Source organism: Coenobita brevimanus, chromosome 50 (genome assembly GCF_032717465.1).
Source record: "Coenobita brevimanus isolate Jiangsu-jjx chromosome 50, ASM3271746v2, whole genome shotgun sequence".
Taxonomy (NCBI): domain Eukaryota; kingdom Metazoa; phylum Arthropoda; class Malacostraca; order Decapoda; family Coenobitidae; genus Coenobita; species Coenobita brevimanus.
The window spans coordinates 19,404,497-19,548,675 of NC_137003.1; the positions used below are offsets into that span (position 1 = coordinate 19,404,497).

Below are 144,179 nucleotides of genomic sequence, written 5' to 3' on the forward strand. Positions count from 1 at the left end.
TGTCGATCTTCACGTTCACGTTGTCGATCTTCACGTTCACGTTGTCGATCTTCACGTTCACGTTGTCGATCTTCACGTTCACGTTGTCGATCTTCACGTTCACGTTGTCGATCTTCACGTTCACGTTGTCGATCTTCACGTTCACGTTGTCGATCTTCACGTTCACGTTGTCGATCTTCACGTTCACGTTGTCGATCTTCACGTTCACGTTGTCGATCTTCACGTTCACGTTGTCGATCTTCACGTTCACGTTGTCGATCTTCACGTTCACGTTGTCGATCTTCACGTTCACGTTGTCGATCTTCACGTTCACGTTGTCGATCTTCACGTTCACGTTGTCGATCTTCACGTTCACGTTGTCGATCTTCACGTTCACGTTGTCGATCTTCACGTTCACGTTGTCGATCTTCACGTTCACGTTGTCGATCTTCACGTTCACGTTGTCGATCTTCACGTTCACGTTGTCGATCTTCACGTTCACGTTGTCGATCTTCACGTTTCACGTTGTCGATCTTCACGTTCACGTTGTAAATCTTCACGTTCACGTTGTCGATCTTCACGTTCACGTGCTCGTTCTTCACGTATAAACGTTGTCGATCTGTCACGGTCAAATTGTCGATCTTCACGTTCATTGTCGATCTTCACGGTCAAATTGTCAATTATCAATAGAGTTTTATAAGGTTCTTGCATCATTGCACACTAAATCCTTACTGACCAGGCAAACACAGGTATCATCAAACAAAGTAAAGTTTTCATATCTATATATTCAAAACAAATATTCACAATATTTACAAACAAATAAATTACTTGTCTTTAATGTCGGGTAACTTCAAACAAGCACTTCACCTCTGCCATTGTTAAAGGTACCTCAGACAATTAATAACCTCAAAGTTCGTTATTCTTATTACAAGTCAGTATACTTAAGCAGAAACAGCGTCTTAAATGCAGATTACAAGAATATCAAATAAATTTGTATATTAACGTTAAGTTAAAGTTAATAATGAAGGAATGATTGAGTCGGGAGTCACTGGATCACGACCCAGGCTCGGACCACCACACACCTTCCCGCCACCGACCGTAACCTTTCTGTTCCTCACTGACCGCAGCCATTAACTTACTAAATAAATTGAAATCATCACTGATTCACAGCACTGCAACAATTTCTCAAATAAATTCAATTGCACTAGATTCCAAAGTAGAATCACACGGAACGGTATACAGCTGCACTAGACACTCGTGGCGGTGGTGGTTAGTCCGAGCAAGGGCAGAGCTGCCAGGTGACTGCCGACTCTAAGCTGGTGAAATCCCTCCTCACCTCCTATTGGGAAAATGAACTTAACTTTAATACCGACTCGAGAACTAATGAAACATTGATGCATGAAAATGAATCTACATATCCAACAGTCATACGCTGGCTGTGACAGACACCAGTGACTCATGCAACACATCCAGAGTTTTACTTAAAGTTATCAAGAACACTTTAATGAATGCTACGTAAACGTGAGTTGTAGAATCATATCGTAACTGATAACAGATATGTAAGTCAGTGGCGTGAAATATTTAAAAAAAAAAAAAAAAAAAACATTATAAATAAGACAGGAAGAATCACGTTAGCAGGCCATTATCGTCTGCCAAACATTGTATAGTTACCGAAGAGGATGGGAGGATTTTATATTCACAGCTGCAACTGTCACACTTTCAACACTAATAATCTAGGTCACACAGAAAAATACCAAACCATTACTAAAATATTTAAAAGATGATGGACTCTACATGTAGTTAATCATGTAGTTAACGAAAGCCAGTAATTTGTCAGTGTGTACAACTAACCTTTCTCATGGCCGTGCTGACCATGCCTGTCCAGAAGCCATTTGATAATCTGCCATCACAGCTTCACGTGACTGGAGTAAAGAAATCGAATCCGAGAATATGCAAGAAAAATATTTAGATGATGATATGAAGTCTCGGTTCGCCATTTGTAGACAATGAAATACTGTATAAATTTTATGTATCCTTTATTTGTATTTATACTTATGCTGTGGTAAAATAATTGATTCACATTTTACCTCTGGTATATCTATACTTAATTTCTCATTTTAGTGATAATTCAGACTCTTTTTTTTTTTCTTAATTATGCGAGGAAGAAGGAACCAAAGGCCATCAGCCCGCAGTAACAGTTCCCTCCAAGAGAAAAACAAAATACAATAAAGAGCCAAATTCAAGATCCGATCATTTTCAGATGCCTGGACACACTGCGTTTGAAAGACTGGAGATCATAGGCAGAAGGGAATTCAGACAGAGGGAGACAGTTCCAGAGCTGACCTGTTGCATAAATGAAAGACTGGGAGTAACGGTTAACTCTTGTATTAGAGAGTTGGACAGAAAAGGGATGAGAGTTTGCTGCTAGACGGGTGATACGCGCCCGTCGTAGAGGTGGAGGAATGCAAGCAGACAGTTCAGAGGAGCAGTGACCATTAAAATAGCGATAGAAAAGAGATAAAGATGCAACAGTGCGGCAAAGAGACAGAGGTTGAAGGGAGTCAGTAAGAGGAGGAGAGTTAATGAGACGAAAAGCCTTTGACTCCACAATATTGAGAAGAGCTGTATGTGGGGAGTCTCCCCACACATGAGAGTTGTACTCCGCACAGGGGCGGATAAAACCCCTGTATAGAGTCAACAATTGTGCAGGGGTAAAGAAAGAACAGAGTCGGCTTAGCACACCCAATCTCTTGGAAGCAGATTTTACAAGAGATGTAATATGATCTTTCCAAGATAAGTCCCGAGTAAATGAAACCCCAAGCATGTTCAAGGATGATGCAGGATTAAGCTGAATATTATTAAACATTAGTGGGTATACCTGTGGAAGATTTGGTCGGGTTGATAGGTGTAAGAACTGAGTCTTAGATGCATTAAAAACAACCATATTATTTTTACCCCAGTCAGAGATACGAGCCAAGTCAGATATTAGGTGTGCCATAGCCTCATCCCTTGTTTCTTGAAGTAACTGTTGAGATGGGCGTTGCGGGAACCGAATGGAAAAGTGAAGGGTGGAGTCATCAGCGTATGAGTGGATAGGGTTAGATGTACACCTTAGAAGATCATTGATGAATAAAAGGAAGAGAGTTGGTGATAGAACAGAGCCCTGAGGAACACCACTGTTGATAGATCTAGGAGAAGAACGATGGCCGTCTACAACAGCGGCTATAGAACGACCAGAAAAGAAGCTAGCGATGAAGGCACAGACAGAAGGATAGAAACCGTAGGAAGGCAGTTTGGAAATTAAAGATTTATGCCAGACTCGATCGAAAGCCTTTGAGATGTCAAGTGCAATGGCGAAGCTATCGCCAAAATCCCGAAAGGAGGATGACCAGGAGTCTGAGAGGTAGGTGAGAAGATCGCCAGTGGGGCGTCCCTGACGGAACCCGTACTGACGATCGGAAAGAAGGTTGTTATAGGAAAGATGCCTTTAAATTTTTCTATTGAGAACTGACTCGAAAACTTTTGAAATACAGCACGTTAAAGCAATTGGACAATAGTTGGAGGGTTGGGAGTGGTCACCCTTCTTTGGGACTGGCTGAATGAGAGCAAACTTCCAGCAAGAAGGAAAGGTACAAATTGACAGACAAAGGTGTAAGCACAGAAGCACAGGTCTTGAGAACAACAGGAAGGACCCCATCAGGCCCATATGCCTTGTTAGTACTGAGGCCAGTGATAGCAGCAAATACATCAACTGAAGAAATTTTAATGTCAGCCATGAGGAAGTCAGAGGGAGGAAGCAATGGAGGAATAGCACCAGAATCGTCTAAGGTGGAATTGGAGGAGAAAGTCTGTGCAAAGAGATCTGCTTTATCAATAGAAGAAATAGCTACAGAACCATCAGAGTGGAAAAGAGGAGGGAAGGATGATGAGGTAAAGTTGTTAGAAAGATTTTTGGCAAGGTGCCAGAAGGAGCGGGAAGAATTCGAGTTGGAGAGTTGAGAGCATTTAGTATGGATGAAATTATTTTTAGTAGAGAGAAGAACAGACTCAGCACGATTCCGGGCAGAAACGTAAAGATGATGTGATTCAGGGGTGGGTTGGCTCCGGTACCTTTTGTAGGCCCTCTCCTTGTTGCGGACAGCATTAGAACAAGCGTGATTAAACCAAGGCTTTCTTGCATTAGTCAAAGGATATGAGAAAGGAATGTATACTTCCATGCCCGAGAGAATAACCTCTGTAATGCGCAAGGCACACCCAGATGGCTCCCGGCCATGGAAGCAATAATCATTCCAGGGAAAATCAAAGAAGTACTGCCTGAGGGCCTCCCAGTCCGCGGCTCCAAAATGCAACAGACGACGTTTCCCTGGAGGGTCCACAGGCCATACAAGAGTGATAGGACAGGTTAAGATAATAAGGTTGTGATTGGAGGAGCCCAACGGAGAGAAAAGCAGAAGGATTAGTTGTGAGGAAGAGGTCAAGTATGTTGGAGCTCTCTCCAAGGCGGTCAGGGATACGGGTAGGGTGCTGTACAAGCTGCTCTAGGTCATTAAGGATAGAAAAGATGTAGGCTTGTTCACCAGGTGGATCCGTGAAAGGAGAGGAGAGCCAAAGGTGGTGGTGAACATTGAAATCTCCTAGAATGGAGATTTCAGAGAAAGGAGAAATGGATAGAATGTGATCCATCATAGAAGTAAGATAGTCGGAGAATTTTTGATAGTCAGTAGAATTAGGGGATGAGTAAACAGCACAGACATATTTAGTCAGAGAATGACAGGAAAGCCGAAGCCAGAGTGTAGAGAATTCAGAAGAATTGAGTTCAGGAACACGAGAGCAAGATAAGTCGTTGCATATATATACACAACAGCCACCTTTGGCTTTGAAATGAGTGTAGAGAAAGTAGGAGGATACAGAAAAGAGTTTGCTGTCAGTTGCCTCAGACAGCTGAGTCTCCGTCAGAAATAGAAGGTGAGGTTTAGAGGAGGAGAGGTGGTGGTCAACAGAGCGAAAGTTAGAGGAAAGGCCACGAATGTTGCAGAAATGAAAAAGAAGAGTGTCAGACAGTGGTTCCAGGCACCTCGAGTCGTCACTGGGAGAGGGGCAGATGGTGGGGGCATTTATGGTCCCCCCCCCTGGGGACTTCGAGGCTTGGTGAAGAGACGCCAATTTTGTTGATTTTTGAATAGGAAGTGTAGTGTGTACTGTGCATGCAGTTTGGTGTAGATAGTTAGAGAAATTTGTACTGGAGAGCATGCTGGCCTACTCTCTGTGTAACTGAGACACTGATAAAGTTCAGCAAAGGGGGATGGTCAGGAACTAGTCCTGAGGGCTGATGAAACGGGAGCTCCAGCACTCCCTGTCATCAGCTTTCCATCCACCTCGGGATTACTGCCCTGCTCGACTGGTGCTACAGTCTACTCCTCTGTAGTTCATTCATTTTAACTAGTTGGAGATTTTCATCGTTTTGCAGCCTGGTTTCTGCAGCTCAAGTGCAGAATAAGACAAAAATATTACTCTACATCCTTTACACAGCACTTCTTGATGACTAGATTCATTTTCTGTTATTAATCTTTTGTTACAGAGAGCACTAAAGATAGAAAGATATAAATATTTTGCCTATACTCTCTTCATTTTAACCTGGCCTAAGACTACCATCTGTCCATCTTGAATACTCAGTACTAGCAATGGTTAATGTAAGAATATGATGCTAGTCACAAGGGACTGTTTTGGGAAGAATGTAGAGCTGAAGCATTGTTATTATACTACTGAACATGAAATAAGCCACAAGATGATAATCGGGGCCAAGTTAAAGTGAAAGAATTGTAACAAAAATAAAATGGAATATAATGACTAAACTTACGTATAATTCATAGCCTATGCAATATATTCAAGCAGTGTGACCTCTGGCTCCAAGATCGTAATGCATTTACCCCCAGGAGCTCTTGGATCATCAATGACTTATGTTTCTGTGTGCATCTTCAGGTAGGACACTTGCAGCCGGTGCCCCACAGACAGGCTGATCATGAGCAAGGGAGAACAGAAAAGTGTTGCAGGATATAGTGGTAACCTGTCAAACTAAAACCATATGCCTTTGTTCCCAAGTAACTATACCATAAGCCCATATTCCTATGTAACTCTGGAACGCTAACCCTGGGTGTATCACAACCGATGCACTTGATCTCATTGCCATTGTGTAGGGTTCCCGTGCTCCTGGGGTAGCCAGCTTCCCAGTAGATTCAGGTTTCCACCAGCCGTGGTAGAGAGTGGTAATACCGTTGTTCTGTGCTCGTGGGTTAAGGCTGCAGAACTTGGTTTGGGTGTGGGAACCCCTATTTTCAATGCTCTTCCATACAGATGATAAAACAGCTAGTGAATGGCAACACCTTCAGAGGTGACCCGATGAGCCTAGGATTATGTGGGAGGATTATTAGAAACATCTGCCAGATTTTTACATGCTTATATATTTTTGTGAGAATTTCAAGGAAATTTGTATTTTTAGTTCCTTTTTTTGTTTATCATTTACATATCCAAAGCATATGATTTTCATTCCTTTGTGATGGTAACTTATAGTACAAAGCCTAAAGTTCGTTCATGTACATTTATATTAATAAAGCGTAGCATCTGATTTATTTCCAAATTTCGGGTGTGAGACACCCGGGGTTAGTGTTAGTGTTACTAGAACTGAGGGTTAGTGTTCCATGGGTAAATAAAACTATATGCCTTTATTCCTATGTAACTATAACCATATACCGTAATTGCTTTAACTTTTTGCCCGAATTCCTATGTAACTATAAACATATGCATTAATCCTGCAAGGGTTGTCAGCAGACAAATTGTGCCTCTGTGTTGCCCTGTCATCTACCATCAGGCTGCCATTTCTCCAGCTCACATCACATTTATTCATACAACTCTCCATCACTCAGTCTTACCCTCGGTTTACCCCCTATTCTCTCCCTCTCCACCTCACCCACACACAGTCTCCTAGTCAGTCTCTCATTGCCCATTTTCTTTGCTGACATAAATTATTAGCCAAATGTAGCTTCCTGGTACCTTATTCAGTGAGAAGTTGTCATGATAAAAGGACCTCTAGATATTTCTCGCCTTACTTTGAAAAAATACCTCTTGTAGTGATTCACAATCCCCCATCATATATTCTCTCAGTTGTACTGGACACACTAGTCTCGATGCTCCTTTCCTTTCAACCAACTCAATCGATGTACTGTGTAGAAGTAAATATCCAGATACGAGGAAAGCAACCTCTTTTTCCATTCATAAATTTCTGTCAAATAGAAACTCCTAAGGCAAAAGCTCTACTTAACCAGCATTGACTATTCTCCTCCCTGCTACTCGCTGGTCTCAAAACCTCATCTGATCTATGCATGTATTATTATTTCGTGGTGCCTTGGTAACCGCCACTTAATTATATTTACCATTGGGAATATATCACAGGGACTGAATGACTGATCAGTATAAAAAGAAACATGCCTCTATAACAAGAGGTCACTGCCGCCAGACAAGAATAGTAAAAAGGGAATAAACATTAAAGAAAAGAACACGTTTTAAGTTACGTGTTAGGAAATTTGTAGCTTTCGTTATAAGGGCAATATATGAAATGTACATGTCAAAATTTTCAAGAAAGAAAGACAGACCTGACATTTTCTCCAGCCCTCTGAGCAACGTCCACACAGCGATTCGCAAGGGTTGAGTTTATTTGACGCTGTATGGAAGGCAGAAACAGACACTGTACCTTTAAATATATGTATCTCAGTATCTGTAAAATTAACAATATTATGATACGGAACGCGACGTGTAATAAAAGGGGTGCAAATGATGAGGTGAAAGAGAGAAAAATTGTTCAGGTGCTTGAGGGTGCGAAAGTGGATGTATGTGGATTCATTGAAACTACATGGTCATGTGAGAGTGTGAGAGAATCGGAGTATGGATGGAGTATATACGCGGGAGTAGGTGAGAATAAGAGGGCAAAAGAAGGAGTGTGTACTGTGAAAAAGAAATGGAATAAGAATGTGAGAGAGTATGGGTCAGTTGGCTCAAGGATTGTGTGGGTAAGACTAAAAGTTGAGCTACATATGTGGGGGATTGATAGCGTGTATGTGCCAACCCAAGAGTGTGCAAGCAGAATGAGAGAAGATTTCTGGGCAAATGTGGAAGCATGCATGGAAAAGTCTGAAAGGAATGAGTGTTTTTGACTGGCGATATGAATGGTAAAGTAGGGAATGTGAAGGTGGATGGAGTAGTTGGTGAGTGGCATATCCCTGCGGAGATAAATGAGAATGGCAGTGCTTTAGTGGACATTTGTGCCTAGAGGGGGTTGATGATAGCCAATACCTTCTTCAGGCACAAAATGAATCTTAAGTATACATGGCGAGTGATGAGAAGGGTGGGTGTTCAAGCTGAATGAATGGAAGGCAATGATTGATTATGTGTGTGTGGATGAACAGTGAGATGTGTAATGGATGCAAGAGCATATAGAGGTTGGGGGAGTGGACTTTCTGACCACCACTTGGTGGTGCTGAAAATTGAAGTCCAAATGAAATGGAAAAATAGAAGAATGGAAGGACAGGAGGAAGTAGTATATGCAAGGAGGGTGGAAAGTTTACAAGAGGATGAAAAAAGGGCAGAATATAAAAGAGAAGTGGAAGAGCAATTGGATAAATATGTATTGGAGCAGATGGGGGACGTGGAAGTTGTGAGCAAGATATTCACAGAAGAAATCTGTGCAGCATGTGAAGTGGTGTTTGAAGAGAAGAGAAGACGAAAGGGGGTACGAGGAACAGCTTGGTGGAATGAAGAGGTGAGATAGGCTGTGGCAACAAAGAAGAAAGCATATAGTGAGTGGATGAGAAACAGGGGCGTGGAAGAAGTTGATAGACGGAAGAGAGTTTTATGTAGAGAGGAAGAGAGAGGTAAAAAGATTAGTAAGAGAGAGTAAGAAGAGAGTGGAGGGGAATTTGGAAAGAATTTGTAAAGTGGAGAGAATGTAAGAAAATGTTCTGGAAAGAGGTAAAGAGAGTTAGACAGGTTGCCAAAGAAGTTAGTTGGGAGTGAAAGATAAAAATGGTAGATTACTAGTGAAGAAGGGAGAAAACGTGAGCAGATGGAGAAAACACTTTGAGGAATTATTGTTGAACACAAAGAATGAAAGTAATGCAAATATAAGTAGCTGGGGAATGACTGTGAGTAGGAGGGACGTGAGAAGAGAGGAAGAAATCAGTTGGATGGAAGTTGTGGAAGCAATGAAGAATCTCAAAACAGGGAAAGCCCAAGAAATTGACGGAGTGTATGGTGATATGCTGAAGCATGAGGGAGAGATATAGTAGAATGGATGTGGAAAATGTGCAGATTGACCTGGGAGGAAGATAGAGTCCCGGAGGATTGGAAGTCAGGTATAATTATTCCCCTGTACAAAGGAAAAGGGGAACAAGAAGTGTGTGGTAATCATAGGGGTATTTGTCTTCTTAGAGTTATAAGAAAATTATATGATAAGATACTTATTGACAGAGTTAGGGAAATAACAGAGGAATTGGTTGGAGAAGAACAGGGAGGCTTTAGGAAGGGAAGAGGTTGTGTAGATCAGATATTCATTCTTAGATCTTTATTGGAAAGTTTCTAGAGAAAAGAAAGAAGTTGTATGCGGCCTTCATGGATTTCGAGAAAGCATATGACAGGGTTGATAGAGAAGGATTGTGGAAAGTATTAAGCATATATGAAGTAGCCGGGAAGTTGTTGATTGGTGTGAAGAGTATGTATGAGGATGCTAAGGCTGCAGTGCGTGCGGATAGTGAACTGAATGAATTTTACTATTTGAAGGTTGGATTGAAACAGGGATGTGTCATGTCTCCATGATTGTTCAATTTGTATATGAATGGGATAATAAAAGAGATACAAGGCAGGGCAGTGGATGTTGGAACTGCCCTAATTAGAGATGGCAGTGTTTGGAAACTCCTTGTACTGTTGTTTGCAGATGATATAGTGTTGTTAAGTGAAGAAGAAGGGACGCTGCAAAGCTTGGTGAATGAGTTTGGGAGAGTGTGCAAGAAACGGAATCTAAAGGTGAATGTAGAGAAGAGTAAAGTTATGGTCTTTGAGAGAACTGAAGTCAGTGAATGTACAGTGACGCTGGATGAGGAGGAAATGGAAGATGTGAGTGCTTTTAAGTATTTGGGTGGTGTGATGATCAAGGATGGTAGTTTAGAGAGTGAAGTGCTCGAAAGGGTTCAAGAATGGTTCCTTGAAAGAAGTGATAAGAAATAGAGAAGAGAGCATAGAAGTGAAACGGCTAGTACATGACAGTATTGTGATGCCAACTCTAATGTATGGAAGTGAAGCTTGGACCTTGTTGGAAGGACAGAAGTCAAGACTGAGAGCAGTGGAAATTAGGTATTCGAGAGGAGCCTGTGAGTCACATGGAGAGACAAACTGACAAATGATGATGTGAAGAAGTGTTGTGGTATGGATGTGGATGTGATAGGAAGCATTAGGAGAAACACAATGAGGTGGTTTAGTCATGTGGAGAGGATGGAGACTGAGAGACTGACGAGAAGAGTGTATGTGAGTGAGGTGGAGGGGGAGGGGGAGAGGCGGGAAAGGTCAAAGAGAAGATGAAGGGATAGAGTGGAGAGGTATTTGAGAGAAGGGGGTGTAAGCTGGGAGTTGGGCAGTGAAATGGTGGGAGACAAGGCGACATGCAGGCCATTTGTTTGTGGCCACCCCTTACGGGATTAAGGCGTCTGGCGATAGATGGATAGATAGATGATCTATATGCCAATCGCACTACCAAATTCAACATAAAAAATATCCGGTACTGACTTTTGCACTGGTAAATCGGCATTCAAAAGAAGCAACATAGAGTTTGTCATGGCCATTGTGGTGCGGTTGTGGGACATGTGGTGTGACCGGACGCGGGTGAGGACGAGGAGCCTCATCGACCGCACCAGGAGGTGGCCCTTGAGGGACCACTCAACGAAGATGGCGAGGAAGACTGGGTCGTCACTCTTCTCCACCACCGTCACGAACCATGACACTTGACTCACCTGGTGATATTATTAGTATTTAGTATGCAAAATTAGTCAAATATGAACCTGAGCAGTAAATGACCAAAATCCAATATTTCTAATTATGAACAAACTAAGAACAGATACATTATACTCCCTTTTTCATCCTATTAGTCTGGAATATGTTTTCTGAACTCTCTGGTAAAGTTCCTAGGCAACTCGAATTTACTGGATTTTGAACTTTACTGTCTTTTTACTTTTTTTTATTTATTTTTTTTTTTTTTAGAAGGAACCAAGTCTTATGAACTATCAGCCTTGGGTTCTCTCCGCTTGGAGGAGGGGGAATCATTTCGCCGTCTGGTGTTCCGTACTGCATCTGCTGTGTTTCAGAAGGTAAACTCTTAAACAGAAACTGCTGGTAATTATCCAGTCAGAATATACTTCGTCAGATGAATAACTGTCAACTTTAATATCCATCATACCTACTATTCGTTGGGGTGCATATTCCCCGTGATTCTTTGGAGGGACGGCAACTGAGTAGGAATGTCCGCCTGTATTAATGTTTCATGTCGTGTGATTGGTACGATTTTTTTTTTTTTTTTAATACGTGAATAAAGAGCTATGCTATAATCTACAGGAATAGGAGTATTGTAGTGACCTACCCGCCTCAGCAGTAATGTGAGGTGACCTACCCAGCGTGCCAGGTCAACCACCCGGGAGAGCTGTGTCGGCGTCATGTTGATGTCCTGGTCATCCGCAGCCACCTCGAACACCCCCAAACCCCACGACTCTACGACACCACTCACACCTGCAATCTGGCAACATTAAAAATATCACAATAAAGCTTCACCGTGCTTATTGAATACTGTAACATTACGAGAATCATTTTTATTTAAATGCTGGTCTGTATTGTCTAGACAATGTTTTGCTCTGACTTTATTATTATTATTTTTTTAATGAATTATGAATGAAATTAATTATGTCTCAATATTACTAGAGTTCATGCACTCCCTTATTACTAATATGGACACTTTAACATGGAAATTGCACTAGACCAAACTACGTGATGTATGTGTGTGTATGACATCTCGAAACATATTCATCACTGTATACTGTATATGCTATGCTTACCCTCCTTTTAGGATTAACGTGCATAGTGGTTCTGTATCCTCGTGAGGGTTAGCTCATTTGACAGGCAGGAGTTATACAGAGCTTTAGCATTATTGTAACTCCGAATGATGAATATTGTCATCAGTGTCTAACGAGTATTTTCATCCACTGGTGTATGTTTTTCATAATATAACACATTTATCTAGAACATAAAAAAGCAGAATAAAAAATACATTCTCGAACTGAAGAAGTAAATGATCTACATATTCTTTACTATATATCTGTTTGCAATGCAGCAAGAGAACAAATCAGACCATTATGTCCACACTAAATGCATGCTGGCATTAGTGGGATAACTGCATCATTGTAGCCCATAGAAGTACGCGCACGTGGCCAGTAAGGCTACTCGTATAGGTTTCAGTGATAAAAAAATTCCCATCCCAACTGTCTGCACCGGCATGGATTTGGTGTGGATGCAACCTAAGCCTGGGGTGTGCTGGAAGTAAGCACTATTCACAGGCGTTCACTTCTCCGTAATGAGGATAACAAAGTGCCCATGTTGAAGCTTCTAGTACAGCGTTAAGTGCTGTAGTGATCCTTGAAGTTTCATCCATACCACCTGCAGTGTATATAAAACATTAAAAACTCATGCTGAAAAGCCTGTCGTCCCTAAAATTTCTTGAAAATGATACAGAGATAAATATATTCAAGTGCTTCTTATAGGATAAATGTGATAATCGTAAACCTTTGTTAACAAAAGATTTACTAGAGAGTATATCCATTTATCAATAATTACTAAGCTACTGAACTTTCCGGTCGGAACATACTTTGTGAAATAAATAACTATGAACTTTAATATTGATCATAACTACTAATCGCCCTGATGCATAGTCCCCGTGCTTCTTTGCAGAGACAGCAACTGAGTAGGAGTGTCTGCCATTGGGAAGTGCCAGTACTTGTGACATTACTGTGCTAAGCTCCACCCAATTAACCTACCCAACCAATGGGATGTGCAGGACTCATGAGGTCACATCTCTTGGCTTATCCTATTTATAGCCAGCCAATAATAGCTGTCAAATCTCGTGACGTCAGTTTATGCTCAGCCGAAGATTTCCTTCACATTGACAGAGATTGAAACAGCATCTGTAATAGATTTCTGGATCGTCTAACAAAAATAGAGTTAGTCTGGCCTCTTTATGTTGTTATCTGTACTAGGCAATATAGTGGTGATAAATTTTAATAACAGTTGAAATTCCATACATTACCCTTAAAAACAGGGTGGATGTCTACACTTTTACGCTCTCAGTTTCAAAACTTGTCAAGTATTTACCCAAAAAAAAAAAAAAAAAAAAAAAAAATTGTGCGAGTGATGAAGAGCCTGGTACCAGGATGGATACGTGATGATCAACTAAGTCCCGCAATAAGTCTATGGTGAGCCTTATGTATCTGAGAGCCAGGAGTGACAAGAGAGTGCCGGGGTAGCTCTGTACCAGCACCAGCGTCATCAGCATCCACACCCCCACCAACACTCGCTTCCACCACCACCACCCCTCAGATTCAGCAGTCCCTTGTTAACCATTATGGTATATTATATAATGCACTTATGCCCCCCTTCAATAATTTCTGCATGAAGGTTTCATTTAAAATACACTCTTAAGAAATTTAAATTCCCGGAGAAATTTTAATATTACCAATAATCTATATACACGGTCAGTATATATTTTCGCGAAGTCATCAAATACAATAATGTAGGTAAAAAGAGATAAAAAAGAATAATAATAATAATAACAACAACAATAAAAATGCATTTAAAGTTACCTCACCTTGCCACAGTAACACCCGCACACCGTTATCAGTGTTAATTGACAACCTTGTCCAGCTGAGAGCATCCGTATCTTAGAAGGCTGGTATGATGACGGTGGCAGCCACGAATACCATCAGTACCGCCACAACACCTACCCACACAGCGGACCTAAAGAGCAACAGAGAGCCCCACGGATCGATCTCGGCCGGACCCTGCCATACTAGGATTTTTGTGTACATGTGGATGGCGGAAAAGGTAAAGTCGATGGCCTCAACTTGAGCAGACGTTACGTGAAACAGGCCCAAGTATATGTCCACCTCCTTGTACAGAGACTTATCATTAACTTCTTGAACTAGATGATGTATTTTTGTCATATATTCTTTTTACTCTCAATATTATTCAGATTAGAAGATCCCTTTAGTATTGAACGGTTTAATAAACGCTTTATTTAACACCTCCAGTTTGAAAACTCTATTCTAAATTATATAACATGGTTCAGATTTCAGAAGAAAACAAAGCCATTGGACTGAATGAAGAACTTCTGCCTGTCAACATTCTTTAATTTCCCGAACTGCACATCTCTGGCACTCGCTTCCCCGGAGTTGTTTCCCCCCAAACTTCAACTACAGCTCTTCAAGTCCAACTATTACTGATATTTTATGAATGGAGGAGGCCAGTAATCTGGTGTATGGATTTTTTTTTATTAATTTGATTTTCCTTCCTCTCTTCAGTTATCACTGGTGTATGGATTTTTTTTTATTAATTTGGTTTTCCTTCCTCTGTTCAGTATATATATATATATATATATATATATATATATATATATATATATATATATATATATATATATATATATATATATATATATATATATGTGTGTGTGTGTGTGTGTGTGTGTGTGTGTGTGTGTGTTCCTAAATTTACTAATTTCAGTTATATATAACGTATATGGTTACAGGTTCATGAAGTTCTGTTAATTACTCAGTGAGCTCCAGGACAGCCTAACTCATTTACCTAATCATCGTGTCTTAGTATACAGTCTGTTGTTTAATGACACCAGTGACTCATGCACACATGCAAAATTTTTCTTAAAGTTATCAAGAACACTTTAAAGTGACTAAACTGACAGACGAACCAAGACGCATCGGAATCGAACCTGTGATGGTGCTGCCTTGTTTGTTTTAATTCCTGACTCGTTTCATCCTAGATCATGCCGGTCTCTCTAAGAAAAAAAAAAATCTTTAACTACAGCATTGTCAGATCATTTGTCCTAAATTAGTTTAACTGAACTGAAGAAATTATTATTTTAGAAGGATGGGCGTAGTAAACGAAAGAAAAGGTTTGGAATGCATACAGTAAGTGCGGACCGGTAGTACAAGAAAAAAATCAGAATTCACGAAACAAATTATTTATCGTATTGTTCTGTAGATGCGACAACAGTTATGATGAAGTTCTTTGTTTAGTTTATTTATTTCATACTAAATCCTAACCATTTTATATCAATAGCTGAAACTTTTGCATGAAACCAGGGAACTCCTCAACATTATCGGCAGGAGAGATTTGGGGGCCACATGATGAACTTAGGGTTTTATGTCGTCGCCTATACTCTTGTTACTCCAACATGGCCTAAAAATTGCCAAGTCTTTAACTCGAATGCCGAGTTGTTACAATAGAGTGGCAGTAGAATATGATATTAATTATGGAAAAGTGCAGAAACAGAAAGGATGTAGCGCCATAAAGTTGTCTCTCTGCCACTCCGCTACGTGAAACAAGCTGTAAAAGGACGAAACTGTCGGCCAGGTTAAGGTAAAAAGGGTATAATACGCATCTGCCAAGGGCCATCTCTGACTCTGATCTGGCACTCTCCCGTCAGCCGGTAACACTCTTTTATTCTTTGCCAAACCACCTTCTATCCTGTCCCTTGTTGCTGTTGTCCAACGTTCTTTTCTACTTTCCTCTTACTATCACGTGCGAGTCTTTTGGCTTTCCTCAGTTATATGGTTATAATTCTATCAGTATCTCTCTCTCTCTCTCTCTCTCTCTCTCTCTCTCTCTCTCTCTCTCTCTCTCTCTCTCTCTCTCTCTCTCTCTCTCTCTCTCTCTCTCTCTCTCTCTCTCTCTCTCTCTCTCTCTCATCCTTTGTTACTAATGCTTGCACAGTTCGTCAGGTCATTTCTTTAATTCCCCAGCTTTTCGTCCAGACAACAAACAACCCTGCTTGTCTCATACGCAATCTCTTTTACCCTCGTTATTTCGATGAGACATTTCCATTTGCTGCCTCCAGATGATTTTCTACAGAATCTCTCTCTCTCCCTCTCTCTCTCTCTCTCTCTCTCTCTCTCTCTCTTACAATCACAACACAGCAACACAGTACACATGGCTTCTCTCACTGTTTCAAATTTTCCTGCTCCTTAGTATAAGCTTATCTTAAACCTCACTTCCTTTTCCCCCTCCGTTTCATTCTTCTCCTTCGATCAGCATACAATCACTTGTTTTCACAGTCTGGCAGTCACAACACTCACTTACGTTTCACAATCCTGTTTTTCTTTAGCCATAACCGTATGTTGTCTTTGATATTATCTTGAATGTTCCAAAACTGGGGATGCATTACGTTTGGTGTCATCCCTTTACTGGAAATAAATATTCCATAGTGTAACCGATCTAGTAAAATTATCCTGCTATATTTCGTCTTTCCATTTCATCGCATATAGTTTTAATTGCTTTACTCAGGGATATAGAATGTGCCCTCGACGATCCTATAAGCAAATTGCCATGGCGGACTGTAAGCGATTCGTCTGGCCAAAGTCTATTTAATAACATGTCAGGCACGCACACTGGAGGGATAAGGAGGAGCTGCAGTCGTGACGTCACTTGGCATTAGCGCTAACTCAGAAAATGGATCCAACGATATTTGGACATGAACTATAATAAGATACCATGGCAGCATAAAACTTATCTTTTTTATTTATTTTTATCACACTATTTCTGGTAGTTTTATGGGTAGACAATATCCTGGTGATAAAAGGTTGATGTTCATGAGATGATGAAGAGTTCACATGTTTGTGAAGGGTTAATGAAGAGATGGTTAAAGGTAGGTAAGGGGGTGATGAAGGGTTTCTTCCTATGACACGGGTCATATAATTCAGTAAGCATAAAGAAAAGGTTGGAATTAAAGAAAAAAAAATGTTCACAACCACTTGTTTATTACAGAACTGGATATTAACTGCATTATCAGATAATAATTGTGTGTTTGTGTGTATATATATATCTATATATATATATATATATATATATATATATATATATATATATATATATATATATATATATATATATATATATATATATATATATATATATATATATATATATATATATATATATATATATATATATATATATATATATATATATATGGTGGATGAGGGTGTCCATCATCCACTCATTCAATGTAGAGTGATGTCGTATGCGCACTACATTGAGTGACAAGCCAAATGGTTTCCTGTACCCAGGAAACCATTCATTACGCTGGATGGTAACCATATAACAGGGGTTTCTGGCAGGGTTAAGTGTCCCCCAGACTCCCTTATTCAAAATCACTTAATCATGGCAGTCGTTTCAGACAGCCTCGGAGGGCCCAATACCTAACCAGGGCCCCAACCAAATGAGCAGATTTGCATGGCCATGTGGAATGTGAGAGGTGTGAATAAGGAGAAGAAGGTGGAAGTGGTGAATGTGCTGAAGAATGCGAGATATGCTGTGATGGTATTGTGTGAAATGAAGATGAAAGGGTGCAAAGTGGAGGAGTAGAAGGGTGTGAAATGTGTAAGATCTGGAATGAATGGGAGAGAAAGATGCAAGGAAAAAGTTGCTTCGTTGATGAATCAAGTGTGACAGAGTGGAATGAGAGATTACTAATGTGTCAGATCGAGGTGTATGTATGTCAAATTCAATTTTTAAAAGGTGAAAGTGGCAGTGATTGTAGCATTTGCACCGTGTGAGGTGCATGAGTGTGTGAAAATGGAGGTTTGGAAGTTGGTGAGGCTAGGGAACTGTCCAGAGATCGAGCTGGCTGGATGAATGTTGTGAGAAGTGCATGGTCAGGGATTTGGTAATCCTTTTTAATGAGGTAGCATCCAGATTAACTCAGTCGGATTGGTTTATGTGAAGCTACAGAACGTGGTGAATGTTTTTAGCGTATCCGATAGAGACAAGATTATGAGTGCTTGAATGATGAGTGAATGGAAGCGTGGCCCATTGGATTGGGCAAATCTGGGCTGTCTGGACATTGCTACTCCTCAACCTGCCGTTGGATGGGAAAGGAGATCCGGATGATGATAATGACGAATATATATATATATATATATATATATATATATATATATATATATATATGGACTTTGGTCTGTAAAACAAGAGCATGAGAATTACCTTCATCTTGCCTAAAAGAGCTGGAAAGGGGAGTCGAGATCACGACCTCAGTTCACCCTCACCCGCCTGAGGCTCGTGAGCAACTGAGCTTAAAAACCACCACGTGATGTCGTAACACGTGATATGCAGCAAAGAAGTATTTTTGTTAGCAAGTGTTCCGACACATTATTATATGGACTTTGCCCCTGGCTTTGGATGTGGGGCTTGTCAGTGAGGGATATAGTGCAGCGGATGGGCACGAGCGCCATACGGTCCGCATATGGGTTAGGCGCTGGCAGAAGGAGGGCGACCTGCGATCCAACAAGTACAGAGAGAGGAAATCCTTTCCTTTTTTCAGCAAAGCCACAACTAGTCCAGTACCTGTGTACCCATACCAACCAACAAGCTTTATTTGCCTATCCATCCATTGAACTGAATTTAGAAGCCTACTGATGTGCCGTTTTCTTTTTTTGTCCAGAGAGGCATCCTCATGTGAGCCATGATCCTCTGAGTCCTGTGTCAGAAAATTATAAAAGAGTTGTTAATTCATCGAAAATGTATTAATAAATCTGTTTTAAAATTTCACAGTTTGTATCAAGAACCAAGTGACTGCCAAGAGAAAAATTTTCATTCAGTCTTCCATTTTTTCTTTATTACATGCCTAAAAATTCCTGTATAACTCATGCTAATATGCAAGGGAACATTTTAAATAAAAATAGTAATATACAGATTTTTTTGAATAACAGAACAGAGGAAGAAAAAACAAATGAATAAAAGAAAATAGTCCATACACCAGATTACTGGTGTCCTCTGTTCATAAAATATCTGTAACAGTTAGACTTGAACAGCTGTGGGTTGAAGTTTGGAGGGAAACAACTCTGGGGAAGCGAGTTCCAGAGAGATGCAGATCTGTGAATGAGAGAATTCTGATAGGAAGAAGTTCTGCAATATGGCTGAGTGACATTCCAGTCATGAGCGCTACCAGATGCCCGTGAAGGACGAGTGAAGGCATAGAGAGGAGGCACAATGGACGCAACTTCTTCTGAGCATTTGCCATAAAAATATCTGTAAAATAATGCAAGGGAGGCAACATTCCTTCTTACTTGTAGGGGAGGTAGTTTATTTATAATGGCAGGGTTGTTAATAATTCTAACAGCTTTGTTCTGAATTTTGTCTAGTTGTTATAATGCAACCTCTCCACATCCATTTCACAAGGGTGAGCAATATTCAAGCTGAGAGTGCACAGGACTTATAAATTATGGCTAACTGCTTGTCAGTGAAGAAGTTACGGACTCTGTTCAATAATCCAAGTTTCTTTGAGGCGGTTTTAGCAAGTGATCTAACATGAGAGGTCCAACTGAGGGCATTGTTAAGTGAGACGCCGAGAATATCAATACTTTTGGAGATGGGAATATTAGTAGCACTGAAGGTAAGTACGAATCTGGCAATATCTGTATGTCAGTAAATTGTACATAATTAGTTTTAGTAGCATTAAATGAGACAAGGTTGTTTTGTCCCCATTCACTGATTGTAGATAGGTCTTGATTTATGGAGATGGCTGTACTAAGTTGAGAGGTAGAGATATTAGACTTTGTAAATGAGTGTCTAAGTGTTAATGAACTATGTAATGTTGAGTCATCTGCTTATGAGTGGATGGGATTGTGGGTGACAAATAAGAGATCATTAATATGAACCAGAAATAGGGTTGGTGACAGAATTGATCCCTGAGGCACGCCGGCATTAATTGAGTGGAAATTGGAATATACATCATCTACTTTTACTTTTATTTACAGATGTACAAGAGTAAATTTCGTTTGTAGGAATTATTCAACCTGCATATTAAGGGACAGTAATCAGATGTGGCATTAACAAAGGTTATAATTAACAGTCATTTCTGGCGTCTATGTTTGCTAGATCCGATGTGGTGCGAGTACATTTCTTTATATACTTATTAACCCTGACGGTTTTTAGTCATGGAGAGATGATATCTAGTGACGGTGTTATGCTCAGTCCCCATCGACCTTTTCACAACCTGATGTCTCTCCGTAAACTAGATAAAATCGTTTGAAGATAGCAAGATAATATTCAACATCGGATTGAAAGGGTTAATTTTCAGCCCCTCTACCTTTTACCCTGGAAACATAAGTGGTGCAGTAAATATAATTAAAGAATCATTAAGTACCAGCGTTAGGAACATTAAAGCATATTTCATCAATTTTGCTGCATAATTATCCTTGATCTCAGCAAGACGAGAATAGGATAAGGCATATTTGTATAACCAACTGTGGCGGTAGGCTCTTCCACTTGTTTCATGATGGTCAGAAATCCTTCCACGCACCTTTACATGTTACCACTTTGGCTTTAATCCTGAAGTATGATGGGTTGTCTGGAAAAGTAGCCATCTCTCTGTCTCCGTCTGTCTCTCTACGAAATGCCAATCCTTAATCTATTTTTACCAAAGGCAGCAATGAACCAGCGACCTAAAGATCGACTGCTCACTCCTCTAAGTGTTTTTCTACCACCGTCCTCAGTAAATCTATGTTGGACGATATATATATTTTTTTTTGCATGTTTAGTAAAATTAAATGAAAAGGTTATGGAGAATTAGGCAAACTAGTAAAATGAAAGAAAACGGTGATGAAGAAGAACACAAGTTAGTAAAATGAAATGATATGGAGGCAAGATACTATAATGGAAGGAAATGCTCACAAAAATGGCAGAAAGCAGGCGAAGGAGATGATGTAAATTTTTCTGTAAATCTGTACTACAGTCATTGCTAAATAAGACATGGTGACAGGTAACTAAAAAATGAGTATGAAGTATGTCAACAATTTCTTGTAATTAAATTCTGAAATAAAGATATACTGACGTTTTATCTATGTGTGAATTTACGCCATGAATAAAAGGATGTTGCCATTATACTACTTTTACGACTACTACTAGAAGGCTGTTATTCATAGTGTGCAAGAGAAGCAGAAAGTTGCTCGTGATCTATATTTGGCCTGGTAAATAAATCTGTATAGCCCGTAGTGCGTCATTATGGCATGGTGCCTGATCGGGAAAAATTTATATGAGAAATTATGTCACATTAAAAAATCTAATCTTTACTTACTTAACTTTTCAACAGATTTAGTGTGCTTACATTGCCAACTTTTATATATGGCTACAAGCAGCTGGATGAGCTCACTTCCCTTTGTGGTGGCCCTCTCTTCTCTATAAATCTAAGTACTCCCTAATATCAAAGTCATCCCCTAAAGAATAAGAATAAATATAAGCCAGTGGGAGAAGACATCTGTATAATGATAAGAATGATTATGACTATGGATGGACTATGAACGAAAAGTGAAACAAGGAATACTTGAGACAAAGTGATAAAAACGATCTATCTGAAATGAGTTTAACTAGGAAGGTACAGTGTGTTTAATCTGACAGAGATCGCCAACGTCTTATAGTCTGGTTAATGGCCAAGTGTAGTCAGATTAGAGGATTGCTTCAACTAGTAACCAAGAAGATTTATTTGCACCTCATGAATAAGGCTGATCGAACTTCACTCAACTATCACTTAGTGTTCAAGGTGAAGGAGGGAGTGGCCCAGTTCCCTCACACACATACACACACACACACACACACACACACACACACACAAAAGGTGGTGAAGTTAGAACCACAGCCACAACCACAGCTGACACATGCAAGTATGGAAAAGGCCACGGGTGGTTGATGCCCGTGAATTTACCGATATTACCGCCTATTTTTCACCTCTCATGCAATTGGGTGTGTATCTACGGTATGGGGGAAGATAAGTGTAATTCGGCCTCTGTGATATCTGTAGTGCTGGAGAGGGACGCCTTGATATGGTGGCACTGGTATAACTGACCAGTGGAGCTGTCCGGTTCTATAAATGTCCCTCAACTCCCTCACTGTCCTCCACCCCCAGCCTCCCGCCTCTAAAAGAGGATATTGTGCTGCAGGAGAGGGGCAACCAGCCAGCAGTCAACTGGGTTCACATTCATATGAACCTGGGGCTACAAGAACAGGAGCAAGAACAATCACAGCAGCAACAACAACAAGTACAACAAATACTACTACAACTACTGCTCCTACTACTACTGCTACTACCACTGCTACTACCACTACCACTACCACTGCTACCACCACCACTACCACTACCACTGCTACCACCACCACTACCACCACCACCATCACCACCATCACTACTACTACTACTACTACTGCTATACCAGTAATTCACTTTGATATTCATCCACTATCCAGCAGAGATGGTGGTGGTCATCTTGTTGAAGTGTCTCACCTTTCCTCACCTCTTCCTCGCTGCAACAGGAAAAGTAAATTATGGAACAACGATTATGTGTACTAAATAGAGTCCTTGAATTGTAGCAGGCTAAGTAGTCGGAGGAAGATGGTAGTTCCTCCCAAAATATATCTTGTTATGTCTATGCATTATAAATCTCTTTATGTATATTACAAATCTACTTCTGTCCATTTTGAATCCCCTTATATACATTACAAATCTCCTTATGTATATTATAAATCCACTTATGTACATCATAAAACCCTTGTTTACACTAAAATCCCCTTATGTACATTATATATACTCCAGTGAACATTATATATTCTCTGATGTATAGTATAAATCCTCTATATACACACTGGCCTGTCTCTTTTTAGGAACTACAAAACAGAGGAGGGGGTCCCTAGTCCCTTCACCCTGCCCCTTTTAGTCGCCTTTTACGACACGCAGGGAGGAGAGTGGAATCTGAAGCAGCTGCTGTTTGCAGATGATACTGCACTGGTGGCTGATTCAGAGGAGAGATTGAGACAGTTGGTAGAGGAGTTTGGAAGGGTGTGTGAAAGGAGGAAATTGAAAGTAAATGAGAATAAGAGTAAAGTGATGAAGCGTACGAGGTTGATAGATGGTAGGGGGATGAATATAGTTTTGAATGGTGAGTTGCTTGAGGAGGTAGATTGTTTTAAATATCTTGGGTCACATGTTGCTGTGGGTGGAAGAATAGATGCAGAAGTGAAGTTTAGAATAAATGAAGTAGGAAAGGTGTTGGGAGGAATGAAAAAAGTGTTTAAATGTCGTTCGCTTAGAATGGATGTAAAGAGAAGGCTGTATGAGGGTGTTGTGGTACCGACTGCATTATATGGGGCTGAAACATGGAATATGGGTGCAGCAGAGAGGAAAAGTTTGAATGTAATGGAGATGAGATGTCTGAGGAGTATGTGTGGAGTGACGCGTATGGATTGGGTGCGAAATGATGAAATGCGAAGGAGAACTGGAGTTGTTCGGGAGATGGCTGGTAGAGTTGAGCAGAGGGTGTTGCAATGGTTTGGGCATATGGAGAGAATGGATAGTGAGCGATTGGTGAAAAAGATAACTAGATCTGATGTGAGAGGTGTAAGGCTGAGAGGAAGACCACGAATAGGATGGATGGACATTGTGAAGAGAGCGCTGGATGCGAGAGGGATGTCTGTTGAGCAAGGAAGAGTGGCTGTGCGTGACAGAAATAAATGGAGAGAAATTGTGAATGAATAAGTGAAGACGCAGCCCTGAGGGGATATTCTCCCGCATTTGGTCTGATCAGCTAGTCAGGTCAGGTGCAGGTAAGGGGATGGGTCTGTTATGATGTGGCAGGGGTAAACCAGTTCTGCTGTCGGGCCCTGCTCCGGATGTCACTGATTGCATTGCGCAGTTGACCCTTGTGCGGTGTGGTACGGTGAGGATCTGTCCGTTCTCCCCTTTGGGGCTAAGATGTGAATGAATGTGTTTGAATGGATGAGTAAATGGAGAGTGAGTCGTCCTGTCTCGGCTACCTCCCATTACTTGGGGGAAGCAGCCTAGGTATATAGATAGATAGATAGATATACACACTAAATCCCTTTATGTATACTACTGTGTTAATACTATTATGTACATTATAAATCCGCATATATATAGTACATTGTAAGTGCCCTTATGAACAAACTTAAACTAAACTCCCGGGTAATACTGAGTCACAGTCATGCCCAAGGAAATGGAATGATAAATAAGTCGCCTTCAAACACAGTAGCTTATCTTAGTTATGCCCTACCATGCTATATAGAGCCAAAATTCCATACACACCAAGAAAGAGAGGGGGACGCTTGAGAATGCTGTAAAATTTATCGATGTATTATGAAACTCAGTCGGTTGATATAATATTTATTCAGTGATACAACAGGCTGAAGTGTAAATCCTCCTTCTCTTTCACGTACTTCAGTGATACAGTAAGTTGAAGTGTAAATTATATCTCTTTGTTAACGTTGTTTGGAGATACAATATGTTGAAATGTATATCCTCCCTTTCAGTTTTAATGTAATTCATTGATACAGTAGGTTGAAGTGTTAAGTCTCTATTTTAGAAGATTGACTACTTCAGTGGGCACAGGAGAGTCGACCCACACAGTAAAAGCTCTCAACACAGTTTTACAAACGGCTTCTGAAGAAGACTCCTTCGCTATCCTTGTCACCACGAGAAACACCCTGGTAAGAATAATTACTTACACATTTCTGTACTAGCTCCCCAAACGTAGGAAAGATGCGAATGACATATGAAAGTTGAAATTTTGTCAACATTTCTTTTCCCGCCAGATTCCAGTCAAACTATCTGAACAGTTTGAAGGTGTGAGTGGTGTTGTAGCGCCGTGGGGTGGGTGTTCGAGGTGGCTGTGGACGGCCAGAACGTTAACGTGACGCAGGCACAGCTCTCACAGGTGGGCAGTCAGGATCGCAGGGTAGGTCACTTTCACATTACCGCTGAGGCAAGTAGGTCGCTGTCACATTACTGCTGAGGCAGGTAGGTCACTCCTATATTACTGCTGAGGCTGGTAGATCACTTCTTTATTACTGCTGAGGCAGGTAGGTCACTCCTATATTACTGCTGAGGCAGGTAGGTCACTCCTATATTTCTGCTGAGGCTGGTAGATCACTCTTATATTACTGCTGAGGCTGGTAGATCACTCTTATATTACTGCTGAGGCTGGTAGATCACTTCTTTATTACTGCTGATGATGGTAGATTACTCCTATATTACTACTGAGGCTGGTAGATCACTCTTATATTGCTGCTGAGGCTGGTAGATCACTTCTTTATTACTGCTGATGATGGTAGATTACTCCTATATTACTGCTGAGGCGGGTAGTTCACTCTTACATTGCTGCTGAGGCTGGTAGGTCACTCTTATATTACCGCTGAAGCGGGTAGATCACTCTTATATTACTGCTGCTGAGGCTGGTAGATCACTTCTGTATTACTGCTGAGGCGGGTAGATCACTCCTATATTACTGCTGAGGCAGGTAGGTCACTCCTATATTACTGCTGAGGCTGGTAGATCACTCCTATATTACTGCTGATGCGGGTAGATCATTCTTATATTACTGCTGAGGATGGTAGATTACTCCTATATTACTGTTGTGGCTGGTAGATCACTCTTATATTACTGCTGATGCGGGTAGATCTCTCTTATATTACTGCTGACTCTGGTAGATCATTCTTATACAACAGCTGAGGCGGGTAGGTCACTCTTATTTTGCTGCTGAGGTTGGCAGATCACTTTTATATTAATGCTGAGGCGGGTATGTCACTCTCACATTACTGCTGAGGCGAGAGGGTTACTCTCATCTAGCCTGCACCCTGGTGGCGCCAGCAGCTGCGGCAGGTGTCATGGTGCGTGACGGTGGTGGTGGTGAGTGGCGACTCAGCCTTCCTCGCCTCTTTCACAGAGTGGTCTCTCGAGAGCCTCCTCCTGGTGTGGTCGACGAGGCTCCTCGTCTTCACCCGCCTCCCACTCCACCGCCCCACCCACATCCGCACCACACTCGACTAACTCCATGATGATCATCTTGAATGACCTCGTTCTAGATTAAAGGTTAGCTGTTCTCTGTGTTTAAATGGTAATTGTTGTATATCATTTTCGCTCTTTATTTCTCACACTCTTTTTACATTCTTTACCTGTATGCTTTTTAACCAATTAATTTTATCTGTTTTTAAATACCTTAACCTTGTGAACCACTACTGTATACCTTTCCCTACAATCCATTCTTCTCATACCTTGTATCATCATGCACCGTTGACCAAAATTTCATCCACTTTCTTTCCGTCCCCTTTGTTTATTTTAATTTATTATATATTTTTTTTACATCAACCATGCTTCTCAGTTTACTTATACTCCATTTACTAGCAGCCTTCATTTGGAAATTCATTATGGCAAGCAACTTCTTCCCTTTTAAATTTACCTGGTTAAGCTACTTCTTCCCCTGTAAATTTAGCAGCTTAAACAACTTCTTCCCACTTACGTCCAGTATCCATGAATATTACAGACCTTCACCTCACCCCGGTTAGTAAATGGTCTGATACGTCTCTAGTTGCTTCGCCGTTACTTTTATATCGCACAGCTTCCTATCCACACGGGTGCCCATTCATATGAGTATAGCCTTGTATGATTAGTTCCAAGCAACAAGTAGGTAAAACGGGCGGGGGGGAAATTTCTTTTAGCAAGGAAGAAGGAACCAAAGGCTAGAAGCCAACTATATTTGTTCCCTCACAAAAAAAAAAGTACAAAAGAGTCAAATTTATGTTTCGTTCGTTTCGAGATGCAGGGACACTTTGCATATACAGTACTGGAAGTCATAACTTGAAGGAAATGCAGAGAGAGAGAGAGAGAGAGACAGACAGACAGACAGACAGAGATGACTTGCTGCATATATGAAGGACTGGGAGTTTCAGTCAACTTTTGCATTAGAGAGTTAGACAGAAATGGGGTGAGAGTTTGCTATCAGATGTGTTTTAACCCCTAACCACTGGCTGACGTATATAGCCATCACGATTCAGTGTGCGGAGTGCCACCGGCTGACTTGATATACTGCACTCACCTTCCTGCCACCCTTTGAACTTGCGACCATTTCCTATGATACCCACTGGGTAGGTAGGACTCCCAGGTATCCCGTGGTTGCACAGTTCAGTCTGTACACGGCAGTGGTAGCGTGAGGAACCATGTCTTCTTCCACGTCATCATCCAATTCCCTTGCACCGCATGAAGGGCCAATTGCTTCATTGACCCCCGTGAAAGTTTTGCCCTTAGTGCTGGGGAAGAGGCAAAGTGATAGTGCAATTGGACGTGCCTTGGACGACACCGTGTCCTCACGGACACTCGGTGAGAGCACATCCTCGGAGGAGAGGAAGAGCTACCACATGGAGCGCGACCTCTCTCGCCCTCCAGTCCCTACCCACTTTCCACCACCAGAGAAGGCTCTGAGACTTCTTCAGGAAGAGGGAACAGCCCATGAAAGTGATGAATTCGGCGAGGAGGCGATTAATAACCCAGAACATCGGGAAGGTGACAGTGGACCTGGTGGTCATATCCAGAATAAACACAGAAGAGCCGTCTCTCCAACACTCTCGCCACGTACTTGCCGATGTCTCATCCTTTAACGCTCTCCAACACCTCAGCCTACCACCTCAAGGGTTGATTCTCCACCACAGGAGTGATGTGTTTGGCAAGGAAAGTTTGAATCAGATGCGAGGAATGAGCGGCGCAAGGGACCTGACCTGTGGGCAGCGGGAGCTTGGCAGCTGCATCATGACAATGCACCAGCTCATTCCTCGCATCTGATTCAAACTTTATTGGCCAGACACAACACTCCTGTCGTTTGTCAGGCTTTTTACTTTCCCGACATGGCTCCTTGGATTTTTGGCTGTTCCCCAAGCTGAAAATGCCGGTGAAAGGGACTCGATTTGAGTCACGAGAAGACATTATGTGGAACGCAAAGACCCAGCTGTACTCCATTCCCAAAAATGCGTCACAGAAATGCTTACGACAATGGCGGGAATGCTGGGAGAAGTGTGTGCAATCTCAAGGAGAGCACTTTGAAGGGGATTAGAGTTTCAGACAGCCAGGTGAATAATTCTATTTTTCCCGGCCAAAGGTTGGATACTTTTTGAACAGCTCTCGTATAAATAAAACTTGTTTTTCGACACTGGGCTGAAAGGCAATCATACATTGGACTGATTCCTGAACATAATATTCTTTTTAAATGAGGCCAATTGATGTAAAACTTGTGTTGGGCCTATATATATATATATATATATATATATATATATATATATATATATATATATATATATATATATATATATATATATATATATATATATATATATATATATATATATATATATATATATATATTAATAAAGCTTTTTCCCGACACTTGGCTGAAATGGCAACTATACATTGGACCAGTTCCTGACAGTAATGGTTTTTATATATATATATATATATATATATATATATATATATATATATATATATATATATATATATATATATATATATATATATATATATATAACGGGCCTATTGATGTAAAACATGTACTGGACGAATATATAAATATAACTTTTTTGGAAAACTGGGTCAAGAATTGCAGGCTAATAAAATGTTGGCACAAGCTGATCAAGCTAATCAAGCAGCCAACAACTGGATATGATTATACATCATTCAGCACAGACCATTTTCATATATTGGATAACTGAAATATATTTATATAATACAGAAATTTCGATTAAGGCGGGTGTTTTTCATAGGCAACTGTCTTGTTATCAAACAAAAGTCTTATTTTTGGTAACGTTTTTGTGGAACTGAATTAATTTTCAGTTTCATAGATCATAACTGATAATAATAATGTAATAGAAGCATTGGTATTCACAAAATAATGTACAACTGGGTCTAGAAAATGGTCGGAGTTGCTCTATTGGGTATGGAGGTCGTCCCTGGTTCAGTGGTACCATGCACATATTTGATGTGTTGGAGGCACGGGTTCGAGCGCAACACTATGCAGGTAATCTATTTTTATTTCAGACATTCCATCACTTTGCAGCGATTCGGGACATAAGGAGACTCTGAGATGGTAACATAATGTGTATTCATAGATGTATATAACTTGGGTAAGAGAGACTCCACTCACTAGAACAGTTGTCAGATGTGTGGACCGTACGGTATGCGTTCAGAAGACAAAGGTTCGAATCCTGATTTTTTTTTTTTTTTTTTTAAGAAGAAGCATTTAAAGGCTAAAAGTTTACAATGTTATTTCCTCAAAGAAAGAAAAAGTCAGTTTCAAGATCTGTTAATTTCAAGATATCCAGACATACGTGTAAACTGGCCTGATTACTAACACCCGATTAAGGCACGATTAAAGGCTTCCATCACTGGCCCATTACGAATCCTGTATTCTACCGATACATCCCGGGGTTTAAACGAATAACTGATATAAGTCGGACCAACATCGAGAGCCAGAGTTTACATTTGGTCCAATACATAAAAAGTCGGTGGCAGCATTGGAAAAATACTGGCCCATGAATTTTATGTTTGCTGGGTCGGTCCTGTGGATCTGTTAGGGCCAACAGAAAGAATTTCCCTGTATTTCCAGTTGACTGTAACACTTATTTCACTTGATACTCAGGAGAATTGTGCTGAATATGAGCATCAGTGTATCATACCTGTTACTTGGAAGAAAACCACTTGTAAGCGGACCAGAATGAAAAATACCTGGTTGGCTATAAGAAAATTAATTCACTCGATACCCAGAGAAATTGTGCTGAATATGGGCATCAGTGTGTCCTACCTGTTACCTGAAAGAAAGCCACTTGTGAGCGGGCCAGAAAGAAAATTGCCTGGTTGGCTTTAACTATATATTATTTAACTCGACACTCAGGGGAATATTGCTGAATATGAGCATCAGTGTATTTGTGATGTGAGGTACAATTAAAGTAAATTCTGTATACCATTTATAAGATTTTCACGGTAACCCCGATTATTACAAATCAGTCTAGAATTCTAGATTATAGTACAAATAATTACCTCATACTCAACGATAATGCGTGAAGCAGCCACAGCATTCACTTGTCAAAGTGCAATTACCAGTAATAGCGATGTCAAGTGCAATTATAAGTATCGAGGTAAAGGGAAAATTTTATAATTGACGGAAGTAATGAGTACAAAAAGACGAAGAGATATTTCCTTTCCCATACACCTACGGGGCATAATGGCACCATGAAACGGGCAGAAAAACTTTTAGAGAGACACATGGACAGGGTGATGACTCCTCCTTACGACGGTGACTAAGGAGAAGCCTGGAAACGAGTGGAATTTACAACATTCTATCCAGGGCCGCACGGGCAATGTTACAATCACCACTCCGGTCAGTGCTGCCAGTGCTAGCCACCGAGGCCAAGGCCATGGCCAGTGGCGTGAGGTCAGATCCGCCCCACCAAAAGTGAAAAAACACATGTTTCCAACTCATCCTTACTCATCGACGTGACCATCTAGAGACCTTGAGATACCTTCACTGGAAAGATGAAGAGTTGGTGAGTCTTATAAGCTTTTATGTGCTTCTCTAGATATTATAATTTGGCAGATATTAGTGTCTGAATTAAGGGTATTTTTGCCAAAATCTCAGAAATCCCCCATAAGGAGTGGGTGACGGCCCGGAACCCCCGGCGGTTGGGGATTAATTATCGGACTTAATCCGCCAAATGAAATCTCCCATTGTTCTTGTATTTCCGATCATAATTCAAAATCTACCAAATATTCACAATTTTCATTTATGACATGGTCTCTGGAGGCTGGGTGCATCTCCCAGTTCTCTTAACTAGAGTTCAGTTCTGATCAGGGATAAACTTTTATGGGGAAGTGGTAGCATGTCCCTTAGAGTGACTGCCCATGTTCACACCTGATCGAGGCTCCCTTGATGACTCTCTCTCTCTCTCTCTCTCTCTCTCAAAAGCAGTCATAGCAACACAGCATCCACATGCAATTTCTCTCCAAGAGACTTTCACATCATTATTCATGCGTAACACTAGTACCTGCAGTGGTGAATTTTATCCTTAAAAGTGACATAAGTACACACAGGAGCAAAGTGCACCTACACCTGCAAAACAACAATCCAGAAGAAGAGCCTATCCAGGTTGCAACCTGGTCGCCTCACCACGGACTACAGTTCACATCGCAACTGCCTTTCTTTCCACAGATATTTAACACGTATGTATGAAAGCTTAATTTTGTTTCCTATGGTTAGAAACAGTCGTCATATAACTACTTTTGTTTACTGCAGCCATGAAGTCAATATCGTAAAGCCACCTAAAACAGAGAACTGCGGCCATGAGAAAAGTTACAGCCCCACGAGAAGAGGTCTGTCCATGCTATAATGAACAATTTTTCTGCGATTTAATCTAATTGGTGGAGGTGCTCACGGACCGTTCATGACGAGACTTACTAGGTTTCAGCATTAAAGGTCAAAGATCAGGGCTACTGGGCAAGGGCAAAGCTGACTAAACCTGGTTAACCCGTCACGTCCCGACCACTTTCGCACCTCCAACACCCCCCAGTCCCGACCATTTTAGGATTTTTTTTTTTTTTTGGCTTAAACCTCCGGTTTTGGTGAGTAACATCGAAAATTCATAGAGAAATCGCTCACCTGAGGTTTAAAATACTTGATACAGGTAGGAGTACCTTCCTACCTTACAGGGTTTTCTATCAGGCTGGATGCAAAGAAAACGAGATCTATGGGAGGATAACTATTGCACACCACTCCTAAATGGTATTTAATTATTTGGTACGAATTTATATGTAGTATGAGAGTATATTGGTTTTCAAACAGTAATATAGGCATTATAAGCATAGTTTCACTCACTAACTCATCACCATTCCTGACCTTCTTTTGCCACATTACCTGATCATCATTTCTGACTGTTTCTTCCTCTAATGCTATGTAAACTTTGTCCTCCACATTGTCATCGATTGGGGAATCACTCTGGCCCTGAATGTCTTTATTGGCTAGGTCACTGGTAACAGGTGAATTGCCGAGACAATGGCATGCAGGGGGGGGTAGGTTATGCTGTGCTAGGCATTGTCCCTGCTTGGCATCTTGTAGAGGAATAGAGGAAGGTGTCCTGTGTATACGTGCAAAAAATCACACGCGAAAATTGAAATTGTGCAAATTAGGGACCTTGCAATTGCAAAACGTACCAGTACATCGATGGGACTGGTAAATGCAAAATGTTGCAACGTACCCATACGTCGACAGGACGTCTCGGGTAAAATTCGGATAAAAACTGCTCCTTATGTCAGCCGTAACTATTCTCACGGCTGCAGTGAGAATAGCTTTGGCTCTGTGAGAATATTTCAGGCAATGCTGAAGCAAAGTGGTTTACTTCGATGAAAAACAAAAAAAATGGTGGATAGGTTGACAGACAGCTTATGACAAAACATACTACGGCTGAGCACAGTACACCAACATTTACTGATTCAACGCAACCTCAAATTAGATATTGTTTTCTGATCTTGATCTTTAAGCTCTTCATCAGAATGACAGTACGTATTGTCATGGGCTGGCCCGCAACACTTCAAAAAATATGGTGACAAAGAGTTAGAATTTCTACATTGTCTCAATGCCGGACCTATGTTCACTGCCAACGTGAAAATAGATTTGGCCCCATAAGAACAGCTCAGGAATGCCAAAAGCATTAATCTTAATCGGATTTTAACAAAATTCAGTGAAGTATCGATGGACAATAAGTCATGTAATTTAAGGACAAGAGGTCACACATCCGTGTTACAAGGCAAGATTAAATTTGACCATACCTGTGACGTTGACATATAAAATATTGGCCTAAGAAAAGGTATGTTTTTTCATGGGTACCCCTGCAACACCTCCACAAAAGTTGATGAAAATCAGATAAGACTTATCCGTATCTCAAAGCAGGAAGTAACTCTCGGCCACCATGAGCATAGTTCCGGCCCCTTGAGAATAGTTCTGGCTGTGCCAAAAGCAATACTTTTACTTTTACCAACTTTAGAAGGTTTCAGGATCACCTCATGACAATAATCTTGTGATTTACGGAAAAATAAATCGCTAAGAAGGAAGCATTACGAAACCTCCAAATCCACTTATAATACGGACGAAAATTAGGTGGCTTTTTTCCTTTTATTTTTAGTGTATTCTTCCTCCCTCCAGATATGTTACTTAATTATGCGACCATTTTAAAATCGGAAGGGGTTAAATAAACCATAATAAACTTCTTTGCTGCAGGAGGCGAATAAGGTCGTCATCATCTTCATCATCATAATTATCATCATCCAGACCTTTTCCACCCCAAGGTAGGGTGAGGTAGTGGCCAAAAACATGTGACAATGAGATAATAGCCAAAGTTTGCCCAGTTGAATGACCCTCATTCCCATTTGCTCATCATTGAATCCCCTGGAATCCAGACACCACCTGATAGGTAAAAAAAACAAATCAGCATATAGACTGACACTCACCTATATATCTGACAGTCAATCCATTGACTGTCAAGTCGAAATGGGATGCCAGACCTTGTCATACACCTCTCCTCACAAAATTCATTCAGCCAGCACGGTCCCTAGTCAGTTCCCTGGCCTCGTTAGCATCTGTTTTTCTTATCTATGTACCTTCTTCTAGTGTACTGTCACCTCTGCAATCCAGACTTTTGCGTGGTCAAAAGGGGCAAAAATCAAGTTACTGGTGATGACCACTGTGTGCTGGAGTGGTCGGGAACTCAGATTGACTGAGACTCTCTCCCAATAGCAGCCTCGTCGGTTGCGTTTGTTACTTTTCAAATGGCCAAGTTAAGAGTGGTAGTATGCCAAAATGACAGGGTCAGTCTCCAACTCGGCCAACCCAAGCCCGACCATCGCAGTTTCCCAAAATGCTCCTGGTTTACACACTAACAAGCTACTAGGTAAGCTCTATACCACCAGTGCTCAAGGGTTATACAAACAATAATGTTCGAGTGGGAGAAAATGTGTATTAAATAGACCAAACAAATGAGTAGAAATCTTCCCATCAACTAGCCTACAGATTATACTTGAATCATTTGGCACGTTGTTCAAGGAAAAAAATGTATATATGGTACTAATGTCAAATGTCACAAAACGTAGCTCCTTCGTCCCAGGTTCTGTCCACGGTGGCTTTCCATAACCGTCCCTCAGAGCTCATAGTTCACTGGTCCAATCTTCTCATATTCTTGACCTTGACTTCCACACTGGGACCTTGACCTTGACTCACTCACTGGGACTGATCTCCACACTTCGAGTTTGACTCACTCACTGGGACTTCTACCTCCACACTTGGACCCGCTAGAAATTAATATGTACAATGAATAACTTTTCTCCCTAATGCAAGTAAGTCCTTCACATGATCAAGAAAGTCTCATAATAAAGAAACATTAGTTACAACACTCAGCATCTCAAGTAATAACAGAATAACACATGACACTACAGACACATAGGTCTGCTCAAAATAATACTTACTGTAGGGGTAACATGGAAGAAAAAGTACTATAACAAATAAGCATGAAGAACTCTAAGACTATCCATGAAAATCATCATTGCATCGATATCATTGTGCCTAACAAAGTAACTACGTGAATATTAACTCACAACTAACACAGCCCTAAAAAGTACTGAATTGCAAAGTCATCCCAACTCATATTAATAAATATTTCACAGCTCCAATGTACCGGATATTTGGCCCACAAAAATCACACATTTATCTGAGGCTCAGACAGAATTCTGTAGCTAGCATCCTCGTATTGCAGTTACACATTAAATAATAGTATTATAAAGTACAGTACACAAATATATAGGAAACACCTCACGGTTCAGCTCACAGAATACCAGGGAGGTGAGTGGGAACTCTGGACTAGGACAATGGCGTCACCTCGCGTGATCAAACACTTCAAAATTCCTTGAACGGGGGGGCAGGATGACGACAGTACCGACCATCTGCCACATTCACGGCCGGTGAGTGACTGAAACACGCCAACTCTACGTGATGGAAAAGGGGAAGGGGGTGATGACAGCTTAAGCAATTTAAAATTTTCATTACTATAAGCTCGTGATAGACTCAGTGTGAATCCTTTCCCCTTACAATCGATTACCCGAAAAAATGGCATTCTCTAGTTACAATAATTACTCTACAACAATCTCTCTCTATGCACTTGCATCGAAAATACAGTCAAAATCATCGTGCTTCACACCACTTGGCGCATGCATATATGATGCTAGATTACATGACCATAGGCACATGTTCCTTCTCACTCGAGTTTTTGTATATTAAAGAGAATACTAATAAATTACAGTAGGAAAAAAAATGACTTAGCAACTAGGTAACTTAATCTATGTGCTGGTCACATTCGCATGGAAACAGCTATATCTCGGCCACACTCTCCCACTTAACCGAACTTTTGGTCATAAAATAAACAAAATACAATTCATTATCACTTCTGGGCACTACATCCGCCCACGGTTAGGGAAGACCAAAAGTTCGGGCAACTGGACATGAACTCCTCGGAAATACCTAGTACCCATACTTAACAAACTCTGTACGTAAATTCACCTACTTGACTAGTCACCCTCAATACTGCTACTGTGGGATGTTCCACACGCTTCTTGCTCGTGAGGGGAAACCAATCTACACGCCTCCATAGTCACCAGCCAACCTGTCCTATACTGCAACTGTGGGATATGACATAAGCTCCATGCTCGAGAACAGTCGGCAGCTATCCTGTCTGTAGAAAAAAAAAACCCTCTACCACGAGCAAATTTTCTCATGCTACTCATGATGTGCAACTGACGACGTATGTCACTCACCAGGTATATTACTCACAAGGAGAATGCCCTGCTACAAGGAGACACTTTGTACTTAGCTGAAAGTAACACAAGCCACTCCACTGTGTTCTGTTCGGAGAGACTGAGCGAAACCTACATACCTCTCCTAACATACCAGAGCCCCATAGTTCAACTTCTCCAAGCCCTGTAGAGAAACTGGAATCTTCCCCTCTTGCTCTGATCAATCCAGTACTGCAGTTTGGGTATTACATACACTCGGCACTCGAGGTTCTCAAAGCGAGTAGGAAACTTCCAGGTGGAGACCTTCAGGTAGAACTGCCCCTCACATGTACAGTTCCCTAAATCTGAAACAAAAAAGTCATAGCTGTGAGATCTCATTTTCCCTAACTAAGCCTTACAATCTAACCTAATGAAAAAGAAGAATCGAGGTAAGGCAAGAACGACAGTCTATACACCGTGGTGCACTCAATTTGACAGACACGCAGCTTCCAAAAGCTTGACAAACCCTAAACAACTACTCAACCCTATTGATTGACCCAAAATTACAACTCATAGGTACTGGCTGAGAAGATAAATATGCAGGTACAGTCCAGAGAGACCTGGAAAGGCATACCTGACTCCATGTTCCCAGCCAGTTAAGGTAAGGACAAGAAGTGCTCAGAGAAGAAGAAAAAAATTGAGAATATACAATATATACACCATACACCCATCATCTACGTGTACTGCAACCTCTCAGGCGATCTTCGGGATCTTACACTAGGCAGTATCTCCTCCTCTTCCTCACTGGTCAAAAACTTGTGATCCACCATACTCAATAAGGCATCTCTCTCAACATATCTTTTGACATTTTCAGCTGCCTTACTCAAGATGGTGCCATCAACACATTTTCTAACTCATAGGCTCTACCCTGATCAATAACTTTGACAATCTTTTAAGGACCCTGCCATTTTCTATTTAGCTTTGATGCCATACCAGGCAAGCACTCTTCAACAAAGATCCAAACTAATTCACCTGCTTCTAGAGAGTCACTCCTATGTGCCCCATTTGCCCTGATAAGGTATCCTGCCGTCATCCGACATTGAGTCTCCTCGAGTATCTGTTTAAAATCTATTTTCTCTAAACAGTCTTCATCAGTGGGCAACTGCAAATCTCCTACCTCACGATTTGGATGACATCCATAAAAAGCAAAGAATGGTGATGTACCTAGTTAAGTATGCACTGCTTTGTTCAATGCTTTCTCAGTGTCGCACAGGTGCATGGGCCACGTATTCGGGTGTTCTTGGCTCAAGATCGCCAGTACTGTCTTTAAGGTCCTATGTGCTCTCTCAAAAACTGAATTTCCTTGGGGATGGTAGGGTAGAGAGAATCCTTACCTAATCCCGGCTCTCCTACAAAAATCTCTAAACTCTGCACTGGTGAATTCTCCTTCGTTGTCCATGATAATTACCTGCAGCTTGCCATACCTACAGATGTTCTTCTTAAATTCTTCAGCTATGGCTTTGGTGGATTTTGTACAAAGGGAATAGATACGTAGATACCTAAAAAATGGTTTATCACTGTAAAACAAAACCTATGATCACTCCTCCTATTATGCAAATCTATGAGATCCATCGCAACTCTCTGACCATTATCATCTACTGGTGGCAATTCCATAAAATGGTGTATGATCTTCCCGTGACCCTCTAACTGCTGACATGACTTGCATGATTTAACAAAATGTCACACATTGGGCAGTGGAGATGGCGAATAGAAAAACTGTCTTGCCTTGGCTACCGTCTTACGTTCTCCTAGGTGTGAAGGGTTATGAGCAATTGAACAGGCAATAGCAACCAAAGACCTGCGTACTACCAGGCACAATCTCGTCTTTCCCATTTCTTCTCTTCGCTCATACAGAATCTCCTCGTTCATTTTTAAAGCGTAAGTGGAACGATTACCAGACAACTTCCTGGGTAACTGACTTCCTTCTAAATACTAAATTACCTGCCTCCACCTTGGGTCTGCTCTTTGGGCTTCCCGGACCTTGACCACTGTAAGGCCCAGCCACCGAAATTCTGCATGAGACTGGTTTATATCTGGCCTCGTCGATTGCTCCTACTGGCCTACTCAAAGCATCTGGGACATGATTCACTCCTTTATTATGCTTTATCACAAATTTGTAGTCTCTCATCTCCAGCAAATAATGCGACATATGTGGGCATTTAGTCTTTTTCTTAAAGATGATGGTTAATGGTCTATGGTCTGTAACGATGGAAAAGGGTTTGCACCATTAATAGTGGCTAAAAAATCTACATGCACTCACTACTGCCATGGATTCCTTGTCCGTTACTGAGTATCTTTTTTCTGTCAGGGTATGCTTCTTTGATAAGTATCCAATAGGTCACAGAGCTTTCTCGCCCTCAAACTGCATAAGAGCTCTACCAGTGTGCTAGTCGCTAGCATCTGTGTGTAACTCTAACGGTTTAGTTAAATCTACCATTACTAGTACTGTAGCTGACACTAACTTTCGTTTAAGAACTATGAATGCATTCTCACACTCCTTACTTAACTTTTCAACAGATTTAGTGTGCTTACATTGCCAACTTTTATATATGGCTACAAGCAGCTGGATGAGCTCACTTCCCTTTGTGGTGGCCCTCTCTTCTCTATAAATCTAAGTACTCCCTAATATCAAAGTCATCCCCTAAAGAATAAGAATAAATATAAGCCAGTGGGAGAAGACATCTGTATAATGATAAGAATGATTATGACTATGGATGGACTATGAACGAAAAGTGAAACAAGGAATACTTGAGACAAAGTGATAAAAACGATCTATCTGAAATGAGTTTAACTAGGAAGGTACAGTGTGTTTAATCTGACAGAGATCGCCAACTTCTTATAGTCTGGTTAATGGCCAAGTGTAGTCAGATTAGAGGATTGCTTCAACTAGTAACCAAGAAGATTTATTTGCACCTCATGAATAAGGCTGATCGAACTTCACTCAACTATCACTTAGTGTTCAAGGTGAAGGAGGGAGTGGCCCAGTTCCCTCACACACATACACACACACACACACACACACACACACACACACACACACACAAAAGGTGGTGAAGTTAGAACCACAGCCACAACCACAGCTGACACATGCAAGTATGGAAAAGGCCACGGGTGGTTGATGCCCGTGAATTTACCGATATTACCGCCTATTTTTCACCTCTCATGCAATTGGGTGTGTATCTACGGTATGGGGGAAGATAAGTGTAATTCGGCCTCTGTGATATCTGTAGTGCTGGAGAGGGACGCCTTGATATGGTGGCACTGGTATAACTGACCAGTGGAGCTGTCCGGTTCTATAAATGTCCCTCAACTCCCTCACTGTCCTCCACCCCCAGCCTCCCGCCTCTAAAAGAGGATATTGTGCTGCAGGAGAGGGGCAACCAGCCAGCAGTCAACTGGGTTCACATTCATATGAACCTGGGGCTACAAGAACAGGAGCAAGAACAATCACAGCAGCAACAACAACAAGTACAACAAATACTACTACAACTACTGCTCCTACTACTACTGCTACTACCACTGCTACTACCACTACCACTACCACTGCTACCACCACCACTACCACTGCCACTGCTACCACCACCACTACCACCACCACCATCACCACCATCACTACTACTACTACTACTAATACTACTACTGCTATACCAGTAATTCACTTTGATATTCATCCACTATCCAGCAGAGATGGTGGTGGTCATCTTGTTGAAGTGTCTCACCTTTCCTCACCTCTTCCTCGCTGCAACAGGAAAAGTAAATTATGGAACAACGATTATGTGTACTAAATAGAGTCCTTGAATTGTAGCAGGCTAAGTAGTCGGAGGAAGATGGTAGTTCCTCCCAAAATATATCTTGTTATGTCTATGCATTATAAATCTCTTTATGTATATTACAAATCTACTTCTGTCCATTTTGAATCCCCTTATATACATTACAAATCTCCTTATGTATATTATAAATCCACTTATGTACATCATAAAACCCTTGTTTACACTAAAATCCCCTTATGTACATTATATATACTCCAGTGAACATTATATATTCTCTGATGTATAGTATAAATCCTCTATATACACACTGGCCTGTCTCTTTTTAGGAACTACAAAACAGAGGAGGGGGTCCCTAGTCCCTTCACCCTGCCCCTTTTAGTCGCCTTTTACGACACGCAGGGAGGAGAGTGGAATCTGAAGCAGCTGCTGTTTGCAGATGATACTGCACTGGTGGCTGATTCAGAGGAGAGATTGAGACAGTTGGTAGAGGAGTTTGGAAGGGTGTGTGAAAGGAGGAAATTGAAAGTAAATGAGAATAAGAGTAAAGTGATGAAGCGTACGAGGTTGATAGATGGTAGGGGGATGAATATAGTTTTGAATGGTGAGTTGCTTGAGGAGGTAGATTGTTTTAAATATCTTGGGTCACATGTTGCTGTGGGTGGAAGAATAGATGCAGAAGTGAAGTTTAGAATAAATGAAGTAGGAAAGGTGTTGGGAGGAATGAAAAAAGTGTTTAAATGTCGTTCGCTTAGAATGGATGTAAAGAGAAGGCTGTATGAGGGTGTTGTGGTACCGACTGCATTATATGGGGCTGAAACATGGAATATGGGTGCAGCAGAGAGGAAAAGTTTGAATGTAATGGAGATGAGATGTCTGAGGAGTATGTGTGGAGTGACGCGTATGGATTGGGTGCGAAATGATGAAATGCGAAGGAGAACTGGAGTTGTTCGGGAGATGGCTGGTAGAGTTGAGCAGAGGGTGTTGCAATGGTTTGGGCATATGGAGAGAATGGATAATGAGCGATTGGTGAAAAAGATAACTAGATCTGATGTGAGAGGTGTAAGGCTGAGAGGAAGACCACGAATAGGATGGATGGACATTGTGAAGAGAGCGCTGGATGCGAGAGGGATGTCTGTTGAGCAAGGAAGAGTGGCTGTGCGTGACAGAAATAAATGGAGAGAAATTGTGAATGAATAAGTGAAGACGCAGCCCTGAGGGGATATTCTCCCGCATTTGGTCTGATCAGCTAGTCAGGTCAGGTGCAGGTAAGGGGATGGGTCTGTTATGATGTGGCAGGGGTAAACCAGTTCTGCTGTCGGGCCCTGCTCCGGATGTCACTGATTGCATTGCGCAGTTGACCCTTGTGCGGTGTGGTACGGTGAGGATCTGTCCGTTCTCCCCTTTGGGGCTAAGATGTGAATGAATGTGTTTGAATGGATGAGTAAATGGAGAGTGAGTCGTCCTGTCTCGGCTACCTCCCATTACTTGGGGGAAGCAGCCTAGGTATATAGATAGATAGATAGATATACACACTAAATCCCTTTATGTATACTACTGTGTTAATACTATTATGTACATTATAAATCCGCATATATATAGTACATTGTAAGTGCCCTTATGAACAAACTTAAACTAAACTCCCGGGTAATACTGAGTCACAGTCATGCCCAAGGAAATGGAATGATAAATAAGTCGCCTTCAAACACAGTAGCTTATCTTAGTTATGCCCTACCATGCTATATAGAGCCAAAATTCCATACACACCAAGAAAGAGAGGGGGACGCTTGAGAATGCTGTAAAATTTATCGATGTATTATGAAACTCAGTCGGTTGATATAATATTTATTCAGTGATACAACAGGCTGAAGTGTAAATCCTCCTTCTCTTTCACGTACTTCAGTGATACAGTAAGTTGAAGTGTAAATTATATCTCTTTGTTAACGTTGTTTGGAGATACAATATGTTGAAATGTATATCCTCCCTTTCAGTTTTAATGTAATTCATTGATACAGTAGGTTGAAGTGTTAAGTCTCTATTTTAGAAGATTGACTACTTCAGTGGGCACAGGAGAGTCGACCCACACAGTAAAAGCTCTCAACACAGTTTTACAAACGGCTTCTGAAGAAGACTCCTTCGCTATCCTTGTCACCACGAGAAACACCCTGGTAAGAATAATTACTTACACATTTCTGTACTAGCTCCCCAAACGTAGGAAAGATGCGAATGACATATGAAAGTTGAAATTTTGTCAACATTTCTTTTCCCGCCAGATTCCAGTCAAACTATCTGAACAGTTTGAAGGTGTGAGTGGTGTTGTAGCGCCGTGGGGTGGGTGTTCGAGGTGGCTGTGGACGGCCAGAACGTTAACGTGACGCAGGCACAGCTCTCACAGGTGGGCAGTCAGGATCGCAGGGTAGGTCACTTTCACATTACCGCTGAGGCAAGTAGGTCGCTGTCACATTACTGCTGAGGCAGGTAGGTCACTCCTATATTACTGCTGAGGCTGGTAGATCACTTCTTTATTACTGCTGAGGCAGGTAGGTCACTCCTATATTACTGCTGAGGCAGGTAGGTCACTCCTATATTTCTGCTGAGGCTGGTAGATCACTCTTATATTACTGCTGAGGCTGGTAGATCACTCTTATATTACTGCTGAGGCTGGTAGATCACTTCTTTATTACTGCTGATGATGGTAGATTACTCCTATATTACTACTGAGGCTGGTAGATCACTCTTATATTGCTGCTGAGTCTGGTAGATCACTTCTTTATTACTGCTGATGATGGTAGATTACTCCTATATTACTGCTGAGGCGGGTAGTTCACTCTTACATTGCTGCTGAGGCTGGTAGGTCACTCTTATATTACCACTGAAGCGGGTAGATCACTCTTATATTACTGCTGCTGAGGCTGGTAGATCACTTCTGTATTACTGCTGAGGCGGGTAGATCACTCCTATATTACTGCTGAGGCAGGTAGGTCACTCCTATATTACTGCTGAGGCTGGTAGATCACTCCTATATTACTGCTGATGCGGGTACATCATTCTTATATTACTGCTGAGGATGGTAGATTACTCCTATATTACTGTTGTGGCTGGTAGATCACTCTTATATTACTGCTGATGCGGGTAGATCTCTCTTATATTACTGCTGACTCTGGTAGATCATTCTTATACAACAGCTGAGGCGGGTAGGTCACTCTTATTTTGCTGCTGAGGTTGGCAGATCACTTTTATATTAATGCTGAGGCGGGTATGTCACTCTCACATTACTGCTGAGGCGAGAGGGTTACTCTCATCTAGCCTGCACCCTGGTGGCGCCAGCAGCTGCGGCAGGTGTCATGGTGCGTGTCGGTGGTGGTGGTGAGTGGCGACTCAGCCTTCCTCGCCTCTTTCACAGAGTGGTCTCTCGAGAGCCTCCTCCTGGTGTGGTCGACGAGGCTCCTCGTCTTCACCCGCCTCCCACTCCACCGCCCCACCCACATCCGCACCACACTCGACTAACTCCATGATGATCATCTTGAATGACCTCGTTCTAGATTAAAGGTTAGCTGTTCTCTGTGTTTAAATGGTAATTGTTGTATATCATTTTCGCTCTTTATTTCTCACACTCTTTTTACATTCTTTCCCTGTATGCTTTTTAACCAATTAATTTTATCTGTTTTTAAATACCTTAACCTTGTGAACCACTACTGTATACCTTTCCCTACAATCCATTCTTCTCATACCTTGTATCATCATGCACCGTTGACCAAAATTTCATCCACTTTCTTTCCGTCCCCTTTGTTTATTTTAATTTATTATATATTTTTTTTACATCAACCATGCTTCTCAGTTTACTTATACTCCATTTACTAGCAGCCTTCATTTGGAAATTCATTATGGCAAGCAACTTCTTCCCTTTTAAATTTACCTGGTTAAGCTACTTCTTCCCCTGTAAATTTAGCAGCTTAAACAACTTCTTCCCACTTACGTCCAGTATCCATGAATATTACAGACCTTCACCTCACCCCGGTTAGTAAATGGTCTGATACGTCTCTAGTTGCTTCGCCGTTACTTTTATATCGCACAGCTTCCTATCCACACGGGTGCCCATTCATATGAGTATAGCCTTGTATGATTAGTTCCAAGCAACAGGTAGGTAAAACGGGCGGGGGGGAAATTTCTTTTAGCAAGGAAGAAGGAACCAAAGGCTAGAAGCCAACTATATTTGTTCCCTCACAAAAAAAAAAGTACAAAAGAGTCAAATTTATGTTTCGTTCGTTTCGAGATGCAGGGACACTTTGCATATACAGTACTGGAAGTCATAACTTGAAGGAAATGCAGAGAGAGAGAGAGAGAGACAGACAGACAGACAGACAGAGATGACTTGCTGCATATATGAAGGACTGGGAGTTTCAGTCAACTTTTGCATTAGAGAGTTAGACAGAAATGGGGTGAGAGTTTGCTATCAGATGTGTTTTAACCCCTAACCACTGGCTGACGTATATAGCCATCACGATTCAGTGTGCGGAGTGCCACCGGCTGACTTGATATACTGCACTCACCTTCCTGCCACCCTTTGAACTTGCGACCATTTCCTATGATACCCACTGGGTAGGTAGGACTCCCAGGTATCCCGTGGTTGCACAGTTCAGTCTGTACACGGCAGTGGTAGCGTGAGGAACCATGTCTTCTTCCACGTCATCATACAATTCCCTTGCACCGCATGAAGGGCCAATTGCTTCATTGACCCCCGTGAAAGTTTTGCCCTTAGTGCTGGGGAAGAGGCAAAGTGATAGTGCAATTGGACGTGCCTTGGACGACACCGTGTCCTCACGGACACTCGGTGAGAGCACATCCTCGGAGGAGAGGAAGAGCTACCACATGGAGCGCGACCTCTCTCGCCCTCCAGTCCCTACCCACTTTCCACCACTAGAGAAGGCTCTGAGACTTCTTCAGGAAGAGGGAACAGCCCATGAAAGTGATGAATTCGGCGAGGAGGCGATTAATAACCCAGAACATCGGGAAGGTGACAGTGGACCTGGTGGTCATATCCAGAATAAACACAGAAGAGCCGTCTCTCCAACACTCTCGCCACGTACTTGCCGATGTCTCATCCTTTAACGCTCTCCAACACCTCAGCCTACCACCTCAAGGGTTGATTCTCCACCACAGGAGTGATGTGTTTGGCAAGGAAAGTTTGAATCAGATGCGAGGAATGAGCGGCGCAAGGGACCTGACCTGTGGGCAGCGGGAGCTTGGCAGCTGCATCATGATAATGCACCAGCTCATTCCTCGCATCTGATTCAAACTTTATTGGCCAGACACAACACTCCTGTCGTTTGTCAGGCTTTTTACTTTCCCGACATGGCTCCTTGGATTTTTGGCTGTTCCCCAAGCTGAAAATGCCGGTGAAAGGGACTCGATTTGAGTCACGAGAAGACATTATGTGGAACGCAAAGACCCAGCTGTACTCCATTCCCAAAAATGCGTCACAGAAATGCTTACGACAATGGCGGGAATGCTGGGAGAAGTGTGTGCAATCTCAAGGAGAGCACTTTGAAGGGGATTAGAGTTTCAGACAGCCAGGTGAATAATTCTATTTTTCCCGGCCAAAGGTTGGATACTTTTTGAACAGCTCTCGTATAAATAAAACTTGTTTTTCGACACTGGGCTGAAAGGCAATCATACATTGGACTGATTCCTGAACATAATATTCTTTTTAAATGAGGCCAATTGATGTAAAACTTGTGTTGGGCCTATATATATATATATATATATATATATATATATATATATATATATATATATATATATATATATATATATATATATATATATATATATATATTAATAAAGCTTTTTCCCGACACTGGGCTGAAATGGCAACCATACATTGGACCAGTTCCTGACAGTAATGGTTTTATATATATATATATATATATATATATATATATATATATATATATATATATATATATATATATATATATATATATATATATAACGGGCCTATTGATGTAAAACATGTACTGGACGAATATATAAATATAACTTTTTTGGAAAACTGGGTCAAGAATTGCATGCTAATAAAATGTTGGCACAAGCTGATCAAGCTAATCAAGCAGCCAACAACTGGATATGATTATACATCATTCAGCACAGACCATTTTCATATATTGGATAACTGAAATATATTTATATAATACAGAAATTTCGATTAAGGCGGGTGTTTTTCATAGGCAACTGTCTTGTTATCAAACAAAAGTCTTATTTTTGGTAACGTTTTTGTGGAACTAAACTAATTTTCAGTTTCATAGATCATAACTGATAATAATAATGTAATAGAAGCATTGGTATTCACAAAATAATGTACAACTGGGTCTAGAAAATGGTCGGAGTTGCTCTATTGGGTATGGAGGTCGTCCCTGGTTCAGTGGTACCATGCACATATTTGATGTGTTGGAGGCACGGGTTCGAGCGCAACACTATACAGGTAATCTATTTTTATTTCAGACATTCCATCACTTTGCAGCGATTCGGGACATAAGGAGACTCTGAGATGGTAACATAATGTGTATTCATAGATGTATATAACTTGGGTAAGAGAGACTCCACTCACTAGAACAGTTGTCAGATGTGTGGACCGTACGGTATGCGTTCAGAAGACAAAGGTTCGAATCCTGATTTTTTTTTTTTTTTTTTTAAGAAGAAGCATTTAAAGGCTAAAAGTTTACAATGTTATTTCCTCAAAGAAAGAAAAAGTCAGTTTCAAGATCTGATAATTTCAAGATATCTAGACATACGTGTAAACTGGCCTGATTACTAACACCCGATTAAGGCACGATTAAAGGCTTCCATCACTGGCCCATTACGAATCCTGTATTCTACCGATACATCCCGGGGTTTAAACGAATAACTGATATAAGTCGGACCAACATCGAGAGCCAGAGTTTACATTTGGTCCAATACATAAAAAGTCGGTGGCAGCATTGGAAAAATACTGGCCCATGAATTTTATGTTTGCTGGGTCGGTCCTGTGGATCTGTTAGGGCCAACAGAAAGAATTTCCCTGTATTTCCAGTTGACTGTAACACTTATTTCACTTGATACTCAGGAGAATTGTGCTGAATATGAGCATCAGTGTATCATACCTGTTACCTGGAAGAAAACCACTTGTAAGCGGACCAGAATGAAAAATACCTGGTTGGCTATAAGAAAATTAATTCACTCGATACCCAGAGAAATTGTGCTGAATATGGGCATCAGTGTGTCCTACCTGTTACCTGAAAGAAAGCCACTTGTGAGCGGGCCAGAAAGAAAATTGCCTGGTTGGCTTTAACTATATATTATTTAACTCGACACTCAGGGGAATATTGCTGAATATGAGCATCAGTGTATTTGTGATGTGAGGTACAATTAAAGTAAATTCTGTATACCATTTATAAGATTTTCACGGTAACCCCGATTATTACAAATCAGTCTAGAATTCTAGATTATAGTACAAATAATTACCTCATACTCAACGATAATGCGTGAAGCAGCCACAGCATTCACTTGTCAAAGTGCAATTACCAGTAATTGTGATGTCAAGTTCAATTATAAGTATCGAGGTAAAGGGAAAATTTTATAATTGACGGAAGTAATGAGTACAAAAAGACGAAGAGATATTTCCTTTCCCATACACCTACGGGGCATAATGGCACCATGAAACGGGCAGAAAAACTTTTAGAGAGACACATGGACAGGGTGATGACTCCTCCTTACGACGGTGACTAAGGAGAAGCCTGGAAACGAGTGGAATTTACAACATTCTATCCAGGGCCGCACGGGCAATGTTACAATCACCACTCCGGTCAGTGCTGCCAGTGCTAGCCACCGAGGCCAAGGCCATGGCCAGTGGCGTGAGGTCAGATCCGCCCCACCAAAAGTGAAAAACCACATGTTTCCAACTCATCCTTACTCATCGACGTGACCATCTAGAGACCTTGAGATACCTTCACTGGAAAGATGAAGAGTTGGTGAGTCTTATAAGCTTTTATGTGCTTCTCTAGATATTATAATTTGGCAGATATTAGTGTCTGAATTAAGGGTATTTTTGCCAAAATCTCAGAAATCCCCCATAAGGAGTGGGTGACGGCCCGGAACCCCCGGCGGTTGGGGATTAATTATCGGACTTAATCCGCCAAATGAAATCTCCCATTGTTCTTGTATTTCCGATCATAATTCAAAATCTACCAAATATTCACAATTTTCATTTATGACATGGTCTCTGGAGGCTGGGTGCATCTCCCAGTTCTCTTAACTAGAGTTCAGTTCTGATCAGGGATAAACTTTTATGGGGAAGTGGTAGCATGTCCCTTAGAGTGACTGCCCATGTTCACACCTGATCGAGGCTCCCTTGATGACTCTCTCTCTCTCTCTCTCTCTCTCTCTCTCTCAAAAGCAGTCATAGCAACACAGCATCCACATGCAATTTCTCTCCAAGAGACTTTCACATCATTATTCATGCGTAACACTAGTACCTGCAGTGGTGAATTTTATCCTTAAAAGTGACATAAGTACACACAGGAGCAAAGTGCACCTACACCTGCAAAACAACAATCCAGAAGAAGAGCCTATCCAGGTTGCAACCTGGTCGCCTCACCACGGACTACAGTTCACATTGCAACTGCCTTTCTTTCCACAGATAATTAACACGTATGTATGAAAGCTTAATTTTGTTTCCTATGGTTAGAAACAGTCGTCATATAACTACTTTTGTTTACTGCAACCATGAAGTCAATATCGTAAAGCCACCTAAAACAGAGAACTGCGGCCATGAGAAAAGTTACAGCCCCACGAGAAGAGGTCTGTCCATGCTATAATGAACAGTTTTTCTGTGATTTAATCTAATTGGTGGAGGTGCTCACGGACCGTTCATGACGAGACTTACTAGGTTTCAGCATTAAAGGTCAAAGATCAGGGCTACTGGGCAAGGGCAAAGCTGACTAAACCTGGTTAACCCGTCACGTCCCGACCACTTTCGCACCTCCAACACCCCCCAGTCCCGACCATTTTAGGATTTTTTTTTTTTTTTTTTTTTGCTTAAACCTCCGGTTTTGGTGAGTAACATCGAAAATTCATAGAGAAATCGCTCACCTGAGGTTTAAAATACTTGATACAGGTAGGAGTACCTTCCTACCTTACAGGGTTTTCTATCAGGCTGGATGCAAAGAAAACGAGATCTATGGGAGGATAACTATTGCACACCACTCCTAAATGGTATTTAATTATTTGGTACGAATTTATATGTAGTATGAAAGTATATTGGTTTTCAAACAGTAATATAGGCATTATAAGCATAGTTTCACTCACTAACTCATCACCATTCCTGACCTTCTTTTGCCACATTACCTGATCATCATTTCTGACTGTTTCTTCCTCTAATGCTATGTAAACTTTGTCCTCCACATTGTCATCGATTGGGGAATCACTCTGGCCCTGAATGTCTTTATTGGCTAGGTCACTGGTAACAGGTGAATTGCCGAGACAATGGCATGCAGGGGGGGGTAGGTTATGCTGTGCTAGGCATTGTCCCTGCTTGGCATCTTGTAGAGGAATAGAGGAAGGTGTCCTGTGTATACGTGCAAAAAATCACACGCGAAAATTGAAATTGTGCAAATTAGGGACCTTGCAATTGCAAAACGTACCAGTACATCGATGGGACTGGTAAATGCAAAATGTTGCAATGTACCCATACGTCGACAGGACGTCTCGGGTAAAATTCGGATAAAAACTGCTCCTTATGTCAGCCGTAACTATTCTCACGGCTGCAGTGAGAATAGCTTTGGCTCTGTGAGAATATTTCAGGCAATGCTGAAGCAAAGTGGTTTACTTCGATGAAAAACAAAAAAAATGGTGGATAGGTTGACAGACAGCTTATGACAAAACATACTACGGCTGAGCACAGTACACCAACATTTACTGATTCAACGCAACCTCAAATTAGATATTGTTTTCTGATCTTGATCTTTAAGCTCTTCATCAGAATGACAGTACGTATTGTCATGGGCTGGCCTGCAACACTTCAAAAAATATGGTGACAAAGAGTTAGAATTTCTACATTGTCTCAATGCCGGACCTATGTTCACTGCCAACGTGAAAATAGTTTTGGCCCCATAAGAACAGCTCAGGAATGCCAAAAGCATTAATCTTAATCGGATTTTAACAAAATTCAGTGAAGTATCGATGGACAATAAGTCATGTAATTTAAGGACAAGAGGTCACACATCCGTGTTACAAGGCAAGATTAAATTTGACCATACCTGTGACGTTGACATATAAAATATTGGCCTAAGAAAAGGTATGTTTTTTCATGGGTACCCCTGCAACACCTCCACAAAAGTTGATGAAAATCAGATAAGACTTATCCGTATCTCAAAGCAGGAAGTAACTCTCGGCCACCATGAGCATAGTTCCGGCCCCTTGAGAATAGTTCTGGCTGTGCCAAAAGCAATACTTTTACTTTTACCAACTTTAGAAGGTTTCAGGATCACCTCATGACAATAATCTTGTGATTTACGGAAAAATAAATCGCTAAGAAGGAAGCATTACGAAACCTCCAAATCCACTTATAATACGGACGAAAATTAGGTGGCTTTTTTCCTTTTATTTTTAGTGTATTCTTCCTCCCTCCAGATATGTTACTTAATTATGCGACCATTTTAAAATCGGAAGGGGTTAAATAAACCATAATAAACTTCTTTGCTGCAGGAGGCGAATAAGGTCGTCATCATCTTCATCATCATAATTATCATCATCCAGACCTTTTCCACCCCAAGGTAGGGTGAGGTAGTGGCCAAAAACATGTGACAATGAGATAATAGCCAAAGTTTGCCCAGTTGAATGACCCTCATTCCCATTTGCTCATCATTGAATCCCCTGGAATCCAGACACCACCTGATAGGTAAAAAAAACAAATCAGCATATAGACTGACACTCACCTATATATCTGACAGTCAATCCATTGACTGTCAAGTCGAAATGGGATGCCAGACCTTGTCATACACCTCTCCTCACAAAATTCATTCAGCCAGCACGGTCCCTAGTCAGTTCCCTGGCCTCGTTAGCATCTGTTTTTCTTATCTATGTACCTTCTTCTAGTGTACTGTCACCTCTGCAATCCAGACTTTTGCGTGGTGAAAAGGGGCAAAAATCAAGTTACTGGTGATGACCACTGTGTGCTGGAGTGGTCGGGAACTCAGATTGACGGAGACTCTCTCCCAATAGCAGCCTCGTCGGTTGCGTTTGTTACTTTTCAAATGGCCAAGTTAAGAGTGGTAGTATGCCAAAATGACAGGGTCAGTCTCCAACTCGGCCAACCCAAGCCCGACCATCGCAGTTTCCCAAAATGCTCCTGGTTTACACACTAACAAGCTACTAGGTAAGCTCTATACCACCAGTGCTCAAGGGTTATACAAACAATAATGTTCGAGTGGGAGAAAATGTGTATTAAATAGACCAAACAAATGAGTAGAAATCTTCCCATCAACTAGCCTACAGATTATACTTGAATCATTTGGCACGTTGTTCAAGGAAAAAAATGTATATATGGTACTAATGTCAAATGCCACAAAACGTAGCTCCTTCGTCCCAGGTTCTGTCCACGGTGGCTTTCCATAACCGTCCCTCAGAGCTCATAGTTCACTGGTCCAATCTTCTCATATTCTTGACCTTGACTTCCACACTGGGACCTTGACCTTGACTCACTCACTGGGACTGACCTCCACACTTCGAGTTTGACTCACTCACTGGGACTTCTACCTCCACACTTGGACCCGCTAGAAATTAATATGTACAATGAATAACTTTTCTCCCTAATGCAAGTAAGTCCTTCACATGATCAAGAAAGTCTCATAATAAAGAAACATTAGTTACAACACTCAGCATCTCAAGTAATAACAGAATAACACATGACACTACAGACACATAGGTCTGCTCAAAATAATACTTACTGTAGGGGTAACATGGAAGAAAAAGTACTATAACAAATAAGCATGAAGAACTCTAAGACTATCCATGAAAATCATCATTGCATCGATATCATTGTGCCTAACAAAGTAACTACGTGAATATTAACTCACAACTAACACAGCCCTAAAAAGTACTGAATTGCAAAGTCATCCCAACTCATATTAATAAATATTTCACAGCTCCAATGTACCGGATATTTGGCCCACAAAAATCACACATTTATCTGAGGCTCAGACAGAATTCTGTAGCTAGCATCCTCGTATTGCAGTTACACATTAAATAATAGTATTATAAAGTACAGTACACAAATATATAGGAAACACCTCACGGTTCAGCTCACAGAATACCAGGGAGGTGAGTGGGAACTCTGGACTAGGACAATGGCGTCACCTCGCGTGATCAAACACTTCAAAATTCCTTGAACGGGGGGGGGGGGGAGGATGACGACAGTACCGACCATCTGCCACATTCACGGCCGGTGAGTGACTGAAACACGCCAACTCTACGTGATGGAAAAGGGGAAGGGGGTGATGACAGCTTAAGCAATTTAAAATTTTCATTACTATAAGCTCGTGATAGACTCAGTGTGAATCCTTTCCCCTTACAATCGATTACCCGAAAAAAATGGCATTCTCTAGTTACAATAATTACTCTACAACAATCTCTCTCTATGCACTTGCATCGAAAATACAGTCAAAATCATCGTGCTTCACACCACTTGGCGCATGCATATATGATGCTAGATTACATGACCATAGGCACATGTTCCTTCTCACTCGAGTTTTTGTATATTAAAGAGAATACTAATAAATTACAGTAGGAAAAAAAATGACTTAGCAACTAGGTAACTTAATCTATGTGCTGGTCACATTCGCATGGAAACAGCTATACCTCGGCCACACTCTCCCACTTAACCGAACTTTTGGTCATAAAATAAACAAAATACAATTCATTATCACTTCTGGGCACTACATCCGCCCACGGTTAGGGAAGACCAAAAGTTCGGGCAACTGGACATGAACTCCTCGGAAATACCTAGTACCCATACTTAACAAACTCTGTACGTAAATTCACCTACTTGACTAGTCACCCTCAATACTGCTACTGTGGGATGTTCCACACGCTTCTTGCTCGTGAGGGGAAACCAATCTACACGCCTCCATAGTCACCAGCCAACCTGTCCTATACTGCAACTGTGGGATATTACATAAGCTCCATGCTCGAGAACAGTCGGCAGCTATCCTGTCTGTAGAAAAAAAAAACCCTTTACCACGAGCAAATTTTCTCATGCTACTCATGATGTGCAACTGACGACGTATGTCACTCACCAGGTATATTACTCACAAGGAGAATGCCCTGCTACAAGGAGACACTTTGTACTTAGCTGAAAGTAACACAAGCCACTCCACTGTGTTCTGTTCGGAGAGACTGAGCGAAACCTACATACCTCTCCTAACATACCAGAGCCCCATAGTTCAACTTCTCCAAGCCCTGTAGAGAAACTGGAATCTTCCCCTCTTTCTCTGATCAATCCAGTACTGCAGTTTGGGTATTACATACACTCGGCACTCGAGGTTCTCAAAGCGAGTAGGAAACTTCCAGGTGGAGACCTTCAGGTAGAACTGCCCCTCACATGTACAGTTCCCTAAATCTGAAACAAAAAAGTCATAGCTGTGAGATCTCATTTTCCCTAACTAAGCCTTACAATCTAACCTAATGAAAAAGAAGAATCGAGGTAAGGCAAGAACGACAGTCTATACACCGTGGTGCACTCAATTTGACAGACACGCAGCTTCCAAAAGCTTGACAAACCCTAAACAACTACTCAACCCTATTGATTGACCCAAAATTACAACTCATAGGTACTGGCTGAGAAGATAAATATGCAGGTACAGTCCAGAGAGACCTGGAAAGGCATACCTGACTCCATGTTCCCAGCCAGTTAAGGTAAGGACAAGAAGTGCTCAGAGAAGAAGAAAAAAATTGAGAATATACAATATATACACCATACACCCATCATCTACGTGTACTGCAACCTCTCAGGCGATCTTCGGGATCTTACACTAGGCAGTATCTCCTCCTCTTCCTCACTGGTCAAAAACTTGTGATCCACCATACTCAATAAGGCATCTCTCTCAACATATCTTTTGACATTTTCAGCTGCCTTACTCAAGATGGTGCCATCAACACATTTTCTAACTCATAGGCTCTACCCTGATCAATAACTTTGACAATCTTTTAAGGACCCTGCCATTTTCTATTTAGCTTTGATGCCATACCAGGCAAGCACTCTTCAACAAAGATCCAAACTAATTCACCTGCTTCTAGAGAGTCACTCCTATGTGCCCCATTTGCCCTGATAAGGTATCCTGCCGTCATCCGACATTGAGTCTCCTCGAGTATCTGTTTAAAATCTATTTTCTCTAAACAGTCTTCATCAGTGGGCAACTGCAAATCTCCTACCTCACGATTTGGATGACATCCATAAAAAGCAAAGAATGGTGATGTACCTAGTTAAGTATGCACTGCTTTGTTCAATGCTTTCTCAGTGTCGCACAGGTGCATGGGCCACGTATTCGGGTGTTCTTGGCTCAAGATCGCCAGTACTGTCTTTAAGGTCCTATGTGCTCTCTCAAAAACTGAATTTCCTTGGGGATGGTAGGGTAGAGAGAATCCTTACCTAATCCCGGCTCTCCTACAAAAATCTCTAAACTCTGCACTGGTGAATTCTCCTTCGTTGTCCATGATAATTACCTGCAGCTTGCCATACCTACAGATGTTCTTCTTAAATTCTTCAGCTATGGCTTTGGTGGATTTTGTACAAAGGGAATAGATACGTAGATACCTAAAAAATGGTTTATCACTGTAAAACAAAACCTATGATCACTCCTCCTATTATGCAAATCTATGAGATCCATCGCAACTCTCTGACCATTATCATCTACTGGTGGCAATTCCATAAAATGGTGTATGATCTTCTCGTGACCCTCTAACTGCTGACATGACTTGCATGATTTAACAAAATGTCACACATTGGGCAGTGGAGATGGCGAATAGAAAAACTGTCTTGCCTTGGCTACCGTCTTACGTTCTCCTAGGTGTGAAGGGTTATGAGCAATTGAACAGGCAATAGCAACCAAAGACCTGCGTACTACCAGGCACAATCTCGTCTTTCCCATTTCTTCTCTTCGCTCATACAGAATCTCCTCGTTCATTTTTAAAGCGTAAGTGGAACGATTACCAGACAACTTCCTGGGTAACTGACTTCCTTCTAAATACTAAATTACCTGCCTCCACCTTGGGTCTGCTCTTTGGGCTTCCCGGACCTTGACCACTGTAAGGCCCAGCCACCGAAATTCTGCATGAGACTGGTTTATATCTGGCCTCGTCGATTGCTCCTACTGGCCTACTCAAAGCATCTGGGACATGATTCACTCCTTTATTATGCTTTATCACAAATTTGTAGTCTCTCATCTCCAGCAAATAATGCGACATATGTGGGCATTTAGTCTTTTTCTTAAAGATGATGGTTAATGGTCTATGGTCTGTAACGATGGAAAAGGGTTTGCACCATTAATAGTGGCTAAAAAATCTACATGCACTCACTACTGCCATGGCTTCCTTGTCCGTTACTGAGTATCTTTTTTCTGTCAGGGTATGCTTCTTTGATAAGTATCCAATAGGTCACAGAGCTTTCTCGCCCTCAAACTGCATAAGAGCTCTACCAGTGTGCTAGTCGCTAGCATCTGTGTGTAACTCTAACGGTTTAGTTAAATCTACCATTACTAGTACTGTAGCTGACACTAACTTTCGTTTAAGAACTATGAATGCATTCTCACACTCCTCTGACCATTCAAATTTTGCATCCTTCCTAAGCAGATTAGTGAGAGGACTGGCAATGGCAGCAAAGTCAGGAATGTGTTTTCGATAAAAGTTACACATGCCCACAAAGCGTCTCACTTCCTTAGCCTTCGTTGGTCATGACATCTGTTCAATAGCTTCAACATTATTACCGTTAGGGCGTACTCCTTTCTCTAATACTACATGTCCTAAGAATTTAATTTCTCGTTTTATGAAAGAGCATTTACTAACATTCAGCTTCATTCCAATCTCTGTTAATCTTCCAAAGGTAATCTTCGGTCGGTCTAGCATCTGATCGAAAGAGTCTGCCCAAATCACAATATCGTCTAGGTAGTTGCGTCACCAACCTTCTCTAACTAAAGGGGCTAACACTCTTTGCATTTTCCTCGTGAAAATTGCTGGATTCACAAACAATCCAAAAGGTAAGCGCTTGTATCTGAACAAATTAACTCCATTAGAATAAGCTCTCAAGTCTTCAGAGCTCTCATCCAACCAAACTTGAAGGTAGGCGTCTTTCATATCAAGGGTGCAGTAAAACTTTTTCCTAGCACTTTCCTCTACCAATTCGTCTAATCAGGGTAGGGGTTGGATATCTATCTTGACCTTTTAATTAGGAGCTCGATAATCAATACACATCCTTTTACCGCCGTCTGGCTTGCTGACCAAGATTATGGGGGCTGAATATGCAGCGGTCGATTCCTCAATCACATCCTTAGCAATCATCTCATCGATCATCTCAGAAATTATCTTCCTTCCTTGAGGATGCCGATACAAGGGTATACACACGGGTTCAGAGTTCATGGCATCAATGTGGGCGTCAGTTGCTTTAAGGGTGCAAATTTCCTTCGGGCCAAGAATGAACAGTGCATGATTATCCAATATCAATTCTCTCAATTTGTCCCTCTGTGACCGAAACAAATGTGTCCAACTCATCCGTCTGAGAATAGAATTAAGCGGAACACGTTGGTCACTCTCATCCCGTGCTTGACCCTTGTGTGGTAACAAAGCATTATTGACCCAAACTACTGGTGCCACAAGGTCACCTTCTGCCTCACCCTCTGGTTGCACTAATTCAGGTGGACTTCTGTCCTGTTCCATGGGGCTAAGATAAGCCTTCTAGTAGTAGTCGTAAAAATAGTATAATGGCAACATCCTTTTATTCATGGCGTAAATTCACACATGGATAAAACGTCAGTATATCTTTATTTCAGAATTTAATTACAAGAAATTGTTAACATACTTCATACTCATTTTTTAGTTACCTGTCACCATGTCTTATTTAGCAATGACTGTAGTACAGATTTACAGAAAAATTTACATCATCTCCTTCGCCTGCTTTCTGCCATTTTTGTGAGCATTTCCTTCCATTATAGTATCTTGCCTCCATATCATTTCATTTTACTAACTTGTGTTCTTCTTCATCACCGTTTTCTTTCATTTTACTAGTTTGCCTAATTCTCCATAACCTTTTCATTTAATTTTACTAAAGATGCAAAAAAATATATATATATCGTCCAACATAGATTTACTGAGGACGGTGGTAGAAAAGCACGTAGAGGAGTGAGCAGTCGATCTTTAGGTCGCTGGTTCATTGCTGCCTTTGGTAAAAATAGATTAAGGATTGGCATTTCGTAGACAGACAGACGGAGACAGAGAGATGGCTACTTTTCCAGACAACCCATCATACTTCAGCATTAAAGCCAAAGTGGTAACATGTAAAGGTGGGTGGAAGGATTTCTGACCATCATGAAACAAGTGGAAGAGCCTACGGCCACAGTTGGTTATACAATATGCCTTATCCTATTCTCGTCTTGCTGAGATCAAGGATAATTATGCAGCAAAATTGATGAAATATGCTTTAATGTTCCTAACGCTGGTACTTAATGATTCTTTAATTATATTTACGGCACCACTTATGTTTCCAGGGTAAAAGGTAGAGGGGCTGAAAATTAACCCTTTCAATCCGATGTTGTATATTATCTTGCTATCTTCAAACGATTTTATCTAGTTTACGGAGAGACATCAGGTTGTGAGAAGGTCGATGGGGACTGTGCATAACACCGTCACTAGATATCATCTCTCCATGACTAAAAACCGTCAGGGTTAATAAGTATATAAAGAAATGTACTCGCACCACATCGGATCTAGCAAAAATAGACGCCAAAAATGACTGTTAATTATAATCTTTGTTAATGCCACATCTGATTACTGTCCCTTAATATGCAGGTTGAATAATTCCTACAAACGAAATTTACTCTTGTACATCTGTAAATAAGAGTAAAAGTAGATGATGTATATTCCAATTTCCACTCAATTAATGCCGGCGTGCCTCAGGGATCAATTCTGGCACCAACCCTATTTCTGGTTCATATTAATGATCTCTTATTTGTCACCCACAATCCCATCCACTCATATGCAGATGACTCAACATTACATAGTTCATTAACACTTAGACACTCATTTACAAAGTCTAATATCTCTACCTCTCAACTTAGTACAGCCATCTCCATAAATCAAGACCTATCTACAATCAGTGAATGGGGACAAAACAACCTTGTCTCATTTAATGCTACTAAAACTAATTATATACAATTTACTAACAGACAGATATTGCCAGATTCGTACATTACCTTCAGTGCTACTAATATTCCCATCTCCAAAAGTATTGATATTCTCGGCGTCTACAGAAGACATCTGAATAATGAAAAGAATGATTATGACTATGGATGGACTATGAACGAAAAGTGAAACAAGGAATACTTGAGACAAAGTGATAAAAACGATCTATGTGAAATGAGTTTAACTAGGAAGGTACAGTGTGTTTAATCTGACAGAGATCGCCAACTTCTTATAGTCTGGTTAATGGCCAAGTGTAGTCAGATTAGAGGATTGTTTCAACTTGTAACCAAGAAGATTCATTTGCACCTCATGAATAAGGCTGATCGAACTTCACTCAACTATCACTTAGTGTTCAAGGTGAAGGAGGGAGTGGCCCAGTTCCCTCACACACACACACACACACACACACACACACACACACACACACACACACACAAAAGGTGGTGAAGTTAGAACCACAGCCACAACCACAGCTGACACATGCAAGTATGGAAAAGGCCACGGGTGGTTGATGTCCGTGAATTTACCGATATTACCGCCTATTTTTCACCTCTCATGCGATTGGGTGTGTATCTACGGTATGGGGGAAGATAAGTGTAATTCGGCCTCTGTGATATCTGTAGTGCTGGAGAGGGACGCATGTGGTGGCACTGGTATAACTGACCAGTGGAGCTGTCCGGTTCTATAAATGTCCCTCAACTCCCTCACTGTCCTCCACCCCCAGCCTCCCGCCGCTAAAAGAGGATGTTGTGCTGCAGGAGAGGGGCAACCAGCCAGCAGTCAACTAGGTTCACATTCATATGAACCTGGGGCTACAAGAACAGGAGCAAGAACAATCACAGCAGCAACAACAACAAGTACAACAAATACTACTACAACTACTGCTCCTACTACTACTGCTACTACCACTGCTACTACCACTACCACTACCACTGCTACCACCACCACTACCACTACCACTGCTACCACCACCACTACCACCACCACCATCACTACTACTACTACTACTACTGCTATACCAGTAATTCACTTTGATATTCATCCACTATCCAGCAGAGATGGTGGTGGTCATCTTGTTGAAGTGTCTCACCTCTCCTCACCTCTTCCTCGCTGCAACAGAAAAAGTAAATCATGGAGCAACGATTATGTGTACTAAATAGTGTCCTTGAATTGTAGCAGGCTAAGTAGTCGGAGGAAGATGGTAGTTCCTCCCAAAATATATCTTGTTATGTCTATGCATTATAAATCTCCTTATGTATATTACAAATCAACTTCTGTACATTTTGAATCCCCTTATATACATTATAAATCTCCTTATGTATATTATAAATCCACTTATGTACATCATAAAACCCTTGTTTACATTAAAATCCCCTTATGTACATTATAAATACCCCAGTGAACATTATATATTCTCTGATGTATAGTATAAATCCTCTATATACACACTGGCCTGTCTCTTTTTAGGAACTACAAAACAGAGGAGGGGGTCCCTAGTCCCCTCACCCTGCCCCTTTTAGTCGCCTTTTACGACACGCAGGGAGGAGAGTGGAATCTGAAGCAGCTGCTGTTTGCAGATGATACTGCACTGGTGGCTGATTCAGAGGAGAGATTGAGACAGTTGGCAGAGGAGTTTGGAAGGGTGTGTGAAAGGAGGAAATTGAAAGTAAATGAGAATAAGAGTAAAGTGATGAAGTGTACGAGGTTGATAGATGGTAGGGGGATGAATATAGTTTTGAATGGTGAGTTGCTTGAGGAGGTAGATTGTTTTAAATATCTAGGGTCACATGTTGCTGTGGATGGAAGAATAGATGCAGAAGTGAAGTGTAGAATAAATGAAGTAGGAAAGGTGTTGGGAGGAATGAAAAAAGTGTTTAAATGTCGTTCGCTTAGAATGGATGTAAAGAGAAGGCTGTATGAGGGTGTTGTGGTACCGACTGCATTATATGGGGCTGAAACATGGAATATGGGTGTAGCAGAGCGGAAAAGTTTGAATGTAATGGAGATGAGATGTCTGAGGAGTATGTGTGGAGTGACGCGTATGGATCGGGTGCGAAATGATGAAATGCGAAGGAGAACTGGAGTTGTTCGGGAGATGGCTGGTAGAGTTGAGCAGACGGTGTTGCAATGGTTTGGGCATATGGAGAGAATGGATAATGAGCGATTGGTGAAAAAGATCACTAGATCTGATGTGAGAGGTGTAAGGCTGAGAGGAAGACCACGAATAGGATGGATGGACAGTGTGAAAAGAGCGCTGGATGCGAGAGGGATGTCTGTTGAGCAAGGAAGAGTGGCTGTGCGTGACAAAAATAAATGGAGAGAAATTGTGAATGAATAAGTGAAGACGCAGCCCTGAGGGGATATTCTCCCGCATTTGGTCTGATCAGCTAGTCAGGTCAGGTGCGGGTAAGGGGATGGGTCTGTTATGATGTGGCAGGGGTAAACCAGTTCTGCTGTCGGGCCCTGCTGCGGATGTCACTGATTGCATTGCGCAGTTGACCCTTGTGCGGTGTGGTGCGGTGAGGATCTGTCCGTTCTCCCCTTTGGGGCTAAGATGCGAATGAATGTGTTTGAATGGATGAGTAAATGGAGAGTGAGTCATCCTGTCTCGGCTACCTCCCTTTCCTTGGGGGAAGCAGCCTAGGTATATAGATAGATAGATAGATATACACACTGAATCTCTTTATGTATACTACTGTGTAATACTATTATGTACATTATAAATCCGCATAAATATAGTACATTGTAAGTGCCCTTATGAACAAACTTAAACTAAACTCCCGGGTAATACTGAGTCACAGTCATGCCCAAGGAAATGGAATGATAAATAAGTCGCCTTGAAACACAGTAGCTTATCTTAGTTATGCCCTGCCAAGCTATATAGACCTAAAATTCCATACACACCAAGAAAGAGAGGGGAACACTTGAGAATGCTGTAAAATTTATCGATGTATTATGAAACTCAGTCGGTTGATATAATATTAATTCAGTGATACAACAGGCTGAAGTGTAAATCCTCCTTCTCTTTCACGTACTTCAGTGATGCAATAAGTTGAAGTGTAAATTATATCTCTTTGTTAACGTTGTTTGGAAATACAATATGTTGAAATGTATATCCTCCCTTTCAGTTTTAATGTAATTCATTGATACAGTAGGTTGAAATGTTAAGTCTCTATTTTAGAATTTTGACTACTTCAGTGGGCACAGGAGAGTCGACCCACACAGTAAAAGCTCTCAACACAGTTTTACAAACGGCTTCTGAAGAAGAATCCTTCGCTATCCTTGTCACCACGAGAAACACCCCGGTAAGAATAATTACTTACACATTTCAGTACTAGCTCCCCAAACGTAGGAAAGATGCGAATGACATATGAAAGTTGAAATTTTGTCAACATTTCTTTTCCCGCCAGATTCCAGTCAAACTATCTGAACAGTTTGAAGGTGTGAGTGGTGTTGTAGCGCCGTGGGGTGGGTGTTTGAGGTGGCTGTGGACGGCCAGAACGTTAACGTGACGCAGGCACAGCTCTCACAGGTGGGCAGTCAGGATCGCAGGGTAGGTCACTTTCACATTACCGCTGAGGCAAGTAGGTCGCTGTCACATTACTGCTGAGGCAGGTAGGTCACTCCTATATTTCTGCTGAGGCTGGTAGATCACTTCTTTATTACTGCTGAGGCAGGTATCACTCCTATATTACTGCTGAGGCAGGTAGGTCACTCCTATATTTCTGCTGAGGCTGGTAGATCACTCTTATATTACTGCTGAGGCGGGTAGATCACTTCTTTATTACTGCTGATGATGGTAGATTACTCCTATATTACTGCTGAGGCTGGTAGATCACTCTTATATTGCTGCTGAGGCGGGTAGTTCACTCTTACATTGCTGCTGAGGCTGGTAGGTCACTCTTATATTACCGCTGAGGCGGGTAGATTACTCTCATATTACTGCTGCTGAGGCTGGTAGATCACTACTGTATTACTGCTGAGGCGGGTAGATCACTCCTATATTACTGCTGAGGCAGGTAGGTCACTCCTATATTACTGCTGAGGCTGGTAGATCACTCCTATAATACTGCTGATGCGGGTAGATCATTCTTATATTACTGCTGAGGCTGGTAGATCACTCCTATATTACTGTTGTGGCTGGTAGATCACTCTTATATTACTGCTGACGGTGGTAGATCATTCTTATACTACTGCTGAGGCGGGTAGGTCACCCTTATTTTGCTGCTGAGGTTGGCAGATCACTCTTATATTAATGCTGAGGCGGTTATGTCACTCTCACATTACTGCTGAGGATGGTAGATTACTCCTATGTTACTGTTGTGGCTGGTAGATAACTCTTATATTACTGCTGATGCGGGTAGATCTCTCTTATATTACTGCTGACGCTGGTAGATCATTCTTATACTACAGCTGAGGCGGGTAGGTCACTCTTATTTTGCTGCTGAGGTTGGCAGATCACTCTTATGTTAATGCTGAGGCGGGTATGTCACTCTCACATTACTGCTGAGGCGAGAGGGTTACTCTCATCTAGCCTGCACCCTGGTGGCGCCAGCAGCTGCGGCAGGTGTCATGGTGCGTGACGGTGGTGGTGGTGAGTGGCGACTCAGCCTTCCTCGCCTCTTTCACAGAGTGGTCTCTCGAGAGCCTCCTCCTGGTGTGGTCGACGAGGCTCCTCGTCTTCACCGGCCTCCCACTCCACCGCCCCACCCACATCCGCACCACACTCGACTAACTCCATGATGATGATCTTGAATGACCTCGTTCTAGATTAAAGGTTAGCTGTTCTCTGTGTTTAAAAGGTAATTGTTGTATATCATTTTCGCCCTTTATTTCTCACACTCTTTTTACATTCTTTCCCTGTATGCTTTTTAACCAATTAATTTTATCTGTTTTTAAATACCTTAACCTTGTGAACCACTACTGTATACCTTTCCCTACAATCCATTCTTCTCATACCTTGTATCATCATGCACCGTTGACCAAAATTTCATCCACTTTCTTTCCGTCCCCTTTGTTTATTTTAATTTATTATATATTTTTTTTACATCAACCATGCTTCTCAGTTTACTTATACTCCATTTACTAGCAGCCTTCATTTGGAAATTCATTATGGCAAGCAACTTTTTCCCTTTTAAATTTACCTGGTTAAGCTACTTCTTCCCCTGTAAATTTAGCAGCTTAAACAACTTCTTCCCACTTACGTCCAGTATTCATGAATATTACAGACCTTCACCTCACCCCGGTTAGTAAATGGTCTCATATGTCTCTAGTTGCTTCGCTGTTACTTTTATATCGCACAGCTTCCTATCCACACGGGTGCCCATTCATATGAGTATAGCCTTGTATGATTAGATCCAAGCAACAGGTAGGTAAAACGGGCGGGGGGGAAATTTCTTTTAGCAAGGAAGAAGGAACCAAAGGCTAGAAGCCAACTATATTTGTTCCCTCACAAAAAAAAAAAAGTACAAAAGAGTCAAATTTATGTTTCGTTCGTTTCGAGATGCAGGGACACTTTGCATATACAGTACTGGAAGTCATAACTTGAAGGAAATGCAGAGAGAGAGAGAGAGAGACAGACAGACAGACAGAGATGACTTGCTGCATATATGAAGGACTGGGAGTTTCGGTCAACTTTTGCATTAGAGAGTTAGACAGAAATGGGGTGAGAGTTTGCTATCAGGTGTGTTTTAACCCCTAACCACTGGCTGACGTATATAGCCATCACGATTCAAGGTGCGGAGTGCCACCGGCTGACTTGATATACTGCACACACCTTCCTGCCACCCTTTGAACTTGCGACCATTTCCTATGATACCCACTGGGTAGGTAGGACTCCCAGGTACCCCGCGGTTGCACAGTTCAGTCTGTACACGGCAGTGGTAGCGTGAGGAGCCATGTCTTCTTCCTCGTCATCATCCAATTCCCTTGCACCGCATGAAGGGCCAATCGCTTCATTGACCCCCGTGAAAGTTTTGCCCTTAGTGCTGGGGAAGAGGCAAAGTGATAGTGCAATTGGACGTGCCTTGGACGACACCGTGTCCTCACGGACACTCAGTGAGAGCACATCCTCGGAGAAGAGGAAGAGCTACCACATGGAGCGGGACCTCTCTCGCCCTCCAGTCCCTACCCACTCTCCACCACCAGAGAAGGCTCTGAGACTTCTTCAGGAAGAGGGAACAGCCCATGAAAGTGATGAATTCGGCGAGGAGGAGATTAATAACCCAGAACATCGGGAAGGTGACAGTGGACCTGGTGGTCATATCCAGAATAAACACAGAAGAGCCGTCTCTCCAAAACTCTCGCCACGTACTTGCCGATGTCTCATCTTTTAATGCTCTCCAACACCTCAGCCTACCACCTCAAGGGTTGATTCTCCACCACAGGAGTGATGTGTTTGGCAAGGAAAGTTTGAATCAGATGCGAGGAATGAGCGGCGCAAGGGACCTGACCTGTGGGCAGCGGGAGCTTGGTAGCTGCATCATGACAATGCACCAGCTCATTCCTCACATCTGATTCAAACTTTATTGGCCAGACACAACACTCCTGTCGTTTGTCAGGCTTTTTACTTTCCCGACATGGCTCCTTGGATTTTTGGCTGTTCCCCAAGCTGAAAATGCCGCTGAAAGGGACTCGATTTGAGTCACGAGAAAACATTATGTGGAACGCAAAGACCCAGCTGTACTCCATTCCCAAAAATTCGTCACAGAAATGCTTCCGACAATGGCGGGACTGCTGGGAGAAGTGTGTGCAAGCTCAAGGAGAGCACTTTGAAATGGATTGAAGTTTTAGACAGCCAGGTGAATAATTCTATTTTTCCTGGCCAAAGGTCGGATACTTTTTGAACAGCTCTCGTATAAATAAAACTTGTTTTTCGACACTGGGCTGAAACGGCAATCATACATTGGACTGATTCCTGAACATAACATTCTTTTTAAATGAGGCCAATTGATGTAAAACTTGTGTTGGGCCTATATATATATATATATATATATGTATGTATATATATATATATATATATATATATATATATATATATATATATATATATATATATATATATATATATATATAAAGTTTTTCCCTGACACTAGGCTGAAATGGCAACCATACACTGACAGTAATGGTTTTATATATATATATATATATATATATATATATATATATATATATATATATATATATATATATATATATATATATATATATATATATATATATATATATATATATATATATATATATATATATATATATATATATATATATATATATATATATAAAACGGGCCTATTGATGTAAAACATGTACTGGACGAATATATAAATATAACTTTTTTGGAAAACTGGGTCAAGAATTGCAGGCTAATAAAATGTTGGCACAAGCTGATCAAGCTAATCAAGCAGCCAACAACTGGATATGATTATACATCATTCAGCACAGACCATTTTCATATGTTGGATAACTGTAATATATTTATATAATATAGAAATTTCGATTAAGGCGGATGTTTTTCATAGGCTTGTTATAAAACAAAAGTCTTATTCTTGGTAACGTTTTTGTGGAACTGAACTAATTTTCAGTTTCATAGATCATAACTGATAATAATATTGTTATAGAAGCATTGGTATTGACACAAATAATATACAACTGGGTCTAGAAAATGGTCGGAGTTGCTCTATTGGGTATGGAGGTCGTCCCTGGTTCAGTGGTACCATGCACATATTTGATGTGTTGGAGGCACGGGTTCGAGCGCAACACTATGCAGGTAATCTATTTTTATTTCAGACATTCCATCACTTTGCAGCGATTCGGGACATAAGGAGATACTGAGATGGTAAAATAATGTGTATTCATAGATGTATGTAACTTGGGTAAGAGAGACTCCACTCACTAGAACAGTTGTCAGATGTGTGGACCGTACGGTATGCGTTCAGAGGACAAAGGTTCGAATCCTGATTTTTTTTATTTTTTTTAAGAAGAAGCATTTAAAGGCTAAAAGTTTACAATGTTATTTCCTCAAAGAAAGAAAAAGTCAGTTTCAAGATCTGTTAATTTCAAGATATCCAGACACACGTGTAAACTGGCCTGATTACTAACACCCGATTAAGGCACGATTAAAGGCTTCCATCACTGGCCCATTACGAATCCTGTATTCTACCGATACATCCCGGGGTTTAAACGAATAACTGATATAAGTCTGACCAACATCGAGAGCCAGAGTTCACATTTGGTCCAATACATAAAAAGTCGGTGGCAGCATTGGAAAAATACTGGCCCATGCATTTTATGTTTGCTGGGTCGGTCCTGTGGATCTATTAGGGCCAACAGAAAGAATTTCCCTGTATTTCCAGTTGACTGTAACACTGTTATTTCACTTGATACTCAGGAGAATTGTGCTGAATATGAGCATCAGTGTATCATACCTGTTACCTGGAAGAAAACCACTTGTAAGCGGACCAGAATGAAAAATACCTGGTTGGCTATAAGAAAATTAATTCACTCGATACCCAGAGAAATTGTGCTGAATATGGGCATCAGTGTGTCCTACCTGTTACCTGAAAGAAAGCCACTTGTGAGCGGGCCAGAAAGAAAATTGCCTGGTTGGCTTTAACTATATATTATTTAACTCGACACTCAGGGGAATATTGGTGAATATGAGCATCAGTGTATTTGTGATGTGAGGTACAATTAAAGTAAGTTCTGTATACCATTTATAAGATTTTCACTGTAACCCCGATTAGTACAAATCAGTCTAGAATTCTAGATTATAGTACAAATAATTACCTCATACTCAACGATAATGCGTGAAGCAGCCACAGCATTCACTTGTCAAAGTGCAATTACCAGTAATTGTGATGTCAAGTGCAATTATAAGTATCGAGGTAAAGGGAAAATTTTATAATTGACGGAAGTAATGAGTACCAAAAGACGAAGAGATATTTCCTTTCCCATACACCTATGGGGCATAATGGCACCATGAAACGGGCAGAAAAACTTTTAGAGAGACACATGGACAGGGTGATGACTCCTCCTTACGACGGTGACTAAGGAGAAGCCTGGAAACGAGTGGAATTTACAACATTCTATCCCGGGCCGCACGGGCAATGTTACAATCACCACTCCGGTCAGTGCTGCCAGTGCTAGCCACCGAGGCCAAGGCCATGGCCAGTGGCGTGAGGTCAGATCCGCCCCACTAAAAGTGAAAAACCACAGGTTTCCAACTCATCCTTACTCATCGACGTGACCACCTAGAGACCTTGAGATACCTTCACTGGAAAGATGAAGAGTTGATGAGTCTTATAAGCTTTTATGTGCTTCTCTAGATATTATAATTTGGCAGATATTAGTGTTTGAAGTAAGGGTATTTTTGCCAAAATCTCAGAAATCCCCCATAAGGAGTGGGTGACGGCCCGGAACCCCCGGCGGTTGGGGATTAATTATCGGACGTAATCCGCCATATGAAATCTCCCATTGTTCTTGTATTTCCGATCATAATTCAAAATCTACCAAATATTCACAATTTTCATTTATGACATGGTCTCTGGAGGCTGGGTGCATCTCCCAGTTCTCTTAACTAGAGTTCAGTTCTGATCAGGGATAAACTTTTATGGGGAAGTGGTAGCATGTCCCTTGGAGTGACTGCCCATGTTCACACCTGATCGAGGCTCCCTTGATGACTCTCTCTCTCTCTTTCAAAATCAGTCATAGCAACACAGCATCCACATGCAATTTCTCTCCAAGAGACTTTCACATCATTATTCATGCGTAACATTAGTACCTGCAGTGGTGAATTTTATCCTTAAAAGTGACATAAGTACACACAGGAGCAAAGTGCACCTACACCTGCAAAATAACAATCCAGAAGAAGAGCCTATCCAGGTTGCAACCTGGTCGCCTCACCACGGACTACAGTTCACATCGCAACTGCCTTTCTTTCCACAGATATTTAACACGTATGTATGAAAACTTAATTTTGTTTCCTGTGGTTAGAAAGAGTCGTCATATAACTACTTTTGTTTACTGCAGCCATGAAGTCAATATCGTAAAGCCACCTAAAACAGAGAACTGCGGCCATGAGAAAAGTTACAGCCCCATGAGAAGAGGTCTGTCCATGCTATAATGAACAGTTTTTCTGCGATTTAATCTAATTGGTGGAGGTGCTCATGGACCGTTCATGACGAGACTTACTAGGTTTCAGCATTAAAGGTCAAAGATCAGGGCTACAGGGCAAGGGCAAAGCTGACTAAACCTGGTTAACCCGTCACGTCCCGACCACTTTCGCACCTCCAGCACCCCCCAGTCCCGACCATTTTAGGATTTTTTTTTTTTTTTTTTTGCTCAAACCTCCGCTTTTGGTGAGAAACATCGAAAATTCATAGAGAAATCGCTCACCTGAGGTTTAAAATACTTGATACAGGTAGGAGTACCTCCCTACCTTTCAGGGTTTTCTGTCAGGCTGGATGCAAAGAAAACGAGATCTATGGGAGGATAACTATTCCACACCACTCCTAAATGGTATTTATTTATTTATTTGGTGCGAATTTATATGTAGTATGAGAGTATATTGGTTTTCAAACAGTAATATAGGCATTATAAGCATAGTTTCACTCACTAACTCATCACCATTCCTGACCTTCTTTTGCCACATTACCTGATCATCATTTCTGACTGTTTCTTCCTCTAATGCTATGTAAACTTTGTCCTCCACATTGTCATCGATTGGGGAATCACTCTGGCCCTGAATGTCTTTATTGGCTAGGTCACTGGTAACAGGTGAATTGCCGAGACAATGGCATGCAGGGGGGGGTAGGTTATGCTGTGCTAGGCATTGTCCCTGCTTGGCATCTTGTAGAGGAATAGAGGAAGGTGTCCCGTGTATACGTGCAAAAAATCAAACGCGAAAATTGAAAATTGTGCAAATTAGGGACCTTGCAATTGCAAAACGTACCAGTACATCGATGGGACTGGTAAATGCAAAATGTTGCAACGTACCCATACGTCGACAGGACGTCTCGGGTAAAATTCGGATAAAAACTGCTCCTTATGTCAGCCGTAACTATTCTCACGGCTGCAGTGAGAATAGCTTTGGCTCTGTGAGAATATTTCAGGCAATGCTGAAGCAAAGTGGTTTACTTCGATGAAAAACAAAAAAAATGGTGGATAGGTTGACAGACAGCTTATGACAAAACATACTACGGCTGAGCACAGTACACCAACATTTACTGATTCAACGCAACCTCAAATTAGATATTGTTTTCTGATCTTGATCTTTAAGCTCTTCATCAGAATGACAGTACGCATTGTCATGGGCTGGCCCGCAACACTTCAAAAAATATGGTGACAAAGAGTTAGAATTTCTACATTGTCTCAATGCCGGACCTATGTTCACTGCCAACGTGAAAATAGTTTTGGTCCCATAAGAACAGCTCAGGAATGCCAAAAGCATTAATCTTAATCGGATTTTAACAAAATTCAGTGAAGTATCGATGGACAATAAGTCATGTAATTTAAGGACAAGAGGTCACACATCCGTGTTACAAGGCAAGATTAAATTTGACCATACCTGTGACGTTGACATATAAAATATTGGCCTAAGAAAAGGTATGTTTTTTCATGGGTACCCCTGCAACACCTCCACAAAAGTTGATGAAAATCAGATAAGACTTATCCGTATCTCAAAGCAGGAAGTAACTCTCGGCCACCATGAGCATAGTTCCGGCCCCTTGAGAATAGTTCTGGCTGTGCCAAAAGCAATACTTTTACTTTTACCAAATTTAGAAGGTTTCAGGATCACCTCATGACAATAATATTGTGATTTACGGAAAAATAAATCGCTAAGAAGGAAGCATTATGAAACCTCCAAATCCACTTATAATATGGAAGAAAATTAGGTGGCTTTTTTCCTTTTATTTTTAGTGTATTCTTCCTCCCTCCAGATATGTTACTTAATTATGCGACCATTTTAAAATCGGAACGGGTTAAATAAACAGTAATAAACTTCTTTGCTGCAGGAGGCGAATAAGGTCGTCATCATCTTCATCATCATAATTATCATCATCCAGACCTTTTCCACCCCAAGGTAGGGTGAGGTAGTGGCCAAAAACGTGTGACAATGAGATAATAGCCAAAGTTTGCCCAGTTGAATGACCCTCATTCCCATTTGCTCATCATTGAATCCCCTGGAATCCAGACACCACCTGATAGGTAAAAAAAACAAATCAGCATTTAGATTGACACTCACCTATATATCTGACAGTCAATCCATTGACTGTCAAGTCGAAATGGGGTGCCAGACCTTGTCATACACCTCTCCTCACAAAATTCATTCAGCCAGCACGGTCCCTAGTCAGTTCCCTGGCCTCGTTAGCATCTGTTTTTCTTATCTATGTACCTTCTTCTAGTGTACTGTCACCTTTGCAATCCAGACTTTTGCGTGGTCAAAAGGGGCAAAAATCAAGTTACTGGTGATGACCACTGTGTGCTGGAGCGGTCGGGAACTCAGATTGACGGAGGCTCTCTCCCAGTAGCAGCCTCGTCGGTTGTGTTTGTTACTTTTCAAATGGCCAAGTTAAGAGTGGTAGTATGCCAAAATGACAGGGTCAGTCTCCAACTCGGCCAACCCAAGCCCGACCATCGCAGTTTCCCAAAATGCTCCTGGTTTACACACTAACAAGCTACTAGGTAAGCTCTATACCACCAGTGCTCAAGGGTTATACAAACAAGAAAGTTCGAGTGGGAGGAAATGTGTATTAACGAGACCAAACAAATGAGTAGAAATCTTCCCATCAACTACCCTACAGATTATACTTGAATCATTTGGCACGTTGTTCAAGGAAAAAAATGTATATATGGTACTAATGTCAAATGTCACAAAACTTAGCTCCTTCGTCCCAGGTTCTGTCCACGGTGGCTCTCCATAACCGTCCCTCAGAGCTCATAGTTCACTGGTCCAATCTTCTCATATTCTTGACCTTGACTTCCACACTGGGACCTTGACCTTGACTCACTCACTGGGACTGACCTCCACACTTCGAGTTTGACTCACTCACTGGGACTTCTACCTCCACACTTGGACCCGGTAGAAATTAATATGTAAAATGAATAAATTTTCTCCCTAATGCAAGTAAGTCCTTCACATGATCAAGAAAGTCTCATAATAAAGAAACATTAGTTACAACACTCAGCATCTCAAGTAATAACAGAATAACACATGACACTACAGACACATAGGTCTGCTTAAAATAATACTTACTGTAGGGGTAACATGGAAAAAAAAGTACTATAACAAATAAGCATGAAGAACTCTAAGTCTAACCATGAAAATCATCATTGCATCGATATCATTGTGCCTCACAAAGTAACTATGTGAATATTAACTCACAACTAACACAGCCCTAAAAAGTACTGAATTGCAAAAGTCATCCCAACTCATATTAATAAATATTTCACAGCTCCAACGAACCGGATATTTGGCCCACAAAAATCATACATTTATCTGAGGCTCAGACAGAATTCTGTAGCTAGCATTCTCGTATTGCAGTTACACATTAAATAATAGTATTATAAAGTACAGTACACAAATATATAGGAAACACCTCACGGTTCAGCTCACAGAATACCAGGGAGGTGAGTGGGAACTCTGGACTAGGACAATGGCGTCACCTCGCTTGATCAAACACTTCAAAACTCCTTGAACGGGGGGGGGGGGGAGGATGACGACAGTACCGACCATCTGCCACATTCACGGCCGGTGAGTGAAACACGTCAACTCTACGTGATGGAAAGGGGGAAGGGGGTGATGACAGCTTAAGCAATTTAAAATTTTCATTACTATAAGCTCGTGATAAACTCAGTGTGAATCCTTTCCCCTTACAATCGATTACCCGAAAAAAATGGCATTCTCTAGTTACAATAATTACTCTACAACAATCTCTCTCTATGCACTTGCATCGAAAATACAATCAAAATCATCGTGCTTCACACCACTTGGCGCATGCATATATGATGCTAGATTACATGACCATAGGCACATGTTCCTTGTCACTCGAGTTTTTATATTATAAAGAGAATACTAATAAATTACAGTAGGAAAAAAAATGACTTAGCAACTAGGTAACTTAATCTATGTGCTGGTCACATTCGCATGGAAACAGCTATACCTTGGCCACACTCTCCCACTTAACCGAACTTTTGGTCATAAAAAAAACAAAATACAATTCATTATCAATTCTGGGCACTACATCCGCCCACGGTTAGGGAAGACCAATAGTTCGGGCAACTGGACATGAACTCCTCGGAAATACCTAGTACCCATACTTAACAAACTCTGTACGTAAATTCACCTACTTGACTAGTCACCCTCAATACTGCTACTGTGGGATGTTCCACACGCTTCTTGCTCGTGAGGGGAAACCAATCTACACGCCTCCATAGTCACCAGCCAACCTGTCCTATACTGCAACTGTGGGATATAACATAAGCTCCATGCTCGAGAACAGTCGGCAGCTATCCTGTCTGTAGAAAAAAAAAACCCTTTACCACGAGCAAATTTTCTCATGCTACTCATGATGTGCAACTGACGACGTATGTCACTCACCAGGTATATTATTCACAAGGAGAATACCCTGCTACAAGGAGACACTTTGTGCTTAGCTGAAAGTAACACAAGCCACTCCACTGTGTTCTGTTCGGAGAGACTGAGCGAAACCTATCTACCTCTCCTAACATGCCAGAGCCCCATAGTTCAACTTCTCCAAGCCCTGTAGAGAAACTGGAATCTTCCCCTCTTTCTCTGATCAATCCAGTACTGCAGTTTGGGTATTACATACACTCGGCACTCGAGGTTCTCAAAGCGAGTAGGAAACTTCCAGGTGGAGACCTTCAGGTAGAACTGCCCCTCACATGTACAGTTCCCTAAATCTGAAACAAAAAAGTCATAGCTGTGAGATCTCATTTTCCCTAACTAAGCCTTACAATCTAACCTAATGAAAAAGAAGAATCGAGGTAAGGCAAGAACGACAGTCCATACACCGTGTTGCACTGGATTTGACAGACACGCAGCTTCCAAAAGCTTGACAAACCCTAAACAACTACTCAACCCTATTGATTGACCCAAAATTTCAACTCATAGGTACTGGCTGAGAAGATAAATATGCAGGTACAGTCCAGAGAGACCTGGAAAGGCATACCTGACTCCATGTTCCCAGCCAGTTAAGGTAAGGACAAGAAGTGCTCAGAGAAGAAGAAAAAAATTGAGAATATACAATATATACACCATACACCCATCATCTACGTGTACTACAACCTCTCAGGCGATCTTCGGGATCTTACACTAGGCAGTATCTCCTCCTCTTCCTCACTGGTCAAAAACTTGTGATCCACCATACTCAATAAAGCATCTCTCTCAACATATCTTTTGACATTTTCAGCTGCCTTACTCAAGATGGTGCCATCAACACATTTTCTAACTCATAGGCTCTACCCTGATCAATAACTTTGACAATCTTTTAAGGACCCTGCCATTTTCTATTTAGCTTTGATGCCATACCAGGCAAGCACTCTTCGACAAAGATCCAAACTAATTCACCTGCTTCTAGAGAGTCACTCCTATGTGCCCCATTTGCCCTGTTAAGGTATCCTGCCGTCATCCGACATTGAGTCTCCTCGAGTATCTGTTTAAAATCTATTTTCTCTAAACAGTCTTCAGCAGTGGGCAACTGCAAATCTCCTACCTCACGATTTGGATGACATCCATAAAAAGCAAAGAATGGTGATGTACCTAGGTAAGTATGCACTGCTTTGTTCAATGCTTTCTCAGTGTCGCACAGGTGCATGGGCCACGTATTCGGGTGTTCTTGGCTCAAGATCGCCAGTACTGTCTTTAAGGTCCTATGTGCTCTCTCAAAAACTGAATTTCCTTGGAGATGGTAGGGTAGAGAGAATCCTTACCTAATCCCGGCTCTCCTACAAAAATCTCTAAACTCTGCACTGGTGAATTCTCCTTCGTTGTCCATGATAATTACCTGCAGCTTACCATACCTACAGATGTTCTTCTTAAATTCTTCAGCTATGGCTTTGGTGGATTTTGTACAAAGGGAATAGATACGTAGATACCTAAAAAATGGTTTATCACTCTAAAACAAAACCTATGATCACTCCTCCTATTATGCAAATCTATGAGATCCATTGCAACTCTCTGACCATTATCATCTACTGGTGGCAATTCCATAAAATGGTGTATGATCTTCCCGTGACCCCTCTAACTGCTGACATGACTTGCATGATTTAACAAAATGTCACACATTGGGCAGTGGAGATGGCGAATAGAAAAACTGTCTTGCCTTGGCTACCGTCTTACGTTCTCCTAGGTATGAAGGGTTATGAGCAATTGAACAGGCAATAGCAACCAAAGACCTGCGTACTACCAGGCACAATCTCGTCTTTCCCATTTCTTCTCTTCGCTCATACAGAATCTCCTCGTTCATTTTTAAAGCGTAAGTGGAACGATTACCAGACAACTTCCTGGGTAACTGACTTCCTTCTAAATACTAAATTACCTGCCTCCACCTTGGGTCTGCTCTTTGGGCTTCCCGGACCTTGACCACTGTAAGGCCCAGCCACCGAAATTCTGCATGAGACTGGTTTATATCTGGCCTCGTCGATTGCTCCTACTGGCCTACTCAAAGCATCTGGGACATGATTCACTCCTTTATTATGCTTTATCACAAATTTGTAGTCTCTCATCTCCAGCAAATAATGCGACATATGTGGGCATTTAGTCTTTTCTTAAAGATGATGGTTAATGGTCTATGGTCTGTAACGATGGAAAAGGGTTTGCACCATTAATAGTGGCTAAAAAATCTACATGCACTCACTACTGCCATGGCTTCCTTGTCCGTTACTGAGTATCTTTTTTCTGTCAGGGTATGCTTCTTTGATAAGTATCCAATAGGTCACAGAGCTTTCTCGCCCTCAAACTGCATAAGAGCTCTACCAGTGTGCTAGTCGCTAGCATCTGTGTGTAACTCTAACGGTTTAGTTAAATCTACCATTACTAGTACTGTAGCTGACACTAACTTTCGTTTAAGAACTATGAATGCATTCTCACACTCCTCTGACCATTCAAATTTTGCATCCTTCCTAAGCAGATTAGTGAGAGGACTGGCAATGGCAGCAAAGTCAGGAATGTGTTTTCGATAAAAGTTTCACATGCCCACAAAGCGTCTCACTTCCTTAGCCTTCGTTGGTCATGACATCTGTTCAATAGCTTCAACATTATTACAGTTAGGGCGTACTCCTTTCTCTAATACTACATGTCCTAAGAATTTAATTTCTCGTTTTATGAAAGAGCATTTACTAACATTCAGCTTCATTCCAATCTCTGTTAATCTTCCAAAGGTAATCTTCGGTCGGTCTAGCATCTGATCGAAAGAGTCTGCCCAAATCACAATATCGTCTAGGTAGTTGCGGCACCAACCTTCTCTAACTAAAGGGGCTAACACTCTTTGCATTTTCCTCGTGAAAATTGCTGGATTCACAAACAATCCAAAAGGTAAGTGCTTGTATCTGAACAAATTAACTCCATTAGAATAAGCTCTCAAGTCGTCAGAGCTCTCATCCAACCAAACTTGAAGGTAGGCGTCTTTCATATCAAGGGTGCAGTAAAACTTTTTCCCAGCACTTTCCTCTACCAATTCGTCTAATCAGGGTAGGGGTTGGATATCTATCTTGACCTTTTAATTAGGAGCTCGATAATCAATACACATCCTTTTACCGCCGTCTGGCTTGCTGACCAAGATTATGGGGGCTGAATATGCAGCGGTCGATTCCTCAATCACATCTTTAGCAATCATCTCATCGATCATCTCAGAAATTATCTTCCTTGCTTGAGGATGCCGATACAAGGGTATACACACGGGTTCAGAGTTCATGGCATCAATGTGGGCGTCAGTTGCTTTAAGGGTGCAAATTTCCTTCGGGCCAAGAATGAACAGTGCATGATTATCCAATATCAATTCTCTCAATTTGTCCTTCTGTGACCGAAACAAATGTGTCCAACTCATCCGTCTGAGAATAGAATTAAGCGGAACACGTTGGTAACTCTCATCCCGTGCTTGACCCTTGTGTGGTAACAAAGCGTTATCGACCCAAACTACTGGTGCCACAAGGTCACCTTCTGCCTCACCCTCTGGTTGCACTAATTCAGGTGGACTTCTGTCCTGTTCCATGGGGCTAAGATAAGTAATACTCGACTTGTCAACAACATGGTACGTCCAACACTTGTCCTGGGTTTAGCTTCACTGGCCCCTTGGTTACGTTGGTAATGGGTAAATAGCATGTCCTATTCTCACTAACTCTCATGCAACAATTTGGTGCTAATGAAGCTTTACCCCTGGCCTTCTGAAATTTACTAACATGTGAGACATCTTCGGATTTTCTGTCTTTTAACACAGTGGGTACTGACATCAATGTCTGTGCAGGTACCACAGTCCTACATTTCATTTGTACTAGCTCCCCTTCTGTCTGTCCCATATGGTTAGACTGGAATCTTATTCTATTCACTGTCTGGCAAAGCTTATTTCAGACCTCGTACTGCTGACCACCCCAATGCATCACCTGACCTTCTCCGTCCCAAGTAATAATCGCCGTATCAATTAAGTCTGCACCCATGAGCACTTCTGTTGACAAATAATAGTCTGAGACTACTACAAATCACTACACTACGCTTGTCTCGGGGGCGATATGCACTACAGATGAAACGTGGCCAATAACAGTTAACTTATGGTTGGATAATGAATTCAATGATCGTCAACACTTGTTTATCTTTAATCCTAATCTATTCGCTGTACTCTCTTTTAACAATGTTGCTACACTACCAGTATCTATAAAAGCTGAAACCTGAAACTGTCCCAAAATCAAGCGTATCACTGGACTTCACCTCCAACTTTTTGGACTTCCTCCACCCCAGCATCTGAGAGGTTCTGACAGCTCTCATTCTTTTCTACATCCTGTATACTACACACAACATGACTGGCAGCCTGCATTACCTCAGGGGCCTCTAGTCATTCCCTAGGTGGTTGGGAGTTTGGATGAAATTGAGAATCCTGCTGTGGGAGGGGATTAGCTGTTGCACACTTCTTTCTGGGTTTCTGCTTAGGTTAGGTCTACCAGTGCATCCCTCATGTCCCCTTCTAGAGTTAGCTTTCAAGCAATCGAAACAACTTCCTGGCTCTAGTATCCTTGGAAAACTCGCCCGGTCATGTTTACTGCCATGTGAACACCACCCGCAAGGCCACATCGTAGGTCTAGGTTTAAAGGATACCTCACGTATGGGTACTTGAGTCACTGGATGAGCGCTGTCACCAACAACTGGAGGTGTGATTGTAGTAGGGGATGGAACATGAATAACACCAGACCCTTGTTCATCCACAACTTTTGCCACTCTACACCACTGTCTATAAACCCTTTCTCTCCCTAATTCTGAAATAAAGGTCTCCTCCATTCCCAGATCTTTAAACAACTCTAATGATTCCCTAACTTCCTGTGGTACATTACATAGCTCAACTTTCTTCCACAACTGCTCCACATTGGGAGGGTTAATAAGGGGATGTTCTCTACAGAATGCCCTAATATTACTCTTGAACTGTCTAACAAATCTCTTAGGTGGATCCTCAAAGTTATACTCCATCTGTGCAAGCTCGCAAGATGCATCAGCAATCCCAGCAGGACCTCTGAACTCCTGCTGCAACAATGTATTGATGTCCCCATAAGTACCACCTGCCTCACATAAGCTTAACCCTTTGAGATTCCGAAGACGCGATTTCGAGTTATGGTAAATCCAGCCGTTGAGATTCTGCTGACTCAAATTCGAGTCATATGAAACATTTTTTTTTTCTTGTTTTCCATATCCTATCTGGGCTGGTTCTAAATACACTATCCTGTTTATCCTTTTCCAACTATTTGGTTATATGCTGACAAGTACATCAGACAGATATGCATAATAAATTAGCTTTTACCATGAATAATATCAGTATTACCAGCATGGATATCTGCCTGTGTGACAGCGAGAGCTTTCGCTTTTCTCTGTGAAAACTAACGTAAATTACCATAACCTATATATCAATGGAAAGGTAATTTACTGTAGATTGACATGGTGCAATCAAATTTCATGTAACTCTAATACTTTTTTTTAACAAATACTTTTCTACGGAAGGGTGTGTGATTTTTCCTTTTCGGCTAACTTCTACTCATCGTATTGGCCTTTCAGCTACCGTATTTACCTTTTTCAACCATACTATGCTAAAGAGCAACTATTCAGCTTTAAAATGGTACAATATTCATTAGTCTACCATAAAAAGTTTGTGTACAGTGGCCGATTAAATACAAATATCGCTGCATGATGGTGCACTGTATGTGCGCCAGGCTGAATTTGGCACAGACACAATCGGCGGAGGGCCGAAAATCTCAAAGGGTTAACTCTTCTAGAACATACGTACACAACTCTGTGTCCATACGGGTGAGTGCTACCGCCTTCCGCTGTTCTAAGTTAGCAGTCACTGACTCCACCTGCATTAATAAGTGATCCACCAGGGTCCTAGTATGTAGGCCATACATTTCACTCATCCTAAGCACGTCAACATCCTTGCACTCTAGTACTACCGATTTTCCCTGATAGCCTCTGCATACCTCCTCCAGGCAAATATGACCATTGTGGAGTTGACTTCATGGGGGTATGCTGTGATGGGCCTCCAACCTTGGTCGGGGTGAGTCCGGGTGGGCCTAAAATCTCCTCCAAAGCTCTAATACGCTCAAAACACTCAAACACTCATCAATTGCGGATGGTTCCTGCTTTACACCTACTCCCTCAGGCATTTCAGTCTCAAAGTCGATTAATTTTTCAACTCGGGACTCCATCATGAATTATACAAACGTGAGCAACCCCAGGAGGTGGATGCTCAACTATTACAATGTCCAACTGCAACACCAAAATAGTACACAGTACATATACACATACCCAATAATTCTACATATAATACCATGTACAGTTGCGGACATATCAAACAGAAACACACCGTCCGCCAGAGAGGTGGTATGATGCTCTCGGCATCTGGTAACACTGTTAGGTATGGAACTTCACCAGGTTTCGTTCAGTCGGTAATCACTGATGCTGTGCGCAGTTATTGGTGATAATAGAATATGTAAGCAATGCTACGCCAGAAAATATACTGATAATAGAATGTCATTATTATGGTTATTTTTTTAAAATTGTCACACAATACACCCTCTACATAATGGCAGGTATCAGGAATGACATGGATTTCATGATTGGTTTAGTTTCGAGTCATGAACCATGCAACAGTTAACAGTTACTTATATAAGTCATAGTTATCAGGGTCCCCACAACTATCAATGAAGAGAAAATTATCATGACGCCCATCCTTACAACCGGGAGCATGATATTGGTAATGGTAGACCTCTGAAATCGAAGCAATTTCATTACATACAGAAGGTTGCTCAAGGCCTACAGGAGGTGGCAGGGTGGGGGTGGGGGACCTGGGAGACAGAAGGAAGGAGGAGTGTGACGAAGTGGACAATAGTGGTCGAAATGAGAGCTAGATGAGAGGGGCGATGAGAGGTGATGAAGTTGGGGGCGTGGACTTCGGTATACGACAGGAGCTACAATTGGATGGATAGTTTACAAGGTGATGACTGGGCCAATTCATTGTTTCATGGAGAATGTGGCAAAAAGTTAGACCATGAAACATTATATTGACGTTGCCACATGTAGTAATTGACTGTCATGGTTTGCAGCAATTCACGACATTTTCCACTGGGTGGCGCAGTACCCTGTATTATGAGTATGGTGACTATTTGTTAATGTGCAGATATATGACACGTCACTACAGTTTGTCAGATGTTACAGCTGTTTTTACAGTGATTAGAAATTATTCCTGTAGCTTAAAGTCTCATTCCCACTAGCGTGCGGTGATCGGCGGACTGTGTCCACACCTGACGGAGTCTGTTGGGCACGACTGCAATGTTGTCCAAACTGTGAGGAGTAGGTGGCCGGTGATTAGGTAGTCAACAGCACCTGAGTATGGTATGACAATGGCCAACACAGTTTGTGCGCGAAAAATAGCATTGTATAGAACAATAATTGCTGGACTAAAAAAGAAAAGAAACCAAATAAATAAAACGGACAGTGTCTGGTTATCTCACTCAACAATAGGCATCGACTGCCCGCTGGCCTGCCTGTCAAACTTGCCACAAATTGTCTGATACAGACTTCTCCATCGCGGCCGCCAGTCACTGTCCCCTAGTGTGGACCAAGTTCCAGCCCGGGCGAAAATTCCACCTGGTTGGCACATGACGTCACGTGGGAGACAGCTACTCACTCCACTCCACTCAGTCACTTAGTTTCCCTAGAGATCAAATTCTTCAGGTTCCCTCAAGATGAAGACACTCGGGTCCAGCTGTTTAAGAGACAAAACCTGCTTAACACATAGCAAGCCCGTGTCTGCAGTCTACATTTTGCTGTTCTATCCCTCATTCCCCTTCTTCTCTCTCTCTTCACTTTCTTCCTTACTCTCTCCATTTCCTCATCTCTCCGGAGTAGTCCACCCTTCCTTCAATTACTTCTTTCTCTCACATCCTCTATTCCTTCCTTCTTTTCCTTCAGTACTCCCTCTTTCTTTTATTTCCTCCATTCCCTCTTTCTTTTATTTCCCTCATTCCCTCTTTCCTTTCCTCCATCACTCCTTCACTCTTTAACTTCCACTACTCCCTCCCTCCTTCCACTATTCCTTCATTCTGTTACTCCCTAACTCCATTCCTTCATCCTTCTATGCATTCTCTCCCTCCCTCCGTTATACCCTCTCTCCCTCCACTCATCCATCATTCTCTCCATTCCTCCACTCCCTGCCGCCTTTCATTGCTCCCTAATTCTTTCCATTCATTCACTCCCTCCATCCCTCCAAGTATTCTCTCCCTCACTCCTTCCATCCAACTATCTATCTTTCTAGCGAATCCCTCCACTCTCCCGTAACCGCATCCCTTCTTTGCCTTCCTAGTTCTCCATTTATTCTTTCTCTTCCACCAACTTTCCCTCAAGGTTTTCCTCCATCTGCCCTTCTTCATGCCTTCCTCCCTCCACTAGCTGTTCTTCTCTCCCACTTCTCCTCCTACTTTCCTCTCCCTCCAATTTCCCTCATCCTTTCCATCAATCATTCTATCCCTCAGTCTATTACCTACTTTCCTTCCTCTGCCCCTCCATCCTTTCCTCTCCATCCCTCCATCCTGCCCTCCCGTTTTTCTCTTCCTCCATTTTCTCTCACTCTTCCCTCATATCTACCTATCTATCCCTTCAGTTGTACCCTCACTCCCTTTCTTCATAAACCATTATTTTATACTCTCTCTCTCTCTCTCTCTCTCTCTCTCTCTCTCTCTCTCTCCTTTCATTAATACAGATATTACCTCCCTCCATCTTCCACCTGCTTCACCTCCTTTCTTCCGCCATTCTGCAGTCCATCTCTCCATTTCTGCTCCTCCTCCTCCCTCACTTTTCTCTCTCCTCCTCATTTTCCACTTCTCTCTTCCTCCATCCCTAACTCCCTTTCTCCTTTTTCATCCTCCCTCTTCTTCCACTTTTCTAGCTCCCTCCTCCACCTTTTTCTTCTCTTCTCTTCTCTCTCCATACCTTCTACTCTCTTCCTTTCTTCGCTCACGTCGTTTACTTCATTCGCAAATACTGTATCTCCCTTCCTTCTCGCCCAATCACTTTTCTGTCTCCCCCGTTCCTCCCTACCGCTTCTCCCTCTCTCCCATCTTGCTGTCCTTCTCTGCCTTCCACATTTTCTCCTTCATTTCTTCCTTTCTACTTTCCTTCTCGTTTCCCCTCCCTCCATCTCTTCCCCCCGGACTCCAAATCACCGCGTTCATATTTTTTTTTCTCCAATCCCTCTCTCTCTCTCTCTCTCTCTCTCTCTCTCTCTCTCTCTCTCTCTCATTAACTGTTACATCCCCATTAACTAGCAGAAATGTTAATTATACAATGAAAACACTTTAACCATAGTATGATCAGCTGAAGGTTCTGGGGCGAAGCTATATAACATTATATTACTTCAGAAAAAAAAAAGCAGTATATCCTAAAAGAAAACGGAAGTCACCTTTGGCCGTCCGTTTATCTCCCATCTGACGTCATCAGAATGTGCGCACAAAGAGACCTTCTCTCCTTGGACCTTGGTGTGGACGGGGATTCACATAGTATCATCAGGGATGACGACTGATACAGTAAACAGAGTCGGGATAGGTCTATGTAGTTTTTTCCTTTATCACCAATAAATATGAACAGTCTGACAGTAATGAAGGTCTCTATGTGTCTCATTAATATCTGTATGGCACCGATGTAAAATAAAGGTGGATTTACTTAACCCAGGTTTATGTTACCGTTTTCCGTATGCCTTGTTTGGCAGTTGATTTTACACATTGCCAATGGTTATTACTAATATTTTAGGTTCATACTGAGCAACTGTGGTATGACCCAAGCATTCTTTCACAAATCCTGGAACCAATAATGGTGGAACAAGATTGTAATATCTGCAGTTTTCCAGTCTGAGCACGTGCATATTACATCAATAATGCCATTAGTTACAGAAATCGCTTGTATTAAACGCAAGCACACAATTTATCTGCAGTGTTTTGTTAAACTAAATAACCGAGTAGTGTTCACACTACATGAATGTTCAGGATAAGCATATATATGAGGAGTGGAGTCAAGCAGGGCCGTTGCTAGACATTCAGGACATAGGGGGCTTAGCCCAGAGTTCTGTATAATCACAAGCGACGAAGGCACGAGTTCCAGGTGGGCCTGGGGGTATACTCCCCCCCATGGATGGAATTAAATACAGAATAGCTTAATTCTAATACAATTTTATTTCCTGATGCACACACACACACACACACACACACACACACACACACACACACACACACACACACACTCACACACACACACAGTTTCTGGGCTACACAAAAAAGATTCATGGTTAAAGCCCTGAAACTCCATCCATAACAACGGCCCTGGAGCCAAGACAGCTATATAGGCGTCCACGTCAGACGGTCTAAGGTGAAGGGTGCCAAGGCTACTGGCGAATATCACGCGGAACCTGAAAAAGATTTCAATGCAATTAATCCAAGTAAAGGAATTAAAATACGTAATGTTTATGGAAACGAGGCAATACAACATGTATGCGTTAACAGACAAGGGCAACCGTAGGCGTGCGTTTCCATAAATTTCTTCCTTGTGTACCACTGCCAACCCCTACAAAAATACATACCAAAACACACACACACACAATATATATATATATATATATATATATATATATATATATATATATATATATATATATATATATATATATATATATATATATATATATATTGTTACATAGCCTATGATTTCATCATCCTTTGTGTAATTCTAACGTACAGTATGCTGCATGTTTGATCACGAGCGTGTTCTACCTCTGTCCCCCCTTCTACCGTTATAGTAGAGTAAGTCGTTCTTTCTGTTGTTCAGAGCAGGATTGTCAACTCTTTGTCCCCATGGCTTCATTTGCACATCCTTCTTACAAGTTGTATTAAGCTCTGCCGGCCCCTATATAATGAGCTCAGTCTCTGCATTATTGCCACTTAGATCTACTCCTCATTTTGTTCACATCTCTGTCCTCCCCTGTACAGTTTTTATTATTGTGAGTGCTCAGGAAGTCTCCAACCACCTAGCAGCTGTGTAATTTGAGTATAAGTGTTCTTGCATTTTTTCTTGTACTGTATGGCATTAGGTGTTAGTTCGTAGGCCTAGTGAGGTTTTTTGTGCTTAATGTAAAGTTTTATGTCAGCCAATTGTTAATAATAGCTTGTATCTGTAATAATTTATCTTGCATTAACTGAGCATTATCCAGTGTATTGTCATTTTATCAGGGCTGACTTAGATAAATTTACTCTTGCTAATTTCGTGTTAATAGAGGCTATTGCAGTTAACCATATATTTAACCTGTTATTTGCCACCATTACATTATCCTTATGAGTCCTGATTGTTTTGTTGTTAGTTTGAGCATTAAACTTTAACTTGTAATTTACCTAATTCTTTTGTTTTGAACCTGGAACTTTACGGGACAGTAGTGATTTTTAGTATTCTCACTTAAAGTGTACATTATCTTTCTCTGTTCCGTAACATAAATTTGGCGACCTCTTATCAGGATATTCAGGATATTATCATAAGGATATTGCTTGATATTTTGTGCTGTGATTTATTCATGATGTCTACTATTACTGCGCTTGATGAAGCTAAAGATTTTTTATCAAATGTGCAAACAGTGTGTGATGTAGAAAACAGAACAAAGAATGAACTTAAGCTTGTTGCTCAACAATTGGGAATTGTTGTTCGCTCTCATCATTCTAAAGATCAAATTGTTGACATGAATAATGAAAGCTTGTTTAATGTAACTCCTCCAAATGAGCAAACGCAGATTGAATTAGCTAAGTTACAGCTAGCCCTGCAGGAGGCCCGTGCTAAGGAGGCTGAGGCACAAGTTGAAATTGCTAGGATTCAGGCAGACCATGAGTATCGCATGAAACATTGTGGAACTGGATCATCTAGCTCTGATGATTTTGATGTGGCTAAAAATGTTGAACTTGTCCCTCCTTTTAATGAATCTGATTTAACAAAGTATTTCAGTTGTTTGAGAGGGTAGCTACAGGTTTTAATTGGCCCAAAAAGTATTGGCCAGTACTCCTTCAAACTGTTCTCACCGGTAAAGCTCAAGTAACTTATGCATCTTTGCCTCAGGATCAATGTGATAATTATGATGTAGTTAAGAGCTTGATTCTTAAGGCCTATGAGCTTGTTCCTGAAGCCTATAGAGTAAAATTTAGGACAACTTATAAGCAAGATAAGCAATCCCATGTTGAGTATGCAAAAATCAAAGAAGATCTGTTAGAGCAGTGGTTAAATTCTAAGAATGTGGATTCTGATTTCGGTAAATTTAAGCAGATGATTTTGCTGGAGGACTTCAAAAGGTGTATTTATGAAGATGTAAGCCTATATCTTGATGAGAGAAGAATAGATAATTTGTCTGATGCTGCAGTTTTAACTGATGAATATGTTCTCACTCACAAGAGATATTCTAGAGAAAAAAGGAAAGCTGAGAGTAAGTTGCCTCTACTCAGAGTACAGGTAACAGGAAAGAGAATAAAGATGATGCTTCTCAGGAAGTAAATACCAGCTTCACCTCTAGATTTCAGAAACGTAAATGTACTTATTGTAGTAAGCTTGGTCATACTACGGAGAAATGTTTCAGGAGACAGCGTGATGTGAACAAAAAGGAGTCTTTAAATATTCAGTCAATTGGTCTAGTGTCCACCCTTGAGAGTTACCAGAATTCCTTAACTGAGTTAACTGAACCTGCTTTGAGGGGTAAATTAAATTCTCATGATGGAGCTCCTCTTTTGAGCAGTAACGTGGGTGACACTCTCAAGAGTTCATGTGCTAATTTCCTGTCTGATGGTTTTGTCAGTCCTCTGGACAGTAATAACAGGAAATCAGTTAAAATATATCGTGATACAGGTGCTTGCCAATCCCTTATGCTGACCAGTGTTCTAGGTTCTAATGTTAATTCCTCTGATGAAACTAATCTTACAAGGTGTAGGAAATAATTACTTCTCTGTCACTCTGTGCAGAGTGAATTTAGAGTCTGGTTTTGTTAATGGTTCCGTTATGGTTGGGTTGGTTGAGACACTCCCAATGTCGGGTGTAACTTTCTTACTTGGAAATGATATTGGTGGAAGTCAAGTGTGTCCAGCTCCCCAGTTGTCTAGTGAGCCAGTGGCTGCGGCCCAGGATTGTGATGTCCCTGATGTGTTCCCTGCATGTGCTGTCACTAGGGCTAAGTCTAAAGTTACTGGTGACTTAGAGGATAATGATGATGATGATGTTATCTTAGCTGACACTTTTCTTGCTTATTTGGACCACTCACCAGATGAGGCAGTACCCCGTAGTGTTGATAATTTGTCTCGTCAAGAGTTGGTTGAGTTGCAGGTTGCTGACCCTGAGTTGAAAGGTCTAGCTAACTCTGCTTGCAGTGAGGAAGAGTCAGCTGGTGCTTCTACTTGTTATTATATAAAGTCAGGAGTACTTATGAGGAAGTGGAGACCCCCAACAGCATCAGCCGACTGTGAGTGGGAGGTTGTACATCAAGTTGTCATCCCTCGTGTTTGTAGGCAGGATATCATTAGAGTGGCTCATGATTCCAGTTTGGCAGGACACCTTGGAGTGAGGAAGACTGTGGCACGCATTTTGAAACACTTCTACTGGCCAGGTATCTTCAGGGATGTTTCCTGGTATTGTAAGTCTTGTCACACCTGTCAAGTTGTGGGGAAGTGTAATCAGACCGAAAAGGTTGCACCTCTAGTTCCCATTCCTCCTTTTGAGGCGCCTTTCACCCGTGTGTTGGTGGATATTGTGGGCCCTCTTCCTAAGACTTCTTCAGGATTTTCTTATGTGTTGACCCTGATTGATATGGCTACTCGTTATCCTGAAGCCATTCCACTTAGAAATATCTCAGCAAAGAACGTGGTTAAGGAAATGCTGGGGTTCTTTACAAAGTTTGGTCTGCCCAAGGAGGAACAGTCAGACCGGGGAAGTAATTTCATGTCAAAAGTTTTCAAGCAGTCTCTGAAAGAGTTGGGCATCACCCAGATCATGTCTTCAGCTTACCATCCCCAGACTCAAGGAGAGTTGGAGAGATATCATCAAACACTCAAATCGATGCTCAAGAAATACTGTTTGGAACATCAGAAAGACTGGGATAAAGGTCTTCCATTCGTTGTATTTGCCGCAAGAGAATCTCCAAATGAATCACTGGGCTTCTCACCCTTTGAACTACAGTTTGGCCATGAAGTAAGAGGACCCCTTAAGTTACTCAAGGAATGCTGGCTGTCGGAGGAAGATGACGTCAACCTGCTGGAGAATGTGATGAAGTTCAAAGAACGGCTGTCCACTGCTTTACAGCTGGCAAGAGAGAATTTAGGAGCTGCTCAGGAGAAGATGAAGACTTGGTATGATAAGACCTCCAGGTTATGCCACTTTCAGCCAGGAGATCAGGTTTTGATTCTGCTACCAGTGCATGGGCAACCTCTTCAAGCCAAGTTTAGTGGTCCTTATTTCGTGGAGAAGAAACTCAGTGATGTCAACTATGTCATCGCCACACCAGATCGTAGAAAGAACAAGCAACTTTGTCACATCAATAGGCAAAAGTTATATCACAGGCGGGACGAAAATAACCCAGTCTGCACTGTAGCTGTTCCACCCGAGTCTGCAAGTGAAGTTCTCCCATGCAGCATGAGCCTGAGTCATAGTTTGGGGAAGAATCCTGATATCATGAATGATCTCCAGACTAAGCTTTCTCATCTAGCTCCCGAGGAAAGGCAGGAGTTTTCGGCGTTACTGCAGGAGTACCCGCAAGTGTTGCGTGCCACTCCAGGAAGAACCACTGTGTTGATGCATGATGTAGATGTTGGAGACGCAAAGCCAATTAAACTGCCTCCTTACCGTGTAAACCCAGTGAAAGTTCCTCTCATCCAGAAGGAGCTTGGTTACCTGTTGGACCACAAGATGATTGAGCCCTGTCAGAGCGAGTGGGGTTCTCCTGTCATGCCAGTCCCTAACCCAGGTGGGTCACAGCGGCTTTGCATCGACTACAGACGTGTTAATCAGATAACCAAAACAGACACTTACCCTCTCCCTCGCGTGGAAGATTGCATAGACAAGATCGGAAAGGCTAGGTACATAAGTAAGTTTGATTTGTTAAAGGGATACTAGCAAGTACCTATGACTGAACGTGCTAGGGAGATCTCATGTTTTGTAACACTAGGAAAGACTTTTGCATGTTCTGTAATGCCATATGGTATGAAGAATGCACCAGCCACATTTCAGAAGCTCATGAATGTTGTAACAGAGGGTTTGGCAGGGTGTGTTGTTTATATTGATGATGTATTAATCTTCAGTGACAACTGGAAAGATCACCTATGCCATGTCAGTTAATTTCTTGAGCGTTTGGTTCAGGCTAATCTTGTAGCTAATTTATCAAAGTGTGAGTTAGGTCAAGCTAAAGTTCAGTACCTTGGGTACGTAATTGGTGATGGACATGTTGCACTACCAGGAGCTAAGGTTCAGGTTATAAGTAATCTTCCCAGACCTAAAACTAGGAAAGAGCTACAAAGATTTTTGGGAATGGTAGGTTATTACAGGAGATTTGTTCTTAACTTTTCAATTCTTGTATCACCACTTACAGACCTACTGAAAATGGGAGTTAAATTTGTCTGGACCGATGACTGTGAATCCTCTTTCAGCAAACTTAAAGCTATCCTATTAAGTCAGCCAGTGCTCACTACTCCAAATTTTGCTAAGGCTTTTAAGATGGCTGTTGACGCAAGTGATACAGGAGCTGGGGCTGTTTTGCTGCAAGAGGATGATCAGGGTATTGAACACCCTGTATCTTATTACAGTAAGAAGTTCACTCCACCTCAAAAGAACTACTCAACTATTGAGAAAGAGCTTTTGGCCTTGATTTTGGGTTTACAGCATTTTTCATTTTCTTTGTGTTCTGGTTTTGACCCCATCGTCATTTATACCGATCATAACCCACTGAAATTCCTTAGTAAGTTTAAAGATAAAAATCAGAGATTGACAAGATGGAGTCTACTTCTTCAGGAGTATTCATTAGACATACAACATATCAAGGGGAAAGAAAATGTTATTGCAGATTGCTTATCTAGACTTTAGACAGATTGTTTTAGAGTAATAAGAAATTTCCATTGTAAATTTCTTTTTCTTTGTGGGGAGGTGTTACATAGCCTATGATTTCATCATCCTTTGTGTAATTCTAACGTACAGTATGCTGCATGTATGATCACGAGCGTGTTCTACCTCTGTCCCCCCTTCTACCGTTATAGTAGAGTAAGTCGTTCTTTCTGTTATTCAGAGCAGGATTGTCAACTCTTTGTCCCCATGGCTTCGTTTGCGCGTCCTTCTTACAAGTTGTATCAAGCTCTGCCGGTCCCTATATAATGAGCTCAGTCTCTGCATTATTGCCACTTAGATCTACTCCTCATTTTGTTCACATCTCTGTCCTCCCCTGTACAGTTGTTATTATTGTGAGTGCTCAGGAAGTCTCCAACCATCTAGCAGCTGTGTAATTTGAGTATAAGTGTTGTTGCATTTTTTCTTGTACTGTATAGCATAAGGTGTTAATTCGTAGGCCTAGTGAGGTTTTTTGTGCTTAATGTAAAGTTTTATGTCAGCCAATTGTTAATAATAGTTTGTATCTGTAATAATTTATCTTGCATTAACTGAGCATTATCCAGTGTATTGTCATTTTATCAGGGCTGACTTAGATAAATTTACTCTTGCTAATTTCGTGTCAATAGAGGCTATTGCAGTTAACCATATATTTAACCTGTTTTTTGCCACCATTACATTATCCTTATGAGTCCTGAATGTTTTGTTAGTTTGAGCATTAAACTTTAACTTGTAATTTACCTAATTCTTTTGTTTTGAACCTGGAACTTTACGGGACAGTAGTGATTTTTAGTATTCTCACTTAAAGTGTACATTATCTTCCTCTGTTCCGTAACAATATATATATATATATCTATATATATATATATATATATATATATATATATATATATATATATATATATATATATATATATATATATATGTATATATATATATATATATATATATATATATATATATATATATATATATCTATATATATATTGCCAGATGCCATTATCCCGTGGAATAAGGGGTGGCCATTTGACTCTGAGTTATTTGTTTTACAGGGTGGAGCACTAACCCTCCACGAACCCACTTGTTGACACGTAGGGAGCACGTATGGTTTGGTTATCTGGTTACCATTCAGCGTTGTATATGGTTTCTTGACTTACTGGAAACCATTTGCCTTGTAACTCAATGTAAAGCCACCTGTAACAGAAAGAAAAGCAATAAGAAGTGACAGGAAAGATGGGAGAAATAGGAAGAGAGGAGGGCAGGTACAGAAAAAGAATGATAAAGGCTAAGGAAGAAGTAGGCAGCATTCCATCAAGTCAGTGGTTGATGGTCGCCACCACCTATCATTTATATATATATATATATATATATATATATATATATATATATATATATATATATATATATATATATATATATATATACCTTCACTGGCTTAATGCGATTGGAGCTCCTTAATTAGCCACTAAACCACTGGGCGCCAAAATATGGTTATATGGTTACCACCCAGCGTAGTAAATGCTTTCCTGGTGTACAGGAAACCATTTGGCTTGTTTCTCAGTGTAGGGTCATCCACAGGCAGAAGGAAGAGGAAAAACTGAAGAAAAGAGACAGAAGAGGGAGTGTAAAGTTACCCACAGGCAGAAGGATGAGGAGAGAATTTAGGAAAGAAAGACAGAAGAGGATGGAAGGAAAGGAGGATGGAGGAAAGGAAAGGGCAGACACACGATAGCTGCACTACATCGAGTGAGTGGGGTTTATTGCTCATGTAATGCCACTCATGGATGAGTGAGGCTGGTCACTCTCATCTTAAATGTTAGGACCAAATTGTGTAGCCCCGGGCTCCTACGCTCCTAATGGGGCAACGTAGAATTGGATGATGAATAAATGAATGATATACAGTATATATATATATATATATATATATATATATATATATATATATATATATATATATATATATATATATATACCTAGGCTGCTTCCCCCAAGGAAAGGGAGGTAGCCGAGACAGGACGACACACTCCCCATTTACTCATCCATTCAAACACATTCATTCGCATCTTAGCCCCAAAGGGGAGAACGGACAGATCCTCACCGCACCACACCGCACAAGGGTCAACTGCGCAATGCAATCAGTGTCATCCGCAGCAGGGCCCGACAGCAGAACTGGTTTACCCCTGCCACATCATAACAGATCCATCCCCTTACCCGCACCTGACCTGACTAGCTGATCAGACCAAAATGCGGGAGAATATCCCCTCAGGGCTGCGTCATCACTTATTCACAATTTCTCTCCATTTGTTTCTGTCACGCACAGCCACCGATATATATATATATATATATATATATATATATATATATATATATATATATATATATATATCTATATATATATATATATATATATATATATACCGGTATATATTTAACGAGAACCATAGGCACCAACCACTACGGTTAACTATTATGTATTGAGGCAAGAGAAAATTCCTCCCTCCCCCTCCTCTGCTATCGATATCACAGTCGGCATCAACGATGTTCCTATGTAAACGTAACAAGAGTAGCTCCCAGTCGCCATGACAACAGGTGTGAGATCAAACATCGTTCATCGTTCAATGATTTCCTGCACCTATAGTGCAGGCCAGGCCATACATTAGCCCGGTCAGTGGGTATGGGATGGTTAAAAAAATAGTAAGGGGGGACGACAGGACCTGGGGATTGCCCAGCACACACGTCCTGTCTCCTGGATGGCTTTGTGGTGTGTGTGAGATCAAACAGTCTAGGAATGTTTTATATAATATCACCATGTGATGACACAGTCGTCACCATACAATAATAATGCACGGTTTTTAGTCATGTTCCACCTCTTAGGGAGAAGGTCGTCCTATAGACGACAGAACAAAACATGGCGGTAGACTGCATAACATGCCAAAGTATGCGGAACTTTTAACGGCCTAACTCAAATTCCATACAGTAATCAACGTTAAACTATAGCTGAATTAGCACCATGTCACCAGCGCATCATTTACCCATTAAATCCTAGCTTCCTGCCACAGTCCACCCTCCCCTACCACATTGCTCGTAACCTATAGAGCCCCCCCCCCCTCCAACTAGCCAGACCTCTATTGCCCCTTCCTCACCCTCCTCCCTCCTTTCTCCCAGGCGCCCCACTCTGCCTCCCCCTTTAACGCCAGCTCTTATGCAATTGCGTCGATTAAAGAGGTTTACCAGTTTTGGGTTCACGGTTATGGGGGAGGTGGGTCACGGTAATTTTGTGATTATTATGATAGGTGCGGGAATGCAGCTAATGTTATAATGGCTTATATGCTGGCCGTCGGTATCTTGTATGAATCATGATGTTTGTCGGAAGTCACACTCACGAAACCTGTGTATTCAATTGAATATAATAGGAATATGTAGGGTGTGAAATAATTTTATTACCATATTCAAAAAACGTTTGTATTTTCAGTATATTATTAGGCAGGACATCATTTATATACCACCAATAACTGCGCACAGCGGCAGTGATCACCGCGTTCGGTTCTAGCAACTGAACGAAACCTGGTGAAGTTCCATACCTAACAGTGTTACCAGATGCCGAGAGCATCACACCACCTCGCTGGCGGAAGGGGTGTTTCTGTTTCATATGTCCGCAACTGTACATATACCTTTGAGAACTGGGGGATGAGCTATTATCTTAACTAGACTGAATGACAATCATCTAAATGACCTCTCAATTATTGCTTACAAGTTTAATCACCCTCACGTTAATAGGTCATCCCACCGCTGTGCGACCACTTGTACTGTCACCTCTGCGATCCAGACTTTTGCGTGGTCAAAAGGGACAAACATCAAGTTACTGGTGATGACCACTGAGTGCTGGGGCAGTCGGGAACTCAGATTGACGGAGACTCTCTCCCAATAGCGGCCACTTCGGTTGCGTTAGTTACTTTTCAAATGGCCAAGTTAAAAGTGGTAGCATGCCAAAATGAAGGGGTCAGTCTCCAACTCGGCCAACCCAAGCCCAACATTCGCAGTTTCTCAAAATGCTCCTGGTTTACACATTAACAAGCTAATAGGCAAGCTCTATACCACCAGTTCTTAAGGGTTATACAAAAATTAAAGTTCAAGTGGGAGGAAATGTGTATTAACGAGACCAAACAAATGAGTAGAAATCTTCCCATCTACTAGCCTACAGATTAAACCTTATTCAGTTCGACCTCCGCACTTGGACCCGCTAGAAATTAATGTGTACAATAAATAACTTTTCTCCCTAATGCAAGTAATCCCTTCACATGATCACGAAAGTCTCATTATAAAGAAACATGACTTACAACACTCGGCATCTCAAGTAATAACAGAATAACACATGGCACTACAGACACATAGGTCTGCTCAATGTAATACTTATTGTTGGGATAACATGGAAGAAAAAATACTATAACAAATAAGCATGAAGAACTCTAACTCTAACCATGAAAATCATCATTGCATGGATATCATTGTGCCTCACAAAGTAACTATGTGAATATTAACTCACAGCTAACACAATCCTAAAAAGTACTGAATTGCAAAGTCATCTCAATACATATTAAGAAATATTTCACAGTTCCAAGGCACCGGATATTTGACTCACAAAAACCACACATTTATCTGAGGCTCAGACAGAACTCTGTAGCTAGCATTCTCGTATTCCAGTTACACACTAAATAATAATATTATAAAGTACAGTACACAAATATATGGGAAATACCTCATTATTCAGCTCACAGAATACCAGGGAGGTGAGTGGGAACTCTGGACTCGGAAATGGCGTCACCTCGCGTGATCAGACACTTCAGAATTCCTTGGAAGGGGGGGGGGAGGATGACGACAGTACCGACCACCTGCCACGTTTCACGGCCAATGAGCGAGTGAAACACGCCAGCACTACATGATGGAAAGGGGAAGGGGGGGATGACGGCTTATGCAATTTAAAATTTTCATTACTATAGGGTCATGATAGACTCAATGTGATGCCTTTCCCCTCACAATCGATTATCTGAAAATACTGACATTCTCTAGTTACAATAATTACTCTACAATAATCTCTCTCAAGAAAAAACAATGAAAATCATCGTGCCTCACACCACTTGGTGCATGCGTACATGATGCTAGATCATATGACCATAGGCACATGTTCCTTCTCACTCGAGTTTTTATATTATAAAGAGACTTAATACTAATATATTACAGTAGGAAAAAAAATTATTAGCAACTAGGAAACTTAATCTATGTTCTGATTACATTCGCATGGAAACAGCTATACCTTGGCCACACTCTCTCACTTAACCGAACTTTTGGTCGTAAAATAAACAAAATGCAACTCATTATCACTTCCGGGCACTGCACTAGGCTGTGGATAATAGCAGTGAAAAATATTATATATTTGTGGAGCTGAAACCTGTTATGACCTAAAACAATAATTGATGAATAGCCTGACACTGAAATGATGTACAAATAATTATAATTTAAATAAATAACTAATATAAATGAAATTCTTTGTCATAACACCAAAGAAAAACTTTCATAAATGTATTTCCGTTTTTCTGTCTCCATGGACGGCGGAAGAGGGAAAAACAGTAAATAAGTAGGCTATTCAAGTTGGACCATCCACAAGCATGAATGGAGACGTCTGTTGCCTACAGACAATTACTGCACCATATAAAAGTCTTCATATCTTGAATATAAGTTGTTAGCAAAACCTAATTTAGTTTATTTGGTCAGAAAAAATATGGAAGAAAATGGTTGAGGAGAAGTGGTATTCACTTGTCCATTATAGGGATTAAGTGTGTTTAAGATTACATGTATTGCCAAGTCTAATTACAAGAAATAATATTGACTGCGACATTTTTATTCTATAACAGAAAATGTTTTGCTGCCTCCTCATGGAATGAATAAAGCGGCAATAATTTTGATAGTATTCACTGAGAGGATAATATCTAGGTGCCACCTAATATAATATTTTCTTAATACCAAACTATTTTCTTTCTCATCCTCCTTGATATATCATGCTCACAGCATTTGAAAATCAGCGAAAATTCTGCATTAAAGAAAATCTCAATTGGCTTGGTTCCGAGGAATTATCATTAAGCTGCTGCTTCAGGAACATGTTGGGTAAACTGTGCAGAATAATACAAAACACACATTTGAAAGACGTGCATAGGAATACATAACACATTCAGATTTGGAAGACGTATCAGTTTCAAATTCTGTGGACGGGTTCGTCAGCGTCCTTGTGTTTTTGTTGGAGCATCTTCGCACCTGCATCCCCCACTAATGGACTGTACCGGGCCATCAGCCATTCACTGAGTTCGGTAATATACATTGAGTGATACTGAAAGACCACAGGGCCATGAAAGTACATTTTTACACCAGACTACTGGTATTTTTATTATTTCTTCGTACTTATATAAACTAAGTCATCACCACTTTCATCCAGACGTCCATTACCACCCACACACGTACAGTTAGTTTAAAGTAGAGATGGAGAGGCTTGGTTCCTGGTTAGACATCAAGCAGGTTCGACATGGTGACGTGTCGTCAGGATTGGGTACAATAGGCTCCTCTCTTCGTTCCGACAGTACCACGAAATCATGATCCCAATAGTACTTGCTTTCCACTAGTTCTATCAGTATAATCGACCCATTTGTTCTTTATCATCATCATCCGGGCCTCGTTTCCCACCCTAGGGCAGGTTGAGGAGTAGCAATATCCAGACAGCCCAAATTTGCCCAATCCAATGGGCCACACTTCCATTCACTCATCATTCAAATCCTCAGAATCCTGGCTGTATCGCATACACCAAAAACATTCACCACCATTTTGTTGCTTCACATAAACGTATCCGATAGAGCCAATCTGGATGCTGCCACGTTATAAAGGGGTGCCAAATCCCTGATCATGCATTTCACGGCATTCATCCACCCAGCTCGATCTCTTGTCAGTTCCCTAGCTTCACCGACTTCCAAACTTCTCTTCCTCACGCACTCATCCACCATATCTCTCCACCTTCTCCTTGGCCTACCTCGCCTCCTCCCTCCTTCAAATTTGCTCAGATATACCTTTTTCACCACTCAGTTGTTGTCCATTCTCTCCGCATGACCATACGATCTCAGTACATTTTCTTCGTTTCTGGTGTTCACCGACTTCCTCACACCATATCTTTCACAAATCACTATTTCGTATCCTATCCACCCTCTGTACCCCACATACATTCCTCAGCAGTCCCTTCTCCACTGCTCCTACTCCTGACTTCATTTTCATGCCACATCATAGTCTTACATCCATAGGTTAAAGTTGTCACTAACACTCCTTCATGTAAGCCTCATGCATCTGCATCAAACCTCTGTTTCTTATCATGGCCTTCATTGCACCAGCTACTTTTCTTCCTTGTGTCACTCTACTTTCAACTTCTTTTGCACATTTTCCTTTCTTTTCTATCACTGTACCTAGGTATTTGACCTCTCTCACTAATTCCAATCTCTCTTCATTCACTGAAACATCGCACTGGGAGTCACCTTCTCATTCAGTGACCATCACTTTACTCTTTTCTACATTTATTCTCAAGGCACGATGCTCACAGACATCAGCAAACCCATTTGTTACAGGCAGGAAATCATGCCATGGAATTAATTTAACAACGTCGTGAATAATTACTGGATCCAAGAAGGCTGGATTTTTTTTTTCAACTTAACGAATGCTACGATTTACTCGCCTGGATCTAAGAAAGGAGAAATACCTGGATGACTAATCCCACTGACTTTGAGAGTCCATTGTACGACAGTGTGCGATGCTTAGCGATCGAATAAAAGAGCAGGATTAAACTTGGCTCCCTCACTGGTTGCCTGACTCTGCGCGGCCGACTGCCTCACCCGCTGCTGCCTCATCATCATCTCTCCTTCGGTAAGTCTTGAGAGTGTGGCAACGGGCTGGTGTGGCTGACGGTCTTAGTGTGGTGCTGGTGTGGCTGACGGTGTTAGTGTGGTGCTAACACCGTCAGCCACACCATCATCTCTCCTCTGGTAAGTCTTGAGAGTGTGGCAACGTGCTGGTGTGGCTGAGGGTGTTAGTGTGGTGCTGGTGTGGCTGACTGTGTTAGTGTGGTGCTGGTGTGGCTGACGATGTTAGTGTAGTGCTGGTGTGGCTGACGGTGTTAGTGTGGTGCTGGTGTGACTGACGGTGTTAGTGTGGTGCTGGTGTGGCTGACGGTGTTAGTGTGGTGCTGGTTTGTCTGACGGTGTTAGTGTGGTGCTGGTGTGGCTGACGATGTTAGTGTAGTGCTGGTGTGGCTGACGGTGTTAGTGTGGTGCTGGTGTGACTGACGGTGCTAGTGTGGTGCTGGTGTGGCTGACGGTGTTAGTGTGGTGCTGGTGTGGCTGACGGTGTTAGTGTGGTGCTGGTTTGTCTGACGGTGTTAGTGTGGTGCTGGTGTGGCTGACAGTGTTAGTGTGGTGCTGGTGTGGTTGACGGTGTTAGTGTGGTACTGATGTGGCTGACGGTGTTAGTGTGGTGCCGGTGTGGCTGACGGTGTTAGTGTGGTGCTGGTGTGGCTGACGGTGTTAGTGTGGTGCTGGTGTGGCTGACGGTGTTAGTGTGGTGCTGGTGTGGCTGACGGTGTTAGTGTGGTGCTGGTGTGACTGACGGTGTTAGTGTGGTGCTGGTGTGGCTGAGAGTGGTATATTGATACCGTTGTGAGTGGAAGTATGATCGCGTGGATTTCTCTTGAATGTAATAGGAATAAAACGTATGATACCGTGCCAAGGCAGGAGGTATGGAGATGTAGGAGGGAGGAGGGCGTTTCAGAAAACTATGTGCGACTGGTTAAAGATGTGTACGTCTGGGCGAGAACTCGGGTCAGAAGTAATGTTGATGTGACAGAGAAGTTTCCAGTAAAAGTTTGGCTACGTCAGGGATTCCCGATTTGTTAATGGATGTTTTGGGGAGAGGCATCAGTGAAGAGATTCCATGGGTTATGTTGTTTGCAAATGCTATTGTGCTGATAGATACCACCAGGGAGGGAGTAGAACAGAAGTTGGAGGAGTGGAGAAAGAAAATGGAGGATAGAGGACTTAAAAATAGTTAGAGAAAGACGGAATATATATGCTTTAATGGAGAAGAAGAACAGGGAGATGTGAGTTTATTAGGAGAAAAGTTGAAATGAGTTGGGACATTCAAGTATTTGGCCTGGAATATAGCAGCTGACGGAGAACTGCATGCTGAAATCAATCACAGGATAAAGGCAGAATGGAGAAACTGGAGGGATATGTCAGAAGCGTTATGTGATAGAGAAATCAGGGCAAGAGTGAAAGGAATTGTGTATATAACGGTGGTAACGCCTGGATTTGGAAACTTGGTCCTTAAAGAAGTCTCAGGAGAGAGAGCTGGGGATGGCGGAGATGTGGATGGTGAGATGGATGAACGGGGTCACGAGAAGGATAAGATCAGGAATGAGAGAATTAGGGGAACGATTAAGGTTGTGGAAATCTCAAAGAAGGTGCAGGAGAGGGGACTACAATGGCACGGATGTGTAATGAGAAAGAATGAGGACTCTGTGGAGTGATGGGCTTGGAAGTGGAGAGCAGATCCAGAAGGGGCCGGCCGAGGAGTCGATAGATGGTCTGTATACACCGAGATAGGAGGGAGAAGAATATTGCAGGGAATGCATCTGGACATACGGAAGAATGGAGACGACTAGTCAGAAACAGCGACCCCATAATAAACATAAGCAAAATGGCGGAAGAAGAGGAGTAGGGGAGGGAAGGAATGTAATATAATAATAATTCAGTAATAATAATAATAATAATAATAATAATAATAATAATAATAAAGGTACAGGAGATCAGAATGGCTGGAGAGTGTCAACTGGGACTGTCTTCATATTGGCAAGGAATGTGTGAAACCATATTTTGAACTAAGACAGATTGTGGAGAGACCCACAGTGGGAAAACATTGTGAAGAGAAATAGGAAGGACTGTATATATATATATATATATATATATATATATATATATATATATATATATATATATATATATATATATATAGACAGAGAGAGAGAGAGAGAGAGAGAGAGAGAGAGAGAGAGAGAGAGAGAGAGAGAGAGAGAGAGAGAGATCTGTAAACAGCTCTCAACTTGAAACTCATCTGTGGTATCTTATGTGTTGCAGGAGGGCTCAGTCTGTTGGTGTGGGCATGGGTGTGGCAGTGGGAGTAGAAAATTAATTAATGATGCAGCGTAGACACTGATAACGCTGAGTCGTCCTCCCAGCACACAAAAACTCTCCCAGCAGGGTTGAAGACAAGCGTCTTATATAGACCATCCTGTATATCTAAAAAGGCAATGCCAGATGAAAATGGAAGGAATGGAGAGCACTTTGTGTATGTTTGATTTCGATGTGAAACTGTTGAATGCTGTATACTTATGTGTAAAAGGTGATGGATTTCTATGAGAGGGTTTCAATATTGGTGTCAGTGTGGGGCATGATGATGATGCTGATCATGCCGATGATGATAGTGATGATGACTGGCTGACTATCTTCACCTCTGTCGGCGCTTTAAGAAAACTTGCTAATTTTGTGTCCCAAGCAATGGTGATGACACTATATATATTCTCATCAGCTTCCTAATGAAATCCTACTAATTCATTCCTTTGCTCTGGAACTGGTTTGAACTATGACTCCAGAAAAAAAAAGTACGGCATGATGTTTTCTGGTCCCTGACATTGACTGAATGTTAAGACCATAGACTGAGACCAAAACAATAGTTCTTCGAAAAATAGTAGGGCAGAAACCATTTATTGCACCAAATCCGTGCAGCAATGCTGTGACAGTTTTCTTAATTCATTTCCCATTGATACTAAAGCGAGATGTAACAAAAAAGACAGAGTAGGGAATTTATCAAGTTGAATTTTACATGGCAATTGTAATATATGGAAAGTAAGAGATTTTTCTGTTGATTTATGTATTAATGTATTCATAACTATCAAAACAGTAATTAATTTATTTTACCCCGAAACAAAATACAACCAAATGAAATGGGAATATAAGACACAGCAAGTGCAAAGGCCAGAGGCATGGGCTTATGATTATGTTTTACATCCTTGAAATTTTAAGTAACCCACGAACTGCTCTTATCACGACAGCTTCTATCTGTCTATCTATCTATTGCCAGACGCCTCAATCCCGTTCGGGGTGGCCACAAACAAATCGCCTCCACGTCGCCCTGTCCCCCGCCATTTCACTGCCCCGCTCCCAACTCACACACCCCTCTCTCATATACCTCTCCACCCCATCCCTCCATCTCATTCTCGGCCTCCCCCTCCCTCTTCCCCCCTCCACCTCACTCACATACACTCTCTTCGTCAGTCTTTCACCCTCCATCCTCTCCATATGGCCAAACCACTTCAGTGTATTCCTCCGAACGCTTCCTATCACGTCCACATCCATACCACAACGCTCCTCTATATCCTCATTTGTCACCCTGTCTCTCCATGTGACTCCACAGGATCTTCTTAAATAACTCATTTCCACTGCTCTCACTCTTGACTTGTGTCCTTCCAGCAACTCCAAGCTTCAGTTCCATACGTTAGAGGTGGTATCACAATACTGTCATGTAGTAACTTTTTCACTTCCATGCTCACTTCCCTGCTTCTTATCACTGCTTTCAAGGAACCAGCAACCTTTCTTCCCTGCTATACCCTTTCAAGCACTTCACCCTCCAAATCTCCATCCTTACTCATCACATTACCCAAGTACTTAAATGTACTCACATTTTCCAATTCCTCACCATCCATCCTCGCTGTACATTCACTGACTTCACCTCTCTCAAAGACCTTCACTTTACTCTTCCCTACATTCACCTTTAGATTCCGTTTCTTACACACTCTCCCAAACTCTTCCACCAAGCCTTGCAGCTCTCCTTCGTCTTCATTCAACAACACAGTATCATCTGCAAACAACAGTACAGGAGGTCCAAACACTACCTTCTCTCACCAGAGCCACTCCAACTTCCACTACCCTACCTTGTACCTCTTTTATTACCCCATCCATGTACAGATTCAACAACCATGGAGACATGACACGTCCCTGTTTCAATCCAACCTTCAATGTGAAAAATTTACTCAGTTCACCATCCACACGCACTGCAGCCTTAGCACCATCATACATACTCTTCACAGCATTCAGCATCTTCCCATCTACTCCATATATTCTTAATACTTTCCACAATCCTTGTCTATCCACCTGGTCATATGCTTTCTCCAAATCCATAAAGGCTGCATACAACTTCTTTCCCTTCTCTAGAAAATTTTCCACTAAAGATCTAAGAATGACTATCTGATCTACACAACCTCTTCCCTTCCGAAAGCCTCCCTGTTCTTCTCCAACTAGTTCCTCTGTTCTTTCTCTATCTCTGTCAATGAGTATCTTACCATACACTTTTCCTATTATACTAAGAAGACAGATGCCCCTATGATTACCACACACTTCTTTTTCCCTTTTTCCTTTGTACAAGGGAATAATTATAACTGACTTCGAATCCTCCGGGACTCTTCCTTCCTCCCAGGCCAATCTGCACATTTTCCACATCCATTCTACTACTATCTCTCCCCCATACATCAGCATTTCACCACACACTTCATCAATTCCTGAGGCTTTCCCCAATTTAACTTTCTTCATTGCTTCCACAACTTCCATCCTACTGATTTCTTCCTGTCTTCTGACCTCTCTCCTTCTCCCAGCCATTCCCCAGCCACTTATACTCGCATTACTTCCATCCTCTATGTTCAACAATTCCTTAAAGTGTTCTCTCCATCTTCTCACTTTTTCTCCCCTCTCCACCAGTAATCTACCATTTTTATTTTTCACTCCCCTGCTAACTTCACTTTCACCCTGTCTTACTCTCTTCACCTCTTTCCAGATCATTTTCTTATAGTCTCTCCACTTTACACTCAATTTCCTTCCAAATTCCTCATCCGCTCTCTTCTTAATCTCTCTTAGTAATCTTTTCACCTCTCTCTTTCTTTCTACATATAAATCCATCTTCCACCACTCAACTTCTTCCACGCCCCTATTTCTCATCCATTCATTGTATGCTTTCTTCTTTTGTGCCACAGCCTGTCTCACCTCTTCATTCCACAACGCTGTTCCTTGCACACCCCTTCATCTTTTCTTCATCCCACACACCACATCACATGCTGCACATATTTCTTCTGTAAATATCCTGCACACACCTTCAACGTCCCCCATCTGCTCCAATTCATATTTGCCCAATCGTTCCTCCACTTCTCTCTTATATTCTGCCTTTTTCTCATCCTCTTGTAAACTTTCCACTCTCCTTACAAATACTCCTTCTTCCCGTCCTTCCCTTCTTTTATTTCTCCATCCTAATTTGACCTTGATTCTGGCCACCACCAAGTAGTGATCAGAAAGTCCACTCCCCCAACCTCTATAAGCTCTTGCATCCATTACACATTTTCGCATCCTTTCATCCACACACACATAGTCAATCATTGCCTTCCTTTCATTCAGTTCACCACCCACCCTTCTCATCACTCGCCATGTATACCTGTGGATCATTTTATGCCTGAAGAGGGTATTGGCTATCACCAACCCCCTCCCAGCACAAATGTCCACTAACGCACTGCCATTCTCATCTATCTCAGCAGACACACCCCACTCACCAACTATTCCATCCACCTTCACACTCCCTACTTTACCATTCATATCACCGATCAAAAACACTCTCTCATTCCTTCCAAACTTTTCCATGCACACTTCCACATTTGTCCAGAACTCTTCTCTCACTCTGCTTGCACGATCTTGCGTTGGCGCATACACACTCACACAATCGCCCACATTTGTATTCCAACTTTCAATCTTACCCACACAATCCTTGACCCAAATGATCCATACTCTCTTATGCTCTTCTTCCATCTTTATGACAGTTTCACTACCTTTAATAATTTGCACACAGGAAAATGAAGCGTGGTAAAACATTCACGAAAACTGTGATGGCCCAACGTGCCAAGTTCATGCAGCTCTGGGCGGAGGGACTGTCATTACGTGCTATAGCCAACGTGACAGGCACCAGCAGCACCACAGTCAGGCGTTGGGTGAGGCGATGGCAGAGAGACGGAGACCTGTGCACGAGGAAAACGGGATTCAGGTCATCAGAGAAATCCGGGGACAAGGCTTTCCTCTTACCCCTAGCCGAAGCATATGTCGACGCATTGAGAGTCCACCCTTGCCCCTCACATCAGACGCGAACACCATATATTACATGACTGCAAAGGCTTATGCCATCAGAATGCGATATCTCACCCAGTGTGTACAATTTTATGCGCATTATTATTTTTATCAACCGTCACCATAGATATATAAAGTGGACAGATCTGCTGCCCAAAATATAAAATCAGTATGCAGCATTTTATTTGATAATGGTGAATTTTACTTTAGTATGCTGGACAATAGGTAATGCAAGTCATATATAGTGTAGGGCAGTAAGGAAAATTTCAAACACTTCAAAACCTGACTGTGTCACTTTATATATCGAGTTTTGTATCATTTAAAACTGTCATTCCCCCTTCCTTGAGATAACAATACCTTCATAGAGACACTGTAATTGACCCCTTCACTTTGCCAGAGTCTTTCTGAGCACAATAAATTATCTGATGACCTTGAAAATAAAATGGACAAAAGACCATGGTGTTAATGAAAAAAGTGGATATTTTAATATCCTTTACTTATACATAAGTACTTGCATAAGGTGTGTGTGTGTGTGTGTGTGTGTGTGTGTGTGTGTGTGTGTGTGTATGTAAAGTAAAGATGCTGCTTTATCTCCAGCACGAGCGAATGAGGAAGATGAGGGTCTTGAAGATATGCATGTTCCTGATGCACGTACTCGTATTTCTCCTGCTGGACATTGATAGAATGAAGGCTTCAGGTAAGTGGCAATTCAGAGTAATTTCACGTAAGCAGAAATGCAGATTAATTCCAAGTGAGTAACAATGCAGATTAATCCCAAGTAAGTAACAGAGGAGATATATTTAAAGCTTTCTCACTCGTCCCATAATTTAGACGAGGATAGAAACAAATACGATAATATTCAGCAGCTTTGTTTGTGTGAACGGAACCAAAGTGCTGTTCCTTGGTTCCTTGAGTATCGTTGCTATTGCGTTTATGAAATATTCTACAGACGGAGGGATGTCATCTGTTATGGACTCCTCAGTATTCTGTTATTTGTACATTCACCTGAAGGCAGCTCTACATCTAGTGAGTGGATGGTGACTACCCACACTTATCACAAAATAATAATTAAAAAAAATAATAATATATGAGATATAATACCTATCAACTACGAATGTGTTAAAATTTAAAAGTTGAAAAAAACACAGTTTTTCATGTAAATATATAACAACAAATGACACCTGACAGACACATTATATAATACAGATGGGAGTGGTGAAGTGGCTACGGTTGGGGCACTGAATGCTGTACTTGCACCAACACAGCATTCTGATTCCAATGTCTTTATTGTCACCAACACAAACTCTCCAGTAAGTAGATAAAATAAATGGTTTTACTATTAATCCAGTAATACATGAATACTGTTTAGGATTTTTTTTTCTTTTCATGTAAATATGGTAATCAATACATTTTTATAAGCATCCGTGACGTTAGTTTGCAGGTGTGAAAGGTGTTTTAGCGCCGTGGGGTTTGGGAGTGTTCGAGGTGGCTGTGGATGACCATGACGCTAACGTGACGCAGGCACAGCTCTCCCGGGTGGTCGGCCAGGCACGCCGGGTAGGGCACTTTCTCATTACTGCTGAGGCAGGTAGACCACTTTCAAATTACTGCTGAGGCTGGTAGGCCACTCTGACATTACTGCTAAGGCTGGTAGGCTACTCTCACACTACTGCTGAGGCGAGTAAGTGACTCTCACATTACTGCTGAGGCGGGTTGGTCGCTCTCACTTCACAAACGTCCTTTGTACAAAGAGGTTCTTCTGTTGTGACATCACAATGAAAGCCCTAGTGTGAAGCTCAACAGCCTGAAGTAACTGCATGCAGCATCAACATTGGAACAAAGTTGCTATTGATGCTGCTTAACCCTGGTCTGTCTGGCCAAACAGATCCGTCTAAAACATGTTAGCAACTGTTTCTGTGGGACCGTCCAACAAGTAAAACACATATACAGTGTAAGGAAGGGGTGCTTCGTTGTGGCAGACAGTGCCTCACCAGGGTCGGCCCAGGGTCCATCCCCGCGGCAAGATGTAGGACTATATGTCGAGATTTGGCTCTTGGATGGACGCCACAGATGCTTCGCTCCACCCAGAGTACACAGCGCCACTACGTGTAGGCTCCTCCTCTGCGTCTTTAAGCACAATGAAAGACATCAACAGAAAAGGCAGATGATGCATGGTAGACACAGTGTCTTGGTCCAAGAAAATCGTTGAAAAGGCGTGTGAGTTCTGCTGCCCTGGAACTCAATTACAGGAATGATGTTATGGGATAGGAGATTCGCCACCAAAGGTATTTTGTGTCCCTGGTCAAACATATACAGTAGATTCAGTTACGAAATAATTAATTTTAATCTAAACACGGTACAGATACTTTTGCTTTGCATTCACTAAAAGGTGAGGTATCATTAAACTGATACTATTAACACCTATCCAGTAGTAATTAATAATATTTCTTTATTCTGCTTAATGTGGCTGAAGTAACAAACCTTTCAATATCGTATAAGTGAATGCACAGCTTGAAACTGGAAAGCAGAGTACTTTAAAAGCACCACTTTTATATTTTCTGTTGAGTAGTATATGAATCAAATACTTAGTGTCATAACTAAAGTATTATTTGACTACAAAGGAGTAAGCCTTGCAAATTTTATTATTTGCAAAGTATAGCCTGACCATGTTTAACTGAACCTACATGTAGGGTAAGTGTAACTTTATTCTCCACACTGATGGCATAGTCCATATTTTTGTTTATTGGAAGTCATTTATATATTAGTGTTAAATATTGCATTGTGCTCCATAATTTGTATAAAATTGTTAGCATTAATAAACACTCTCGTAATCTTGCATTTATGGAGTGTAAACTCATATATTAAGTGTTGGCACCAGCAGCTGCGGCAGGTGTCACGGTCCGTGACGGTGGTGGTGATGAGTGACGACCCAGCCTTCCTCTCCGCCTTCATCCAGTTGTCTCTCAATGTTTACCTCCTGGTGTGGTCAACGAGGCTTATTGTTCTCACTCGTCTACCACTTTTCCGCCTCCATCATCTCCGCAAGAGTCTGGCTGTGACAAACTCCATGTTGCTCATTATCTCCACTGTGCCAAAGCCTAAGTTAGCTGAAACTTTAGACTTATCAATGATTGTAATATATGATTTGTCCGTCTGGTTAACCTTTTTCATGAGCAGGAAGGTTTATATCCATTAATTATCTCCCTTCTGTTCTGTTATTCTTTTTTGTACACCTAAATAACATAACACGCATTTGTAAGCCATTTCTGTTTTTTTTTAGGGGGGGGGGAGATTTATCATTGTTATCATCTTTTATAGGAAGGTATTTTCTCATTCGTGAAGTATTTCCTAATTTCCTTTGCCATGACTTATTGCAGGTGCAGTGTATATATAGAAGAGCCCTATAGGTCCCTCGAGAACAGTCCAATACTGATCGCCTTCTGTACTGCTCAGCGAAACCTTACACTCACCTCTCATTTCTCTCTCTTCCCGGAGAAATACAACACGTGAGTTTCTGTGTGTGTGTGTGTGTGTGTGTGTGTGTGTGTGTGTGTGTGTGTGTGTGTGTGTGTGTGTGTGTGTGTGTATGTGTGTGTGTGTGTCTGTGTGTCTGTGTGATTTTACTGAAATAAGTTTATAAAAAATCCTGGTATACTCGTATTATAACAACAGCTAATAATTTCTCACTGTTCTATGAGCTTTACCTCGTTATACAACTTCGTTATGGACATCAGAGAGGGTCTGATGTTCATCACACAGAAACTGTCCTTCCCACAGACACAAGTTCACAATGCCAGACTGCAATAAGGTCTTGGTTCCTTTCTTCGGTGCCATCACATAATTAAACTAACCAGCAAACCACTTCACCTTCACTATACTGAAGTCCCTTTCACCATAACACAGTAACTCGACTCATATATCCCATCCTTACTAAGCGATCAAACCTCACTCTAACCCCAACAAGAGATCTCTACATATACCCGGCTGAAACATCTGAATTCCTGCAATTCACTGGGGTTTACTTCTAAATTAACCTGTCTCTACAACAGGAAGAACAACGGAGGAAGAAACCGGTACTGTACACGGGAAAAAAATCCTCTCACATATTGCCAGTACGTAGTGGTATGCTGCCTGGCTCACACCTGAGAGTCCCGAGTTCATTTCCTGTCATATTGGCAATATGTTAGAAGAAGAACAACATTGTTACGGACATATTATTTTGAAGAAAGTTAGGAACACTTTTTAAAAGCGAACAAAGATTCTCCAAGAAAGAAAAAATATATATACTCTAAACAGAAGAGTATAGCAAAAAAACAAAAAAAAAAGAGTGTGCACTCACTACACAACGAAATTCAAAATTTTCGTTTCCCTGATTGCATTAACTTTTGCTTTATGTAGGCTGTCACAGCGCCCTCAGCTGCTAGTAGCGAGACTGTTAATGATGTCGCTCACCAAGACAGTAAATGACCCCACGGCACCCGGGGGAAAAAGAATTGTTGACCCGAGGGAAAGTCTGGCAGAAACTATTGCCAAAGCCATGAATTTTACGTAAGTTTAAGATTTCTATGCAAGTTGTGACTGTCAGTTATGTGCAAGAATATTAATAGCCATTGCAGTGTACAGATTATGTTGCAGATTTGTGATTTCTGTGATTTCAAAGAGTTATGTATAAATGTAAACACACGGGTGAGGCAGAATGCTTTTGGACTCTACCAATTTAAGCAGGTATAGTCTGAAGTGGTCAGCCAGTCTGTATTAGACAGGTTTCTGGAAAAAACGAGTTCAGGATATATATATATATATATATATATATATATATATATATATATATATATATATATATATATATATATATATATATATATATCTCTCCTGAACAGAATAAAGTACGTCGAGGCTGTTGATGGTTTGTTTGGTGTACTGCAACCCAATGGTTCCTGGAATGGTATGGTTGGTATGATACAGAGAAAAGTAAGTATAATAACAGAAAAATATTTATGAGTGTGTGTATTTCTCTGTGTACATGTGTTTGTGTGTATGTGTGCATCAGTGAGTCCAAGATGGAAAGATGAATATTGTCTGCATAATGGTTAAAATGATGGAAGGAATATTTTTTTCTTATTTCTGAATGGAATAATTTTAGTTCTCTTTCTTTTGTCTCCGACATATTCATTTTACGTAGTTTCAGTGCTCACCTCCACTTCCAGCGATCCTCCCCATTCACGATTCATCTGGTGAATAAGCTTAGATCTCCCCTGTTCTTGATAACTTAGGGAACTGGGCGGGACTCAGACAGCACTTCCTTGACTTTTCTCAGAAATATTACTGACAGAATGACATAGAACCATTTGGTTGTGTTGGAAGCCTACAAGAAGCTATACTTTAACAAAAATGTGAAAAAAAAAAAAAAAAAATGGATCCGTTCTTCTCGATACGCCCCAATGCATTGCTTTAAAAAGTGGAGGTCATAGACAGGAAATGCAGATCGAGGATGACAAATTCAAAGCTAACCAGTACTATGTCATGAAGGGTTAAGAGTACCGGTTAATTCTTGTGTCAAGTTGGATAGCAAAAGGGTGATAGTAAGAGCCATGTTTATCTTTAACTCATATCTGGCTTCAGAGGATCTAATATTAAACATGAGGAGGATAATGTAATGCCCACAAGTCAGCCCTAACAGACAAATGTAGCCTACTATTTTGAGGACAGAGATTAGCAGTGTCTACATTTTCTTAGGCATTTATAATATTGATCTTACGACAGCGAGAAGAACAATCCATATTTTAAACATTTGTCTGTTATATACCCGAACTTTTTCATTGTATTAATGTCTGGTGATGAAGTTTTATATCCACAGGAAGTCGAATTTTCTCCAGGATCCTTCATGATAAACGCTGCCCGCTCTGCAGTGATAGACATAACTTTTCCCATGTATATCGAACAACACGCTGTGGTCGCACGCAAAGGAACCCCTGAAGTGGACCCCTGGGGTTTTGTTCTGCCACTGGGACCTTTTGTGTGGCTATCCATCCTGACGTCGCTGCTGGGGGTGTTGGTTGCCATGGTGCTGCTGCCTTCGTGCTTCCCAGCCAAAGCAAACAGGCAGACCAGACTACCCCTTAAAACAGCCAACTGTGTTCGAGTGCTCTTCTTCCAAAGTAAGACATGTTTACAATGGTACCTTTCGAAAAACATTTATGTCCGTATTGTAAGTTGCATAGAGGGCTTAGCAACTCTCTCCCTTGCTCATTTAATTTGCATATGACTCCTCATCGTCCTCTCGTGTGTTATTTACATTGTTTTAATATCGACATAATTTTCCTCAGTATTATGAATGAGGATACTAAGTTGTATTGCGCGGAACAAATTGCTAAGGAAGAGGTACTACGAAGTCTCCAAAAATTGCATAAAGTAACATCCTTTGTGGCAATAATGAAGAACCATTTTCGTTAAGTTTCGTCAGCATTTACCAAGCACATACAAGTCTCCCTCCAACAAAGACGTGACGGACACCTCACGTTGGTGGTGGTGGGAGCGTGTGTTGCTGGGGGTGTGGATGCTGGTGATGCTGGTGCTGACAGACAGCTACGCCGGCAACCTAATATCCATGCTGGCCGTTAGATACATCCCTATGCCCATCCAGTCGCTTAAGGATATCATCAACAGTCCAGTCTCTGTTATGCTTCCAAGAGGGACTGCTACTGACCAGGCTATGGAGGTAAGTGAGTCTCCATCAAGAACTATTAAATGATGTATACTACTGAATCTACCTATCTATGTATCTACAAGCTGACTATCTATCAATCTCTGTCTGTCTGTGCCTTTCTGTCTATCTATTTGACTGTAGCCAGACGCCTTAATCTCGTAAGGGATGGCTATAGACAAGTCGCCTCCATGTCACCCTGTCCGTCAGTAGGCTACATCTCTCGCTTCAACTCACCCATCCCCTTCTCTCATATATCTTTTCACCCACATTCCTCCATGATTCAAAATACAGTAGATTCTCAGTAAATTAAAGCCGAACAGAGCAACCCAGTCTTTGCCGCCAAACAGAGCTGAAATACAGATAACAATGATAATGTCTTTTTCTCTTCGATGGTGAGTTGTTTACCTCCACAAGGAGGCATATGTTTTAAGCCGCATTGGTGTGTTTGTTTGTCTGTCTGCTTATTAGCAGGGTTACTCAAAACGTTATGAACGGATTTTGATGAAATTCTGTTGAAGGGTGGGCCGTCAGCAAACGAATAAAAGATTAAATTTTGGGCCGGATCTGGATCCGGACACGGAGTGTCCCGTGCAATATCTGCAAAAGTTCTCAATGAATTTCAATGAAATTTTGTGGAAAGGTGCACCATGGACCAAAAATGAATTGTTAAAATTGGGAGGCTGATAGAGATCCAGGTTCTATATCTGTGGATCCGGATCCGGATCCAGGTCCTTTTCAATGACAATGACATAGGCGAAGCTATGAGCTCTCTGAGCACTTTCTAGTTCTTCTTTTATTCGTGCTCTTGCTTCGTCTAAAATTGCCATCTCCCCAATTTTACTGCTGAGATGCAGCAACCAGTTAACACTACAACTCAGTCCTAGTCATCAAGAAATGCTATGGAATGGATGTAGAACCTTACCATTCTGGCCAGATTTAAGTGTCACAAAAATATCAATATAACTAAAAAAAAAAACACTAATTAGTTAGTGATAGAAAACATCAAGGCACCTGCGATACTGTTAATGACTTGTGTTCTATCAAAAGAATGTTGAACGTCATTAATGTGTGTTCCATTAACCAGAATACCCAACGTCATTAATCCATGTTCCATTAACAAGAACGTCGAGAGTGGCATCGCGGAGAGACAGGTGATGCTTGAACTGCATCGAAGAGGCAAAGTCAAGCCCATCCACAGTTCAGAGCTCAAGAAAGGGCTGGAGGTGGAAGTGCGGCAGGGTGAACACACTCTCATCAGACCAGAATCTATTTTGAGGATGGCCATTGCGGACGACTTTTCAGCAACCGGTGACTCAATTGCTCATTCTTCAGGTGTTATTTTCTCAATTTGTATTGATATTTATTTTTAATACATTCATCTTCCAAAGCTTCCCTGACATAAGTAACTTTCCGTTTACCTTCCATCTGATTTTTGCCAACATATACTTGGGCAATGGGCATTGTGTTAACATTATGTCTGCAGCTGATGGTATATTGTATAAGTTTATATATATTGTACACCTGCGACATTTCTACATTACATACCTAACTACAAGTTCGAACTGCTGAATGTGAGACTTCTGAAAATGAAGCAGCTGCCACACAACACTCTAACTCATTTGTCTGGTAACTGTGTGAGGAGGGGAGGGTGGGGGATGGTACTGGAGGGGGAGGTAAAGAGGTTGGGGCATATCCAAGCGCCTAACGCTTTAATGTTGTTAGTTATAGAGACTGCATAGAAATTTCTTTTGCCTGTCCTGTTTATTCTCCATGAACTTTGAAAATTAGGCATATGAATACACATCAGGCGACACTCATGACAGTAATCAATATGGACTTTTTCACATTATCCACACCTATTATTCGATATCCATAAAGAGAAAAGCTTGAGTTGACGATCAGACTTTGATATATAAAAGATTCCGCTGGGTAATAACCCTACAATCTCACCTCAGCCACTGGAAAATGCCAAACTTTACCTAACATCAATCGGTTCTTATATATCAGGTGTCTGTGATTTTTACGTGGCTCGAGATAAATTCCTTTTCTGGATGGCCGGGATGGGTGGTCAGAAGGGCAGTCCTCTGGTGCCTGCCATGAGCCGCAGGTGAGTCGCTTCCCCACACTACCACACCTACAACAGTAATAATAGGGCCAAGAAATTAACGATAAACAGAGGTAAGAACTTGAATTCTGTGTGTTTGTCTGTCCCACCCAACATTTCCACTTGTCAGGAATTGATTACCTACATATTACCAACAGTTAACGTCTTGCATTGAGGGCGTATGATAAATGTAATCTTCCTTCTTTTATCATAAGATATTCTTAAGCTTTGGAAGTGCTTTAAACTAGATTAGTTACATATGGCATTCACTAACCCGTTCAATCCGAGGAATCTGTCTTATGGTAAATAGGAAGTCTGGTGAGAACAAGAACAGAATATACATCATGTCTCTGGACTGAAGGGGTTATTCACACATTCACTTGTTGAGCATCGTTAGTCTTCAGTTTGCCATCACACACCAGCAGTCATAAAGAGAAATAATAATCAACTTTACTGTCACACCAGCTGTCAAGAAACACGACAGTCATTAGTGTTGACCAATCAAAAGCAAAAAAGTGAAACAACTGGGGTAAACCGTCAATTACTATGGCCCTTTTGTCGATGGTTCTAACAGCTTTGGTTAAACCGTGTTATGTAAATATATACTGTTTGTATATAATTTTAGCAGGCTTGGTTATGAGTAACATCTGATCAGGTAAAGGATAATGTCTATCTTCCCTGAAATTTTCATCATCAGATATGCTAACCATTTGTTTTACCAATACCAACTGCATTTTCATTCCTAACATATTTAAAGGTGTTCTAAAAATTCAGGAATAGTCCAAATGACTTGCAAATTTTATTATTTGACTCTGATAGTATATTACACAGCACTCGCTAAAATGCCCACAGATATATAGCATGGTGACGACTTAGTATGACAGGCGGCGAGAAACTGATAACTAAACCAATGCAGGAATGCCAATCACAGATCTACTAATTCACTGCATCAATGACTGATTAATTTTGCTCCACAGGGTTCTAAGAGTGAAGGAGGCGGGGTTGTACCTGCAGTGGATCAGGTTTCAGACCCCAAATTTCACAAAATGCTTAACACTCCCCAACAAAGTCGCCGCCATGTCATCTCTCGGCATTTCCAACATTTGGGTAAAGTAAAAAACATTCATCACCTTCCCATTAGTAAGGGTGTATAATCAGGGTTTGGCATCCATTTTTAATTTGACAGTCTGTGTGTGTGTGTGTGTGTGTGTGTGTGTTTGTGTGTGTGTTTCACAGAATATTCATATCTATCTTTCTCTGTTCAAAGGGAATGCTGGTGTTGTTAGTAGGGGGTTGGAGCGTCAGCGTCGCGGTCTTCGTACTGGAAACTCTCTACTTTCATCACCTCAAGTAACGTCATAAGAACTACACCCTTTTGACTCCAACTTGGCCTGATATTGCCATCTCTCCATCTTGACTGCTGAAGTGTAGCAAAAAATTTACGCTAGAATGTAATGCTAATTACTAAAAATAAAATGGGAAAGAGGATATAGGACCAAGGTATTGTCCCGCTCTGTCACTGAGGTATGTAAAACAAACTGCAAAAGAGCAAAAATCTGGGCCAAGTTAAAGTGAGGAAATAATGACAATTGTCGTTATCGTTCAAGGACGCACTTAGTTTTCTACTGATAGAGCACTGACACAAACCTATGCATATTAAAACAATACAAATGTGGCCAACAAAATTCCAGATCCACAGTATTTTCATTTGCAGAGTAAATAAATGCTAAATTATGACTTTAAGGTGTCCTTTACCGTAGTTAACTCCCATTTCCTGATATTTTATTCTGAGTGGTTGTTTCCGTCAGGAACTTTTTTTCTATTTCCTTCCGATACGTGTGTTCTTACCTAATTGTTCTTACCTAATTGTATCTTTATAAGAAAGAGTCAAGCTCGTGCTGTCCCGTGTCTTAAACCACATTTATCGTACATATCCTTAAATTTGTGAATTGTTTTGGCACACACTATTTCATTCGGTAGTGCATTCCACTGATCAGTTGCTCTGTTTGGGAAACTGAATTTCCTTACGTCTTTATCACCTCTCTTCTTATCCAGTTTTTTGCAGTGTCGTCTTGCTGATGCTTCCCCATATGTTAAGTAATCATTTATGTCTATTTTCTCCTTCCCTGATATGCATTTATTTAGCATTATCATGTCACCTCTTTTCCTTCTCTCCTCTAGTGTTGGTAGATTCAGTTTATTTAGTCTTTCTTCGTAGCTTAGATCCCTTAAGCTTGGTATCCATCTTGTAGCGGCCCTTTGAACTTTTTCAATCTTGTCTATGTGTTTTTTGAGATGAGGACTCCAGACTACTGATGCATACTCCAGGCTTGGTCTGATGAATGATGTTATCCTTCTTAGCATGTCTTCATTTATATGTGTGAATGCTATTCTCATATTTGCAAGCAATGTATACATGTTCCGTACCTTCTCACTGATGTGGTCAGCCGGAGATAGTCTATTATTGATAATCACACCTAGGTCCTTCTCTCTTTCTGATGTGTGTAGGGTTTTATTTCCTAACGTATAATCCTAATCAGGTCTTTTTCCACTTTTACCAAACTTGATTCCATGACACTTGTCCACATTGAATTCCATTTGCCATGTACTACTCCATTCATGAAGTTTATTTCTTCTTGTGGCTCTTTACAAGAGTCTGTGTTAGTGATTCTCCTTTGTATTTTTGCATCATCTGCAAACATATTTAGATAGCTTTCATTTCCAGTGTTACTGTCTATACTCCACTAGTCACTTCTTTCCATCATGAGTAACTTCCCCTTACTACTGTTCTCATTTCTCTTTTTATGAGAAAATCTTGCATCCAACAAAACAGTTTGCCTCGAATTCCTCCTTGATGGTACAGTTTCCATAAAAGTCTTTGGTGTGGTACTGTGTCAAATGCTTTCTTGAAATCTAAATAGCTACTGTCCACCCATCCTTCTCTTTCCTGTATTGTGTCTGTTACTCTGTCATAGTAGCTCAACAGATTAGCAACACATGATTTTCCTTTTCTGAAACCAAACTGTCTTTCTGTTATCATATTGTGTTCTTCTCGATGATTTACCCAAGCTTTTCTTATAAGCTTTTCTAATACCTTGCTTACAACACTGGTCAGTGATACTGGTCGGTAGTTGAGTGGATTTTGTCTATTCCCTTTCTTGAATAAGGGGACAATGTTTGCTTTCTTCCAAATATCAGGTAGTTTACCTTGACTCAAGGATTTCTTGAAAATTAAAAATAATGGCTTACTTAACTCCTTTGCACATTCTCGTAGCACCCAACATGAAATTTCATCAGGACCATTTGCTTTTCCTTTGTCTAATTTACTTATCTCCTCCTGTATTACTTTTTCTGATATTTGCATATCTGGTAGTATGTGTGTGCATGCATGTTCCACATAGTCCCTCTCAAAATTTTTTACTTCTGTAAAAATTGATTGGAAATTCATAGTTAGTGCTTCACAAATATCTTTCTCTTGTGTGTAGGTGATTCCCTCGTCCGTAATGGATTGTATTTTATCTTTTCTTTGATTTTGCTTCTGATGTAGCCGTAATATAGCTTCGGTTGATCACTACTCTTATTTATGATATCCTCCTCAAACTGTTTTTGGGCTTCCCTCCTTATTCTTCTATAATCGTTTCTTGCCTATTTGTAATTATTATATGCCCTTTCACTATTGTATCTTCTGTATCTATTCTATAACAAGTCTCTTCTTTCTTTTGATTTTTACATTCTGTATTGAACCATTTCTTTATTTTCTTTCTGCTTCTTTGTGCTGTGGGATGTACTGCTGGACTCCTATTTCATAAAATTCACAGAATTTTTTTATATACAGCATTTAAATCTTGTCCTCTAAGCTCATTTTCCCAATCAATTTCTAAGAAGTACTTCTTTAGGTCATGATAATTTCCCTTTTTATAGTTTAGGCTCTTTTTGTAACTTTCATTGCTGTTAACTATGCCATATCCTATCCTGAATTTGCAATTTAGTATTGCATGGTCGCTCTTGCCGAGTGGAGGGTGATATATTAAACTGTCAATATCATTTTCTTGCCTAGTAAATATGAGATCTAGCATTGAAGGTATATCGTTTCCTCTTTTTCTGGTGGTTTTCCTCACATGTTGCGTTAGGAAAAACTATTGCACGAGATCCAGGAGGTTTTGGTCCCAACAGCTTTCTTGGCTTATTATATGTAGAGTATTCCAATTTATATTTGTATTAAAATCTCCAGTTAGTATAATTCTTTCCGATTTCTCTTCCATTTTATGTAGTAATGCTCTTAAACTGTGTGTGTGTGTGTGTGTGTGTGTGTGTGTGTGTGTGTGTTCAACGTCTCTTATCATTAATGGCCATTAATAGCTATCACAACATTCTAACAAACGTCAGTTATATGAGTGACTTTTATATACAAGCAGTAGCGTTAATTACGCATAATATTTCACTTAACGTGCTCAGATACTCTATTATAAAAGGATCTCTTAGTTTATATCTACAGGAAAAGGAACTACACTAACCTATAATATATGATTTGCCTCATAAGTGGACTGGAACTGATCTTGATGAAGTATAATGGGTTTAACTAGAATTAAGTTGACAGAAAGGGGCATGAATTTCTGTGACTGGGTGTATTATTGGACAAAGCCGTTCATTTTATCACCATGATCACTGAGTAGAGGTGATAATGGATTTTTTTTTCTTCTAGTTCTTTCCATTTCACTTGAAGGAAATAGTTAAAACAACTATAATTCAAAAACAGAAAATAGTCATAAGGATAATTGTTGAGATGGGTATAATAATCCTTTATTTTGTCCATAAACTCCTTATTATATACATAATGTACAGTACGTGATAAAAGCTGTGATTGGGTAAACTGGTTAGCATTAATTATACGGGCATGTTTAGCATGGTTATTGTCAGGATGCAACATTTAATAACCGATTTGGATTTCTTCATGTTCAGTATTAAGTACCGTTGATATAGTAATTTTATCCAGTAGTTGGAGAGAGAGAGAGAGAGAGAGAGAGAGAGAGAGAGAGAGAGAGAGAGAGAGAGAGAGAGAGAGAGAGAGATTCGAGGCAAAACACGACCAGAGTGGACAAAACTTCCCCAGCCAGCACCACTAGCATGTCCAGTCGGTGAAAAGTGCCAGAATTTTTGTATGCCTATTTTTTTCAATATTAATAACTATATGCCTTACATATACGGTAGGTGCAGCATTTGACATTCACCTCACATTTGGTGTGTATACATTGCCGTACTTTGCAAGTCTTTATATATTTCCACCACTACCTTGATAATGATAAAAATACATATCACAATCCTATACATGTAATTTCATTTTACTCAATTCTCACGTACTTCCTACAAAAATTATACATTATACCACTTAATACACACATGGGTTGTGCAACAGTACATACAGTCAGTGGTACTGAATTGAACTGCGTCTTTTGCAGTGCCCCAGACAGCACTTATTTGAATGGTGGTAATAAGAATCGTGCTCATCTTTATTGCAAAACTCAAACAGTCGTGAAGGCATATTTACCCATATATTATTGATACTGAGTGAAGATCTGATGGTTATTCGTGAAAGACTGAGGTGCGAGGTGAAGTTTGGCGAGTAGTGTTGAAGCTAGTGGTCAAAGAAACCTCACTCCACCAGCCTCATTATTCTGTTTCAGAAAATACGTAATGCAGATATTGAATAATAATATAATGCTTCCATTCAGTAGTTACTTTTACCATTCACACAAAAATAGGTATTGTAAGTTGCTTTTGGAGTAAGTTATTTGCATTCATCCATTTTTTTTTTTTTTTTAAACCAGAAATGGCATCTAGTGAGTAAAAGTTTGCATCCCACTTTCCATTTCATTCTTACCGTGCTATAGAAATATTGGTTGTTTTGTACAAGCCCATGATATATTGTAATATAAGTTTCTTTTTTAATGACAACCAACTATCTCCACTGTTACTGATTTGTCACAAAATAAACACTGTTTTCATATAACAGTGCTATTAACTCGTTTTCAGCAATATCATAAACTGGCAACCAGGTATAAATCACTGAAATTCTGAAAGAATTTTTTTTATACACCGTGCCTTACACTGACAAAAAATTCATTAGTGGACTTGCTGTCATCACTGCACCGAGAATCTTTCCATCTGCCCAGTTGAACGAAGCGGGCCTAAAAAGAATAAGAAATATTGTCTATTGTCTTACACATAACTAAGGGCGGGGACAAGAGGGCTGTCTTTGGGTCCTACCATCGCGAACATCATGGGCACAATCTCTTCACGGGCCAGGTAGAAGTACCATGTACTTGTAAAGCACAAAACTTTAAATCAGTATGATGTTTATTTGAAACCTTATCGAGACATCCATAGCTTGCCCCAATACAGGATGCATGATTTATTATGTCTTCAGGGTTTTTAAATTAGATAACTATTAGTTAGTCCTTTGGTACGAATTATACTTTGTTATGAAGCCTTCCACTGCCAAAATGTAAATAATGTCCCGTCTGATCTTCCCTTCACTTGCGACTCAAATATTTTATGAACTCAGTGAGCGATGTGCGTAGGCTGGTAGCATCACTGGTTTCAGTTGCATTATATCTTTTAGACGTATGGACAGTGACACTGATAGTAGATGGGAGCACCCACAACCTCTCACTTGATGTACAGTAGTACTACCTTCAGTGACTAATAACTTACTGACAAGCCAAATGGTTTCTTACAGCCCAGGAAACCATTCACTGCACTGGATGGTGACCATATAACCAAATAGACGCTTGCTTACCTAGCGAGATAATGACCTCTAATGGGATGTGACCCACAAGGGTCTATAGCCAAAGATACAGCTACCTCCCCAGTTCTGCCCGAAGAAAATTTACAACTAGCAAAATACAGTGACAACCCTATCTCCACAAGCACGTTTCAGGTGGCTCGATTTTTCCGCTGTGTATTCGTCAAACTTTGGGAAGATCCATCAAAGTGTTGCTGAGTTTACATTGTTGCTTACATAATTCAAATAATGTTACTCAAAAGAAAGCAAATGGTCATGTTCACTTTAACCTGCCGTGTCCCGACCGACTTTACACCACTGACCCTCCCCCCCCCAATCCTGGCAGATTATCGATTTCTTTTTTTTGGTTAATACCTCTGCTTTTTATGAGATACATTGGAAAATGCCCCCAAAAGTGTTCACCTGCGCTTAGAAGTGGTCTGAACAGGTGACCCTTTAAACACCTGGTACTGTGTTCTCTGGAGATGTACTGCGGCTGTCACGTTTTCTATGTAATGGTAACTATTGCAGACCACTCAGAATAGGTAGATAATTGTTCATTAGGTACGAATTTATATGTAGTACAAGAATATATTGGTTTTCACACGACATTATAGGCGATATAAACATTGTTTCATTCAATGAAGACATCGACATACTGCACCTTCCTTGTTGACGTTACCTCCTCATCACTTCAGCTTGTTTCTTCCTATGGCACCACGTAATCTTTGTCATCCAAATCGTCATCGACTGGGGAATCACTCTTGCCTTGAATTTCGTACCGTAGCTCAAAATGTCTTTACTGGCCAGGTCACTGCTAACATGTGAGTTGCCGAGACAATGGTTTTGGGGGTGGGGGAGGTCATGCGGGGTAAGGCAGCGTCCCCACCTGGTGTCAGGTAGAGGAAGGAGTCTTGCATCAACGTACCAAAAATCACGAGCAAAATTTGAAAATTTTGTAAATGACGGACCTAGCAATTGCAGAATATATCAATATGTTACTGGGATTCACTGTGAGATAACGTTGCAACGTATCCATATGTTTTTTTTTTTTTATGTGTCCGACTCTGGGCAAAAGCTTCAGGGCCTATATCTCCGGGACAGTAGCCTATCCCAAGGCCCAGTAGTCCTCTTACACCTCCACATGTCACCACTTCGGCGCTAACACCCACCGTCCATACTGAATACATGCTAGGGCTGTCTCATACAGGACTGGTGTATTGGTATTAGCGGGGGTATTTTTACGACATGTCGGCGGGTCATCTGGTAGATCAGGAAAGTCTGCCTTTTATGAAATACAAATCCTTAAACTGTTCCCCGCCCCAGCCGGGATTCGAACCTGGGTCCATCAGGACTGCAGGCCGCCTCTCTACTGATTCAGCCACTATCGGGATGCCTCGCGTTAAAGGTCGAGAGTAAGCAGTCTAGCCCAGGGCCCTTACGCTACAGATTAGGCAATAAAGAGGATTAGGCAATAGACATTGATTTTTTTTTTTAATTTGCGAGGAAGAAGGAACCAAAGGCCATGAGCCCGCAGTAACAGTTCCCTCCAAGAGAAAAACAAAATACAATAGAGAGCCAAATTCAAGATCCGATCATTTTGAGATGCCTGGACACACCGCGTTTGAAAGACTGGAGATCATAGGCAACAGGAAATAAAGATAGAGCTGATCTGTTGCATAAATGTGTGGTAGGTCTCCATATTATAATTGCAAATCATAATAGATAGATAGATAAATAGATAGATAGAGAGACAGATAGAAGCAGGAAGTCAAATGATGAGAAGGTGTTGTGTCTGCGAGAATCGAGCAGTGCTAAGCATGCTTACACACTCTTAACACTGAGGAAAGCTGACGACAGCGGCCAGTAAGGAGATGATGCAGTTAGCTGTCAGCAGTCCTCTCGTGAACAAAGATCTAGTCCACCCCTGCTATACCAGAATTTAGGAAAGAGAGCTCAGACGGAGATTAGCCACCGAACAGGCTAGACAGAAGGAGACAAGCGACCCTAGAGAGAGGTCGAGACGGAGATTAGTCTTAGAACAGAAAGAGAGAGAGATAGCGAGACAGGGAGGTAGCTACCCGGGACTTATACTTTTATACCTGTTTAATATTCCCAAGACAAATAAAAATAGTCCCATACTATTCTTTACCTCTCCCGTCACTACATGACATCTGGTGGGGAAACTACTACAAGATATAAAAGCCGCTCGACCACAAGTCTAAAATATACGCCTCTACAAGTAACTACAAAGTTTTTATGACATTTGGTAGCAGCGAACGTATACGAACCTCGTCTACGAATCAACATTAAATTCCTACAAAATATCAAGATTGAAAAGAACCAACAATATCAGCTCCTGACAGTATTCTCTCCATCCTGCCCCCTCCGTCTCCCAGATCATTACGCTGATGCAGAGGTCAAGAGATCACTCGACGCCTTGCAAGTAGCTTAACGACAAACCAGCAAATCTGCGGACATCGTCTCCGAATTAAAAGCAAATTTCTACAAAAGCAACCGATACTACAAGATTAGCTTCAGTTCTACATTGAATCCTACAAAATACAGCCTACAGTGCAAATAGTCTACAAGTCTACGACGAATAAGCGAACTACAGCCATCTACAATCAACTACAATTAACAACTCTACGTCGTCTGTATAATCTTCTACACGCACCTACAAGTAGCGGCAGTCTTCATCCTACAACAAGTAAATCACAAGAAAAAAGGACCAAGAATACATCAAGAAAGAAAGAAAACATACAAACAAACAAACAAACAAACGAAGAGTGAGAGACGACTCACAACTCATAACCACCAGATCTCACTCTCCTCTCTCTGCTACATCCACCCAACCCCCAACGCTTACGCAGGTGTGAAGAGGTCAGGACGACGAAGCAAACACCAAGTCCATATTCACAACTCATCTTACTCACTCGTCTTCACTCAAGTTACTCATCGCTACTCATTCACTCACCACAGCTACCAGTGTGGGAAGTTGAGGTCATCATGCGTGCTTGCTGAACAGACGCCACGTCAGTCAACACACCACCTGCACCACCACTCACACCATTCCCACCACGGTAAAATTAGTGAGTTACATAGTTACTTCATTTATACAATACACAGTGATAGACAATAAGCTTCTGCACAAACATATAAAACGTGTTGTATAGTTACAGTTTAAATACACATACTTACTTCAGTTATCTGCATAACTCAATCACTAAATAATCACCAACAATAAATATTCTACACTGTATATATTCATTCATTTATTATAACATTTATTTACTACCAACGAGTGTTACCATTTATACCTACGTAAAATACGTGTTTCATACATACAACTATACATTAATTATATCTACAAAGTAATAAAGAAAATATACAATCACAGTTACTCAGTGAGCAATTAAAAGAACTGTATTAAACATTTATTAATTAAAGCTACCTAGTGGAAACAGACAAATTAAGTTACAAGGTAACCTAGAGAAGAAAAAAAAATGGCCAACACAAATGCCGTTAGCAAGAGTGAACATCTTCAACACAATCGTGAAGACAATGATTTCCACACAGTGCTGACACACATATTACTCACGATAGGTACAGGTGAACAACAAGTCAGTGTGTATAGTTAATACTGTATATAGTGTATATATATATATTTTATATAAAATAACAAAATATGGGACTATATAATATCATTTTATAATCTCTGTGCAATATAAACTAAGCTTTAAAAAAGTATCTCAAGGAAATTAGCCAGCAATTAGGTAACCATGAACAACATGGAAAAAAGTGTACACAAGCAAAGAAAAACAAACTATAGAAAATCAATACATACAAAAAAGAAAGAAAGAAAAGTAAGAAAGAAAAAAGAGAAATAGAGTAAGATCACATAACAAACAAATGAAAATAAGTGTAAATGTTACTACATAAGTCAAAATACCACGTAAACTACAAACAAAAAAGCAAATTGTTGTCTCCACATACAAGTGGCACGACACATCATCACTATCATCGACCGCAGCATATGTTAGGACTGCAGTTATTACAATTCTGTTACTCCATATTATAATTATGTAACTACAAACAATATGTACCAATTTATGTGACAGTTGCATTAACAAGATGTAACTTTTATGTAACTTTAACTACAATTATGTAACTACAAACGATAGGTAACAATTATGTAACGACAAACGATTGCATTATGTTACACTAACTACAATTATGTACCTACAAACGATATGTAACAATTATGTAACGACAAACGATTGCATTATGTTACACTTTGCCAATTATGTAACAGTTGCATTAACAAGATGTAACTTTTATGTAACTTTAACTACAATTATGTACCTACAAACGATATGTAACAATTATGTAACGACAAACGATTGCATTATGTTACACTTTGCCAATTATGTAACAGTTGCATTAACAAGATGTAACTTTTATGTAACTTTAACAACAATTATGTACCTACAAACGATATGTAACAATTATGTAACGACAAAACAGTTGCATTAACAAGATGTAACTTTTATGTAACTACAATTATAAGGCCAACACAATTATGCATTAACACAATATTTGGTAACAATTCATAAAATGTTACAATTATGTAGTACCACAATGTTAGTACAATATTATAAGTCATACAATTATAGCACAATTCTATATTACCAGTATCATCATACAAGTTAGGTGAAATATTAGACATTACTAAAGTGATAACTCAAATATGTAATGTATAACCTAGCAGTATTACCATTGCACAATTATATGCGTACGTCTGTTGTACATGCACGTCTTACAAAGTGTTATACAACAATCATTGCATTTATTCCAATATGTATTCAACTTATTTAAAATGTGATATTACTGAATAATCACTATTTACTATGAATAATATATGTATACAATATTCATACAATTATGTTACTTTACAATATTATGTATTTCACTTAACCCGTCACGTCCTGAGGTTTTCCGCACCTCCGACATCCCCCAGTCCCGAGGTATTTTCGATTTTTTTTTTTTTGGCTAAAACCTTCGCTTTTGGTGAGAAACATCGAAAATTCATAGAGAAATCACTCACCTGAGGTTTAAAGTGCCCAATCCAGGTAGGAGTTCCTCCTTACCTGAGTGGGTTTTCTAACTTGCTGGCACGAAAGAAAACGAGTTCTATGGGAGGGTAACTATTTTATCCACTCATAAACGGTATTTATTTATTTACTTGGTACGAATGTATATGTAGTATGACAGTATATTGGTTTTCAAGCAGTAATAAAGGCATTATAAGCATTGTTTCACTCACTAACTAATCACCATACCTGACCTATTTTTGCCACACTACCTGATCATTATTTCTGGCTGTTTCTTCTTCTAATGCTATGTAAACATTGTCCTCCACATTGTCATCGATTGGGGAATCACTCTGGCCCTGAATAACTTTACTAGCCAGGTCACTGGTAACAGGTCCTTTGCCAAGACAATGGCGTGAGGGGGGGAGGGGGGAGGTTATGCAGTGTAAGGCATTGTCCCTGCTTGGTATCTTGTACAGGAATAGAGGAAGGTGTCCCGTGTATACATACGAAAAATCACGTGCGGAAATTGAAAATTGTGCAAATTAGGTACCTTGCAATTGCACGACGTACTGGTACGTCGCCGGGACTGGCAAATGCAAATCGTGGTGACGTACCCATACGTCGTCGGGACGGGGCGGGTTAATTAGCTTATAAGTTCATTATAATGTGTATGTAGTATGTATTAATATATTATGACTATTAAATGTCGATGGTACGCCATTTTCGCGCGGCCGAGCAATGTGGTAGGTCTCCATATTATAATTGCAAATCATAATAGATAGATAGATAAATAGATAGATAGAGAGACAGATAGAAGCAGGAAGTCAAATGATGAGAAGGTGTTGTGTCTGCGAGAATCGAGCAGTGCTAAGCATGCTTACACACTCTTAACACTGAGGAAAGCTGACGACAGCGGCCAGTAAGGAGATGATGCAGTTAGCTGTCAGCAGTCCTCTCGTGAACAAAGATCTAGTCCACCCCTGCTATACCAGAATTTAGGAAAGAGAGCTCAGACGGAGATTAGCCACCGAACAGGCTAGACAGAAGGAGACAAGCGACCCTAGAGAGAGGTCGAGACGGAGATTAGCCTTAGAACAGAAAGAGAGAGAGATAGCGAGACAGGGAGGTAGCTACCCGGGACTTATACTGTTATACCTGTTAAATATTTCCAAGACAAATAAAAATAGTCCCATACTATTCTTTACCTCTCCCGTCACTACATGACATCTGGTGGGGAAACTACTACAAGATATAAAAGCCGCTCGACCACAAGTCTAAAATATACGCCTCTACAAGTAACTACAAAGTTTTTATGACAAATGAAAGACTGGGAGTAACGGTTAACTCTTGCATTAGAGAGTTGGACAGAAAAGGGATGAGAGTTTGCTGCCAGACGGGTGCTACGCACCCGTCGTAGAGGTGGAGGAAGGCAAACAGACAGTTCAGAGGAGCAGTGACCATTAAAGTAGCGATAGAAAAGAGATAAAGATGCAACAGTGCAGCGAAGAGACAGAGGTTGAAGGGAGTCAGTAAGACGAGGAGAGTTAATCAGATGAAAAGCCTTTGACTCCACCCTATTGAGAAGAGCTGTATGTGGGGAGCCTCCCCACACATGAGAGTTGTACTCCACACAGGGGCGGATAAAACCCCTGTATAGAGTCAACAATTGTGCAGGGGTAAAGAAAGAGTGGAGTCGGCTTAGCACACCCAATCTCTTGGAAGCAGATTTTACAAGAGATGTAATATGATCTTTCCAAGATAAGTCCCGAGTAAATGAAACCCCGAGCATGTTCAAGGATGATGCAGGATTAAGCTGAATATTATTAAAAATTAGTGGGTATACCTGTGGAAGATTTTGTCGGGTTGATAGGTGTAAGAACTGAGTCTTAGATGCTTAAAAACAACCGTATTATTTTTACCCCAGTCAGAGATACGAGCCAAGTCAGACATTAGGTGTGCCATGGCCTCATCCCTTGTTTGTTGAAGTAACTGTTGAGATGGGCGTTGCGGGAACCGAATGGAAAGGTGAAGGGTGGAGTCATCAGCGTATGAGTGGACAGGGTTAGATGTACAGCTTAGAGGATCAATGATGAATAAAAGGAAGAGAGTTGATGATAGGGCAGAGCCCTGAGGAACACCACTGTTGATAGATCTGGGAGAAGAACGATGGCCGTCTACAACAGCGGCTATAGAACGACCAGAAAGGAAGCTAGCGATGAAGGCACAGATAGAAGGATAGAAACCGTAGGAGAGCAGTTTGGAAATTGAAGATTTATGCCAGACTCGATCGAAAGCCTTTGAGATGTCAAGTGCAATGGCAAAGCTATCGCCAAAGTCCTGAAAGGAGGATGACTAGGAGTCAAAGGTAGGTGAGAAGATCGCCAGTGGAGCGTCCCTGACGGAACCCATACTGACTATCGGAAAGAAGGTTGTGATAGGAAAGATGCCTTAAAATTTTTCTATTGAGAACTGACTCGAAAACTTTTGAAATACAGGACGATAAAGCAATTGGACGATAGTTGGAGGGATGGGAGTGGTCACCCTTCTTTGGGACTAGCTGAATGAAAGCAAACTTCCAGCAAGAAGGAAAGGTACAAGTTGACAGACAAAGGCGAAAGAGTTTGCCTAGGCAGGGTGTAAGCACTGAAGCACAGTTCGTGGGAACAACAGGAGGGACCCCATCAGGTCCATATGCCTTGTTAGTACTGAGGCCAGTGATGGCAGCAAATACATCAACTGAAGAAATTTTAATGTCAGCCATGAGGAAGTAGAGGGGAGAAGTGATGGAGGAACAGCACTGGAATCGTCTAAGGTGGAATTGGAGGAGAAAGTCTGTGCGAAGAGATCTGCTTTACCAGTAGAAGAAATAGCTACAGAACCATCAGAGTAGAAAAGAGGAGGGAAGGATGATGAGGTAAAGTTGTTAGAAAGATTTTTGGCAAGGTGCCAGAAGGAGCGGGAAGAATTCGAGTTGGAGAGTTGAGAGCATTTAGTATGGATGAAATTATATTTAGTAGAGCGAAGAACAGACTTAGCACGATTCCGGGCAGAAACGTAAAGATGATGTGATTCAGGGGTGGGTTGGCTCCGGTACCTTTTGTAGGCCCTCTCCTTGTTGCGAACAGCATTAGAACAAGCGTGATTAAACCAAGGCTTTCTTGCATTAGTCAAAGGATATGAGAAAGGAATGTATGCTTCCATGCCCTAGAGAATAACCTCTATAATGCGCAAGGCACACTCAGATGGCTCCTGGCCATGGAAGCAATAATAATTCCAGGGAAAATCAAAGAAGTACTGCCTGAGGGCCTCCCAGTCCGCGGCTCCAAAATGCAACAGACGACGTTTCCCTGGAGGGTCCACAGGCCGTACTGGAGTGATAGGACAGGTTAAGGTAATAAGGTTGTGATCGGAGGAGCCCAACGGAGAGAAAAGATTAACAGAGTAAGGAGAAGGATTAGTTATGAGGAAGAGGTCAAGTATGTTGGAGCTCTCTCCAAGGCGGTCAGGGATACGGGTATGGTGCTGTACAAGCTGCTCTAGGTCATTAAGGATAGAAAAGATGTAGGCTTGTTCACCAGGCGGATCCGTGAAAGGAGAGGAGAGCCAAAGATGGCTCTCTCTCTCTCTCTCTCTCTCTCTCTCTCTCTCTCTCTCTCTCTCCAGGTTACAAATCATTCATTTTCTTACACTTTTTTCTCGCACTCACTATGAACATTGCAAAGTAGAATCTAAATGCACTGAAACTGAATTACTGATATGTGGCTTCTTTATAATACTGCCTTTTTATTGATAAGCCATAGTGATAACATTATTTATACAACATTATCACTTCTGTATTCCATAGAACTAATCTTACCCGTTTCTGGAAAATCTTGTGCCATGAGCATCTTCGTAGTCGCGCCTGAGGTGATGATGATGAACGGGCTGCTCCTGACCACAGAATCAAGGATGGTCATATAGGTTTGTGGTGAGAAGATGTCAAATCGACACACCTGACGTTGATCACCCACTTCTTTCATAATTCCCTGGTTGGCAGTCTAAGAAAACAAAAGAGATCATTAACAAACAAGTGGCATCACCCATTTGCAGTCGATGGTGCATTGTTGGTCAAGGTATTTTACCCATTAGTGTAGGCATTATTTGAATATATTGTTTGGTTTAGCTACTGGTGTCTTTAGACCTTAGTGTAGGGTAGCGATCTGTAGCTTAGGTTTATCACTGTTTTTTTTTTTTTTTTTTAAATGCAAAGAAGCCCGCATTAACGTTCCATCCAAGAAAGAAACTAAAACAATGCAAAATAGAGCCAAATTCAAGATCCATTCATTTCGAGATGCCTGGACACACTGCGTTTGAAAGACAAAAGATCACAGGAAGTAGGAAATACAGACAGAGGGAGACAGTTCCAGAGTTGACTTGTTGCATAAATGAAAGACTGGGAGTAACGGTTAACTCTTGCATTAGAGAGCTGGACAGCAAAGGGATGAGAGTTTGTTGCTAGACGGGTGCTACGTGCCCGTAGTAGAGGTAGAGGGATGCAAGCAGACAGTTCAGAGGAGCAGTGACCATTGAAGTAGCGATAGAAAAGAGATAAAGAGGCAACATCATGGCAGAGACAAAGGTTCAAGGGAGACAGAAAGAGGAGGAGAGTTGATGAGACGAATTGCCTTTGACTCCACCCTATTGAGAAGAGCTGTATGTGGGGGAGCCTCCCAACACATGAGAGTTGTACTCTAAACAGGGGCGAATAAAACCACTTTATAAAGTCAACAACTGTGCAGGAGTAAAGAAGTCATGAAGTCGGTTTAGCACACCCAAAATCTTGGAAGCAGATTTCACAAAAGATGCAATATGAGCTTTCCAAGATAAGTCTTGCGAGAATAAAACCCCAAGCATGTTCAAGGATGATGCAGGATTAAGCTGCATTTTATTAAACATTAGTGGGTATTCCTGTGGAAGATTTTGACAGGTTGATAGGTGTAAAAGCTGAGTCTTTGATACATTAAAAACACCAAAATTATTTTTACCTCAGTCAGAGATGCGAGCCAAGTCAGACATTAGGTGTGCCATAGCCTCATCTTTTTTCTTTTTTTTTGAATGCGAGGAAGAAGGAAACAAAGGTCATGAGCCCGCAATAACTGTTCCCTCCAAAAGAAATACAAAATACAAGAGAGACCCAATTTCAAGATCCATTCATTTCGAGATGCCTGGACACACTGCGTTTGAAAGACTGGAGATCATAGGCAGCAGGAAATACAGACAGAGGGAGACAGTTCCAGAGTTGACCTGTTGCATAAATGAAGGAATAACAGTTAACTCTTGCATTAGAGAGCTGGACAGAAAAGAGATGAGAGTTTGCTGCTAGACGGGTGATACGCGCCCGTCGTAGAGGTGGAGGAATGCATGCAGACAGTTCAGAGGAGCAGTGACCATTAAAGTAGGATTAGAAAAGAGATAAAGATGCAACAGTGTGGTGGAGAGACAGAGGTTGAAGAGAGTCAGTAAGAGGAGGAGAGTTAATGAGATGAAAAGCCTTTGACTCCACCCTATTGAGAAGAGCTGTATGTGGGGAGCCTCCCCTCACATGAGAGTTGTACTCCACACAGGGGTGGATAAAACCCCTCCACAGAGTCAGCAATTGTGCAGGGGTAAAGAAAGAACGGAGTCAGCTTAGCACACCTAATCTCTTAGAAGCAGATTTTACAAGAGATGTAGTATGATCTTTCCAAGATAAGTCCCGAGTAAATGAAACCCCAAGCATGTTCAAGGATGATGCAGGATTAAGCTGAATATTATTAAACATTAGTGGGTATACCTGTGGAAGATTTTGACGAGTTAATAGGTGTAAGAACTGAGTCTTAGATGCATTAAAAACAACATGATTATTTTTACCCCAGTCAGAGATATGAACCAAGTCAGACATTAGGTGTGCCATAGCCTCATCCCTTGTTTGCTGAAGTAACTGCTGAGATGGGCATTGTGGGAACTGAATGGAAAGGTGATGGGTCGAATTATCAGCGTACGAGTGGATAGGGTTAGATGTACAGCTTAGAGGATCATTGATGAATAAAAGGAAGAGAGTTGGTGATAGAACAGAGCCCAGAGGAAAACCACTGTTAATAGATCTGGGAGAAGAATGATGACCGTTAACAACAGCGGGTATAGAACGACCGGAAAAGAAGTTATAGATAAAGGCACAGATAGAAAGATAGAAACCATAAGGGAGCAGTTTGGAAGTTAAATATTTATGCCAGACTCGATGGAAAGCCATTGAGATGTCAAGTGCAATGGCAAAGCTTTCGCCAAACTCCCGAAAAGAGGATGACCAGGAATCTGAAAGGTATGTGAGAAGATCGCCAGTGGAGTGTCCCTAATGGAATCCATACTGACGATCAGGAAGAAGGTTGTAATAGGAAAGATTCTTTAAAATTTTTCTGTTAAGAATGGACTCAAAAACTTTGAAACACAGGATGTTAATGCAATTGGACGATAGTTAGAGGGTTGAGAAAAATCACCCTTCTTTGGGACCGGATGAATGAGAGCAAACTTCCAGCAAGAAGGAAAGGTACAAGTTGACAGACAAAGGCAAAAGAGTTTACCTAGGCAGGGTGTAAGGAAAGAAGTAATTCTTGAGGACAACAGGAGGGACCCCATCAGGTCCATATGCCTTGTTAGTACTGAGGCCTGCGATGGCAGAAAATACATCAGCTGAAGAAATTTTTATGTCAGCCTTGAGGAAGTCAGAGGGGGGAAGTGTGGGAGGAACAGCACTGGAATCGTCTAAGGTGGAATTGGAGGAGGAAGCCTGAGCGAAGAGATCTGCTTTATCAGTAGAAGAAATAGCTACAGAGCCATCAGAGCAGAAAAGAGGAGGGAAGGATGATGAGGTAAAACTGTTAGAAAGGTCTTTGGCAAGGTGCCAGAAGGAGCAGGAAGAATTCGAGTTGGAGAGTTGAGAGCATTTAGTATGGATGAAATTATTTTTTGCAGAACGAAGAACAGACTTAGCACAATTCCGGGCAGAAACACAAAAAAAATGTGATTCGGGGGTGGGTTGGCTCCGGTACCTTTTATAGGCCCTCTTCTTGTTGCAGACAACATTAGAACAAACGTGATTAAACCAAGGCTTTCTTGCATTAGTCAGAGGATATGAGAAACGAATGTATGCTTCCATGCCCGAGAGAATAACCTCCGTAATGCACGAGGCACAGTCAAATGGCTCCCGGCCACGGAATCAATAATCATTCCAGGGAAAATCAAAGAAGTGATGCCTGAGGGCCTCCCAATCCGCAGCTCCAAAGTGCCACGGACGTCATTTCTTTGGAGGGTCCACAGGCCGTACCGGAGCGATAGGACAGGTTAAAGTAACAAGGTTATGATCGGGGGAGCCCAACACAGATAAAAGAATAACAGTGCAAGCAGAAGGATTAGTTGTACAGAAAAGGTCAAGCATGTTGGAGCTCTCTCCAAGGCGGTGAGGGATATGGGTAGGGTGCTGTTCAAGACGCTCTAGGTCATTAACGATAGAAAAGATGAAGGCTTGTTCACCAGCTGGATCAGAGAAAGGAGAGGAGAGCCAAAGGTGGTGGTGAACATTGAAATCTCGTAAAATGGAGATTTCAGAGAAAGGAGAAATGGATAGAATGTTTTCCATGGCAGAAGTAAGATAGTCAAAGAATTTTTTATAGTCAGTAGAATTAGGAGATAAGTAAACAGCACAGATATATTTAGTTAGAGAATGACAGGAGAGCCGAAGCCAGAGTGTAGAGAATTCAGAGGAAACAAGTTCAGGAACACGAGAGCAAAATAGGTAGTCGCATACATATACGCAACATCCACCTTTGGCTTTGAAATGGGTATAGAGAAAGTAGGAGGATGCAGAGAAGGGTTTGCTGTCAGTTGCCTCAGACAGCTGAGTCTCAGTAAGAAAGAGAAGGTGAGGTTTAGAGAAGAAGAGGTGGTGTTCAACAGACAGAAAGTTAGAGGAAAGGCCGAGAATGTTGCAGAAATGAAGAAGTGAGTCAGACAGTGAATCCAGGCAACTCTGAGTGTCGTTACCGGGAGAGGGGCGGATGGAATGGGCATTTATGGTACCCTCCCCCCACCCGGGGACTCCGAGGCATTGTTGTTTTGCGCCATTTTTCTTAAATTTAATTTTGAAAAGGAAGTGTAGTGTGTACTGTGCATGTAGTTTAGTGATGATAGTTAGAGAAACTTGTACTGGAGAGCATGCTGGCCTATTCTCTGTGTTACTGAAACACTGAAAAGGTTCAGCAAAGGGGGATGTTCAGGAACTAGTCATGAGGGCTGATGAAACGGGAGCTCCAGCTCTCCCTGTCATCAACTTTCCATCCACCTTGGGAATACTGCCCTGCTCGACTTGTGCTACAGTCTAAATTACATTTTTGTTTTTTCTTTTTATTAATTAATGTCACTAAAAATGAAAAACAAAAACAAAAATATAAAACATTAAAAACAACTAAAAATGGCTTAATTACCTGGGCCTTGGCATCAAGGATCGATGGAAAAAAAAAAATAGGTTCAATAGATCCCTAAATAATGATGAAATTGTCCCTCTCCAGCAGTCTATCCTCCTCCTTTTGGGCTCATTGAGGGAGTTGAGGGATTCTTGCATAGTCAGTCAGAGGAACTCCCTGGCAATGTCAGTGCCATCACGTGAAGGTGTCTCTCTCCAGCACCTTTATGGAGGTAAACAATTTTTCAAGAACATATTCATAAGCCGAAACCTCTAGTATTCCAGATATTAATAACCCCCATGATTTGATTATAACTGGCAACATAAACAAACTGACTTCGACTGGCTTTCAACGACAGTAGGAAGGTATTGTGCGTTCGTGTTGGCAAGTCAGTGTAAACCTGACAACACGTTTCCCTCACAGTCTTCTTACACAATTTAGCCAATGGGAGGCACCTAAACGTGTGACGTCGACTCCAACACTGGGTCGGTTTGGCTTTCAGCAATGACAGGGAGGTAATGTATGTGGGATTCGGTTAGCCGGTTTATACTCGAGGTCGTGATTCCAGCATCGTCTCCTCCCACTCAGGTCTTAGCTAGTTAGAAGTGCCAGTATTTGTGACGTTACTGTGCTAAGCTCCACCCAGTTATCTAAACCAACCAATAGGATGTGCAGGACCCATGAGGTCACATCTCTTGACTCCTCCTATTTATAGCCAGCCATTAATAGCTGTCAAGTCTCGTGACGTCGGGTTATGCTCAGCCAAAGATTTCCTTCACATTGACAGAGATAGAAACGGCATCTTCAATAAAATAGATTTCTGAATCGTCTAACGAAAATAGAGTTGGTCTGGCCACTTTATGTTGTGATCTGTACTATGCAATATAGTGCTGATAAATTTTAATAACAATTGGAATTCAATACATCACCCTTAAAAACAGGGTTCATGTCAACATTTTTACACTCTCAGTTGCAAAACATGTCTAGTATTTGCCAAAAACTACTGTGTGAGTGTTGTTGGGCCTGGTACAAAGGCGGTTGTGTGATCATCAGCAATGTCCGGCAGTGAGTCTATGGGCAGCCATATGTATCTGACTGCCAGGAGTGACATGAGATTGCTAGCATATCTCTGTGTCAGCACCGGCATCTTCAGCATCCGTGCACTTTCGCCACCACCACTCCTCAGTTTCAGCGATACCTGATAAACAATTATGGCATATTATAAAAAGCACTTATGCACCCCTTCAATAATTTTTGCATGAAGGTTTCATTTAAAATACACTCCTAAGAAATTTAATCTCCCGAATTACTTTTAACATTAAAAATAATACACATTCAGTACACATTTTTGCGAAGTCATCGAATACAATAATGCAGGTAAAAGAGATAATAATAATAATAATAAAAATAATAATAATAATAATAATAATAATAATAATAATACATTTGAAGGTACCTCACCTTGCTGCAAGAGCTCCTACACACAGCTATAAGTGTTAATCCACAATCTGGCCCAGCTGAGAGCATCCAAATTATACTGTAGAGGGCTGGTATGAAGACGGTGGCAGCCACAACTACCATCAGTGCCGCCACAACACCTACCCACACAGCGGACCTAAAGGGCAACAGAAAGCCGAACGAGTCGATCTTGGCCCGACCGTGCTGTACTGGGACTTTTTTTTAGTACATATGGATGGCGGGAGGAGTAAAGTCGATGGCCTCATCTCAGGCTGACTTTACGTGAAATAGGCCCAGGCATATGTCCACCTCCTTGTACAGAGACTTATCATTAACTTCTTGAACTAGATGTATTTTTGTCATATATTCTTGTTACTTTCAATATTATTCAGATTAGGAGATCCCTCTAGTACTGAATTATACAACATGGTTCAGAGATCAGAAAATAACAAAGCTGTTGGACTGAAAGAAGTAATATAAATTGTATTTCCTCTTAATCTTACTGACTGCAGCAATATATAATGTATATTGGTATAGATTCATGAAGTCCTGTTAATTACTCATTCAGGTCAATGGCAACCTAACTCATTTACCAGATCACTGTGTCTTAATATGCGGTCTGTTGTTTAATGACACCAGTGACTCATGCAACACATCCAGAGTTTTACTTAAAGTTATCAAGAACACTTTAATGAATGCTACGTAAACGTGAGTTGTAGAATCATATCGTAACTGATAACAGATATGTGAGTCAGCGGCATGAAATATTAAAAAAAAAAAAAAAAAAAACATTATAAATAAGACAGGATGAATCACGTTAGCAGGCCATTATCGTCTGCCAAACATTGTATAGTTACCGAAGAGGATGGGAGGATTTTATATTCACAGTTGCAACTGTCACACTTTCAACACTAATAATCTAGGTCACACAGAAAAATACCAAACCATTACTAAAATACTTAAAAGATGATGGACTCTACATGTAGTTAATTATGCAGTTAACGAAAGCCAGTAATTTGTCAGTGTGTACAACTAACCTTTCTCATGGCCGTGCTGACCATGCCTGTCCAGAAGCCATTTGATAATCTGCCACCCCAGCTTCCCGTGACTGGAGTAAAGAAATCGAATCCGAGGATATGCAAGAAAAATATTTAGATGATGATATGAAGTCTCGGTTCGCCATTTGTAGACAATGAAATACTGTTAAAATTTTATGTATCCTTTATTTGTATTTATACTTATGCTGTGGTAAAATAATTGATTCACATTTCACCTCTGGTATATCTATACTTAATTTCTCATTTTAGTGATAATTCAGACTCATATTTTTTTTTCTTTTTTATGCGAGGAAGAAGGAACCAAAGGCCATCAGCCCGCAGTAACAGTTCCCTCCAAGAGAAAAACAAAATACAATAAAGAGCCAAATTCAAGATCCGATCATTTTGAGATGCCTGGACACACTGCGTTTGAAAGACTGGAGATCATAGGCAGCAGGAAATACAGACAGAGGGAGACAGTTCCAGAGCTGACCTGTTGCATAAATGAAAGACTGGGAGTAACGGTTAACTCTTGTATTAGAGAGTTGGACAGAAAAGGGATGAGAGTTTACTGCCAGACGGGTGCTACGCGCCCGTCGTAGAGGTGGAGGAATGCAAGCAGACAGTTCAGAGGAGCAGTGACCATTAAAATAGCGATAGAAAAGAGATAAAGATGCAACAGTGCGGCGAAGAGACAGAGGTTGAAGGGAGTCAGTAAGAGGAGGAGAGTTAATGAGACGAAAAGCCTTTGACTCCACCCTATTGAGAAGAGCTGTATGTGGGGAGCCTCCCCACACATGAGAGTTGTACTCCGCACAGGGGCGGATAAAATCCCTGTATAGAGTCAACAATTGTGCAGGGGTAAAGAAAGAACGGAGTCGGCTTAGCACATCCAATCTCTTGGAAGCAGATTTTACAAGAGATGTAATATGATCTTTCCAAGATAAGTCCCGAGTAAATGAAACCCCAAGCATGTTCAAGGATGATGCAGGATTAAGCTGAATATTATTAAACATTAGTGGGTATACCTGTGGAAGATTTTGTCGGGTTGATAGGTGTAAGAACTGAGTCTTAGATGCATTAAAAACAACCATATTATTTTTACCCCAGTCAGAGATACGAGCCAAGTCAGACATTAGGTGTGCCATAGCCTCATCCCTTGTTTCTTGAAGTAACTGATGAGATGGGCGTTGCGGGAACCGAATGGAAAAGTGAAGGGTGGAGTCATCAGCGTATGAGTGGATAGGGTTAGATGTACACCTTAGAAGATCATTGATCAATAAAAGGAAGAGAGTTGGTGATAGAGCAGAGCCCTGAGGAACACCACTGTTGATATATCTAGGAGAAGAACGATGGCCGTCTACAACAGCGGCTATAGAACGACCAGAAAAGAAGCTAGCGATGAAGGCAAAGATAGAAGGAGAGAAACCGTAGGAGGGCAGTTTGGAAATGAAAGATTTATGCCAGACTCGATCGAAAGCCTTTGAGATGTCAAGCGCAATGGCAAAGCTTTCGCCAAAATCCCGAAAGGAGGATGACCAGGAGTCTGAGAGGTAGGTGAGAAGATCGCCAGTGGGGCGTCCCTGACGGAACCCGTACTGACGATCGGAAAGAAGGTTGTGATAGAAAAGATGCCTTAAAATTTTTCTATTGAGAATTGACACGAAAACTTTTGAAATACAGCACGTTAAAGCAATTGGACGATAGTTGGAGGGTTGGGAGTGGTCACCCTTCTTTGGGACTGGCTGAATGAGAGCAAACTTCCAGCAAGAAGAAAAGGTACAAGTTGACAGACAAAGGTGTAAGCACAGAAGCACAGTTCTTGAGAACAACAGGAAGGACCCCATCAGGCCCATATGCCTTGTTAGTACTGAGGCCAGTGATGGCAGCAAATACATCAACTGAAGAAATTTTAATGTCAGCCATGAGGAAGTCAGAGGGGGGAAGCGATGGAGGAACAGCACCGGAATCGTCTAATGTGGAACTGGAGGAGAAAGTCTGTGCGAAGAGATCTGCTTTATCAATAGAAGAAAGAGCTAGAGAACCATCAGAGTGGAAAAGAGGAGGGAAGGATGATGAGGTAAAGTTGTTAGAAAGATTTTTGGCAAGGTGCCAGAAGGAGCGGGAAGAATTCGAGTTGGAGAGTTGAGAGCATTTAGTATGGATGAAATTATTTTTAGTAGAGCGAAGAACAGACTCAGCACGATTCCGGGCAGAAACGTAAAGATGATGTGATTCAGGGGTGGGTTGGCTCCGGTATCTTTTGTAGGCCCTCTCCTTGTTGCGGACAGCATTAGAACAAGCGTGATTAAACCAAGGCTTTCTTGCATTAGTCAAAGGATACGAGAAAGGAATGTATGCTTCCATGCCCGAGAGAATAACCTCCGTAATGCGCAAGGCACACCCAGATGGCTCCCGGCCATGGAAGAAATAATAATAACAGGGAAAATCAAAGAAGTACTGCCTGAGGGCCTCCCAGTCCGCGGCTCCAAAATGCCACAGACGACGTTTCCCTGGAGGGTCCACAGGCCGTACCGGAGTGATAGGACAGGTTAAGATAATAAGGTTGTGATTGGAGGAGCCCAACGGAGAGAAAAGATTAACATGTAAGCAGAAGGATTAGTTGTGAGGAAGAGGTCAAGTATGTTGGAGCTCTCTCCAAGGCGGTCAGGGATACGGGTAGGGTGCTGTACAAGCTGCTCTAGGTCATTAAGGATAGAAAAGATGTAGGCTTGTTCACCAGGTGGATCCGTGAAAGGAGAGGAGAGCCAAAGGTGGTGGTGAACATTGAAATCTCCTAGAATGGAGATTTCAGAGAAAGGAGAAATGGATAGAATGTGATCCATCGTAGAAGTAAGATAGTCGAAGAACTTTTGATAGTCAGTAGAATTAGGGGATGAGTAAACAGCACAGATATATTTAGTCAGAGAATGACAGGAAAGCCGAAGACAGAGTGTAGAGAATTCAGAAGAATCGAGTTCAGGAACACGAGAGCAAGATAAATCGTTGCATATATATACACAACAGCCACCTTTGGCTTTGAAATGAGTGTAGAGAAAGTAGGAGGATCCAGAAAAGGGTTTGCTGTCAGTTGCCTCAGACAGCTGAGTCTCCGTTAGAAATAGAAGGTGAGGTTTAGAGGAGGAGAGGTGGTGCTCAACAGAGCGAAAGTTAGAGGAAAGGCCACGAATGTTGCAGAAATGAAGAAGAAGAGTGTCAGACAGTGGTTCCAGGCACCTCGAGTCGTCACTGGGAGAGGGGCAGATGGTGGGGGCATTTATGGTCCCCCCCCTGGGGACTCCGAGGCTTGGTGAAGAGACGCCATTTTTGTTGATTTTTGAATAGGAAGTGTAGTGTGTACTGTGCATGCAGTTTGGTGTAGATAGTTAGATAAATTTGTACTGGAGGGCATGCTGGCCTACTCTCTGTGTAACTGAGACACTGAAAAAGTTCAGCAAAGGGGGATGGTCAGGAACTAGTCCTGAGGGCTGATGAAACGGGAGCTCCAGCACTCCCTGTCATCAGCTTTCCATCCACCTCGGGAGTACTGCCCTGCTCGACTGGTGCTACAGTCTACTCCTCTGTAGTTCATTCATTTTAACTAGTTGGAGATTTTCATCGTTTTGCAGCCTGGTTTCTGCAGCTCAAGTGCAGAATAAGACAAAAATATTACTCTACATCCTTTACACAGCACTTCTTGATGACTAGATTCATTTTCTGTTATTAATCTCTTGTTACAGAGAGCACTAAAGATAGAAAGATATAAATATTTTGCCTATACTCTCTTCACTTTAACCTGGCCTAAGACTACCATCTGTCCATCTTGAATACTCAGTACTAGAAATGGTTAATGTAAGAATATGATGCTAGTCACAAGGGACTGTTTTGGGAAGGATGTAGAGCTGAAGCATTGTTATTATACTACTGAACAAGAAATAAGCCACAAGATGATAATCGGGGCCAAGTTAAAGTGAAAGAATTGTAACAAAAATAAATGGAATATAATGACTAAACTTACGTATAATTCATAGCCTATGCAATATATTCAAGCAATGTGACCTCTGGCTCCAAGATCGTAACGCATTTACCCCCAGGAGCTCTTGGATCATCAATGACTTATGTTTCTGTGTGCATCTTCAGGTAGGACACTTGCAGCCGGGGCCCCACAAACAGGCTGATCATGAGCAAGGGAGAACAGAAAAGTGTTGCAGGATATAGTGGTAACCTGTCAAACTAAAACCATATGCCTTTGTTCCCAAGTAACTATACCATAAGCCCATATTCCTATGTAACTCTGGAACGCTAACCCTGGGTGTATCACAACCGATGCACTTGATCTCATTGCCATTGTGTAGGGTTCCCGTGCTCCTGTGGTAGCCAGCTTCCCAGTAGATTCAGGTTTCCACCAGCCATGGTAGAGAGTGGTAATACCGTTGTTCTGTGCTCGTGGGTTAAGACTGCAGAACTTGGTTTGGGTGTGGGAACCCCTATTTTCAATGCTCTTCCATAAAGATGATAAAACAGCTAGTGAATGGCAACACCTTCAGAGGTGACCCGATGAGCCTAGGATTATGTGGGAAGATTATTAGAAACATCTGCCAGATTTTTACATGCATATATATTTTTGTGAGAATTTCAAGGAAATTTGTATTTTTAGTTCCTTTTTTTGTTTATCATTTACATATCCAAATAATATGATTTTCATTCCTTTGTGATGGTAACTTATAGTACAAAGCCTAAAGTTCCTTCATGTACATTTATATTAATAAAGCGTAGCATCTGATTTATTTCCAAATTTCGGGTGTGAGACACCCGGGGTTAGTGTTAGTGTTACTAGAACTGAGGGTTAGTGTTCCATGGGTAAATAAAACTATATGCCTTTATTCCTATGTTACTATAACCATATACCGTAATTGCTTTAACTTTTTGCCCGAATTCCTATGTAACTATAAACATATGCATTAATCCTGCAAGGGTTGTCAGCAGACAAATTGTGCCTCTGTGTTGCCCTGTCATCTACCATCAGGCTGCCATTTCTCCAGCTCACATCACATTTATTCATACAACTCTCCATCACTCAGTCTTACCCTCGGTTTACCCCCTATTCTCTCCCTCTCCACCTCACCCACACACAGTCTCCTAGTCAGTCTCTCATTGCCCATTTTCTTTGCTGACATAAATTATTAGCCAAATGTAGCTTCCTGGTACCTTATTCAGTGAGAAGTTGTCATGATAAAAGGACCTCTAGATATTTCTCGCCTTACTTTGTAAAAATACCTCTTGTAGTGATTCACAATCCCCCATCATATATTCTCTCAGTTGTACTGGACACACTAGTCTCGATGCTCCTTTCCTTTCAACCAACTCAATCGATGTACTGTGTAGAAGTAAATATCCAGATACGAGGAAAGCAACCTCTTTTTCCATTCATAAATTTCTGTCAAATAGAAACTCCTAAGGCAAAAGCTCTACTTAACCAGCATTGACTATTCTCCTCCCTGCTACTCGCTGGTCTCAAAACCTCATCTGATCTATACATGTATTATTATTTCGTGGTGCCTTGGTAACCGCCACTTAATTATATTTACCATTGGGAATATATCACAGGGACTGAATGACTGATCAGTATAAAAAGAAACATGCCTGTATAACAAGAGGTCACTGCCGCCAGACAAGAATAGTAAAAAGGGAATAAACATTAAAGAAAAGAACACGTTTTAAGTTACGTGTTAGGAAATTTGTAGCTTTCGTTATAAGGGCAATATATGAAATGTACATGTCAAAATTTTCAAGAAAGAAAGACAGACCTGACATTTTCTCCAGCCCTCTGAGCAACGTCCACACAGCGATTCGCAAGGGTTGAGTTTATTTGACGCTGTATGGAAGGCAGAAACAGACACTGTACCTTTAAATATATGTATCTCAGTATCTGTAAAATTAACAATATTATGATACGGAACGCGACGTGTAATAAAAGGGGTGCAAATGATGAGGTGAAAGAGAGAGAAATTGTTCAGGTGCTTGAGGGTGTGAAAGTGGATGTATGTGGATTCATTGAAACTACATGGTCATGTGAGAGTGTGAGAGAATGGGAGTATGGATGGAGTATATACGCGGGAGAAGGTGAGAATAAGAGGGCAAAAGAAGGAGTGTGTACTGTGAAAAAGAAATGGAATAAGAATGTGAGAGAGTATGGGTCAGTTGGCTCAAGGATTGTGTGGGTAAGACTAAAAGTTGAGCTACATATGTTGGGGATTGATAGCGTGTATATGCCAACCCAAGATTGTGCAAGCAGAATGAGAGAAGAGTTCTGGGCAAATGTGGAAGCGTGCATGGAAAAGTCTGAAAGGAATGAGTGTTTTTGACTGGCGATATGAATGGTAAAGTAGGGAATGTGAAGGTGGATGGAGTAGTTGGTGAGTGGCATATCCCTGCGGAGATAAATGAGAATGGCAGTGCTTTAGTGGACATTTGTGCCAGGAGGGGGTTGATGATAGCCAATACCTTCTTCAGGCACAAAATGATTCTTAAGTATACATGGCGAGTGATGAGAAGGGTGGATGTTCAAGCTGAATGAATGGAAGGCAATGATTGATTATGTGTGTGTGGATGAACAGATGAGATGTGTAATGGATGCAAGAGCATATAGAGGTTGGGGGAGTGGACTTTCTGACCACCACTTGGTGGTGCTGAAAATTGAGGTCCAAATGAAATGGAAAAATAGAAGAATGGAAGGACAGGAGGAAGTAGTATATGCAAGGAAGGTGGAAAGTTTACAAGAGGATGAAAAAAGGGCAGAATATAAGAGAGAAGTGGAGGAGCAATTGGATAAATATGGATTGGAGCAGATGGGGGACGTGGAAGTTGTGAGCAAGATATTCTCAGAAGAAATCTGTGCAGCATGTGAAGTGGTGTGTGAAGAGAAGAGAAGACGAAAGGGGGTACGAGGAACAGCTTGGTGGAATGAAGAGGTGAGACAGGCTGTGGCAACAAAGAAGAAAGCATATAGTGAGTGGATGAGAAACATGGGCGTGGAAGAAGTTGATAGACGGAAGAGAGAGTTTTATGTAGAGAGGAAGAGAGAGGTAAAAAGATTAGTAAGAGAGAGTAAGAAGAGAGTGGAAGAGGAATTTGGAAGGAATTTGTAAAGTGGAGAGAATGTAAGAAAATGTTCTGGAAAGAGGTAAAGAGAGTTAGACAGGTTGCCAAAGAAGTTAGTTGGGAGTGAAAGATAAAAATGGTAGATTACTAGTGAAGAAGGGAGAAAACGTGAGCAGATGGAGAAAACACTTTGAGGAATTATTGTTGAACACAAAGAATGAAAGTAATGCAAATATAAGTGGCTGGGGAACGACTGGGAGTAGGAGGGACGTGAGAAGAGAGGAAGAAATCAGTAGGATGGAAGTTGTGGAAGCAATGAAGAATCTCAAAATGGGGAAAGGCCAAGAAATTGACGGAGTGTATGGTGATATGCTGAAGCATGAGGGAGAGATAGTAGTAGAATGGATGTGGAAAATGTGCAGATTGACCTGGGAGGAAGATAGAGTCCCGGAGGATTGGAAGTCAGGTATAATTATTCCCCTGTACAAAGGAAAAGGGGAACAAGAAGTGTGTGGTAATTATAGGGGTATTTGTCTTCTTAGTGTTATAAGAAAATTATATGATAAGATACTTATTGACAGAGTTAGGGAAATAACAGAGGAATTGGTTGGAGAAGAACAGGGAGGCTTTAGGAAGGGAAGAGGTTGTGTAGATCAGATATTCATTCTTAGATCTTTATTGGAAAGTTTCTAGAGAAAAGAAAGAAGTTGTATGCGGCCTTCATGGATTTCGAGAAAGCATATGACAGGGTTGATAGAGAAGGATTGTGGAAAGTATTAAGCATATATGGAGTAGCCGGGAAGTTGTTGATTGGTGTGAAGAGTATGTATGAGGATGCTAAGGCTGCAGTGCGTGCGGATAGTGAACTAAATGAATTTTACTATTTGAAGGTTGGATTGAAACAGGGATGTGTCATGTCTCCATGGTTGTTCAATTTGTATATGAATGGGATAATAAAAGAGATACAAGGCAGGGCAGTGGATGTTGGAACTGCCCTAATTTAGAGATGGCAGTGTTTGGAAACTCCTTGTACTGTTGTTTGCAGATGATATAGTGTTGTTAAGTGAAGAAGAAGGGACGCTGCAAAGCTTGGTGAATGAGTTTGGGAGAGTGTGCAAGACGGAATCTAAAGGTGAATGTAGAGAAGAGTAAAGATATGGTCTTTGAGAGAACTGAAGTCAGTGAATGTACAGTGACGCTGGATGAGGAGGAAATGGAAGATGTGAGTGTTTTTAAGTATTTGGGTAGTGTGATGATCAAGGATGGTAGTTTAGAGAGTGAAGTGCTCGAAAGAGTTCAAGAATGGTTCCTTGAAAGAAGTGATAAGAAATAGAGAAGAGAGCATAGAAGTGAAACGGCTAGTACATGACAGTATTGTGATACCAACTCTAATGTATGGAAGTGAAGCTTGGACCTTGTTGGAAGGACAGAAGTCAAGACTGAGAGCAGTGGAAATTAGGTATTCGAGAGGAGCCTGTGGACTCACATGGAGAGACAAACTGACAAATGATGATGTGAAGAAGTGTTGTGGTATGGATGTGGATGTGATAGGAAGCATTAGGAGAAACACAATGAGGTGGTTTAGTCATGTTGAGAGGATGGAGACTGAGAGACTGACGAGAAGAGTGTATGTGAGTGAGGTGGAGGGGGAGGAAGAGAGGCGGGAAAGTCAAGAAGAAGATGGAGGGATGGAGTGGAGAGGTATCTGAGAGAAGGGGGTGTAAGCTGGGAGCTGGGCAGTGAAATGGTGGGAGACAAGGCGACATGGAGGCCATTTGTTTGTGGCCACCCCTTACAGGATTAAGGCGTCTGGCGATAGATAGATAGATAGATGATCTATATGCCAATCGCACTACCAAATTCAACATAAAAAATATCCGGTACTGACTTTTGCACTGGTAAATCGGCATTCAAAAGAAGCAACATAGAGTTTGTCATGGCCATTGTGGTGCAGTTGTGGGACATGTGGTGGAACCGGATGCGGGTGA

General features: G+C 41.3%; 1 protein-coding gene across 1 annotated transcript; it reads left to right on the forward strand.

The window, feature by feature from the left end:
* The first annotated feature begins 47,627 nt into the window (after positions 1-47,627).
* On the forward strand, positions 47,628-116,757 carry LOC145399696 (uncharacterized). The gene is made up of 19 exons (XM_080272243.1): positions 47,628-47,701; positions 61,747-61,871; positions 64,273-64,527; positions 65,948-66,055; positions 78,965-79,052; positions 79,335-79,412; positions 103,163-103,301; positions 104,869-104,991; positions 105,320-105,523; positions 106,313-106,536; positions 106,812-106,940; positions 107,833-107,982; positions 109,057-109,087; positions 109,292-109,592; positions 109,935-110,152; positions 111,262-111,448; positions 112,148-112,247; positions 113,222-113,351; positions 116,740-116,757. Exons 1-19 carry the CDS (start codon positions 47,628-47,630, stop codon positions 116,755-116,757), a joined length of 2,682 nt encoding a protein of 893 aa, XP_080128369.1.
* The last annotated feature ends 27,422 nt before the right edge of the window (positions 116,758-144,179 follow it).

Coding starts and splice junctions, on each gene's coding strand:
- LOC145399696 (XM_080272243.1), top strand. CDS start 47,628: ATGTTACAATCACCACTCCGGTCAGTGCTGCCAGTGCTAGCCACCGAG. Junction 47,702..61,746: donor GCCATGGCCAGTGGCGTGAG/GTCAGATCCGCC, acceptor GTGGTGTTGTAG/CGCCGTGGGGTGGGTGTTTG. Junction 110,153..111,261: donor CTACTGACCAGGCTATGGAG/GTAAGTGAGTCT, acceptor TCCATTAACAAG/AACGTCGAGAGTGGCATCGC.